Source organism: Gossypium hirsutum, chromosome D11 (genome assembly GCF_007990345.1).
Source record: "Gossypium hirsutum isolate 1008001.06 chromosome D11, Gossypium_hirsutum_v2.1, whole genome shotgun sequence".
Classification (NCBI taxonomy): Eukaryota; Viridiplantae; Streptophyta; class Magnoliopsida; order Malvales; family Malvaceae; genus Gossypium; species Gossypium hirsutum.
The window spans coordinates 60,045,564-60,166,821 of NC_053447.1; the positions used below are offsets into that span (position 1 = coordinate 60,045,564).

At 33.1% G+C, this 121,258-nt stretch overlaps 2 protein-coding genes, 1 long non-coding RNA gene and 2 other non-coding genes across 11 annotated transcripts; 2 read left to right on the top strand and 3 right to left on the bottom strand.

The window, feature by feature from the left end:
* The first annotated feature begins 18,809 nt into the window (after nt 1-18,809).
* Nucleotides 18,810-18,915, top strand: LOC121223907 (small nucleolar RNA R71). Its single transcript, XR_005921374.1, has one exon. It is a non-coding gene; the product is annotated as a small nucleolar RNA R71 (small nucleolar RNA).
* A 22,867-nt stretch (nt 18,916-41,782) lies between these two features.
* On the bottom strand, nt 41,783-114,752 carry LOC107933845 (uncharacterized). Of its 3 annotated transcripts, XM_016866138.2 has the most exons (9): nt 114,424-114,552; nt 111,947-114,349; nt 111,167-111,649; nt 110,046-110,774; nt 108,867-109,676; nt 108,298-108,759; nt 107,505-107,879; nt 106,895-107,404; nt 105,903-106,779 (listed from the first exon to the last, which is right to left on the bottom strand). In XM_016866138.2, exons 1-9 carry the CDS (start codon nt 114,472-114,474, stop codon nt 106,651-106,653), a joined length of 5,952 nt encoding a protein of 1,983 aa, XP_016721627.1. In that variant the 5' UTR covers nt 114,475-114,552; the 3' UTR covers nt 105,903-106,650. The 3 variants fall into 3 exon arrangements, with proteins under 3 accessions (XP_040960554.1, XP_016721627.1, XP_016721626.1); XM_041104620.1 differs by lacking the exons at nt 105,903-106,779; nt 106,895-107,404; nt 107,505-107,879; nt 108,298-108,759 and adding exons at nt 41,783-42,236; nt 42,344-42,844; nt 42,945-43,325; nt 43,990-44,457 and having other exon boundaries at nt 111,947-114,735; XM_016866137.2 differs by having other exon boundaries at nt 111,947-114,752.
* On the bottom strand, nt 52,688-54,242 carry LOC121223347 (uncharacterized). The gene is made up of 2 exons (XR_005920694.1): nt 53,348-54,242; nt 52,688-53,059 (listed from the first exon to the last, which is right to left on the bottom strand). It is a non-coding gene; the product is annotated as an uncharacterized lncRNA (long non-coding RNA).
* Nucleotides 60,076-65,686, bottom strand: LOC107933857 (probable disease resistance protein At4g27220). Of its 5 annotated transcripts, none has more exons than XM_016866151.2 (5): nt 65,357-65,686; nt 62,888-65,282; nt 60,887-61,299; nt 60,577-60,663; nt 60,076-60,444 (listed from the first exon to the last, which is right to left on the bottom strand). In XM_016866151.2, the coding sequence occupies exons 1-2, from the start codon at nt 65,378-65,380 to the stop codon at nt 63,387-63,389; spliced, it is 1,920 nt and encodes a 639-aa protein (XP_016721640.2). In that variant the 5' UTR covers nt 65,381-65,686; the 3' UTR covers nt 60,076-60,444; nt 60,577-60,663; nt 60,887-61,299; nt 62,888-63,386. The 5 variants fall into 5 exon arrangements, with proteins under 5 accessions (XP_016721640.2, XP_040960557.1, XP_040960556.1 ...); XM_041104623.1 differs by having other exon boundaries at nt 60,887-60,943; nt 61,078-61,299; nt 62,888-65,686; XM_041104622.1 differs by having other exon boundaries at nt 60,887-60,949; nt 61,078-61,299; nt 62,888-65,686.
* LOC121223888 (small nucleolar RNA R71) lies at nt 93,207-93,313 on the top strand. Its single transcript, XR_005921354.1, has one exon. It is a non-coding gene; the product is annotated as a small nucleolar RNA R71 (small nucleolar RNA).
* Nucleotides 114,753-121,258: the final 6,506 nt, after the last annotated feature.

Genomic DNA, 121,258 nt, shown 5'->3' on the forward strand with positions numbered 1-121,258 from the left:
AACTGCTATGGACAAGGAGATTAAAGCAATTGACCGCAACAACAAATAGGAGTTAACGAAATTGTCGAAAGGAAGTCAGCCCATTGGTGTGAAGTGGGTGTTCAAAAGAAAGATGAATGCTTAAGGCGAGTTACAACGGTACAAGGCGCGACTTGTTGCAAAGGGATATAAACAAAAGGAGGGGATTGATTATGACGAGGTATTTGCTCCCGTTGTAAGAATAGAGACAATCTGATTGCTCTTTGCACAAACGGCTCAATTTAAATGGCCGATATTTCAAATGGATGTCAAGTCGGCATTCTTGAATAGTGTGCTCAGAAAAGAAGTCTACATCGAATTACCACCCGAGCACATGAAAAATAGAGAAGAGAAGAAGATGCTAAACTTAAAGAAGCCGCTTTACGGGTTGAAACAAGCACCGCGGGCATGGAATACTCATATCGATACATACTTCAAGGAGAACGGGTTCAAACAATGTCCTTATGAACATGCCCTCTACGTGAAGAAGAATGAAGGTAATATGTTATTTGTTGCTCTTTATGTCAATGACCTCTTTTTATGGGGAACAATGGTGAGATGATACTAGATTTTAAGAGCAAAATGACACAGGAATTCGAGATGACAGATTTAGGTTTAATAAAGTATTTCCTTGGTTTAGAGGTTAGACAAGAAGAGACAAGTATTTTTGTGTCACAGGAGGCATATGCAAAGGAAATTTTGAAGAAGTATAAGATGGCACATTGCAACCCGGTATCAACACCAATGGAACCAGGTGTAAAACTCTCGAAATTCGATGGAGGAGAATGAGTAGACGCGAGCAAATATCAGAGTTTGGTGGGAAGCCTTCGCTATCTTACTTGCACAAGGCCTGACATTTCGCTAAGTGTTGGCATTGTAAGTCGATTCATAGAGGAGCCGGTTTATTCACATTGGAAGGCGTTGAAGCGAATCCTATGGTACATTCAAAGAACGGTGTCACTCAGGTTATTCTATTCAAATATAGAATATTACAAGTTAATTGGGTATTTCGACAGTGATTGGTGTGGAAACTTAGACGATCGGAAAAGTACATAGGGATATATGTTCTTTATGGGTAACACAGCGTTTGCTTGGCTTTCAAAGAAGCAACCAATCGTGACACTCTCAACATGTGAAGCTGAATATGTTACAGCATCTTGGTGTGTGTGTCATGCTATATGGCTCATAAATTTGTTGGGCAAGTTGGAGCAACAACAACTCGGTGCAACTGAGATACGGGTTGACAATAATTTAGTGATTAAGTTGGCAAAGAACCCAGTGAATCATGAAAGAAGCAAACACATTGACATTCGTTTTCATTTCATCCGAGATCATGTAAAGGAAGGAAGTGTGAAATTAGTGCATATGGAAAGTTGGGACCAAGTTGCGGATATCTTCACAAAACCGCTACCAATGGTACTCTTCGACAACTACAAGAAATTAATCGGCATGAAGGATGGCAGAAGCATTTAAGTTTACAGGGGAGTTTTGTTGAATAAACTTAAATGAAAAGAAAAGAATTTTGTTAAATGAAAGGTCAAGAGTTATGTTTTTTTTTAATGGGTTTAAATTAGTAGTTTTTTTATATTTAGGAGAATGAAAGGTCAAGAGTCAATGGTTTATGGCTATTATTAAATTTTAATATTTTCAATTTTTTTTGTTTTAAAGGGTTAACAATAATCTATAAATAGTTTGTAAGCATTTGATATAGAATCTGAACAATTTTACACAGAATCTCTCAAGGAAAGAAATTTGAAAATCAGCTGATTCGACACCGTTGCCATTCACTTCAAAAGCTTTTATTTCATGAAAAAGGCTGCTTGAAAATTGATCATCACTTATCATTGCAATATAATCACTGTCTAATGTCAAATGTTATAGTTTAGGGATGATCTGAACACCAATCAAACAACAATTTAGGAGTCAATATATTCATAATCAAATTAAGAGTTACTAATGGTCATGAGAAGAAAAGTGCACACAGGAAGAATAACATCTGTTACATAAATGAAACATCATATAATGTCAAAAAAATTCTTAATTAATATCATATTCCCTTCATCAGTAGATTAATTTTTCTAAATAATATTTGAACTTTAATTATCATAATTTTTGTGTTAATTAATTAAATAAAAATAACCAATAATAATAGTAAATTAAGATTGATGTTCAGAGTTTAATATAAAATTTTAGATTTTAGAGTTCATGGTTGGATTTATAATTTATGCATTAGGGTCGAGAATTAGAATAAAAACAAAGTTAACTTTTTAGAATAATTTAATATATAGATTGGGAGCTAGAGGATTCATACCTTTTCAACCAAGAAAAGTGGTGGATGGATTGGGGAGTCAAGTTTTAGATTATTAGTGTTCAGTTGTATACCAAAGATCCTCATTTCCCCACACTCAGCTACTTCCAACTTGTTTAATATTGGCCACTTTGCGGTATGCTTGGGGTAAAAACATTTCAATTCCAGTAGATTCAAAAGCATAAGGGTGCAAAGTTGATCATGCTTGAAATTGGCAACCGCTTCTGAATCTGATCATTCCTCTAATTTGGAAATAGTCTTCTTCATTCCACAATCAGATATTGCAAGATAATCAAGTTATGGTATGTCTTTGGCTATTGAGGCTGGAAATACATTATTCAAACTTTGACAATCCAAAACAAATAAAGTACAGATTTTTTAAATAAAAAAATTCCTTTGGGATCATTTTTCCAAATATATTTCAACTTTGGTAATCTTACCATTTGCAATTCTCTTAGTTGTAAAGCGGTTTCTTTTTCTTCATGCATGATTACAAATACTTGCTGTAAGGAACCACAAGTCTTTACGGTTAGATGGAAAAATGGTTAACAACTTATCACATTCTACAACACTCAATTGTTGTAGTCTGGGAAATGAATTTGATGGATGTAGGTTATGCCGTAACATATTCATCTTACTCAAGTAGGTGTTGAAGTTGGCCAGCATACTACCAAGGTGCATCAAAAATAGCCCGAGCCATGTTGTTGCAGTTGAGGATCGAGCTACTATTTTGTTTAGTTACTTTTATTTTTTATTTTGTAACTTAGTTGAAGTTAAACCAAGTTCTAGTTGATGATTAGGTGCTGATAAGTTGATAAATCAACTTACCTATGTGTGCTAGTCATGTTTTGTAAGTAACAATGCTATTAGTGGAGTTAGGTAGTGTTTAGGTGACATTTTCTGATTGTATTAACCAGCTCATGTCTGGCATTTGTATTGGCTTTATGCCATTGTTCATTTTAATGAAAATTCATCCAAGAATTCATCATTCTACATACTCTCTCAATTTTTAGTTTCATTTTAGTTCTTCAAAGCGTAATTATGTCATTATTTGTTCTGCAAGTCTCGAGCCTTATTACTCAAGAAACTAATATGCTTCCTTCTCTTTGTTCAATAATCCAACAATTGGTATCTAGAGCCTACTTCTCAGTGGACTTGTCATTTTTCAAGTCAATAAACCATGTCTTCATCTGGATTCTCACCAGTACCACCACCAGTGTTTAATGGTGAAGGCTACCACATTTGGGTAGTAAAAATAAAGACCTACCTGTAGGCATTTGACATATAGGAGGTTGTCAACCCAAATGTTGAACCAACACCTCTAAGAGCCAATCCCACAGTGGCTCAGATCAGACAACATGCAGATGAAAGAACCAATAGATACAAGGCTATGTCTTGCATCCAAAACAGTGTGTCTGATGTGATTTTCACAAGAATCATGGCTTGTGAGTCACTAAAGCGAACTTGGGATAGGCTAAAGGAGGAGTTTTAAGGCACATAAAGAATAAGAAAACAACAGCTACTAAATTTAAGAAGGGACTTTGAAAATTTGAAGATGAAAGAAGAAGAAACAATGAAGCAGTATTCAGACAGAATCATGGCTGTAGGGAACAGTATTAGACTACTTGGGGACTAGTTTAGTGAAGCTAGAATTGTAGAGAAGGTGATTTCTACTTTGCCTGAGAGGTATGAAGCAAAGATTTTATCCCTTGAAGACTCAAGAGACCTGACTAGTATCTCTTTGACTGAGCTAATCAATGCTCTTTATGCTCAAGAGCAAAAAAGAGCTAGCAGGCAAGAAGGGCATCAAGAAGGTGTTTTCCAAGCCAAAAGTAGGCCTGGCTCGAGTTCTTCAGGCTACAAAGGAAAAAAAACCTTGGCATGACAAGACAAGAAGAGATGGAGCAGCAATGAGACATCCACCTTGCCCCCACTCTAAAACACTTAGTCATCCAGTTAAAAATTGTTGGTTTAGGTCTAAAGTATAGTGCAAAGTTTGCAAAAAGATGGGTCATGCTTAAAATTGCAGAAACAAAGGCAAGTTCAGACAAAATCAACCTCAACAGCCAAGAGCTGAAGCTCAAGTGGCAGAAGAAGGTAGTAACCATGAGGAGCAAGTCTGTGCAGTGTCTTGCTCAGCTGCCAAAAGAAAAATCACAAAAGGATGCTGATAGACAGTGGTTGCACAAATCATATGACTCCCAATGTTGAAATTTTCAAGAGCATTGGCAGAAGCTTCAAGACAAGGGTAAAGGTTGGAAATGGACACTTCATCAAGGTAGAAGGCAAAAGAGATGTACTGATTAACACTCCAACAGTTAACAAACTTGTCTTAAATGTCTTGTTTGTACCTGAAATTGACAGAAACTTGCTAAGTATAGCTCAGTTGCTAGAGAAGGACTACTCAGTTGTGTTAAAAGGAAAAAAATGCCTGATTAGTGATCCAAATGGATCCAATCTCATGTCAATAACCATGGCTGATAGAAGCTTTATGGTAGACTGGAATAAAAGGTTAGAAAGTGCCTACACAACAGTGCTTGATGAATCTAAGCTGTGGCACAAGAGGTTAGGCAATGCCAACTACAATTCACTGGCTAAGCTAACCAAAGAGGGTTTGGTTGAAAACTTCACAAATTCTGTTGAAAAGAAGGATGTTTGTGAAGTATGTCAGCTAGGAAAATAGGCCAAATTGCCATTTCTATTGAACAAGGCTTGGAGAGCCTCACAACAACTGCAGTTGGTTCACACTAATATGTGTGGCCCTATGAAAACACCATATTTGAATGTTAGCAGGTATTTCATTCTATTTATTGACGATTACTTGAGGTATTGTTGGATTTACTTCTTGAAACATAAGTCAGAAGTGGCCTCAATATTCTAGAAGTTCAAAGCTGTAGCAGAAACATAAACAGGTTGCAAGCTGAAGACCTTGAGGTCAGACAATGGGATTGAGTATACCTCAGCATTGTTTCAGAGCTTTTGTGATGAAAAAGGCATCAAACATCAACTCACCAACACATATACACCACAGCAAAATGGTGTTAGTGAAAGAAAGAACAGAAGTCTGATGGATATAGCCAGATGTCTGTTGTTTGAGAGAAATCTGCCGAAAAACTTGTGGGCTGAAGGAGTTAACACTGCTATTTATCTTCAAAACAAACTGCCATGAAAGGCATTGGTTCATAAAACTCTATTCGAGGCCTAGTTTGGATTCAAACCATCACTGGCTCATCTGAAGATCTTTGGCTACCTATGCTATACATATATCCCAATAGTTAAGAGGGATAAACTAGCCAAGAAGGCACAGCCTAGTATCTTGGTAGGCTATAGCAGTGTGAAGAAAGGCTATAGAATCCTAGATCCTTCAACCAACAAAGTCTTTGTGAGCAGAGATGTTGTGTTTGATGAGAAGACAGGTTGGAACTGGATAAGAATGAACCAGAAGAAGATGCTGAGGATTTGCTAACTAATCAGACTGGAGCTGATCAAAATGGTCCTGAAAATGGACATTGACCATGAACCAATCAGGGGAACCAGACCTTTGAGTGAAATCTATGAAAGATCTGAAGTGACAACAATTGAACCAACTTTTTTAAAGAAGCTGAAGCTCAACAAGGATGGAAACAGGCTATGCTTGATGAGATGTGCGTGATTCACAAGACCCAGACCTAGGAGCTAGTTGATAGACCAGCCAACAAGAAGATCATTAGAGTAAAATGAGTGTTTCAAGCCAATCACAATGCTAATGGAACTCTAAATAAGCTAAAAATAAGATTGGTAGTGAAGGGATTCAGTCAAAAGTATGGCATTGATTACTGTGAAACATTTGCACCAGTAGCCAGGTTAGACACAATCAGAATGTTGGTTGCTTTAGTTGCTCAAAAGTAGTGGAAAATACACCAGCTTGATATAAAGTCAGCCTTTCTCAATGGTTTCCTTAAAGAAGAAATCTATATCGAGCAACCTGAAGGTTTCAAAGTAGTTGGTGAATAAAACAAGGTGTACAAACTAAAGAAAGCCTTGTATGGCTTAAAACAGGCACCAAGAGCCTGGTATGACAGAATCCATAGCTACTTAGCTAGCTTGGGGTTCGAGAGAAGCATCAGTGAGCCTACCTTGTATGTGAAGAAGAAAAGAAGTGAAACACAACTCTTAGTGTCACTCTATGTTGATGATCTACTCATGGCAAGAGAAAGCTGTGAAATGTTGACAGATTTCAAAAGTAAAATGGAATGAAAATTTGATATGTCTGATTTGGGACAAATATGCTACTTCCTTGGCATGGAAGTCTCTCAAACTCAGTCAGGAATCTTCCTATGTCTGAAAGCATTTACCTTGAAGATTCTAAATAAATTCTCATGCTAAACTGCAAGGCAACAAGTACTCCAGTTGCTATTGGGGAGAAGTTATCGAGCCAAGGTGATTTTGAGAAGGTTTGTGAATCAACCTACAAAAGACTTATTGGATGCGTACTCTATTTAACTGCAATTAGGCCAGACATTATGTATGCTGTAAGTCTGCTATCTAGATTCATGCATTGTTGCAATGAGAAACACTTTCAAGCTGCTAAAAGAATCGTTAGGTTTATCAAAGGTATACTGAGCCATGGAATGATGTTCTCTAGGGCTGAAAGCTTGAAGCTGCTTGGATATGCTGATAGTGACTGGGCAGGATTGATAAATGATATGAAAAGCACCTCAGGGTATCTGTTTACCCTTGGTACAACCATTTTTTGTTGAAGTTCAAAGAAGCAAATAGTGTTGGTTGACAGAGGGTCAGGAGTTCGAATCCTTGCGTGAGTGTAAGGACACATATATTTTTTATTTGCTCGTCGGTTGGAGAGTTTGAGTTGTATTAGAAATCTGAGTAGTGGGAGTTTGGTAGAGAGAATTTAGGGGAATAGATTTTGGGGTTATCAGATTTTCTGAACATTATCATTTCCTTTTTGTAAAATTTTGATTTTCCCAAAACTCCCCACCTTTCTAATGCCATCTCTTCTCCCTTTTTTCTTCACCTTTTGTTTTTCTGTTGTCAAACTCGATTTTTTTCTTTCCACTATTCTTTCTATTTGTCTCTTTCGTTGGCTAACACACCTTCGTTCCGTTGGGTCAATTTTCGTCGCCCGTTCTGGTCAGTAAAGTTTTTGCTCTCTTTAACTTACGATTTTTTCCAACATTGATTCGGGGCTTTGTGGCGTTTGGCAGTAGCATCTAGCGCGGATTAGGGGTCTCATCGTGCTATTGCGTAACCAACTGTTTTGAGGTGCTGGGGTAAGTTTTTCACCGCTTAAGGGATGCATTTCTCATTTTGGATTTAGTTTTAGTTCAATCGATTAAGTGATAAATTGAGTGAAATTGGTCAATTATAGGTTCTGGAGTGCTCGGGGATCGTTGTAGCATCAATCGATACCAGGTGTGTACCTGAAACACAAAATTAAGGGATTCGGTAAAAAGCTGGTATTGCTTGCTGTTTGGACAATAGTAGTAGGCTAAAAATTACCATAAATCGTGGGAATCAAGTTAGAAGGTGAAAAAAATGGGATTAAAGATATTTGAGTCTAGTTTCTCATAGAATAAATGAAGTAAGCAAAAGAATTTCATATTATCAAATATTTGAATTTTAGTGAGATGGGGTTAGAATGATTTTGAAATCCCCTATCCTAATTTTGGAAAATTATTAAAAATTGTATAAAAATAATTATGGGTTATATTTTATATGTTTAAAATTTTGAATAAGTCTATTTTTTTTATTTACAAATAGGAACATCATCCAAAATTTGTATGAGAAGATAATTAATTTTTAGTGCATAAAGGTTGAAAATGCCAAATAGCAGATTAAGGAAAGTTTAAAGAATAAACTATACTTACTGGCTAAACCAAAAACTCTAAAACTTTTATGGTAAGAGGATATATGAGTAGCTTAAGATAAAAATAATTTAGCAACAGTGACTCAAGTAGACAGCTTGGAAGGAGTATAAGTAAATAGTGGAAACACATATGAATAATTACCTAGCATGGGTTACACTAAATGGATCACGAGGCCAAGGCCAATTTGGGCTATATAGGCCAGACGGGTGTGTAGGCCACACGGGTGAACTTCTTGGGCTCGTAGGTCTATTTTCACTGTTTGATTGATAAGGTTGTATGGGTCACCCAAGTTGACTGTGAACCTACTGTAGGGACGGTAAGTTTACCTTGACCCCTAATTGACTGAAATGACTGTATGACTGATATAATTAAGCCTGATGAGGTCCCAATGATTTGATACTGTATGCTCTATTTACATTCATGATATTATGTTACAGCATCTAATATTTGTATATTGCATTACATTGGGTTGGCGAATTATAATGTTCTGAGGAAGTGTACTGAAAGGCCTCGAGCCTAAGTTACTGGCAACTCTATTGCGAACTACTGTTTAGTGCCACATTCGGTACTTTTTGGACTGTAGGGATGGGTGGGTTGATTATATCTCCACATGAAGTGTAAGGTTGGACGGAGTTGGAGTGTAGAGGCTAGCTGGGTAGGATTTGAAACTGTATATTTGTTACTGCACTGAATATTGATAATGTAATGGGCCAAGAACCAAATGCATGGTTGCTTCTATATTGTAATGGGCTAAGGCCCTATTTGAAACTGAAACTATACTAAAATGGGCTTGGGCCTATATTGCGATTGCCTTCTGGCTGTTCGCTTTATATGGGATTACACACTGAGTTTTCATAAACTCACCCTTTTGATTTGACTGTACAGGTAATCCCCAGACATAGGTGGATCGGTACGACGGAGGACTCAGCAGTGGCCACACGACCTATTTAGTTCGACTTAGTAATTAATTATAGTTTTGATTTTATTTTGGGGCATTTTACTGTAATAATGGCCACTTTGGGTTCTTATTTTTAATTTGGGGTCTTTATTGTTTTGATTTACAACTGCTAGTAGTAGGGATAATCGAGTTTTGAAAACGGATCAAACATTTTAACAAAATTTGCACAAACATGCAAACTGTTTTGAAAAGCTTCCTCAATAAGTGACGTTTTGAAAATTAACAACGTTTTCAAATAGAATAACTTTTGAATACAAATCACATTGAAATTGATCGACAGGTCTTGGATTTAACCATAAGAGAGTGTAAAGAGGTGGTAAAGATAAGAGGTTTTCAACGACAACTCTTTTTTTTGAAAAACACTACCATGTGACACTGCCAAATTTGGCCATAATGTCCAGGTCGGGTTGGGGATGTTACATTTAGTGGTATCTAAGCCATGTTGCAAACCTCAGTTGTGGATTTTGGTTTTTGAGATTTGATTTTCTAAGAATTAATTTTTAAATGACGCGAAATGTTTTTACTAAATGTATAGCACATTGAGTCTTTGGTGCCGATCCTGTAAGTCCTCTAAGCTAGTATCTGCTTAAAAACTAAAAGTTTTATAGATAGTATATACTAAGATTACTATAGATGGGCTGTACTAAAAACACTCAGGTTAGTATATACTGATACTGTAGTAAAACCGATAAACAATAGTAGACACTGTGTCGTACGAAAACAAATTCTGAACTACTGAAACTATTTCTATAAAAATCTGCTAATAACTATTGAACTGTAAACTGATTCAAAAAACTTTTAATACAGATAAACGCGACTAGACAATGAGCGCACGAGGTACTCGCAAACAGGGTACTAAAAGCTGAGGTAGAGGCCGTAGAGGGGCACGAGCTGAGTCCTCTTCACTGGAAAGTATGCCAAATCTAGATACTACCGAGAATCGGTGTTGCCTGTCACTGAAACTGGGTCACAAGATCGAGCAGCTGGGGATGACGCACTGTCTCAAGCCATGTTAAGGATTTTAGAAAGGGTCACTGGGCCTAATACTGGATCTAGAGGCCGAGGGTCAGTTACAGAACGACTCTGGTCTAATGGAGCTAAGCTTTTCAGGGGTATTGCTGGAGTTTCCCCTAATGTGGTAGTATATTGGATATAGGCCACAGAGAGAATTATGGACAACCTGGACTGCACCCCTGAGCAAAAAGTAAAGGGTGTTGTATCGCTGCTACGTGATGAGGCGTATCAGTGGTGGCTCACTGTTAAGGAGGGCACTCAACCCGATCGACTAACCTGGGAGTTCTTTAAGACCACTTTCCAGGGGAAATATGTGGGGGCTAGTTATGTGGATAGCTGTAAGAGGGAGTTATTAAATCTGATTCAGAGAGATAGATCATTGGTCTAGTATGAGGTCGAGTTTTTACGACTAAGCCGCTATGCGCGTGGTATGGTGGTGACTGAGTATGAACGATGTGTTTGCTTCGAGGATGGCCTCAGGGATAATCTGAGGGTTCTGATAGCTCCATAGAGGGAACGAGATTTTGCTGCTTTGGTTGATAAGGTGAAGATCGCCGAAAAAGTAAAGTGCACTGAATGCTAGAACTGTGACACAGAGAGAGATAGGAAAAAGAGGGATTTAGGGCCCTCGAGTTCCGTTCTGAGGCCTAAGAAAAAGACCAGAGTTGATGGGCCAATAAAAGTTGGGGCTCCTATTGCTGTTATTGGACAGCCGTTGTGTACTGGCTGTGGTAGGCCCTATCAGGGCGAGTGTTGGAAAAGAACTGGGGCATCTTTTGAGGTGCAGTTCTCTAGAGCATCGTATTAGAGAGTGCACACATAGGTCCAATCAGATGCAAGCTCTGGGTAGTAACATTGCGCAGCCACTAAGGTAGTTCATCAGCTACCGAGAGGTTGGGGTCAGGCCAGAGGTGGTAATGGTTTGGGCCGTGGTCAGAGGGCATTAGGCAGAGGTACCGGTCATATTGAGGCGAGACAGCCGGCTTTAGTTTATGCTACTTGTCACCGAGAGGATGGAGATGCTCCAGATGTCATTATGGGTATATTCTTTATTTATAATGTAGCATATTCTGCACTGATAGATATAGTATCCACTCACTCCTATATAGTTGGTACCTTGTCTGAAAACTTGGGTATATTGGTTGAGAGCACAACGAGTGAGGTCACTGTACTGAGTCCGTTGGGGCAGTCAATAAGGGTTAACAAACTGTTTAGATATGTTCCTCTAGAGGTTCAAGGAGTTATCTTTTTGGCTGATCTGATGGGACTGCCTTTTTGGGGAATTTGATCTGATATTGGGAATAGACTAGTTGGTTAAACACCGAGTAAGCTAAGATTGTACCTCGAAAAGGATTGTATTAAGAACTACGGAAGGCAACGAGGTAGTCGTAATTGGAGAGCAACAGAACTACTTACCGAATGTGATTTCTGAATTGAGGGCCAAAAATTTAGTTTGTAAAGGATGTGAGGCATATTTGGCTTAAATTAGTGTTTCAGATTCTGGGGACACTTCGGTTAAGGATATCAGGACAGTTAAGGAGTTTCCAGACGTTTTTCCTGAAGAGCTACTTGGGTTACCTCCGAATCATGAAGTAGAGTTTGGGATTGAGCTCCTTCCTAGTACAGATCCAGTGTCCATCGCCCCTTATAAAATGGCACCAAAAGAGCTTGTGGAGCTTAAGGCCCAGATTCAAGAGCTATTAGATCATGGGTTCATCTGCCCTAGTGTGTCTCCATGGGGAGCACCGGTTATGTTTGTGAAAAAGAAGGATGGGTCCATGCGTATGTGTATTGATTATCGGCAACTGAACAAGTTGACCATAAAGAATAAATACCCCTTTCCGACGATAGATGATCTATTTGACTAGCTCCTAGGGGCTTTAGTTTTCTCTAAGATTGATTTACGGTTAGGGTATTACCAGTTGAGAGTTAAGGAGACTGATGTGCATAAGACGACATTTAGGATTCGCTATGATCACTACAAGTTCCTAGTAATGCCATTTGGACTAACGAATGCACCAGTAGCTATTATGGATCTGATGAACCGAGTGTTCTTGCCCTATCTAATTTTGGGCTGACTTGGTCCCTAATTCGAATGGTTTTGTAGTTAGAAGAAAATTCTTAGACCTGTCCAAAAATAGTAGATAGTTTAGAGGACCAAATAATATAATTTAACCACTTTAATTAATCAATTTACTTAATTAATTAAAACCTAATTTATTAATGAAATATTTAAAATGAATTATTAAATACAAATTTTCTTTGTTTTAATTAATTAAAACCTTTGGTTTTCTCATAAGACAATCTTTAGTGTCTGTAACTGAATCAGCTTCAGTTTCTGTTTTATTTGTTGACTCTTCAGTTTCTAGCTCAGTTTGTTCCTCTTGCTCACCTTTGTTCAACTCATACTCTCTTTCTACCAATCTTTCAAGATCATGACTTGTAATACACCCTTGGACATACTGCCCCTTCAGATTTGCTTGTGTTTTAACACGGGCCCTTAAGCAAAGTGAAGTGATTAATGATGGGAAATAAGCACTTCCTGCCTTCTTTTTAGCACAATCATGAATCTCCTTGAGGATAATTTTCCCAACATTAATGGACATTTATCAAAATTGCATATAACAAGAGCATCTGTTTCATCGAGATGGTGGAACTATGTGAGATAAGCATAAAACTGTAGCGAACAAAATAAAACCATACATTTGCTACTGGTTTTAAGTATTCTCCTCGACAATAATGGCTCCCATACTTTCTTATAATCCATTGGGATCCCGGATTTGTCACAACATCAAGCACTTGTTGAAGAAAATCCCAATTAATATTGTTCATCATAGGGTAGTACTCATCTTCTTCAACATCAGGTAAATTAAACAAATCGTTGATGGACTTAGAAGTAAGAGGTACTTTTTTCTTTCAAATGATGACTTCAATATGATATTGTAGTCAAACTAGCATAGAATTCTCGAACTAGTTCATCATCAGGGAGTGAACGAGCATCACAGAATCGTTCCCACTTGAGAGCATTGATTATCTTTCTAATTGGCATAGGAACAACCATCACATCATTGCTCTTCAGGTTAAAACATTTTTTCGGCATCATAGGTTGATGCTTGAAAATTGAATCAAATCACTCTTTCACTTCTTCATCAACCACAATCAGGTTCTCAGAAATAGTCTTTGACGATCTAGTTCTTTTGCGAGACATGGTATTTTCTAAAAAATTTGATAGAGTTTCTATATAAGAGAGAAAAGAGAAATTGGAAAAGTTGCTATAACTTGCTACGGAAAAAATCTTGCAACAGCAAGGATGGTGCGGCGGCGATCTCTTTGCGGTAGCAAAAGGGTATTTCGATAAAAATAAGAAAAGAACTAGGATTTCTTTCGGGATTTGAGGTTGATGGCACAAAAAAGAGTTTTAGGGATTTTTAGGGTTTAAGTAAATTGCTTTAAGGGATATAAAAATTAGTAGAATGAAAAGGGGTTTATATAGGGAAAAATTAGCGCAACATGTAGTAAAAATTTAGCTACATTAAAGTTACTTGGGCGATAAGTAATGGGTGTGACGGCAAGGCCTAATTTTTCCCTCTTTTTTGCTGTCTTGGGCCTCAAACTTAGACTGTATCTTAAAAAAAATATTGATTAGTACTTTAGCCAAATTTGACCCCCTTTATTAACATAAAAATTTAAAATTTAAACTGAACAAAATGAAACATAAAAATTTTAATTAGAAAATTTCTTCTTAACAAATTACATTAAATTAATTCCTAGGAAAGGTTGGAGGGGCCACAGCGGTCCCGCTTAAGTTCCAATCTCCTTAAACAGAATTAATTAAATGTAATAAATTAAGAAAATAAGTTCTAATTATTTATTTATTTACACAATGAGTTCATGAAAAAAATTAAGGGTCTGTTAAGATGAGCGAGGACTCAATTCGCTCATCTTCACCATCCCAGTAGTGTTTGAGACATTGACCATTAACTTTAAACGTACCTCTGTAATTGGCGTACAATTCAATAGCTCTATAAGGATAAACTCAGTAGATGATATAGGATCCTTTCCATTGAGATTTCAGCTTCCCAAGAAATAACTTCAGCCTTGAATTAAATAACAACACCTTCTGACCTTCTTTAAACTCGCAAAGTTGTATATGAGTATCATGCTATCTCTTTGATCTTTCTTTGCACATTTTGGCATTCTCATAGGAAAACAACCTCAGCTCTTCCAAGTCATCCAATTGTAACATCATTCTCTCACCGGCTTGCTTAAGATCAAAGTTCAACTGCTTTAAAGCCCAGTAAGCTTTATTCTCCTATTCTAATAGCAAATATGACATGCCTTCCCAAAAACTAACTGATAAGGAGTCATTCCTACGGAGTCTTAAATGTTGTTTGATAAGCCCATAACGCATCATCGAGCCTTCGAGACCAATCTTTTATGCTAAGGCATACCACCTTTTCAAAGATACCTTTGATTTCACGGTTCACTCTTTCAACTTGCCCATTAGACTACGGTGATAGGCAGTAGCAATCTTGTGCTTCATATCATATTTGTCAAGCAACCAGTTGACCCATTTGTTCACAAAGTGAGAACCTTCATCACTAATAATAGCTCTTGGTGTCCCAAATCGTGTAAACACATGTTTATATAGGAATCGCATGACTACCTTAGCATCATTTGTAAGGTATGCTTCAACTTCAACCCATTTGGATACGTAGTCCACAGCAATTAAGATGTATTTTTTCCTATACGAAGAAGGAAATGGGCCTAAGAAGTCAATGCCCCATATGTCGAATAATTCAATCTCCAAAATATTTGTTAAGGCATCTCATTCCTCCTTAATATATTAGCAGTCCTTTGGCATTTATCACAGTTCTTCACATAAGCATATGTATCTTTAAATAGTGTAGGCCAAAAGAAACATGCTTGCAAAATCTTTGCTGCAGTACGTGAACCACCAGAGTGTCCCCCACTTGGAGATGAATGGTAATGATATAAGATCTCAGCAATCTTACTTTCAGCTACACACTTTCGAATTATATTATCTGCACACTGTTTAAATAAAAACGGATCCTCCCAAAAATAACACCGGCTATCATGAAGGAATTTTTTTCTTTGTTGGTATGTCATTTCTCGAGGAATTATTCCACATGCCAGATAATTGGCAAAATCAGCAAACCAAGGTGTTTCATGAATTTGAATGACCTCAAATAAGTGCTCATCTAGGAAATTCTCGTTAATAGGCACACGTGATCGAGTTACCTCATCTTGCTCCAACCTCAACAGATGATCATCTACTTGATTTTCAACACCTTTTTTGTCTTGGATCTCAAGCTCAAATTCTTAGAGTAGAAGTATCCAACAATTTCACCTCAGTTTCGCATCTTTCTTCGTGAGCAAGTATTTAATAGCCGCGTGGTCAGTAAATACTGTAACTTTTGTACCTATAAGATATGAGCGAAATTTGTCAAAAGAAAAAACTATAGCAAAAAGTTCCTTTTCAGTTACCATATAATCACTTGCATCCCACATCAACTCAAAAGGTGTGCTCCAATCGGGTGTAATGATTATTGGGGATGAGATTGACCATTTTTTAGCTCTTCAAAAGCTTCTAAACATGCTTTCTTGAAATAAAACACTGTATCTTTCTCTAACAACAAACACAGTGGCTTCGTTACATTAATTGGGCTTAAGTAAAAACCAGCATGGCCTAAGAAACTTCTGACTCCTTTCACATTAATTGGGCCCGGTAATCTTTGAATTACATCCACCTTTGCTTTATCAAATTCAATTCCTTTCTTTGAAATTCTATGGCCTAAGACAATCCCTTCCTTAATAATAAAATGGCATTTCTCCTAGTTAAAGACAAGATTCATCTCATCGCATCTCTTTAGTACCTTAGCCAAATTACTCAAACAGATATCATAAGTGTTACCAAAAATAGAAAAATCATCCATGAAAACCTCAACGATATTTTCAACAATATCGGTAAATATTACTATCATGCATCGTTAAAAAGTTGCAAGTGCATTGCATAAACCAAAAGGCATTCGCCTAAAAGCAAACACACCATATAGACAAGTAAAGGTTGTTTTATGTTGATCCTCTGGGGCTATAACCATTTGGTTATATCCCAAATAGCCATTTAAAAAATAATATAATTCATTACATGCCAGTTGATCTAACATCTGATCCATAAAAGGTAACGAAAAATGGTCCTTCCGAGTGGCTTTCTTCAGCAACGAAAAACGGTCATTCTGAGTGGCTTTCTTCAGCTTTCTGTAATCAATACAGATTCTCCAACCAGTAACAGTTCTTGTTGGAATCAATTTGTTGAGCTTATTTTTAACAATTGTGATTCCACCTTTCTTCGGCACACACTGCACCGGACTTACCCACGAACTATCTGAAATATGATAGATGATTCCTGCATCTAACCATTTGATCACTTCCTTCCTCACAACTTCTTTCATAATAGGATTGAGCATTATTTGCCTATCAATTCGAGCTCTTTCACCTTCCTCTAAAATAATTTTGTCAATGTAAAATGAAGGGCTTATACCTCAAATATCAGCTATGGTCCAACCAATTGCTTTCCTAAATTTCTTTAAAACAGCAATCACTTGTTCCTCTTGATCTTTCGCTAGTTCTGCTGAAATAATCATAGGCAAAGTAGAATAGTCACCTAAATAAACATATTTCAAATGGGAAGAAAGTACTTTTAGTTCGAATGTAGGTGGTTATTCGATTGATAACTTGGGTTGCACAAATTCTATGATTTTTAACTCCAACGGTTCAAATCGTGTGGATTGAATAAAATTTCTCAAATTGGCTTCCATCAAAGCCATGTTTTCTTCACCTTCTTCATCTTTCAAAAGGTTAAACTCTAAGGCTTTCTCCAATGGATCTTCCTCAAAATTGCTTTCCATAGAAACCAAGGTTTCTATTTCTTCCCTAACTAAACACTCTTCTACCAGGTTGGGAAATTTCATCACTTTAAGAATGTTAAAAGTTACCTGGTCGTCTTGAACTCGCATAGTGAGTTCACCTTTCTGCACATCAATTAACATTTTTCCCGTGGCTAGGAAAGGTCTCCCAAGGATAATTGGCACTTCCTTATCTGTTTCAAAATCTAAAATAATAAAATCAGCAGGAAAAATAAATTTATCAACTCTTACCAAAACATCCTCAATCTTTCCTTTGGGATATGCTAAAGATCGATCTGCTAGCTGAAGCGTCACAGTTGTAGGTCTTACTTCACCTATCCCTAACATCTTGAAAATAGACTTAGGCATCAAGTTCATAGTTGCTCCTAAGTCACACAAAGCTTTACCACAGTAAGATTCACCAATGTTACAAGGTATATAGTAAAGCTTCTTGGGTCTCTCAATTTCAGTGGCAGTTTGTTCTGTAGGAATGCACTGCACTCCTTTGTCAAAGCAATAGTCTCATATTCACTCAGTCATTTCTTCTTGGATAGTATACCCTTCATAAATTTCACATAATTCGGCATTTGTTCTAAAGCCTCCCCCAACGGAATATTGATGTGTAACTGCTTCAGAACATCCAAAAACTTCTTACATTGCACCTCTTGTTTCTGCTTGTGTTGCTGTAATCTTTATGGATATAGAGGTGATGAAACTTTAGGTTGAATCAGACAACTTTTCTAAGTAGGCAAATTTGTATTCAAAGAAGATGTTAAAGTATCTGAATTTACTAGGTTAGGATTTACCTTATCAGCCTCTACAGATTCTGACTCTTTTGGTGTAGAAACTTCAACATGTGGTTGACTTCCCTCCTTTTCAACATGTCATCATCGACATCAATCAATCGGGGTTCCAGAGTCTTACCACTTTGCAATGCCACTACCTTGATATTTTTTTTACCCAAATTCGTTGGATTTTCAGTATTGCTTGGTAAGGTTCCTTACGGTATATTACGAAGCTCTGTAGCTAACTGACCCATTTGGTTTTCCAAAATTTTTAGTGTTACTGCTTGGCTTTGGATCAAAGCGTCATTCTTTGCAATGTACGCTTTCAACAAGTTCTCCAAACTATTTGATGCCTTAGCTTGAGGTGGTTTTAGAGCTTGCTGATTAAAACCTTGAGATTGATTGGGTCTTTGCTGTAATAAGTTGTTGTTCGATCCATTTCCTTGGTTGCTCTAATAAAAGTTAGGATGATTACGCCATGAATGATTGTAGAAGTTGGACTGGAGTCCTTGTCCACTCTTATTTTGATATTGGTTCCCTACATAGTACACTGACTCAGGATTTGATGGATAATTTTCAAAAGAGTGACCATCCCCACAGTACACATAGGAAACCACTTCAAATAGACTTGGCGGCTAAGCTGCAAAATTATTAGTACTATTAGTGGTTAACTATTTTATCATAGAGAAAATAGACGATACCTGAGCTAATAACGAAGCGAGGGCGTCAACTTCATGAACTCCGGCTACACGTCTTCCTGAAGTTGTTTGATTTGTTGGCCATTGGTAGTTTTTACTCACGATCCTCTCGATGATCTCATAAGCCTCATTAAAAGACTTAGACAAAATTGCATCATTCGCGGAAGCATCTACCATCAACCCTGTATGTGCATTGAGACCATTATAGAATGTCTCCAACTGGATACAATGAGGAATCCCATGATGAGGACACTTACGAAGTAACTCCTTGAATCACTCCCAAGCCTCTTTCAAATACTCGTCATCCAATTGTTGGAAAGTTGTGATCTCGTTCCTCAACTAAGCATTTTTGCTAGGTGGGAAATACTTAACCAAAAATCTCTCTGCTAATTCTTGTCATGTAGTTATGGAACTTGGCTACAATGAATTAAGTCATGCTCGTGCTCGATCTCGCAAAACAACTTCAACCTCAGTACATCTTTAGTCACACTGGTTATCTTGAATGAATCACTCACTTTCATAAACAATCGAATGTGGAGATGTGGATCTTCCGTGGGCATACCACTAAATTGGCCCACCATTTGTAGCATTTGGAACATCATTGATTTTAATTCAAACTGGGTTACCTGAATATCTGACCTTCTAATTCATGGGTTTAACTCACTGAAAAGTAGCACAGCATATTGTCTGATGCATCGATCCCTATCATCGGCAATGAGGATGGGATTTCGCACATGATCGGCTTCATTACCTTGGTCTTGATTCTAATTTCCAAGGTCCATCTCGATTTGTCATTGAGTTGTTTATTCACGTCTTTTTTGTTTGAAAGTTCATTCAATTTCAGGGTCTACAGGGAGTAAATCGATAATTCGATATGTGCTCATAAACACCTGAGAAGAAAATCTCAAAAATTGAAAAGAATAAGTTAGTACTGTTAGAAATAAATCAAATTGAAAATAAATAATTTCACGAAAAAATGACTATGGAAACAGTTGACAATCCCCAGCAATGGCGCCAAAAACTTGTAACGCTAGGGTTTGTGCAAGTGTACACAGTCATTATCAAGTAATAAGTAAGTATCGAGTTATCGTCTCCACAAGGATTGTATTTGTGCTAAGTCACTTAATTTGTCAAATTATACTAACAATTTCGTAAAATTAAAAACACAATATAGTTGAGAAGTGGTGATTAAAATATATTAAACTAAATGCAATAATCCCAAATGCAAATTGTCCTATGTACGCAAACTATATGAATGAAATAGATTTTAGTAAAATTAAACAAAATTTGCAACAATTTTAACGTAAATAAACTAAGACAATTACTTTAATTAAACTCAACTTATTATCAACATGCTTAATAACATTTGGAAAAACATTCCATGGCAACTCGATCTTTCAAGAGTTTGGAAACCAAATTAGGTCCTTTAGAAATCCTTTACTTAGTAAATACGCATTTTACTGATCCTTATTTATTAAGGGTTTCTTAGCATTCGTGTGAGGTAATAGGGACGTGTTAGTTTGTAACATTTTAATCACACAAATCTAAAAACTATGTAGATAACAGAGCTTGGTTAGAGTTATTATGCAACCTTCGGGAAAATCTTCGATTTCTTTAACTCTTCAAGGACATTGTGTAATTAAACCAAAAAATGGTTTATGACATCCATGTGCAACCAAATTTTGGGTTGACTTGGTCCCCAATTTGGACGGGTTTGCAGTTAGAAGAAAATTCTCAGACCTCTCTAAAAATAATAGATAGTTTAGAGGACCAAATAATATAATTTAACCACTTTAATTAATCAATTTATTTAATTAATTAAAACCCAATTTATTAATGAAATATTTAAAATGAATTATTAAATATAAATTTATATTTTATTATTTAATTTAATTATGCATGGCCCACTTTATAGCTTTAAAATATAATATGCTCAAATTAATATAAAATAAGTCATTTTATGCATGAAAATTATATAATAAAGTATAAAATCACATTTTAATAATTTCTCTGTCTTAATTTCATATTTTTGTATATTTCATTAATTTATTAAACAATTACTTGGTTTGAACAACAAATTTAAGCAAAAAGGTGATGAATTATATAGGAAAAATCCTATATATTTTTCAATTTACAAAAGGGTATATGTATGAGAGTATGTCCAAACTCAACATTATTAATAAGAATAAAATTATTATTTCTGCTTATATGGTTGAATCTTTTTGTTTATGGCATTATAGATTAGGTCATTTGAATTATAGAAATTCGAATGACATGTATAAGTTAGATTTAATTCATGTTTTTAATAATATTATTGAAAAATGAGACACATATATGTTGACTAAAATTACAAGAAACCTTTTCCCGAAGGTTAAAAGGAAAACAAAATTGCTTGATTTGATATATAGTGATTTATATGACATGCATAATACTTCTATATTAGGTGGAAAGAAATATTTTGTTACTTTTATTAATAATTGTTCTAGATATTGTTATGTATATTTATTGCATTCAAAAGATGAAGCATTTGATAAATTTAAAGTTTATAAATCTAAAGTTGAACTTCAGTGTGAATCATTTATCAAGTGCTTAAGATCAGATAGAGGTGGAGAATACTATAATCCAAGTTATTTTGAATCCACTGGAATTGTCAATCAAATTTTAACCCTTTACACACCACAACAAAATGGTGTAGCTAAAAGGAAAAATAGAGTCTTGACTAAAATGGTAAATTCAATATTATCATATTGAGGTCTTGGACAAGGTTTTTGGGGAGAAGCTATTCTAACACCTTGTCATATATTGAATAGAGTTCCTAATAAGAAAACTAAAATAGCCCCCTATGAATAATGGAAGAAAAAGAAACCAAACCTTAATTATTTGAAGGTTTGGGGTTGTAGAGCTAGTGTCAAAGTTCCAACACCTAAACGTAAAAAGTTAGGTGAAAGAGGAATTTAATGCATATTTATAGGATATGCACATAATAGCAAGGCATATAGGTTCATGGTAATTGAACCAAATGGTTCATTTTCAATTAATACTATTATTGAATCAATAGATGTTATTTTTGATGAAAATAGATTTAATTCTATTTCAAGACAATTTCAACCAAAACAATTGATTCATTCTTCAAATGAGAATGAGATTCCATTGGAACAAATTGATAATAATGATGAATCTTGTCAAGAATTAACAAGAAGTAAGAGGATTAAAAAGGTTAAAGATTTTGGACCAGATTTCATTATGTTTCTTGTAGAAGGACCAAATTTTGGACCAGATATTGCATTTACTGTTGGGAAATTAAGTAGGTACACAAGTAATACAAATATTTTACATTGGCAAGCTTTAAATAGAGTACTTAGGTACATAAAGAAAACTATTAAATATGGATTGTGTTATAATGGATATCCTCCAGTTTTAGAAGAGTATTCGGATGCTAGTTGGATTACAAGTTTGGAAGATCATGCATCTACTAGTGGCTGGATCTTCATTCTTCTTGGAGGAGTCATTTCTTAAGGTTCCAAGAAACAAACATGTATTACTGATTCCACCATGGCAGCAGAATTTGTTGCACTAGTCGCTGCATCTAAAGAAGCAAAATGGTTAAGAAATTTGCTTTATGATGTACCTTTATGACCAAAGCCAATTTCACCTATTTCTTTCTGTTGTGATAGTGAAGCTACTCTAGCAAAGGCATATAGCCACTTATATAATGGAAAGTCTAGACACATTAGATTAAGACATAGTTATGTCCGACAATTAAGCTCTGATGGAGTGATCACTATTAATTATGTGAGGCCATGTGAAAATTTGGAGGATCCTTTGACAAAAAGTCTTCTTAAAGATGCAGTAAAAAGGACCTCAAAAGGGATGGGACTCAAGCCCATTAATTAAAGTCACCCATGATGGAAACTCGACTCAACGCTTGGTATAACATCAAGTATTGAGTTCAATGAGACAAATTATATTATTAGTATGTGACTGTTAGTGTAACAGCCCGATTTTGGGTCTAGTCGAAATAGTGGTTTCGGGACCACAAATTCGATGAGGAAAATTTTATTTTCATTATATTTTATTATATTTTTATGGTCTACAATTTTACAAAATTATTCTGTGAAAATTTCGTACGAAAAATTTGACGTTTGGGCACTCAATTTAATAAAAAGGACTAAATCGTAATAAATGCAAAACTTGAGTTCTAGAAGCTAGAAGTATTAAATAGCTATATAATTTTTAGTGGAAGTCCTTATGTGATAATTATCCCATTAATAAGTTAGTGGAAGATATTTGTTTGGTATTTTCGAAATTAGTTTGAAAAGAAAAGGGCAAATTAGTAATTAAGTTAACAAAGGTACAATAAGACAAAATTTAAAAGCTATCATCTTTTTTCTTTCTTCTTCAATCATTTATGAAGAAAATGGGCAGCCATGGATGAGCAAATATTCGGCCAAGCTTCTATCACCCATCTAGGTACGATTTTTGTCCCGTTTTTTAATGATTTTTACGTTTTTGGAGTCGTGCTAACTCGATTTAGCTATTCCGTACCTTTGTTTTCAAAACTGTTGAAGTTTGAAAATTTTTCCATTGATGAATATATGTGTATTTTTCTAATTGATGATAGGAAATGCATCCTTGTTGTTAGATAAACAACATTTGTAAAGTGATTTTTTAATAAAAATGTCAATTTAGGACTAAATTGAGAAATGTGATAAATTGTGTGATAAAAGAGTGAATAAGTGAAATATGTGGGCTGCTATAAGCATGAAAAAGGCTCAATTAGGCATGGATAGTAAATAAATTGAATGGATTTCATTTTACGAGCCTAGGGCAAATGTGTAAATATGATAAAGTTTAGATCAAGAAAGACGATATTCGAATTTAGAACGGGGGAAAAGTAAAGAATATAATGAATAAGTCCTTTTCACCGATTATGCTACCGAGGTAAGTTCGTATGTAAATAATGCAACATCACATTATTATGTATTTAATGTTTTCATATAGCATGAATTGTATAATTGTTTTGTGAATTCGGTTGATGATGTCCCGATATCGATTTGAGATCCCGTATAAGACCATAACTGGGTTATGACACTCTGAACGTAAGACCATGGTTGGACCATGGCAGTGTTTATATATAAGACCATAGCTGGGTTATGCCATTCTGATGAGAAGACCATAACCAGGTTATGGTACTATGAACGTAAGACCATGGTTGGACCATGACAGAGTTTATGTGTAAGACCATAGTGGGACTATTGGCATCGATTTGAGATTTCGTGTAAGACCATAGCTGGGCTATTGACATCGATATGAGATTTTGTGTAAGACCATAGATGGGCTAGTGGCATCGATACGAGATTTCCATGTAAGACCATGAATGGGACATGGAATTGGTACGATACATTATGTATGAGTTTTCCCGAGTATCCTTAGTATTCCAAGTGGTTCAACTGGTAATCCAAAGATTATGTCAAAGAAAAGACAATGTATGATCATGTTGAAAGGATACAGGTATGTACGAAAAATTCATGCATAATGAACTCAATGTATATTGGACATTTGGCAAGAATGTAATTTAGTAAGTCATACTTATGAGAATGATCTTGTGATGACCTTGTGATTATAGGTCTATACTTATGAGGTATAAATATGTGGCAAATTTGATTGATGATTGTGTGAGGCTTGTAGGCCAAATTAAATTGAGATATGATATGTTTAAGTCTCTATTGTTGACATATAGGTGAAATTGGCCAATGAATGGCATGTAAATATAAGATAATTATTAGCTATTGTGGCTAGTTATGGATATGCTTTGGTGTGATGTGTGTCTAAAAAAATGTGAATACAAAGAAATCATGAAAGAGTAAAATTTGCAATAAAATAGTTTTGGATAGTAGCAGTTGTATAACTTTGAAAAAAATCACCAAAAATTATGGGAATCGTATTAAAGGTTCAATAAGACAATAAATTAAAGCTTATTGAGTCTAGTTTCACATAGAAGAAACGGTGTAAGCAAAAAATCTCATATTATGAAATATTTGAATTTTTGTGAGATAAGGTCAGAATGATTTTGGAATCCTCTATTCTGATTTTGGAAAATCATTAAAAATTGTATAAAAATAATTATGAGTTAGAATTTATATGATTAAAATTTTTAATGAGTTTATTTTCAAGAGAAATAAACGAGAATATCATTCGAATCCTGTACTAAGAGATAATTAATTTTTAAAGAAGAATGGTCGGAACTGTCAGACAGCAGAATAGGGACGAATTTGAAGAATTAATTGTACTTATTGGCTAAACCAAAAATTCTAAAAATTTTATGGTAAGAAGATATGTGAGTCTAGTTTCGAGAAAATTAAGTGGATCTTAATTTGGAGTTTCGTAGCGCAAGATATAAATAATTTAGTGACTATGACTTGAGTAGATAGCTTGATGTGGACATGAGTAAATAGTGGAACTTTGTGCAATTATGATTGTATTATCTTGAGAACATATTGTGAGGATTGGTAAAAGCATGTTAACAGATTGTTTATTATTTACATACCAACTTACTAAGCTATATAGCTTACCCCCTTTCTTTCTTTTTCCAATAGTGTCACAGATACTAGCTCGGGTTGGAGATCGTCTGATATTCTATCACACTATCAAGCTATTGATCGGTATCAACGTATTCAAGCATTTTAAGTTTATGGCATGTATAGGGACTCAGTCATTTTGTGTATGAGTTTTTATGTTTTGGCCAAACATTTTGATTTATATGTAGCCATGTAACTTGGCTTATATTGGCTAATTGGTTGTAAGCCTAAATATATATATATTAATTATATGCCAATGTCTTGTGATGTGAGTTGTGTTTGCATGATACATGATGATGGGTATGGCCTAAATTCCTAATGGTTGTATGTGCTAGAAGTCTTGATGCCCAATGGCTAAGTGTTGCTTAATGGTATAGTATGTTAATTAGATATAATTATGCTCGTATAAGAGTTATTGATGATGCATATTGAATGTGACTAAGTGTGACCCTCTAAAACATGAAAATTTTCTTTGTGTTCCAAAGTTTTCGGTTTAGTTTCGAACCACTTCCAATGTATGTTTAAGGCCTTGTAGGCCTTTATAAGGGATGATATGCATGTGTGTAAATAGTTTAAAAGTGAATGAAATTTTATGGCTTTGTATGGTTGCTTGTGTTTAAGACTAGTAATGCCTCGTATCCTATCCCGGCATCAGACACAGGTAAGGTGTGTTACAGTTAGCACTATAAATAAATCCATCCTAAGATTAAAATGCTAGGTAACCATAATGATAAGGGAAGGATGAGTAATGTACTCTTAATGGACCTATAACATAAATATGTTAGAGTGTTATAATTACGGGAACATTCTTGATGGGATCTACCTATGTGAGTGGAAGTGTGGCCGCTTCTAGGTGCTCAAGGGCTTGGCTCTGATAGCACTCATGAAAAGAGGGCACAAACACATGGCCATAATAGTGTCCCTAGTAGTATGCATTGACTGATGTTTAAATCATTATGTGAGATGAGTTCAGTTAATCAAATGGAATAGTTGATTCAAAGCTTAGTCTACCATGCAATTTCGATTAACTTTAGCATGTTTTCACTAAGTGAAGGTTCAATTGTAAGATACCTTCATTTATGCAAATTGATTTTCAAGAATATCAAAATCTAAAATATTTTGAAAATGGGGGAAGATTGTTGGAACATTTTCAAATATTTATAGTGTTCCAATAACTATAAATGAATGGATGTAATTAATCAAAAATTATATTATTTGATTTTTTGAAAATGAATTATAACTATTTAAATAATATTATTTGAATAGTTATAATATTAAATGAATAATTATATTCTTATTTTAAAGACATTATTATTCAGAAAGATACCTATTAAAAGATGTCTCTATGAAGAGACATGAAAATTCCTATAAATAGGAACGGGATTTCATTTGGAAATCACACCAACAAATTTTAATATTCTTTCCTTCTTTCATTTTCTAATGTTATTAAATTATTCTATAAAGTATTAATGCATAAATCCTTTGTAGAAATTGAGTTTCTTGTTATACAATACTCAGTGCGTAGTGGACTATTCTCGTCAATGCAAAATGAAAATAGTCATTGGCTTCATCGTATCATCGAGATTAATGTGCTTGGAACTCATTTGCACACCGAAGATAGGTGGGGGCGAATATAACCTCAAAGATAATGGCTTGATACACGCCTTGGATCCTTGTCCTATTTCTTCTTTTTCTGTTTGAGTTCCGTTCGTGTGCTCGAGATTTTCCTCATAGGAGATTTGCACTAACATTTAACTGATGAAGTAATGAGGAAATAATATTTTATTTTTAAAATTTGCTATATATTAATGAGATTATTTATGATTTAGGTTTTGCAACACCTAAAAATCTTGGTGGCATAAATGATATTATTATGAGAAAATAAATAGTAAAATTTTCAAAAAGAAGGTAAGAATTATTAATTGAATAATGTAAGAATTTTTTAGAAAGGATTCAATTGAATTTTTCACTATTATTTACACAATTATTTAATTGTAAATTCATATCTAACTCTAAAAACTGAATATTTACTTTGTTTTTTTTTTAATAAACCAAATGTGTTATAACATGCTTTGTGGTTTATTCAAGGTGTGGAGTCCTTTTTTTTTATAATCTTCTGCCATCACATTTAATATTAAATATCGAAAGTTTATAACCCAAAAAACATGGAAACACATAAAGCTTTCGTACTTACTCCATTCCAATAATTTTATCTAAATTCTTTTAAATAAGAACATATTAATTTCTACTCTTTTACCCTTTTTCATCTTTACTCTTTAACTCAAGGCAACCTTTTATTGTCAATTTCTCTAAACATGGGAACCTAAAATCATGGTTGCGTGAACAAAAACTCATGATGCTTAGAATGATTCAAATGAATGAATATGTCAAGAATAAATGCTCTTAGTTCTGTTGAATAGAATGACTAATGCAAATCCTCTTACATCAACTATTCATCTACTACGATTAAATGCACAAGGTGAAAGTTGGAAGGAATTTGATTAGGATTAAATATTTATTCAAATGGTCATTTTTAAGGATTTTAAGCTTTATTTTTTAGAATTTAAATTATCATGTAAAAATTAAACAATTTGATTTTATTGTACCATGTTTTTAGCTATTGTGAATGTTACTAAATTTCTAAATCCATGGCATTTTGATATTGTCAAATGCTTGAATGACACATGGCACTAAATTTTTAAATTTGTCTGATTCCAACACTTGTAGAAAACTTCTAAAAGTGATAGTTTGTTTTTTTAGAGATGTGTCAGCTCAGGAAGATAATACAAACTTAATTCCTTCAAGCAAGCAAGTGTTCCTGCATTTTCATTTTCATCTCCAACTCCTTCACATGGAAATAATTCATTGAAGGTAACACTTTTTCAAATGACTAAATGAAACATTCTAAGATAGTGTTGGGGCTTTGGTAGTAGCAAAAGAATAGAAGAATTGAACAAAGCATGAAGAAATAAAGAACAATTTACTTGCTCAGAAATGTATAGCAAGGAAGCAATCTTCTTGCTCAAAACTGGTCTACTTACTCATTCAATATGAAAGCAATACATTTATAGTCAAAACACATCACCAAATATTCAACTAACCCCACTAATCAGCATTAGGACTATTAAAACATTGCTTGTACACATGGGATAAGCTGACTTATCAGCTTAATCATCACCTAAACATCCTACCAATCAGCAAGCTAGTCTTGGTGTTTCAAAATAGGCTAATTACAAAATAAACTAAACTAGTTACAAATTGAACAAAATAGAACTGCTACATTGGTTGAGCTTCAATGACTTATCTACAAGTACATTGCAGGCCAAAGTTCAACACTCTTCCTTGGACTGTATGCAACAAACACCAATACTTCTTCTTAAGTTGTCAAACCTTATAGCACTAAGAGACTTAGTTAAAATATCAGCAAGTTGATTTTTTCAATTGCAATGGATCAAATTAACTTCCTTTGATTGTTCAGCCTCCCTAACAAAGTGATATTTAATATTAAAGTTCTTTGTTTTGCCATGAAACACAGGATTTTTTTTTTCTATGGCAATAGTTGACCAATTGTCAACTTTAATTTCAGCAGCTTCATCTTGGCTTTCATTTAAATTACATAAGAGCTTTCTTAGCCAAATGGCTTGATTGACTACAGCAGCAACTGCAATATACTCTGCTTCTACTATTGATTGAGCCATGGTTTGTTGTTTCTTTGAACCCCAACAGAAAACCCTTGAGCCTAGAGTGAAAAAGTAGCTAGATGTTCTCTTCATATCATCAATAGACCCTGCCCAGTCATTATCAGAGTAGCTTATCAGCTTGAGTTCTTTAGTCATAAAAAAATTTACTCAATAGTCCAAAGTTCCTTTTACATATCTAAGGACTCTTTTGGCTGCCTTAAAGTGAACAACATTACAACAATGCATGAACCTATATAGAAGGCTAACAACAAACATGATATCAGGCCTTGTAACTATCAAATAGACCAGACAACCTATAAGGCTCCTATACCCCTTCTTATCAACTTTTTCATAGTTACCTTTGCTAGCTAGCTTTTCACCTTGAGGCACTGGTGTGCTAACAATTTTGCATTTTTTCATGCAAAATTTGTTTGAAATCTTCAAAGCCAAAGCCTACTGACTTATGAAGATAGCATGATCAGACTATTTTACTTCCATGCCAATGAAGTAAGTCATCTCTCCTAAATCATTCATTTCGAAAACATCATGTATTTGTCTTTTGAACTCTTTAATCATCTTCCTTTTGCTACCAGTTACCAACAGATCATCTACATATGGTGACACAATCAGCAAGATTTTATTATTTGATTTCTTCATGTAGAGAGTAGGCTCACTAATACTCTTCTCAAACCCAAGCCTTGACAAATATGCATTGATTCTGTCATTCCAGACCCTTGGTGTCTGCTTCAGACCATACAAGGCCTTTTTAAGCCTATAAACTTTATGCTCTTCACCAGAAACCTTGAACCCATTTGGTTGTTCAATGATTATATCTTCCTTGAGGAAATCATTTAGAAAAGTAGAATTGACATCTAATTGGTGCACTTTTCATTGCTTTTGAGTAGCCAAGGCAAACCAAAGTCTTATAGTATCTAACCTTGTAACTGGACCAAAGGTCTCTGAGAAGTCAATGCCATATTGTTGGTTGTCTCCCTTCACTACAAGCCTAGCCTTGTGCTTGTTCAAAGACCCATCAGCATTGTACTTGACCCTAAACACCCACTTTACACTGATGATTCTTTTTTGGACTAGCCTATCAACTAGTTTTCATGTGTTGTTCTTATGTACCATCTTCATTTCAACTTCCATTTCCCTTTTCCAACAATCTTCTTTAGAAGCCTCATCAAAGTTTGTAGGCTCTAGTATTGCCACATCACATCTTTGATAGATGTCAGTGATGGTTCTTGTGCCTCTCACCGGTACATCATCAAACCTATCATCAATTTGTTCTTCTTCTTCAACTGGTTACATATCACTATCTTGCTGACCTTGTTCACACAATTTTTATCTGTATCATTCTAGTTCCATACATTTCCATCATCAAATTTCACATCCCAACTCACCATGATCCTTTTGGTAGAGGGATCAAAGACCCTATAACCCTTATTTGTGCTGCTATAACCAACAAAGATCCCCAGCATAGACCTTGTTTCTAGTTTGGTTCTCTTCTCAGCTAGAACAAGTGTATAACAAACACAATCAAACACTTTTAGGTGAGAAACAATTGCCTTATGCCATGCTTCAAAAGGAGTATTGTCTTTGATTGCATTTGTTGGTAATCTGTTGAGCAAGTACACTGAAGTGTTCATAGCCTCAACCCAAAAATTACTTGGCAATTCGCTTTTAAGCAGTAGGCATCTAGCCATGTCAAGCACTGTTCAATTCTTCCTTTCACAGATACCATTTTGCTAAAGTGTATAGATAATTTTCAATTGATGCTAAATTCCAGCCTACTCACACAACTTCTGAAACCTTTCTGACAAATACTCAGTGCCATTGTATGATCTCAAGGCCTTTAGCTTGCAACTTGATTGATTTTTAGCTAAGGCTTTGAACTTGCTAAATACTTCAAGTATTTCTATTTTTTTTTTAGAAAATTCACCTAGAATAACATTATGTAATCATCTATAAACAACATAAAGTATATGTTGTTACTTAGAGAGGAGGTCTTTATTAGTCCACAAATGTCAGTATAGACCAATTGAAGCATGTCTCGAGCTCTTCATGCCTTGTTAACTGGAAATGGAAGTCTCACTTACTTTTCAAGCTGACAAACCTTACAAACTCTATCCTTGACCTCAGCCCTGGACATATCTTCAACCAAATCAAATTTACGCAGCAAACCAAGTGACCTATAGTTAACATGGCCTAACCTTTTGTGCCATAAACAAGCCTCATCTGCCAAAATAGCATAAGCCTTCATTTCTAACTGATTCACATCTAACATAAAACATATTTCAGTCATAGCTATTATCACTAGTTCTTAACCAAGTGAGTCCTCAATAACATAGAATTTATTCTTAAAAGTAAGAGAGTAACCCTTCTCTATTAATTGACTAACACTAAGCAGATTTTGGACTATATTGGTACAAAAAAGACATCTGAAATTGTTTTATTATCTGAATGTGTGTTGATTACAACATTGCCTCAACCTCTAGCCTCAATGAAGTTTTCATTCCCTATTCTAACTTTGGAGACAAAGCTACTGTCAAGGTCTCTAAATGACCCTTCATCAGATGCCATATGATAAGTGCAACCACTATCTAGCAACTAGCCCCTTTTGACCTTACTTGGGGTTGCAAAATAGGATACAGAGAAAACATGCTCCTTTTGAGCTTGAATATCCTCAACAACTTGAGCTTGGTTCTACTGTTGAGTTTCTGCTATTCTTTTTTTTCTAGACCTCTTTAATGTGACCAAACTACTTGCAGCTCCTACACTGAATGTCAAGTCTATACCAGCAGTACCTCTCCAAGTGTGTAGACTTCTTGTAGTGAATGCATAGTGGGAACCTTTTTCTTTCCAGCATCTTTTCCCTTTTATCAAGCCAAGGTTTATTTCCCTCGTAACTCGAGCCTGAGCTATATTTACTTTTTGCCTGGACGGCTCCTTCAGGATGCTCCTCCAACCTGTTGGCCCTTCTTTGCTCTTGTGTATACAAAGCAGATATTACTCTGACAGTGAAATGGTTGATAAATCTCTCGAGTCCTCCAATGAAGAGATCTTTGACTCATATTTTTCAAGAAGGGTTGTAATGACCTTCTCAACTATTCTTCTATCAATGAAATCATCTCCAAGGAGCCTGATGTTGTTGACTATGGCCATTATTCTGTCAGAGTACTACTTAATGGTTTCAGATTCTCTCAAATTTAGATTCTCAAAGTCTCTTCTCAAATTGATCAACTGTTGCTACCTGGTTTTATCAGACCCTAAAAACTCTTCCTTCAACCTCTCTCAGGCCTGCTTTGGAGTGTTACAGGCCATTATCCGAGTGAAAATCAAATCAAAAACTCTATTTTGCAAGCATGACATTACTTTATGCTTCTTAGCATAGTCCTCACTGTGTTATCTGATTTGTGCTATGTTTGGGTTGGCCCTCAAAAGAGGTGGTTCTATGTCAGTCTCCACTATATTCCACAGGTCGTGTGCTTGCAAGTAAGTCTTCATTTTCACTACCCATATGTGGTAGATTTCACTAGCGAAGACAGGTGGCGGTGGTGGTGAAAAACTCATTTGCAGCAACAAAAAAAAGTACCTTCAATTTCTTTCTCTTCAAAGATTCAATAAACAGCAACCAACAATAGAGGCCCTCAAAGATGACAGGCTCTCAATACCATTTGTTCAGATTTTGGCAGCAGCTATAACACCCCTAACCCGTATCCGTCGTTGGACTGGGGTTAAGAGGCATTACAAAACAATTTACATCATTATACAAACATTTCTATACATTGACCATTAATCATCATATCACATTCATTCATAATCATATTGTCCCTTAAATAGGTCTACGAGATCTAAAACATGCTTTTAAGAGGGTTCGGGATTAAACTAGTTACACATAAAAATTTCTAAAAATTTAAGAATTTTCAAAGTAACAAACGTTACACGCCCATGTAAACAACCGTGTGGACGGATATAGGCCATTTGCCAACCACAAGGGTCAACCTTACACAAGCACAAAATATACCATTTTTATACACAATATGCAGCTTAAACATTGTGAATTCATGCATCAAATATTAACCACAATTGCATCAAACATGCCATACCAATTCAACCGTTTCATCTATTCATACACAAACTTTTGCCTAACCACAAACATATCAAATCGATATGGTTTATTATTTAACCAAACAAATCATCATTTAAACCAATTTAACAAGGCATGTAAATCAATGTCTTTTAGACCTAAAATACCTCATTCCTTTTTCATCATCTCAATTGCAACCTAACCTCTCAATACCAATATAAACGAACACATAAATACCATTATTCATCTATCCTGAATATCAATTTGGGCACTTCCACTAATGCATCAATAACTTTACTAAAGCTTACCACATTACCACAATCACATACCAATTATAAGGTCATCTACATATCAAACCTTATATTATAAACAAGCCAAATCTCATGGCTCAATACATTTCAATCATATAGGCACCAATATCCAAAATCACTTATACACTTAACAAACCAACTAGCCTATACATGCCACTTAACCAAAATTTCAAATCTTTTAATTATCGAAACCATAACTGGATAGTGTGATGGGATCTCCGACGACTTCCAACCCGAGCGACCCTTCGAAACAGTATAAACATAGAAAAATAACACAAATAAGCTATAAAGCTTAGTAAGTTCGTACAGCGAATAAACTCATTTTAGCAACTAAACACATTTAAGTAATTACATAAAGTATAACACAATTCATATGATCCCACAATTCAATCGTATAATCACTTACATAGCTAACCTTAGCTTTCACAAGTTCAATCAATTTAATTCTCATATAACATTCAATTCATACTTCTATATAACCAAATGAGCACATTTTGGTATACAATATATTTAAGCACATATCTTTTTCATTTCATATACATGATACTGTATGAACTCACCAATTCACCTCTATTCGATTCTCACATAGGTTTTATACATACCTATCTTGCTTAACTCGATCATACTTTCATTCTCAACTTTCATTTACTTGTTGATTTCTGCCACGAATACTTTGCTTTCGTTGTACCATCACTTATAACCATGTTTCATCCACTTTTCCCATTTAACTATTTGGAATACTAAAGGATACTCGGGGATCTCATACATATAGTACCATAACAATGCCATATCCCAGATATGGTCTTACATGTAATCTTGCATCGATGCCAATAGCCCAGCCATGGTGTTACACGAAATCACATATCGATGCCAATGTCCCAGACATGGTCTTACACGAAGTCTCATATCGATGCAATATCCCAGATATGGCCTTACACGTAATCTCGGTAACCTTAATGTCATGACATTTGTATCTTATCTATTCCTAAGGTTCAACCGGGACTTTTACTTTGTTAAATATCCATCGAACATTTCCAAAGCATTGTAATCGCAATTAAATTAAATATTTAAGAATTCACCATAATTATCTCAATTAAGCATTTAAACATGTATAATTTAATGCTTATTAAACATACGAACTTACCTCATTTGCTAAAACGGCAAATGTAGGTCGACTAATCCGATACTTTGATTTTCCCTCGATCTAGATCCCGATTCAGCTTTTCTCATTCTAGATAATATCAAATTAACTTATTTAATTATCTGTCCATTCAATTTAATCCAAAATTTACTTTAAAGTACTTTTATACTTTTGCCCCAATAATTTCATATTTTTGCAATTTAGTCCTTATGACATAAAATCACAATTTCATGAAATTAAACACAAACCCAAGCTAGCCAAATTTTCCATATATTACTATCAGCCCATATTTTTAATTTATTTCACATTTTAACCACTAAATTTCCACATTTAATAATTTAGTCCAAAATTGACATTTTCCTCAAAAATCACTTTATAAAAGATGAAAATCTAACATCAAATATTCATAATCTATCGTAAATCATCAATTTACTCAAGCATTCAACAATGGAAACATGTTAAATCTTTAACAATTTCAAATTTAGAGGCACGGGCTGGCTAGATTACGAAGCAACGATCTTAAAAACGTAAAAATTATAAGAAATTGATAGTTTAAGGGCTTACTTGCGATGAATTTGACTAGCTGGAATTTTCCAGCATCCATGGCTTCTTTGTTGCTTGAACTTTCGGTTGAGGAAGAAAAAAAAAGATGAAAGCTTTATGTTTTCTTTAGTTATTCATTTAATACCTAATTTATTATATTAACCTATAATCTTTAAAAATTACAACATTGCCAAACCACTATCATCCACTAACACATTAATGGTCTAATTACCATATAGATACCTCCACTTTAAAGTTCTATAGTTATTTAATACCTTTAGCTTATAGAACACAACTTTTGCATTTTATGCGATTTAGTCCTTTTTACCGAATTAAGCCTTTAAACTGTAAATTTTTTTTACGAAAATTTCACACAATAATTCTATCATGCTGTAAATGATAATAAAATAATAAAATAAATATTTTGACTTCAAAATTTTGGTCCTAAATCCACCGTTCCGGTTAACCCTAAAAACGGGCTATTACAACTCTCCCCCCTTCGGGATTTTCGTCCCTGAAAATCTTTCAGCAAATAGATTAAAGATTTTCTTTCACGTAATACTTTCAAATTCTCACATAGCTTCTGATTTCATAACTCCTTAATCTTTTGAACTAATATTCTAATTTGCACTTTACTCTATAACATAACGGATCGTTTCTCAATCTCGGTCGAAGAAAATTTATGCGAAAAGTCTGATCTTTACCGTCGCAGCATTGATACATATAGTACAATATGAACCTTCCCAAGTTAGTTAAAGAAGTCACTAGTCTTACCTTTTTAATAATTTCATACAGCCCAAATAATCACGAAACCAACTTCTCTTTATAGTTAAGTCGAGAAGTTCTATTCTCATAATAATAATTTCACAAACACTCAGTCCATTAACTGAAGTTCAATAATTTTATGTATCAAGTCTGCTAAGTTTTCTGTCAATCTGAAACAGCTTTCTAACTGTTACAAATTACTTTCACTTTCTCTTCAATTTCACTGACGAAATTAATCCCGTTAATCTTTTTTTTCAAAAATTTAGATCCAATACAACGGAGTTCGGTAACTACAATCATACAATACCACTATATAGACTTCAGATCTCTATCCAAAACAATGAAGGCTGGCACCCTGTGCAAACTAACAATCTCAAAAATATATAATTTAGCTAGTCTATCAAGGAAGAAAGTCTACGTACGAAGATAAAATATACATACTTCCTCAAACAGTCAACAATAGTTCAGATAACATCTATCTTTTTCAATGATAAGAATAATCCTGATACAAAATTTCATCAAAACTCTATTTCATTACTACTCTGATATCAACACATGCTATAACAGTCTCGAAGACACTTAATAATCAATTTTAATTGATCATAACTCAAGCATTTGGTTACAAAGTCAGAAATATCACATTTCATGCTCATTCAACCGCATAACTATCTCAAATCATTATACATCTTATTACTCCCGTATGAATAGACTAACTACCATTGTGAGCTACCTGTAACAATTGTTATACAATCTTTGAACTATTCGGTATATGCACACTATCTCGAAACAACAAGTAATCATCGATTCCACATTTGAAATTTTGAATCAGAAGTCGTTGACACGTTTTTAAACTTCACAAATTCACAGAATAAACACCAATTTAGTTTCTAATTCAACTAATAACTATTCATCATTCGATAAGATCAATCGCGTAATGATCGCTCGTAAGACATACAAATGTTTCCTAATCAGCATATACGTGACTGTAATCGTTTTCTCCGGATGGAAATCAATTGCTAACTCAAAACTCTTCCGACAATTCAAGCCATATTTGATAACTCTAATTTCAGATTTTTCTGTAAAATCAAATAAATTACATTACTCACCACTCAATTTATGTTGCTAACTATTTAGCACAAATACAATGTCAACCATCTCTAATTCACATGTTGAAAAACTCTTTTCATACAGCTTTAACTGATTCAGATAGAACTGATGCTTCAGTTAACAATACTCTAAACTGTTCAATTTACAAACAGAACAACTTTCATTTACAATCACATTTCTGATTTAAAACTAATCTGATGGATATAATTTTGTATCATGTCTTCTAGAATATGAATTCTACATTCAGACTATTCATCTATTTACCCATGAATGATCAAAATTTTATTTCTGAACCCAATGATAAACTCAAACACATATAACTCAATTAACCCTTCAAGTAAATAATCTCATCAAGCTAAACAACTGAATCGATCCTGGCTGTCAAACAATAACTTTTCAAAGAGAACCTTTCTTCTTGTAATCAAGATAACTCAGACATACAATTTGTCACAATTTCTTCAGAGTTCTAATCAAAGATCTTTAAAAACTGCATAATTCAAACATAACATTCCGTCTTTGCTTATTGACATATATCAAGATTTACCTGGAAGTGATAACTATTATACAGATTTTAACTTGATCTTCTATCATTTAAGCTTTTGCCGATGTCAATTCTCTTTCAAGAAAACTAGAAAGGATTATATAATGAAGATATCTCAACCATTAATCATATAAGCATTGAACTATACTAAAGCCACCTTCATCAGATAAAAAAATCATAATGCCATAATAAGACCGACTTCACGTACATATAAATAGTTAATATCCCAATTATCGATAATGAATTATAAAGCAAAAAGGAAAATCGAATATAGTTCCAAATACAATCAGTGCAGAAACACAATTTCTGTAAATCTTAGATCTGTACCACTGTATTCCCATAATCAAACCAAAATTTATAATCATAGAAAAATTGAGATACCGAAATCTAAGATGTAAAACCTTACTGAATTTTCAAAAACTCTATATCAGATGAATTTTTTTCAATGATATCCCAGAGAAAAAATCCAGAAAAAAATAAAATTCATACACACTGAAGTTAATTATGACAGAAGAAATATAACCTTCATGTATACTAAGTAGTACAATAATCAGTAGGAACATAATATTATCATCACACAGATTCTAACATCAACTTTTCTTTAACAAAAAGAAATGGAAACCAATGAAAGATAGAGCAATGCCGAACATAACCCAAACAAACCAACAATGCTTTCGTCTGTTAGTATATTTAGCTAATGTTGTCATACGATAAGAATTTCATTTGAAGATATTTAGCCACATATACCTCTGAAAGTAGACAAACACATAGAGTACTCAGAAGAAATCGTCATAAACTATTCGACTATAACCTCTGTACTCAACTATCTTTACAATTCAAACGTTATTCCACTGTGTATCTCTGACATTAATGATTTCTCATTATCCCATCATTAACGGAAATCAATTCAAAAGAATTTTCAGTTAATATATTCTTTAGATATCATACCTGAATATTTTGTTTCATTAAATTCAACTTCTTCTTTAACAATGACTTTGCATAATCCGAATGGCCTTCAAAACAATCCACTATCTCTTTTGTACTGTCTTTACTTGCTGACTCATTCTCTTATTTGATCACAGTATTAACCCTTCAATTTTGGAACTCTGTAATTCCACACTTGTGAGCTTATTCAATCTAAATCTTACGAATTTAATTGTAACACTTTACTGATGAGGGGGTGAGGGTTGTAAAGCCTCAAATTTAGCTCTCACATATACATGCACTTAACATAACATTTATCAATAACAAATATAATGCACTCTCATTCATACCTTTATGAATTTCAACTCATCATAAATACATTTTCACTCAAATATTTGAGTATCACACTCTGCACTATCGAGATTAGCTCGGTTGGAAAGCACATTTGTCTAAATAAACAAATTTCATCAAAGTCGGGAGATATCACACTATCACAGGTTAAATATGGCATGTATAGCTAGACTCACATATGCTATGTTAGTCCTAAAATCGACTAAATCGTAGCTCTGGTACCAATAAATGTAACACCCCTAACCCATATCTGTCGCTAGACTAGGGTTAAAAGGCATTACCAAATAATTTACATCATTATACAAACATTTCATATAAATTGATCATGTATCATCATATCACATTCATTCATAATCACATTGTCCCTTAAATAGGTCTACGAGATCTAAAATATGCTTTTAAGAAGGTTCGGATTAAACTGGTTACACATAAAAATTTCTAAAATTTTTAGAATTTTCTAAGTAACAAACGTTACACGCCCATGTAAACAACCGTGTGGACGAATATAGGCCATTTGCCAACCACAAGGGTCAACCTTACACAAGCACAAAATATACCATTTTTATACACAATATGCAGCTTAAACATTGTGAATTCATGCATCAAATATTAACCACAATTGCATCAAACATGCCATACCAATTCAACCGTTTCATCTATTCATACACAAACTTTTGCCTAACCACAAACATATCAAATCGATATGGTTTATTATTTAACCAAACAAATCATCATTTAAACCAATTTAACAAGGCATGTAAATCAATGTCTTTTAGACCTAAAATACCTCATTCCTTTTTCATCATCTCAATTGCAACCTAACCTCTCAATACCAATATAAACGAACACATAAATACCATTATTCATCTATCCTGAATATCAATTTGGGCACTTCCACTAATGCATCAATAACTTTACTAAAGCTTACCACATTACCACAATCACATACCAATTATAAGGTCATCTACATATCAAACCTTATATTATAAACAAGCCAAATCTCATGGCTCAATACATTTCAATCATATAGGCACCAATATCCAAAATCACTTATACACTTAACAAACCAACTAGCCTATACATGCCACTTAACCAAAATTTCAAATCTTTTAATTATCGAAACCATAACTGGATAGTGTGATGGGATCTCAGACGACTTCCAACTCGAGCGAGCCTTTGAAACACTATAAACATAGAAAAAATAACACAAAGTAATCTATAAAGCTTAGTAAGTTCGTACGGCTAATAAACTCATTTTATCAACTAAACACATTTAAGTAATTACATAAAGTATAACACAATTCAATCGCATAATCACTTACGTAGCTAACCTTAGCTTTCACAAGTTTAATCAATTTAATTCTCATATAACATTCAATTCATACTTCCATATAGACAAATGAGCACATTTTGGTATAAAACATATTTAAACACATATCTTTCTCATTTTATATACATAATACGGTATGACTCACCAATTAACTTTCATTCGATTCTCACATAGGTTCTGTACGTACCTATCTTGCTTAACTCGATCGTACTTTCATTCTCAACTTTCACTTACTTGTTGATTTCTGTCACGAATACTTTGCTTTCGTTGTACCATCACTTATAACCATATTTTATCCACTCTTCCTGTTGAACCATTTGGAATAATAAAGGATACTCAGGGATCTCGTACACATAGCACCATAACAATGCCATATCCCAGGTATGGTCTTACATGTAATCTCGTATCGATGCCAATAGCCTAGCCATGGTCCTACACGAAATCACATATCGATGCCAATGTCCCAGACATGGCCTTACATGAAGTCTCATATCAATGCCATATCCCAGATATGGTCTTACACGTAATCTCGGTAACCCTAATGTCATGACATTTGTATCCTATCTATTCCTAAGGCTCATCTGGGACTTTTACTTTGTTGAATCTCCGTCGAACATTTCCAAAGCATTGTAATCGCAATTAAATTCAATATTTTATCATTCACCATAATTATCTCAATTAAGCATTTAAACATGTATAATTTAATGCTTATTAAACATATGAACTTACCTCATTCGCTGAAATGACGAATTTAGGTCTACTAATCCGATACTTTAATTTTCCCCCGATCTAGATCCCAATTCTGCTTTTCTCATTCTAGATAATATCAAAATTAACTTATTTAATTATCTCTCTATTCAATTTAATCCAAAATTTACTTTAAACTAATTTTACACTTTTGCCCCATAATTTCACATTTTTGCAATTTAGTCCTTATGACATAAAATCACAATTTCATGAAATTAAACACAAACCCAAGCTATCCAAATTTTCCATATATTACTATCAGCCCATATTTTCAATTTATTTCACATTTTAACCACTAAATTTTCATATTTCATAATTTAGTCCCAAATTGTTATTTTTCTCAAAAATCACTTGATAAAAGATGAAAATCTAGCATCAAATATTCATAATCTATCATAAATCATCAATTTACTCAAGCATTCAACAATTGAAACATGTTAAATCTTTAATAATTTCGAATTCAGAGGCACGGGCTAGCTAGATTACGAAGCAACAATCTCAGAAACGTAAAAATTATAAGAAACTGATAGTTTAAGGGCTTACTTGCAAGGAATTTGACTTGCTGAAATTTTCCAGCATCCATGGCTTCTTTGTTGCTTGAACTTTCAATTGAGGAAGAAAAATAAAGATGAAAGCTTTATGTTTTCTTTATTTATTCATTTAATACCTAATTTACTATATTAACCTTTATAATATTTAAAATTTACAACATTGCCAAACCACTATCATCCACTAACACATTAATGGTCTAATTACCATATAGATACCTCCACTTTAAAGTTCTATAGCTATTTAATACTTTTAGCTTATAGAACACAACTTTTTCACTTCACTCAATTTAGTCCTTTTTATCGAATTAAGCCTTTGAACGGTAAAATTTCTTTCTGAGAATTTCACACAATAGTCTACCATGCTGTAAACCATGATAAAATAATAAAATAAATATTTTGACTTCAAATTTATAGTCTCGAAACCACTGTTCCGATTAACCCTAAAAATGAGCTGTAACAGCAGCGTAAGAAGAGAAGAAGACATTGAACAAAACATGAAGAAACAAAGAACAATTTACTTGCTCGCAAACGTACAGCAAGGAAGCAATCTACTTGCTCAAAAATGATATGCTTAATCATTCAATATGAAAACAATACATTTATAGTCAAAATACATTACCAAATATTCAACTAACCCCAATAATCAGCATTGAGACTATTAAAACATTGCTTGTACACATGGGATAAGCTGACTTATCAGTTCAATCATCACCTAAACATCACACCAATCAGCAAACCAGTCCTGGTGTTTCAAAATATAGACTAATTGCAAAATGAACTAAACTAGTTACAAATTGAACAAAACAGAACTGCTACATAAGTTGAGCTTCAAAGACTTCTCTGCTGTTGCATTGCAGGCCAAAGTTCAACAGATAGTAACCCATGTTTCGAGACAATATCACTCTCTAAGTTTGGGAAAATATTGTTCCGGATCCGCTACATGTCCGTGCCATATATTGACATTCCCATCCAAAACTAATTCTTCTAAATTGGGGAATGTTTCCTGAGAAATTAAAAAACATATATATGTTAAATAAAGGCAAATCTTCTAAACTGATTGATAAAATATGCAAATCTGTTTAGATTGACCTTTTATTTATGAGATCTTACCTTAGTGACCCAAAATAGGGGTTGTTGAACAGAGATAACAGAGTGGTTCTCTCCTTGTGTTTCTCTAAAGTTGATATACTCCCCAGCGAATGTCTCCACCTTGCTGCATTCACACACCTCCAATTGTTTTAACAATGGCCAATCTGTAGTATGGACCTTGGAGTACAAACCCTTCAATTTGGGTAGCTTATGAAGTATCAGCTGTCCTATTTTAGGAAACAGAAACTTGATAGTTGATTTGAGCTCAATCGATTCATTTGAACGATTGTCAGCTAGTCCAATTATTTCTTCTACCGACTCACATTCCACTATTTGCAGCGTTTCTAGTTTTTCAAGTCTTTCCACCATATCAAATGGTAAAACATTCGAAAGTTTGTTGCATTGTTCCACCAAAAGCTCGGTTAATTCATGAAATGAATCCATAGTGAGTTTATCATGCCATATCTTTCTACACTTTTCCATGCCTACAATTATCAAATCGACCAAGCTAGGAAACGCAACCTGCGGGAATTATTTAAGTAGTTAATGAGGAAAACAAGTTAGAATTCTACTTAGATATGAAAAGAAATATTGCTACAAAAAAACAAAAGAAGAATATCACCTTTTGGTTGAACAGTGTATGGGTTTCTGAGTTTTCTTGATGGCAGAATGTCCGTAGTTTTGGAAGCCTATTGAGCTCCAGTCTTCGTAGCTTAGTGAACAAGTAAGTCTGAGGTACCCCTTCGTCTGTTGCGGCTGCTAATCCATCTGTAAAGATTATTTCTTCCATGTTCTCGCAATCGCGAAGGAAAAGTGTATCGAGCTGCTCAAGATTTTTGACTAAAAAGGATGGGAATAGATATTCCAAATTGTGGCAACCCTTCACAAGTAAGACTTGTAAGTTGAGAACACCAGGGGATATAGCCTTGTCTGGTTTATCAGGCCATAGTTTTTTGATGTTAGTTGATGATAGTTCCAACTGCCGCAACCTGGCACACAAAACCTGCAGACACAACCCTCATTGCATGAATTATGCATGTTTGTGATGATAAATACATAAACTCATTAATGAATGCTAAAGAATTTGTTATTAATGTGATTGATAAACTTCAAGTTCAAGTAATAGAAACAAAACAATTTGAATTATCATTAAAAACAATTATATAATTAATGGTCAGAATTTTTTTTTTCTCAAGATTAAGGAATTATCTTTACTTAAGGAATGAAATTTTTATTTCACGGCTCAAAGAATTCTAGAAATTGACATGGAGAATTACACAAATTTCAAAAGGCTAATTCTAAATGTCCCCATATTAGGTGATTTCTATTAGAACCTTGGCTGTAAAACTTACAATGCTACAAAAAATTGTAAGGTGATAATTTCATCAAGGCCGAAGATGTAGGTTGTTTAACTGAACTGCATAAAAAAACCTCTAGTCTCCGTTACCATTTATGCTTTACTATTATTTATTACATTTTTGCATTGTCATATTATACTCTTACAATATTAGTTATAACATGCAATTAGAACAGTCTTTAACATAGGACATTTCTAGTTTCTCTATGTAAAAATTATGTACTCTAGTTTCTTTTTCTATTATCTAATTTAAATTTTCACCCAAATAAATTAAAAAGTTAAAGCACTAAGCAAAAGAGAAGAGACTAACCTTATGGTTGAAAAAGGGTGTAATCTTTTCTCTGCCAACTACCTCTATATCCTCTTGCTCCCTTGTAGATGCCATTGCATACATCTTTGGGCAATCATCCACTACAATTTTAAGCAAAGATGAACATTTCAGGGTAATACTTCCCATACAAAAACTTGTCAACCTTGAACATGACTCAAGTCTTATCCAATTAAGCATGGGTAACAAGAGTGTATCCATTTCAGTTTCCTCTGCTCCTTTTTTGATAATCTGCCTCATCATAGGGCATTGTTTCACTTTTATGTCTTCTAGCTGCGAAAGATCTAAAGCCATGGAAACGCTAAATATGTATGTCATGGTATTACACCCATAAACTTCTAAAACCTTAAGTTTCTTGAAATCTATACTTCCATGAATGTTCTCCTTCCATATTTCAATTGACCTGGAAAATTCAGAGAGGACTAAATACTCGATAGCTTGGAACCCAGCCTACAAAATCCAACAAAGAAACAAGGATTAAAGTTCATAAAGGTTATAATGAAGCCAACCCAAATCGCATGAAAGAAAGAATAACCAAAGCTAAATTAAAGGAATATACAGTAATACCTTTATTGAATACATTTCTTGGATAGTGTTATTAAGGTCACTACACCAATTTCCATTACCTTTTCCATAGTCTACTTTTTGCAATAATGGTGGATTAGTTAAAACTCCCTTACAAAATATCTCCAATTCAAGGCAACCATTCACTATTAATTCCTCTAAACACGGGAATCCAAATGTGTGGTTGCCTGAACAAAAGCTCTTAAGTCGCGGTAGATTCACAAGTTCCAAACTTTTCAACCTGCTGAAAATAATGTCACAAGTTGCTTCATCTCCCTCAGTTGCAACTATTTCCTTCATTGAAATGCAGTCTCTTACCATCAACTTCTTGAGTTGGGCCATACCTTGGAATACTAAACATGTATCTAAGTATTTCATTGTTTTGCAATTCGACACATCCAATGTGGTGAGATTTTGAAATGATGCTGAGGATGATCCTAAGCTGATCAAATTGTCACAATGGTGAACTTCAAGAGTCTCAAGTTTGGGTAGAATGTGGCCCACTTGTACGTCTTGCTTCCACAAATAATCTTTTAGATCATAAAGACCTTCCAATTTTAAGTTTCTAATTGTTGACAAAGTCCCAGCATACATCTCCTCATTACCGGTATCTCCTTCGGTACAGAATAGCTCTTTTATATTACAAGAGATAGTAAGGTTTTCTAGAGTGTAGAATCTCTCAAGGAAAGAAATTCGGAAATCAATTGGTTCAGCACCGCCGCCACTCACTTCAAAAGTTTTTATTTCATGAAAAAGGCTGCTTGAAAATTGACCATCACTTATCATTGCAATGTAATCACTATCTAATGTCAAATGTTGTAGTTTAGGGAAGATCTGAAAACCAATCAAAAAACAATTTAGGAGTCAATATATTCATCTTTGAATTAAGAAAGAAAAGTGCAGACAGGAAGAATAGCTTCTGTTACATAAATGAAACACCATATACTTTCAAAGAAATTCTTAATTAATATCATATTCTCTACATCAATAAATTAGTTTTCTAAATAATATTTTAATTTTAATTATCATAAATTTTTATGTTAATTAATTAAATAAAAAAACCAACAATAATAGTAAATTAAGATTGATGGTTTAGAGTTTAATCTAAAATTTTAGATTTTAGAGTTCATGGTTGGATTTATAATTTATGGATAAGGGTCGAGATTTAGAATTTAAGAAAGTTTCTTTGATTTGTTAATTAGAGTAAAAAGAAAGTTACTTTTAAGAATAATTTAATATTTTGAGTAGGAGTGAGAGGATTCGTACCTTTTCAACCAAGAAAAGTGGTGGAGGGATTGAGGAGTCAAGTTGTCCATTGTTAGTGTTCACTTGTGTACCAAATATCTTCATTTTCCCACAATCAACTAATTCCAACTTGTTTAACATTGGCCACTTTGCAATATGTTTACCCGGGTAGAAACATTTCAATTTCGGTAGATTCGAAAGTGCAAGGGTGCATAGTCGATCAAACTTGAAATTGACAGTCGCTTCCCAATCAGATCCTTCCCCTAATTTGGAAACAATCTCCTCCACTCCACAAAGAAATATATGAAGATAACCAAGTTGCGGTAGGTCTTGGGCTATTGAGGCTGGAAATACATTCTTCAAACTTGGACAGTCAAAAACAGATATTGAACAGATTTTTTTAAATGAAAAAATTACTCTGGGATCATTTTTCCAAATATATTTCAACTTTGGTAATCCTACAATATGCAATTCTTTGAGTTGAGTGATTGGAGGTAAAGCGGGTTTTTTTTCTTCATGCATGATTTCAAATACTTGTTGTAAGGAACCACAAGTCTTTATGGTTAGACGGTGCAGCCTTTGAAATGTTGTCACCATATTAGATGGAAAAATGGTCAACAACTTATCACATCTTTCAACTCTCAATTCTTGAAGTTTGGGAAATGAATTTGCTGGAAGTGGGTTCCGCCATAACATCTTCATCTTACTCAAGTAGGAAACACTCATTTCCTCCAAACTGGGAAATGCAACCTGCATTTATGCCAATATAATGGAATTAAAAGTTAGTTGTTGGTTTAATTTATTGTCAAACAATGAGAAAATGAGTAAACCTAAAAATTAAGAATTAACCCACCTTATTGTCAAACAAATCACCGTGACTAGAGATTCGTCGGTTCCCTTCGCTTGTATATCTACATATGAAACCCTCCAATATTGGACAGTTGTATATCGTCATTGACTTCAAGAATGGAAATTCAATAACTTTATTTTGGGAATTGGAGCAAAATCCACTCAAATGCGGAAGGTCCTTTAGCTCTAAGGACTTTAACTGAGGAAATAATGATAAAACCGTAGCAGCCTGACTTTCTTCTTCTATAATATTCTCCGAAAAAATTATCTCTCTTAAGATGTTGCATGCCGTTATCTCAAAGTATTTGAGATGATCTAGATATTTAGCCATAGAAAATGATAATAGGTATTTTATGTTTCCACAACCATCAATTTTCAATGTGGTTAACTTCTCGTGAGTACAAAAAGATACATTTGGCAATTGGTTGTGCCATATCCTTGTAACATTAAGTGATGACAACCGCAATTTCTCCAAGGAAGGAAACGATATCTACAACCATACACAAAGTTAATTCTACTTTCAAATAAATATTGTAAATATATATATATCTAATGAAATATTTACTTTATAATTCTATTTTTGCAATTACTAAATACAATAAAAAATTATCCGTTTGAAATTTCTAATTGTGATATGCTTCCAATTGCAAAACATGACATATATTTTCTAAAAATTTAAAATTTATTTATGAGAACTTTTTTTTTTCCTTAAAAACAAACATACTTATTGAACATACAATACAAACATGCGAATAACTCAAAAAAACCACAAATAAAGTCTGCCAACCAATAAAAAGTGTCATAGTGTAGAAAAATTCTAGTAAATATAAAATATGATCAGAAAAACGAAAAAAAAAAACACCACCACAAGAGCAATATTGCATGATTCAGAAAAGGAAAGAAAGCCCCGAAAGAAAAACTAGAAATATATTGAACTATACATACCTTTTCTCCGAAAAGTGGCAATTCACGTTGAGGCAATGAGGTACCATCGATTTTGTCTTGAGAGCAAAAGCTTACGAGTTGAGGAAGACCCTCCAATGTCAAGGACTGCAATTGTGGAAATTGATTTCTATCATTAATTATAGATTCAATATCCAAACCATTTTGGATGTGCAGATTCTGCAAATGTAATAGCCTTTCCTCATCTGTTAACTCCTCCAGTGCAATCTTCACACCTTTCAGTTCATCCAATTGTAAATCTTGAGTTCTCTTTGCCAACTTCTTAATTCCATGATCCAAATCATCAATGCTTGTGTTTAGCCTGAGTTTTAAGGTTCTTGAATATTGATAGTTGCCAAACCGCTCCCATTCCTTTCCTATGCAAATCTTGTATCTTTCCAACTTTTGCAACTTTTGAAAGAAGTCCTCTGGGGCAGCCTTGGCGTTCGGAATTTGAACTTCTAAAGTGGACAAATGAGACAATGTGTTCAGTTCAGCAAGACTAGCATTGGGTTGTCCCCATTGAATAGAAGTGCCACCCATATATAATTCTTCTAATTTTGACAAACTTGGCAACACGTCAGCTGAAATTGTTTTGAGTTTAGTACAACCACTTACATCTAACAACTTTAGCTTCAACAAGTGCCCAATTTCCTTGGGTACAATTTTGATATCAGACCCAGCAAGGCTAAGCACATTTAAGCTCTTGAGTGCTCCAATAATGGTTAGGTTATCACCCAAATTGCAGTGATCTAGGCACAATGTACTGAGGCTAGTTAAGAGACCAATTGATGAAGGTAAAGGAGAAAAATGCATGCAAGTCAAACCTAAGACTTTAAGATTTTTTGCTTCCTTGAAGAAGTTATCCGGCAACGTCAAGGAGAGATCCTTGCTTAACAAAAGGAAAAGAAAAAGCTGCGGACTATTCAACTGGTCAGGAAGCTCGTTGATACTAGGATCCCGCAAAATAACCTTGTTGCACTCTTTCATTGACTCTCCAGTTCGCCAATCTGTTACAACATCCTCATCCTCGTCCTTATCCTCCTCTGTTAAAGCAAGCACTTGATTGTCCTTTGAAGCGATTGATTTGGCCACAATATAAGTAAGATCATGCACATCAAAGTACTCCTTATTGGAACTTTTGCTATCAAGCAACAAACAAGATTCTTTGAGGGTACTCAGCATTTTTAACAGCCTATCTCGTGCTGCTTTCATGCTGTTGGCTCCGTTAATTAGACCCAAAGCAAGAGCATATCTCAACAAGTCTTCAATCCTAGTGTCACGACGCAGTAAACTGCAAAGTAGGAAAATCTGCTTGAGGTCTTCACTAGATAAATGATCGATACTGTACTTGATAGCCTTATATACCTCAGCAGATATATCATCCGAGCTTTTTTCTAAGCAAGGCCTCTGTAATTGTTGTAAAGCATCCCTCCAAAAAAATAAAGGCTTATTTCGCAACGCCCTTGCAACAGTTGCAAGGGCGAGTGGTAATCTTGCACATTTCTTGGCTACCTCAATTGCTGTAGATCGCAGCTCCTCATCACTTTCAACAATGTCCCCGGCCATCTTCTTAAAGAACTCCCAAGCTTCTTCGCCATCTAAATCACCAATTGCAAAGGTCTTTGTAGCATCCTCCCCGTTGTTTAGAACATTTTGATATCTTGAGGTCAACAGTATTTTGCATCCTTTGTATTGACTTCCAAATGGAATTCCGACTTCCTCTAGATCCAGTTTCTTCCAAAGATCATCCAAAATAATAAGAACATTTTTCTCATTCTTTAACCTTTCATACAATTTACGGGCTCTTACATACGGACTGTTTTCTTCAAGCTCCAAGCGCAATGAGTATGCTATTTGATTTTGGATTTCCTTAATGTCAGCATTTTGACGTACAGTTACCGTAACTACTGAATCGAATAACTTAACCTCACGGAGTTGTCTCTCAACTTCGTTGACCAGCCATGATTTGCCCACACCAGCCATCCCGTACACTCCAATCATGCTTGTTGTTGCATCTTTCAGTAACTCCATGATATCATGGAAAACCTCCTCTCTTGATTGAAAGGTCTCAAAGTCTGTATGGATTATGGGTTCAGCAACATAAGGGCATCCCACGCGCTCAAAACGGCCATCGTCGATAAGCTTTTTAAAATTGGCAGCATCTTCTTCTGCTTTCTTGCTAAGCTGGTAGCGAGACTTGATGTTGGGACACAAGCCAAAGAAGCACTTGGTCTTTGCTTTGACTTCAAGATCGTTCACTTTCTTCGCCTCTTCAGTGAAGATCTCATCCACTTTGTGGCGCCATTCCTGGACATTGGTTTTAATATTCTCCAAGTTCGCTAGTGCAAAAGCAACATCCTCCTGCACACTTGTTCTTTCTATATTCAACTTCTTTTTTTCCTTCTCGAACTCGGCAACAAATTTCTGGTAGAAGATTACATATCTAATATGACGTATAGCTTGGCGGAAGATACCTTTCGCAGCAGCGGTTGTGACCTCGTGAGCAGCACCAGTAAATATTGTATCCATTTTTTTTTTTTTTGGCTTTGGGGTTAGAGATGACAGTCAGAAAGAGTAAGAAACAAAATAGAAAAACGAAAGAAGGAAGCAAGAAGAAAAAAAATGATGTGAAGAAGCCAATAGCCGATAAATGGAAATGCTGAAAGAAAACAGAGAATGGATGTAGGTATTGTCTAGGGTAAGTGTTGGATCGTATAAATATGTTTTGAAGTTTGAACCTTATTTTGTTTTTGGCTTCTCCTATATCTAATACCTTGTTAAACAACTGAGGAGGTTGGCCACTTGTTCAATAACAAATCATTTGTATCATGATAATTGATATGGTATTGTTTCGGTTCTACTCTAAACTGGTACGGAATAGTTTATATTTAAGGGAATTTGAGTAGAAGTAGTATTAGATTTGTATTAAGGATGATATAAATAATTGAGGAGGTTGACCATGCGGGTCTCAGGGAATACCATGTGACGGAAAACCATTTGTATTATCATAATCGATATCGTATTCTTCGGGTCAAAACTTTAGTGTGTTTGAGCTTATTTTAGTTAATATTGGTGTACTTGTATTAAATTATAAAGTCAAAAGTTAAAGTTGAAATATATTTTATACACTTGTTTGACATTTAGTTTTTCTATTCTTACAATTAGGAATTTAAAAATGTAGATCTAGTTGTTAGTTCCATTAAAATTCTTCTATTAAATTATATAGTAACATTTATAAATTAAAAAAATTTACTTATTAGCTATTTTACAATAAAAAATATTATAAATATTGATTAAGGTTTTCCTAAAAAACACATATTCAACTTCATGATAAAAAAAATTTGTTTGAATAATGTTTTTAGTAAAAATTGACATCAATGTTTCGATTGACATAGTTAACAATATTAATTATTTAGACTAATAACATGATAACGTGAAATGACCAAACTATGTTAAAAACTAAAATGAATATGTGACACCCCATATCCGACTCAACCATCTAGTCCGATTCATCTAACCACTTGTACTGATACAAATTTACTAAGATCCGAAAATTAACCCAAAACACATCTAATTTAGCTCAAAAGAATACCCTTTCAATTCTAAGTATTATGAAACACAAAATACTTGTTTCAAACCTCATATTTTCCTATTTAAACACATCAAACACATGGTTATTATCATGGTCACAATAGTTCCGATTTCAAATATCAATTTCACCTATAAAGAATGAATGCAACCAACGAAACAGTGCAAAATCATTAACTTAAGATCATGCATCTCAACATAATCACATATTAATCATATCATCACATTGTTTCTATGCTTATAGAATATTCTTATATTACAGATTTCAAGCATAGAAAATGATAAGTACTAAAAGTAATATGTTTTAATCATATTATTAATGCGATTTTAGGTGATTATTCGATGTTAAAGGTGAATTTTATGTTCCTAATTCTCTAAAATCATATTTTGATACTTAATAAAACATTTGGGAAAAAAACAACGAAAATAAAAAAAAAATCAGAACAAGTTACAAGTACCACATGGGCAAAAGAAATTTTCTTTAGAATCTCTAAATTGATGAACATATTCTCTACAATCTCCTCTTCATCTTTTCTTTTTGATGTCTAAAGAAATTTTTAAAAAAATGATGAAAATATGAATTTTTGGCAAAATACTAAATTGTCTAAAATTTAAAGTTTTACCTCTACCCCATGAACGTGACAAGAATCACTTATATAGAAGACAAAGAAGTTTCTTCATTTTCTTATAAAAATATCTTATTATTTTTTTATTGAATAAAACATTAAAATATCTTATAATAAAATATTAATTAAATAATAAACCAATCAATTTTTAACACTTTTCACGTTTAATCATTACACCATATAATTATTTAATTTTTGTAATGATCATTTTACCTCTCATGTTTTTTCAAATTTCATCCTTAATCACAACTTACTTTTAGAAAAATTGTGACTTACCCCCTCACATTTATTCTCTTATTTAATTTGGTTCCTACTTACCAATTTCCCATCACAAGAAATTGGTTCACTTTTGGTCCTTCAATTTTTCTTGTTTTTACACTTCAACCACTTGAATTCTAAATAAGTATACTAGTTTCTCAAAACTTTTCACATCTTTACAATCTAATTCTTGCCATAAATTAACATATTACATCATACCTCTTAATTCAAAATTGTCCTTGGCATCACTCAACCTTTTTCTTTTCTTTTCTTTATAATATATCGATTTTAAGGGTGTTATGTTCTAAAAAAAGGGATTATATTAAAAACTATAAGTAATAATTGTAAAAGTAAATGTATGCACAATGTTATTTATTAAAAAATTATTCATTATTTGAAAAATTAAATTACAGTAATTTATTACTTGCGCATATATGTATTAAATGGAAAAAGGAACTTAGCCTAAACTAAAATTGTCAATGTATTCATGTGTATTTTAATTTGTTGACATATAAAAACTTTTTCTTTTAAAAAATATTTAAAATTTATTTAATTTATATATATTGTTTAACTTTTTTAATATTATTTTTAAAATATTTCAGGAATGGTTGGGAAAATGATAAAAATGTTTGAACAAGAGAATGTTATTGTTTCAAAATCCAAATCAGACTTTGAAACATCAATGGTTATATACATATTGTAAGAGGCCTAATTTTGTTCGGGCCCTAAACCGAAACCAAAAATAAAAATAAAAATTAACAGTCCCAAAGCTCAATTACATGTCAAGCTTAAAACAAAAACCTTAACTCAAAGTTACAAGCCCAATGGCTCAAAACACTTAAAAAATTTTAGAAAACAAAAAAACCCTAGGTCCTTTTGCGCCGCTTATCCCTTAGCACGTGCACCGCCCATTCTGCCACCGTTTCACCAAAATAGCCAAAGGTCTGCCTCCCTGTCGCCGTTAACCGTATTAGTACCTGCAAGAAAAGAGAAAGAAAAAGGACCATGGAAGCAAAAAAAAAAAGCAAAGAACAGTGGCTAAATAGTTGCAAAAATAGTAAAATATAACATGTAAATTGGCTATAAAAGCCGCAACAATCCATGTAATTTAGGGTAGAAAAACGAGCAATCGAAACAAAGGAGAAAGAAAAATTCTAAAAAGGTGGTCTTTTTTAGAAAAATTCTAAAAAGGTGGTTTTTTTTCTTACACTATTTTATATTTTTTTGTAAATAAACATAAAATAAAAAATGAGTTGAAAACTTACTGTGCTCTTCACATTTTGCCATAGTGAGTGTCCGAGGACCGTCATCTCTAATGAAATATGACATCTTTCGGTCTCGGGGAATCAAACGGCACAAAAAGCAGCAATTTTTGCACTTTTTGGCCACTGTGGATGGCGGAGCTGTCGCCGGCGACCGGTTGCCGCCACGGCGGCCCAATGGCCAGCCTGAGAAGGCTAATGAGAGAAAATAGAAAGGGGTTTTCTCGTTTTTTTTTTTTTGAAAAGGTGTTTGAAATGATATTTTTTGAAAACTTTTTGGTATTTATAGGGACTTACACAACATCATTTTGGGCTTGACCCTTAGATTCCCAAAACAACGTCGTTTTGAATTACAACCTGAATTCGGCTCGACCTTTTAATAGGATCCACGTGCTTTTAAAAAATTACATAATTGCACCTTTGGTCCTTCCGCTTTTGCGGCTTGTTTGAATCTAGTCATGTCTTCTTTTTTTTTGCCACTTGATTCTACTTTACTTTCATTTTGGTCCTCGGACCATTTCAAGGGATGGGTACATGAAACGGCGTCGTTTCAGTCTACCCAATATCCGACCCGAACCACCCTAGGATCCGCGTGTTTTTTCTTGGGGGATATTTGCGTTTTCAGTTCTTCTGCCTTTTAAGTTATTTTAATTAGGTCCTAATTCCATTTATTATTATTTTTAAAAATTATACCATTTACTTTCAAACCTTTTCAAATTTGGTCCTCAGATCGTTGACCCCTCAGGGAAGGACGCACGTCTAGGAGTTTTGGGATATTTTCCCATTTAGCCCCGTTATCTTTAGTGTGTTATGTTTTAGTCCTTTTTAGTTTTGTTGTTTATTTGTAATTTATATTCCTTAATTTCATTCTGATTTCAAATTGATCCTTGATTCATTTAACTTCAATTTTTAAAAAAATTTGTTTTATTTACTATTTATTTATTATTTCTTTAATCTTTTTTAATAATTAAATTTCATTTATTTATATTCCTTTTATGTAATTTTATATTTAATTATCATTGTTATTATTCTTATTATTATTATCATTATTATTTATTTTTCCTTTATTATTTAATTAGTATTAGAATAGTAAATAAGGTGCTTATCGCCATGCTATTATTAGTGCAATTTTATTGTCATTATCTCTTTTAGTTTTTTGTGTGTTCTTGTTATTTTTTTTATTTTTTTATTGCTTTTATATTCTGACACTTTCATGTCTACTATTTGTTAATCATTCATTTTTATTTTTTACCTTATTTATTTTGTTATTCTCATGATTTGATTATTAATGTTATTATTGTTAATTACATTAGTAGTACTATAGTATTCCTCATTTACTTATTATATATTATTTTAATGTTCTACTTATATAGCCACTTAACATTATTTCATTATCACTATCTCATACATTATGTTTAAATAATTACTCTTTTTTGTACTGTGCCCAACAAGTTAAATGTACATTACCTTAAACGTTATGTTCATCATCGTACGATGCATAAAATTTTTTAAATCAAGGTAGTATCCATTATTTTAGAATTAGAAAAGTCGTGTTCCTAACTTATGGAATATAGCTTCTTTCTAAAATCGAGATAGTCAAATATTTACTTTAAAATAAATAAAAAATGATATTTAAGTAACGATCAATTGGTGTTTATTCTCGTTTTCGAGGAATTAAAACATTGTGTCCTAACTTACAGGACACGATCCTTTTTCTCAATTAACCTGAAATAAGCCCTTTTCGTAAAAATTACTTTAAGTAAGTTAGTGCCTTAATACAGAAAAAAAAAGATCGTGTTTTAAACTCTTTTCAAATTTTCAATTCACGACACTAAGACATTAATTAATCAACTAGGTATCAATTTTGGTCGTTATGAGGGTGCTAATCCTTTCTCGTGCATAATCGACTCCTAAACCAGTTTCTTAAATTTTGTAGACCAAAAATTATTGTTTTAGTAAATCAAACCGTTTATTAAAATGATCAAATTACGAGGTGATCCGATCACGCCTCATAAAAAAGGATTAGTGGTGACTCACATTTTCGTTTTTAAATAAAAAGTCGATTTCAAAAAGGTTTCGACAGCTTGGCGACTCCACTGGGGACAAAATAAGAGAGTCAAGCCGCGAGTTGATTACTTTTGGTCTTTTTGTCAAAAATTGATAATTTGGTTTAAATTTACGATCCCTTCGTTGCATGTCATCCTTCATTTTTGTGGTCTTCATCATTTTGTTGCATAATGATATGTTTGCTTTATTGGTTTGAGTGTCTTGGTATATTTTTGTATATTGCATTGCATAATCATTTGATTTTGCCCTTCTTAAGTAGGAGTGAGAAGTTATTCCTTCGTGTGGTCTTCACCTCCATATAGGATAGTGGATCGCTTTCGGGATACATCTGTACCTACGTCTTCGTGAGATTTTCATCTCCGTATAGCTATAGGGAAATGTATTCCCTTGAACTGAACTCGGTCCGTATGACCCTATAATGGGTGAGGATCGAGGAATCTTTTTGTTCAAGTACCCTTACTTTAGAACTGAACTGCATAATGAGTCCTAAGAGCCTACCCTAGGTAGAACCATACCAAACCTCTAGTGGTCACCCGATTAGGTGTTTTATTTATTTTTTGCTTTGAATTCTAGATTTGTATGAAATCTACTAACTTGTTTTGTTTTGGCTGTGATTGCATTGCATTTTCATCATAGAAAAGGGTGTTGGTTCACATTCAGTTACTAAATAGAGAGCTTTCATGGAAAATAGATTTCTTGATAAAGTGAAAGACAATGTGGCCATCCTGACATGGTCTGAAAAGACACAACAAGAGAAGGGTGATAGTATAATGGAGGGATATATGTTAGAATTGTGGGATCTCACTCGCATCAGTGTGACTCAGAATAATCTCCAAGAGTTGAAAAAAATATGGGACCAATGGGAAGACGAAACCAAGTAGTTATTATACTGTAACTATAGTGATTTGTCTTATCTACTTGATGTCAAAGTGGACAAGGACTTATTCTGAGCTCTCACCCAGTATTGGAATCCCACCTATAGCTGTTTACTTTTGAGAAGGTAGATTCGGTGCCCACTGTAGAAGAGTACACAACTCTGCTCTATTTCCCGATGATCCAAGCCGACAAAGCTTATTCTTGAGCCGCCAACATCTCGACTTTCTTGAAGAGGCTAATGAGCATAACGGGAATGAGTGAGTAATGGGTTACGGCCAGGATTAAACAAAAGAGAGATAGTAAATGTATCCCTTGAAAAAGTTTGTGGGATTTGATCTTGACACATCCGGATATGAAGAAAGGATTCGATGTCTTCGCCTTGAGTATTTACAAGTTGGTCATCTTTCCCAAAGCATTAAGGCATATAGATGAGGCAGTTTCAGCTTTATTTGACCGACTTGACAAAAGGGTCACACTCGTCTCGACAATTTTGGCTGAAACTTTTAGATCTTTGAATGCATGCCGAATATGATTGGTGATGGGGTAAAAAAGTCAAAGGCAACGTCCCTGCATCAAGTCAAGGAAACACTCGGCCAATAGAAGAACACCTACAAGTGATCCCGTCTGAGCTAGATATTATAAAGTAAGATTTTGAAAAGTAGAATTCGAAGCTAGAGAAAAAGATAGAATAGTTGGAAAAGGAAAAGATGCAGCTAGGATTAGACGTTGACGTCTAGAAGTTAGAAACCAAGAAAATGAGAAAAAAAAAAAGAACAAGGCCGAGGAAAATTTGGACAGTCTAAAAACAAATTATAAGAAGCTGCATTTGTCAATAAGGACTGCTGTGTTGGGAAAAACATCGAAGTAATGGCAGCAATAGATCAAAGAAGAAAAGATTAAGGTTGATCAGTGGGAAAAGAAATTCCAAGATGCTTGAGTTCGAGGAGATGCTCTAGAAAAGGATTTGTTAGAAAATGAAATAAAAAGGTTGGATTGAGAGCCAGCGTAGCAGAATTAGAAAGGTCGCTGCATCAATATCTTAGTCGTAATTCCTTAATTGAGTTGAAAGTAAGCCTAAATAAGATTGAAAAGTTGAAGGGAAAGATAGAAGACCTCAAAACCGTACTACAAAATTGTGAACTCCGAGTTGAGCTTCTTGAAATGAACAATGAACACTGGAAAGTGCAACTCCAACGCTCTCAAGATAGATGATATTTTAAGCATACGTTGATGATTCCTAATTATTCACTGAGTTCGTAATGAATTCACCCACTCCTCTCTTACTTCATAGGTAAGTAGGTTGCGGATGACAATGGCAAGGTAGATGACTTGGCAAGACTCATCCCTGAATAGATATTGACGAATTTAGGAAAAAGGTGATGGAGTTTTATTTATGTGGATTTAGATTTATTATAATTTGACTCAGTTATTGAAATAATATCTTTTAAGTTTAAAGTTCAATTTTTGTTTTGCGAACCGTTAAGTTAAACCTTGTTACTAATTTCTTCTCAGCATGATTAAGTTTCATGTTTCATTATATTTCCATGCATGCGTACCATGTTGTATTCTTTCAATTTTGCCAAAGTATGTATTAAAATAATATGTGAGCCAGTTTTATTGCAAAGAACTATTTTTCTATGACCCTTGCATGTTAGTGACCCCAATATGTATGTGAAGCCCTTTGTAGGAATATCTTACAATATAGCGAACCCTATTAAAGCATGGGAACTCTTTTGTGAATGACTTCTTTGTTTGTGAAGCCAGTATTGCATGTGAACTTAGTCTTGTATGTTCAAGTGCGAACTTAGGAAGTTTGAGAACTGCAATTACTTTGCAAACTCATGTTTTTGTGAGAACTTATGCTTTATGTTGTACTGCAAACTCATATGTTACTCTGTTAGGCAAACCTATATTGTATGATGTATAAAGCCTAAGTTGAGGTGCGAACCTTAATAATAATTTGTATGTACTTCTACTTATGTATGATTGTGTGTACCCTAAATTGCTTGTTCGTATCTTACATGGGAACCCTTAAACCTTTCTATTGTTTGACATGCGAACCATTCCTTTGTTTGTTTTGCAAGCTCACATGTTTTACATTTTGTGTATGGTATAATTCCGTTGCACTGTTTTAACTTAACATATTATTTGTTGTAAGTAAGTGATGTGTTGGAGGTTAGGTTGAGAGTTAATAGAGAGTCACTTATAACTCGCTAAAATTGGGTCGAACTTACTTGGCCGAATTTAAGGTGTTATAGGACAATTACCTAAAAAAGATTATAGCATTGTTAGATGTGTGAGGAAATACATATCAAGGTAATTATTGTCTTTTCCTCTTTACTCTTTGACACTAACTAAGCAAACTTTATTAAATGATTAAATTTTCTAAATTGTATCATATTTCGGGTTCATATCAACTAAATGCATTCTAATCATGATTCTAAGGATATGACAACATTCTCTATGCCTGAAAAAATTGGAAGAATTGGATGTTTCTTTGAAACAGATCAGCGATCCATCATTTACAGCTACAAACCGTAAAATGAATATTCTACATTTTAATGATCAGTTTCATCTCGATTATGTGGTCTCATACAAATAGGTGTATTATTCATAAATGAAAAGGATGCAAAGTCATTGATTAACTTTTAAGTCCCTGCACTCCTTGTAAATTAGTAACTCAGTCTTTACAATTTTGTTTTTAAGAATTTAATTTCTCTACTTTTCATATTTTAAATTTTAGATAAATTATTAACAATTTAGTTACATTACTACTCTAAGTGAATATTTTTAAATTTTAAAATTTCATACCAACAAATTAAAAATATATATTAATTTCTACTCTTTTACCCTTTTCATCTTCTACTCCTTTCAATAATGGCTCATTTAAAACTCCCTTACAAAATACCTCCAACTCAAGGCAACCTTTTACTATTAATTTCTCTAAACATGGGAATCCAAAAGTACAAAAGCTCTTGATGCTCAGAATGATTGAACTATCTCAAGAATAAATGCTCCTAGTTATGTGGAATAAAACAAATAGTTCATCGACTATGATTAAATGCATAAGATAAAAGTTTAACAGAATTTTAAACTTTTTTTATTTAGAATTTAAATTAACGTGTAAAAATTGATTTAATCTTGTTGCTTTTGTTGTGCCATCACACTGGTGCAGATGTATTAGTTATAATTATATATTTGAATTTTTTAATTTTATAAAAAATATTTTAATTAATTAATTAATTTTTTGTTTTTTAAATTTATATTATTTATCAAATCACTCCAAAAATAGATAAAGAAGTTAGATATTTAAATTATTAGAAGCTGAAAGTTCTGATTCTTTTATGACCGGTTTTTTAAGTCTTGCCTTCAGAATCTTGGGTGTCTTATCTTTTAGCATCCCTTAACTCATGACACGACTTTTCACTTCTCAAAACATGTTGCAATTAGTGTTTTGTTTGATAAATTTGAGTTATAATTGTAGGTTAAATTATTTATACATTTCTTAACAAATTTATGAGTGTTTCTTCTTTCATATTTTTTAAAAAGAAAAGAAAATGAATTAAGAATTCTTAAAAAAAAAAAGTTAAAAAGAATCAAAACTGACTTGGAAGACAAAGAATAAAGTATAAAGAAGTTTAAATGTTTGAAGTTATTTAAAGTTTTTTTTTTTCCAAATTTCCATAAGAATTTTTGTATCTTTTTCAAGTTCAGATTGGAAAATCATAAGGGAAAGAATTTTTAGGTTCTAAATATTCTTAGAGTTGAAATTACCACAATAAAAGCTGTTAGGAAAGTCATGAAACTTTGGTTTTTTCCAATCTTTTAAAGAATACATGTAGCTCAGTTCAGCACTGACAATTGAAGTTACAAATCAAAATGCAATTGCTCATGTACAACACTCTGGTAGACTAGATTATCGGATGCATTTCTGAACTTAGGCATGAGAATATGACTCTCAAAGACGATGAAAAAATGGAACATATCCTTGTTAGACATATGCTCTTACCTGAATTTCAAACTCAAAGTTGGAGTAACATAACTAGGAAGTGAAATAACAACTTTAGATCAGTGAATATGGCTACTACTGAGCAGCAGCAACATACTCTAGTAGACAGCAATGAAAGGGACATCTCCCGTAACTCTTTATAAAGTAACTGCGCCAAAATGATAAGCGAAATAATCAATTTCTGCCATTAAACTACATTTTATGCTTAACCCCATTACTAAAAGTAGGATATTGTTAACACTGGAACACAATCATTTCTGTGATTCTTTGAAACACTTACCTTTCTAAAGCAATATCTCCAATTTTCCTTCAATTTGGCCTTTCTGTAGTATGTATCCTTGAGCTAAAACTCTTCAATATGATTAGCCTGTAAAATAGAAGGATGTAATAAGTTTAGGAAAATACAGATTTAAGGCTCTTTCCATAACAATGGATTGAGTGATTGTAACTGCATGTAAATTGTTGGCATGTTTCTTATTTGCATCCGCTGTAATTTCATCATTCATCCCCTAATATTAAAATGGAAAAAGGTATTCCAAAGTTATGTTTTTCCCCCTTCAATCAAACACATATGTAAGATACAGACTCACGCAGTTAGTTGACCGGTTGTGCCATATCTTTCTCCAGTTTCCCACACCCATGATTCTCTGTTCCTACAAGTAAGGTTAGTTTGCTAGAGAAAACCAAGTAGTACAACAAGAATAGGGAATCAGAAACAAAACAAAAACAAAAAAAAAATGAAAGAAAACAATGATGCAAGAAAACAAAAATGGGATATCACCTTTCAATGGAAAGAGTTGGAAAAAGAATCTCTGAGTTGTTTCTTTCTATCCCAAGAGAATAATGTCAGTGCCACTAGTGATCATAAGATTGGCCTTTTTCCTCTAAATCATTTTCTCAACCCTTCACAATTGACATCTAAAACCTTAAGTTTCTTGAAATTTAAACTTCCATGAATGTTCTTCCATATTTCAATTGACTTGGAAAATTCAGCCTACAAAATCTGACAAAGAAACAAGGATTAAAATTCATAAAGGTTATAACGAAGCCAACCCAAACCATATGAAAGAAAGAATGATACTATGGAAACAATCTCCTCCACTCCACAATCAGATATTGCAAGAAAACCAAGTTGTGGTAGGTCTTTGGCTACTGAGGCTGGAAATACATTCTTCAAACTTGGACAGCCCAAAACAGATATTGCACAGATTTTTTTAAATGAAAAAATTCCTCTGGGATCATTTTTCCAAATATACTTCAACTTTGGTAATCCAAAAATATGCAATTTTCTTAGTTGAGCGGTTGCAAGTAAAGCTGTCTCTTTTTCTTCATGCATATTAGATGGAAAAATGGTTAACAACTTATCACATCCTCCAACGGTCAATTGTTGTAGTTTGGGAAATGCAACCTGCACTCATGCCAATTTAATGAAATTAGAAGCTAGCTGTTTGCTTCATTTATTGTGTGGGTTTGTGGAAAAGTGAAAAAATATATATTTATTTTGAGTGTGATTGTTGAAAAAAAGAGATGAAAAAAATAGGAGAAATGTTTATTTTTTATCCTAATGTATAAAACCAAATCATTCTAAATTGAAATAATAAGAGAGAAAATGAGAGAGATGCTTGTTAGTCTAAATATATACATTTTTCAAAAATTTCATTTTCTTTCCTCTCATTTTCAACTGTACCAAAAAATCAATAAAAAGAAATATATATATTTTCTTTCACTCCATCTGTTTTTTTTTTCACTAAACCTTAAAGCCAAAGCCAACAAGGAAAAAAAAATGAATAAACCTAAAACTTAAGAATTAACCCACCTTATTGTCAAATAGATCACCTTGACTAGAGATTCGTTGGTTCCCTTCCCTTGTATATCTACATATGAAGCCCTCCAAGTTTGAACAGTTGTATATCGTCATTGACTTCATAAATGGAAATTCAATAACTTTATTTTGAGAATTGAAGCAAAATCCACGCAAATGCTGAAGATCCTTTAGCTCTAAGGACTCTAACTGAGGAAATAATGATAAAGTCATGGCAACCTGAGTTGCTTCTTCTATATCCTCCCAAAAGATTATCTCCTCTAAGCAGTTGCACTTAGTTACCTCAAAATATTTGAGATGAACTAGATATTTAGCCATAGAAAATGATAACAGGTAAATTATGTTTCCACAACCCTCGATTTTCAATGTGGTTAACTTCTCATGAGTGTAAAAAGATACATTTGACAACTGGTTCTGCCATACCCTTGTAATATTAAGCGATGATAACTGCAATTTCTCCAAGGAAGGGAACAATATCTACAACCATACACATAGTTAATTCTACTTTCAAATCAATATTGTAAATATATATATATATTTCTATTTTTGCAATTAACAAAAAATAAAGTCTGCCGATCAAAACAACGTGTCATAAAATAGAAAATTTCTAGTAAATATAAAATATGTTGAGAGTATTGGGGACAGAAGAACCCATCATATGATCAGAAAAAGGGAAAAAATCTCACATAACTAAGCGACAGCGCAAGAGCAATACGGCATGATTCAGAAAAAGGAAAGAAAGCCTTGAAAGATATTGAATTATAGATACCTTTTCTTCGAAAAGTGGCAATTCACGTTGAGGCAATGAGGTAGCATCGATTTTGTCTTGAGAGCAAAAGCTAACGAGTTGAGGAAGACCCTGCAATGTCAAGGACTGCAATTCAAGAAATTCATTTCTATCATTAGTGATAGATTCAATATCCAAACCATTTTGGATATGCAGATTCCGCAAATGTGATAGCCTTTCCTCATCTGTTAACTCCTTCAGTGCAATCTTCACACCTTTCAGTTCATCCAATTGTAAATCTTGAGTTCTCTTTACCAACTTCTTAATTCCATGATCCAAATCATCAATGCTTGTGTTTAGCCTGAGTTTTAAGGTTCTTGAATATTGAGAGTTGCCAAACCGCTCCCATTCCTTTCCTATGAAAATCTTGTATCTTTCCAACTTCTGCAACTTTTGAAAGAAGTCCTCTGGGGCAGCCTCGGCGTCCGGAATTTGAACTTCTAAAGTGGACAAATGAGACAGTGTGTTCAGTTCAGCAAGACTAGCATTGGGTTGTCCCCATTGAATAGAAGTGCCACCCATATATAATTCTTCTAATTTTGACAAACTTGGCAACACGTCTGCTGAAATTGTTTTTAGTACAACCACTTACATCTAACAACTTTAGCTTCAACAACTGCCAAGTATCCTTGGGTACAATTTTGATATCAGATCCAGCAAGGCTAAGCACATTTAAGTTCTTGAGAGCTCCAATAATGGTTAGGTTATCTCCCAAATTGCAGCAATCTAGGCACAATGTACTGAGGCTAGTTAGGAGACCAATTGATGAAGGTAAAGAAGAAAAATGCATGCGAGTCAAATCTAAGACTTGAAGACTTTTTGCTTCCTTGAAGAAGTTATCCGGCAAAGTCAAGGAGAGATCATTGCTTAATAAAAAGAAAAGAAAAAGCTGTGGACAATTCAACTGGTCAGGAAGCTTGTTGATACTAGGATGCTGCAAAATAATCTTGTTGCACTCTTTCATTGACTCTCCATTTGGCCAATCTGTTACAGCATCCTCATCCTCATCATTATCCTCCTCTGTTAAAGCAAGCACTTGATTGTCCTTTGAAGCCATTGATTTGGCTACAATATAAGTAAGATCATGCACATCAAAGTACTCCTCATTGGTACTTTTACTATCAAGCAACAGACAAGATTCTTTGAGAGTACTCAGCATTTTTAACAGCCTATCTCGTGCTGCTTTCACGGTGTTGACTCCTTTAATTAGACCCAAACCATGAGCATATCTCAACAAGTCTTCAAACCTAGTGTCACGACGCAGTAAACTGCAAAGCAGGAAAATCTGCTTGAGGTCTTCACTCGGTAAATGATTGATACTCAGCTCAATAGCCGAATGTACCTCAGCAGATATCTCATTGGAGCTTTTTTCCAAGTAAGGCCTCTGTAGTTGTCGTAAAGCATCCCTCCAAACAAATAAAGGTTTATTTCGCAACGCCCTTGCAACTGTTGCAAGGGCGAGTGATAATCTTGCACATTTCTCGGCTACCTTAATTGCTGTAGATCGCAGCTCCTCGTTACTTTCAAAACTGTCCCCGGCAATCTTCCTAAAGAACTCCCAAGCTTCTTCGTTTTCTAAATCACCAATTGCAAAGGTCTTTGTAGCATCCATCCCGTTGCTTAGAACATTTTGATCTCTTGTGGTCAACAGTATTTTGCATCCTTTGTGTCGACTTCCAAATGGAATTCCGACTTCCTCTAGATCCAGTTTCTTCCAAAGATCATCCAAAATAATAAGAACATTTTTCTCCTTCCTCAATCTTTCACACAATCTACGGGCTCTTACAACCGGACTGTTTTCTTCAAGCTTCAAACCCAATGAGTATGCTATTTGCTCTTGGATTTCCTTAATGTCAGGAATTCGAGATACAATTGCCCTGACTACTGAATCGAATAACTTAACCTCATGGAGTTGTCTCTCAACTTCTTTGACCAGAGATGTTTTGCCCACACCAGCCATCCCGTACACTCCAATCATGCCTGTTGTTGCATCTTTCAGTGACTCCATGATATCATCGAAAACCTCCTCTCTTGATTTAAATGCCTCAAAGTCTGGATGGACTATGGGTCCAGGAACATCATGGTATCCCACGCGCTCAAATTGGCAATCTTTGATAAGCTCATCAAAAGTGGCAGCAGCTTCTTCAGCTTTCCTGCTAAGCTGGTAGCGAGACTTGATGTTAGGACACAAGCCAAAGAAGCGCTTGGTCTTCGCTTTGACTTCAAGATCCTTCACTTTCTTCTCCTTTTCAGTGACAACCTTCTCCACTCGCTGGCGCCAATCCAGGACATCGGCTTTAATCTTCTCCCCGTTCCTTTCTGCAACATCAACATCTTGTTGCACACTTGTTCTTTTTGCAATCAACGTCCTGTGTTTCTGCTCGAACTTGTCAACAATTTTCTGGTAGAAGACTACATATCTAATATGACGTTTAACTTGGTGGAAAATACCTTTGGCAGCCTCGGAAGAGACATTGGCAGCAGCACCAGTACCAATTGCTTCCATTTTTATTTTATTTTTTTGCTTTGGGGATACAGATGACTGTCAGAGAGAGTAAAAAAAGAGGCAAGAAAGAAAATACTAAAAGGAAAGAAGCAAGCAAGAAGAAATCAGAAATGATGTGAAGAAGCCATTAGCAGATAAGGATTAGAAATTCAGAAAGGCGTGGAATTGGATATGGACTGTTGTCTTCGACTCTGTTAGACTTTAGATTAGAAATCAAAGAACCAGCAAAAGAAAGCAGAGAATGGATGTGGATGGTTGCGGGTATTTTCAGTGGAAATTAAGTTGAATGATTTAACTTTTAAAAATTACATAATTATTTATGAGATAATATATTTTTATTAGGGGTGTTCATTCGGTTAACTGACTGATTAACCGACCCGAAATAATATTAACCGAATTAACCGACCTTTTAAAATTTTTAACAGTTAACCGAATCGAAATTTTAAAAAAAAAAATTTAACCGAACCGAAAATTTTCGGTTAATAAATTACTCCTATTGTTGATATATGCAACCGCACAACATTGCAATTAAAAAATTTACAAGAAAAAAAGTTCAATTTTTTATCCTCTTACTAGATTTTTTTGGTCAAGCTAACAAAAGAGATCAAACTTTGTAAAACAACAATCATCCCTTCATCTCCTTCCCCATTCATCTTCAAGTTTTTCATTGTTCTTATACTCTCGCCCAAATCTCTCAATCTCAAATACCATACTAAATTGATACCCAACTTTACTAGACCCAAACTACATCACCACTTCATCATCGAGCACTCACCGCTAAACCCACATCGAAAGACATCTTTTTTTTTTTACAAACATACCTAAACTCTGTTTCGTATTTTCTTTTAATGAGGAAAAATCAGTTAATGAAGCATCACTTAGTCTTAAGCATCTAAAATCTCAAAGCCCTGCATTTTGCAGCTGAAATAGAGCCAAAGATGTTTCTATAATTAAAGGCTTTTTTATTTGAATCCCTCAACCAACTATTTGATCATGGTTCTAGTAGAATTTAGTAGTGATTGATTCAAAAAAGTAATTCAAAAGACTCGTTTAGTTGGGTGAGGTTTAAAAAAATATATTTATTCAAAAAATTTAAGAAAATTTGAGGGTTAAATTTTATTGAATCCCTAAAAAAAAGGGTAAATTAAAGAAATATTTATTTGAATCCCTCAACCAAATTCATATTTAATCCTTTATGTAATTTTATATATATTTTTAGTAAATTATATTTTTATGTCATTTTATAATAAATTTTTATTTATTTTCAAGTTTTTAAAACTATAATTTTTTTTTTGAATTTGGACTAAATTGCCAAAATAAGCAAATATTGAGGGTTAAATTTGTTGAATTTTTAGAATTAAGAACAAATAGACAAAATGTGTAAAGTGTTAAGGGTTAATTTTGTTTTTATAACAATCAAAAGACGATCATGTCAACATTTTATTTAGTGACCAAGGCATTTTAATGGAGTGACTAAAAATGACAATTAATCTAACGGGTGACTAAATTAACAAAAATAAATCGGTGACCAAAATAGGAACGCGCTAAAACTTTGATGACAATCTAAGTAGTCTACTCTTTAAATTTTTTAAAATTATTTTTAAGAAAAAATTTAAAATGATCAAATTGATATTTTAATCATAGTTCATGGGCTAAATTGATTATTAACCTTTAAATTAATGTACCACATCACCCACTTGACAGAAGTTAACGGATGAGTGACAAAAAATAATATTTCAATACCTTTAATGGTAATTATATAACTTTTGAAAGATGAATGACTGAAATGCAATTTGAATCAAAGTTTAGGAACAATTGGTATAGTTTATTCTATTTTATACACTTTTGAACCCTCACTAAATTCTTCTTAATATTATTTTAGTTCTAATTAGTTATGATTAGTTAAAGAAAACTAATGTAAAAAATTAAATAAAACTAAAAAAAGATTATTATGATAATATTTTTTTATACTTTTAAATTTTTTAAATAAAAAATTTATAAATTAAATAATTAAATACATGTTGAATAATATTATAATACAAGTTTATTATCAGTTGACCTATATCTATAATTAAATATTTTAAAAAAAAATTAACATATAATGTGTTTTTATTGGTGGGCAAGGATAGTATAAATATCTTTTGAAGTTTCAACCTTATTTTGTTTTCAGCTTGTTCAATAATTGAGAAGGTTGGCCACTTGTTCAATAATTGAGGAGGCTCATGAAATGGCACGTGACATCATAATTGATTTCCTATTGTTTCGGTTCTACAAAATAGTTTATATTTTGTTTTGCTCAAAATGGTAATGTGTTTCAACTCATTTTTGGTTAATATGGTGTATTTAAATTAATTTATAGCGTAAAAAACTAAAAACTAAAATATATTTTCAGTCATATTCGGAATTTAACATTTTTACTTTTATTTTTAAAAATTCAAAATAAAAAATGTAGATCTAATTGCTATTATCCTTAAAATTCTTTTACAAAATTATACAATGACATTTAAAAATTAAAAAAATTCACTTGATAACCATATAATAATAAAAATAATGTTATAAATACTGATTGGGATTTTTCTTAAAACTGCACATTTGAATTCGTTATGGTAAAAAAAAATTTCCCATTTAAATAGTATTTTTTTTAACAAAAATTGACATCAAAATTTCAATAAACATAGTTAACAATTTAACTTAGATAATAACGTAAGAATGTTAAAAATTAAACTATATATATAACAACCCACATTTGATCCAATCATCAGATCTAAATATACAACGTGGAAGCAATTTGATGTAGCTTCTCTTTAAAAGAAACAACACAAATTTCACCTTATACAAGCATAAACAATTTATCACATTCGGTTTTATGCAAGGTTAAGCGAATTTAAAAACATAAACAATTTAAAACTTGTTAAAGAGTTGTATTTTTTCAAAGAAAAATGTTATATTAAAAACTGTAAGTAATCATTGTAAAAATTCAGTTACAGTAATTTTTTTAGTGTAAGATATAAACTTTAATTTTTTTTAAATGTTAGTTACTTTATTAACCTGTTATTAAATTTAAGAAAATAAAAAGAAATAATGAATAACCAAAATGTCATAAATTTCTATTCATTTGAAATCTTTACATTAAAATAAGTAAACCAAAGGTATTAGAACGAATTAAGACAAAATAAAGTATATTTTTAATGATTTTTGTTAAAATAAAATGATAAAAATATCTTCAAATAATATAATTATTTTACTTTCGAAAAAATACTTGCGTAATTTTTTTAATCGATCTGGTATCCGGTTGACTCGTAACACCAACTTAGACAAAAATTTAAATAATAGCTTAGATTTATCAATAATTTATTATATTATTCATCATATATTACTAGTTTATAATTATTTATAAAATTTACTATATATTATAAATATATCATAAACATAAAATTATTTATCATTCAGAGATTTTGTAACACCCAAAAATTTTGGTGACATAAATGATATTATTAAGAGAATATAAATACTAAATTTTCTCATTTTCATATTTTTTAAACAGAAAAAACAATGATTTTAAGAATTCTTCAAAGAAAAAAAAAAGGTTAAAAAGAAGCAAAAGGGTTTTGGAAGGCAAACAATAAAGTGTAAAGAAGCTTTAAATGTTTAAGGTTATTTAAATATTTCATTAATGGAAGCATCACTCACAACAATATTTAAGGTTATATCTCCGTGCATGCATACCATGTTGTATTCTTCCATCTTTGCCAAAGTATGTATTAAAATAATATGTGAGCCAGTTGTTTTTACTCTCGAAAAAAATATTAACATAATTTAGGGATTTCTACAGATCAAGACACAAATGAATAAATCATTTAATTCAAATTTATAATAATAGGTGAAGTCTAGGTGGATTCTTTCTTGGGTATTGTCTATCTTATTGGTTATTATTCGATTACTTCCTTGATTCATTCTTTGTTACGTTCTTAGTTAAATTATTTTAGTAAATTTAGATTAAACACACCACTCCAAATTGTCAGTTAAATAATAGAAAAACGGTAATTACTAGTACTTTTAGTCATCGTGGATACGATATTCTCTACTCACCATAGCTATACTATTGTTCAATACGTGTGCTTGCCTTCGTCGTATTTATAGTTAGTTCAGTGGCTATCACTATTATTTGTTGGTTGCTATGGACGAATCGTAATTCTTATGTTTTTTTTTCTAGTAGTAACACTTGTGTTCAGGACATTATGGTTACAGGTATTACTTGGGCAATGAGTTATTTATCTCAAAGTTCACGGGGAATTCAGTCGCTCACTATGACATTGGCGACATGTTGGTCTCCTCTGGATCATGGATGGATTAAGATGAATTCGGATGGTGCAGTGTCAATGAACGATGATAACGCCTCAATTGGAGGTCTTTTTAAGGATGTAAATGATCATTATGTGGGTACTCCTTGAAAGGCGCAAGGAAACGTTCTTTCGTATAGAAGCTCGAGCTATTCTTATAGTTTTACGTATTGCATGGGAGAAAGGTTACAGACAGTTGGAATGCGGCAATGCACTACTTGTAGAGTCCGTTTTTACTGGTAGTGCTGCTAGTAGTAACCTAGCTGAATTATGTTTAATCAATGTTTACCTTAAGAGGAATTGGAAGACAAGAATCTGTCACATTCCTAGATCTCAGAATATGGCTGCTAATTGAATGGCAAAATGTATTTATGATCATTAGTTTAAGTTGAAGCTTTTTCAGGGTCCCCTAATTTTGGTTCAAGAGATTTTACAATCAGATGGTGATTTCCTAAGTAGAGTTCTGTGATTTCATTGTTTTCGCTTAATGTTGTTTGTTTCTACTAAAAAAAAAGTAGAACAAAATTATTGTAAAGAAATGTTCAAATCTAACTATATTTATATTTTTAATGGTTTTTATTAAAATTATAAAATGACTAAAACACCTTCAAATAATATAATTTATTTTAATTTTGAAGAAAATTTTCATAATTTTTTAATTGATTTGGTACCCAATTGACTCATAACACCAACTCAATTAGGGACTTAAATAATAGTATAAATTTATTAATAATTTATTATATTATTCATCATATATTACTATTTTATAATTATTTATATTTTATTTACTATATATTATGAATATATTATAAAGATGAGATTATTTATCAGAAGTTTTGTAACAACCAAAAATCTTGGTGGCATAAATGATATTATTATGAGAATATAAATAGTAAAATTTTCAAAAAGAGGGTAAGAATTATTAATTGAATAATGTAAGTAGAATTGGACACCAAAATGAAAAAGTATAAATAGAAATTTTTGAGAAAGGATTTAATTGAAATTTTGCAAAAGTGTGAGGAATAAAATGTGAATAGCTTATAAAAGAAAAATGGTAGAAAAGTAATGAAGTATTTTATGTAAAAATGAATTGAAAATATATTGATATTTAGAATTTAAAAAATTAGGGTATTAATTAAATTGTAATTAAAAAATTAGGAGGGACTTAAGTGAAAAGATGAGTTAACTGTAATTAAACCATGAAGAAATAATACCTCCAAAAGTAATTATTACATTAGGATACAAATAAGAGATGGAAAAGGGTGAAATGACTAGAAATATATTTTAAAAGGTATTAAAATAATTAATGATTTAATAACTAAATAAAATAAATGATGAAATGCCGAGAAATGACAAATATATCATGATCTTTCATCAGGAGGTGGACTTAGGGTTAGCCCTCTAAAATGGAAATTCTGTTATTTTGAATTTTAAATTTTTAAAAATTTTAAATTAATAAAGATAAAATTAAACTTGAACCCTCTTAAAATATTAAAATTTGATTTAATCTTTAAAAATTATAAAGATATAAATAATTTAATTTTGACCCTAAACTTTTTTTTCCTGACTTGCCCCTGCTTCCATCATTGGTTTCGGATAAAGATACTCCATGTGTTTTTCAACATTTTTTTTATACTAACAATGGACTCGAAAATTGAATGAGAACACGGTATAGTGGGAATTTTAGTGAAAAAGTAGTTATGACCTGAGAATTTTAGACGATAATCTTTATGCCCAAGTCTTGAGGAATATATATATATATATATTTATCTTTTTTGAGGATTTCGAATGTCATATTAAAGGAAATAAATGTTAATCTTGATCAATGGGTTTATAATTGTCCATTTGCAGATCAAGTTACTGCTATATAGGTTGAAGGAAATAACTCGAATGTTTTATTTGAAAGAGACATAACCATTCATGATGGTTCTAGAAGGTAAGATAGGGTTAAATAGCATTTTTGTTGTTACAATGTTGTGCAATATCCTATACTCTTCCCAAATGGATAAGTTGGGTGGCATCAAACTGTTAAGAAAGTTAGACTTGATGGTAATGAAGAAATTTTTGAATGTGAAGATGATTTTATAATTTTTTAAATTATTTTAATTTTGTTAGTTTTATTTAATAATTGTTTTTACAATTTCTCTATTCTACATTTGTAAGTAATTGAATTTGTGAGTAGAAACTAAATGGTGGAATACAAATAGAAAAAAAAAGCCCTAATGAAATACAACATTTTTGAATTCACCATAACTTAACTCACAAATACATTTTCATATTTACGAGTATTCTTATTTTCATATTTTTTTTAAACAGAAAAAACAATGATTTTAAGAATTCTTCAAAGAAAAAAACAGGTTAAAAAGAAGCAAAAGGGTTTTGGAAGGCAAACAATAAAGTGTAAAGAAGCTTTAAATGTTTAAGGTTATTTAAATATTCACATGGAAATATTTCATTAATGCATGGAAGCATCACTCACAACAATATTTTTAAGATTTAAGAGCTCCAAAACTTCAAGCTTAAAATACACCCTTCTGGAAGTTGTCCATGCCATATCTCTTTCATGTTGTCATTGCTTTCCAATCTCAGTTCTTCTAAACACGGGAATGTGCCCTGGTCAGTTGACAAATGTGTTAAACAAAAGCAAGGATCGATTAATTTCGATAAAGGAAATGGAATTGTCGCAATGAGTTTATTGCATATCCAGACACTCTTGAACTCTCAATGTCGCATAATACTAATACAAATCTCATGCTCGGTCTTCCGTTTTAGATGGTAAACATGCATACTATTTGAAATCAGATTAGGATAGCAAGGATGAAATTAGATAAAGGGTATAGAATTGTGCCAACACTTTATTGCTTAATACTAATACTATTTTCATCCTTGGCCCTTCGTTTTAGTTAGTAAACATGCATGCTATTAGAATTCAGATCAGGATAGCTATCGAGAGAATGCTTATGGATTAGATGTGGATGGATTTATGCAGAAAGTAAAACATGCACATCTAGTTTTACTAATTACTATGTTAGAATAAGAAATAGAAAATTAATGCATCTTGTGGACATGTTTCATATACCATATTGATCCAAAATAAGGGTTGCTGTCCTCCTGTTTCACGGGAGCTTAATATTCTGTAGCAAATATCTCCACTTTGTCACATCCATAAAGATCCAAAATTTTCAATAATGGCCATTCGGTGGTATGCAGCCCAGAGTAGAAACTCTTCAGTTTTGGTAGCATAGAAAGGTTCAGGTATGTCATTTGAGGAAATAAAAACTGGTTCTTATTTCTGCCTCGGTGAATTTGTGTTCAAATAATTCTTCTAATGAAGCACACTCCATTATTTGCAGATTTTTTAGTCTCTGAAGTCTTTCCAGCATATTAAGTGGGAAAATGTTTGATAGTTTCACACAACTATGCACTTCAAGGTGTTTTAATTTGGAGGAGGAGTTCATCTCAAGTTGGTCATCCCATATCCTTTCCATATTCCCCATGTCTACAATTGTCAAATCCTTTAACAAAGGTAATGACACCTACAAAAATCATTTGATTGTGTTAATAACAGAACATGGTTAAGTATGTGAGAAAAGAGACAGAACAATGGAGAGAGGGCCTTTCGACTTTATTTGATGAATTCTGTCTTAAAATATTTTAAGCCCCAGAAAATATCACTGAACAATGGGTGCAAAGAGATACATGGATGCAATTGCCAAGCATTTTTCATTTTGAAAATTGCACTTACAGAAAAATCGTTTTAAAGAAAGTGAAAAATTCACAATGCAGATCAGCCTGACCTTATTAATGAAAAAGGGTTTAGCAGAGACATTGGACGCATCCTTTACAAGAATATTCGAGTATTCTCCACCGATGATCTCATTGTGCAGCTTGTTTGAAACAGTGGATGCAAATGCAACCATCTTTGGCCAGCCAACTAACGGAATTTCCTTCAAGTTTGGACATTCCAATAAAATATATACGTCACACACACACACACAGTAAGGGTTGTTATAGTTTAGCCTAAATTAAAAATGATCTAATTTGGTTAATTAAGGGTTATTGGGTTTTAATTATTAAATAAAGTATGAGTCAAATATGTATAAATATTCTAGTAATTGAGTTCTAATTAATTTCTAATTAATAATGGGTAATTAGGAATTATGACTAATATGCCAAAGCTATATATATTAGGGTTATGACCCCTAAATTGCAGACAATTTATTTTTTCTAATATCTCATTCTTAGGAAAGAGAGAGCAAATATTCTCTGAATTTTTTGTGTGCTAATTTGGAAGATTAAATCTTCAAAATTCATAGATTTGAAGGAATTCATGGATTCAGGTATGCTTCCCCATCTAATTTTATTATTAATTTGTTCTTAATGATTTGACGTGATAGATCCTGGCTTATAATTTATTAATTTTTTTTTAGATTTATTTTAAAAATCGAACAAGTGGTATCAAAGTCTCGTCATGTTGAATCATTGAGAATGAATTGATTTTTTATTATTTTTGGATTGATTCGTTTTTTTTAATTTTATGGATTTGATATTTTAATTATATACTATGTTGAAACTTTGAGTTTCTTGATAAAAATTTTAGGTTTTAATTCTTTAAGTAAAGTTTTAGGGTTTTATAAATATAATCTAGTTTAATATTTGCATATGCTATTCGAAATATGAATGTTTATTTATTTATATATATATATAATCAATTGATAAAAATTGATTTGTGAGATTTCTTTATCTTCTTTTTGCACAATTATTTTATAAATTTTGGTTAAAGTCATTATTAGATTAAAGTTACATACTTATAGCTTTTTGCAATTGAAGAATTCCAATTGGGATGTATAATTAGTTTTGAAAGTTAATTTATTTGATAATCGAATAAATGAATGTTGTTAAGATTTTTTTTGCACTATTTATTTTAAATTTGTGGTTGAATGTATATGGAATTATCATCTTTTGTCTTTATTCATGATGAATTATATTCACTATTGAATTCAATTCATATATACGAACTATTACTTTTGGTTTCTACTATAATTATTTTATATAAGTTTTAGTCCTTATAGAACTAGACTAAAATTAAAATATTTGAGATTTTTTTTTTAATATGGTGGCTATGAATTTTTAAGTAGTTGCGCATATGAAGGCTTTTATACAATTTGAGATTCTTTTTATATTTGGTAGTTATGGATTTTTTTTAAGTATTTGTGCATATAAAAAAGTTTTATGATAATGTCTTTAGTCATGAATATAAATTTGAGTTTACATGAAATATGTAAAACAAGCCAGTATTATTTTTCTATTATTATAATTGTGTGTATATATATTATATGCATATCAATGATTTTGAGGATTAATGCATGATTATAGTTTATGTGAATAGGTGTTTATAACCATTATTCAATAAGATATTTTTTATAGTTTAATTGGTGAAATTAAGTTTTGATGGATATCGTTAAAGTTGTTAATTTTTTTTATTATGGTTATATATTCAATTTTATGGGTGCTTTGGTGCAAATTCATGTCAACTATAAACATGCTTAAATAATTTGGTTTTAAGTTTAGTTCTATAATATTATTAGGTTTTGGGTTCCAAATATTTGGTTAAATTATAATGTTATGGTTTATTGCATGAATTATGGGATATGCCAACTATTATGATTTTGTTTTTAAGATTTATTGGCTTGAAAATATTTTCAAGTATTCATGCGAATCTATATTTAATCATAAATACAACTTTAGAATTACATGGTATATTTCTATTTGATTATGAATACATATATATATGCGTGAATTGTTTTGGTGTTTTTGTCTATGCCAAAATTATGAATACATGTGCTTGTTAATTATTTGGCTTTAAACCACTACATTATTTCTGTTTGGTTTTGATATATATGGTTTTGGAACAAAAAAAAACACAATCAAATATTAAGGTTTTTAGGTTTTTTATTACATTATTAAGACGACCTTATTTTGGGTTATTTCAGAGTCTATAAAGCAATAAATAAAATATTTTTGACCTTTAACTATTGGGCAAATTTTAAATTTGAATATTAGTATGTTTATATATTTTTTAAAATAACTTAATTAAAGCAATAAGTCACCAAAGTAATTTTTTTTTATAATTTATTTTTTAAAACTATAAAAGGTTGTGTGCATGTAACTTATGTTAATATTGATCGGCCTAAATGAAGGTTAATAATATTACATGTGCCACTATGGTAATAAAGATGTGACAATTATTCGGTTTTACATGTGAGCAATAAATTGGCCCAAAGGAAGATTTATGGTTCGGCATGTTCTTATTGTCAATGTTTGATTATTACACCAATATATCACTTACAAATTAATATTTTGTCCAAAGATGAAATATTAATAGAGTGTACGATATCTTGATATGAGGTTTAAATTTAAAGTATTATGTAAGCTTATTTTAATTTATTCAACTATAATTATATTTGCCAGTATGTTGTTTTGGGATAAATATATATCCATATATATACTATTATCTTTTAATTTGATTGAAAGATGAAATTAAGAGAAATATTTTGAAACAAATAAATTCAGATTTTGACTTTAGGTTTTAATTAAGGATGTTTAATATTTTAAGTAGATTAGTTGAAACAAAATGCTGCCAAAGTGACCTCTTTTGTGTAGATTAGTTTATTTAAAATATCAAGATGATTATATGTTTTTGTGATTCATGCGTTTATTAATTGAACCAAAGGTAAGTTAACATTTGGCGAAATTTCAACAACATCTGTGGTGATAAATGTGTGACAATTATAAGGTAATTTATGTGAACAATAAGTTAGTCCAAAGATTAATTCATTGTTTGACAAAATTTATTGTCAATGTTTAATTGTTGCAACAAGAGTACCGTTTACTGTTAATATTATTGTCCAAAGACTTTATATTAATGTTGTGTTTGGTATCTTGAGATGGGGTTAGTCATTATTTTGAATTTATTGTTTACTTATGAATATTGATGTGAGCTTATTTTTATTTATTTATTATTCTATATTCAACTAATTAATCTTCTACTGCCACAATATCTGCTAATATAAATTCTATACTCATACTTAATGTGACTAATTTCAATGAATGGAAAAGACACTTACCTATAGTGCTTGACTATATGAACATAGAACATTGCACTAAGGGAAGAACAACCCCCACCTCTCACTACGGGAAACACCCCTTATGTTAAAAGGAATTTTGAGAGGTGGATCGTTCAAATTGCATGAGTCTAATGATCATGAAGCACAACATTTCAGAAGCCTTTAGGGGCATAGAATCTGAAAAGATTACTCAGGCAAAAGTTTCCTTGACAAAATTGAAAAACGTTTTGCTAAAAACGATAAGGTTGAAATGACATCACTTCTGACTTTTTTGATGTCTACAAAGTATAAGGGTCAAGGAAATTCTGAGCGATTTAAAGGCTATGAGTTTTATGATCCCACAATTAGGAATATTTTTTAGATGAGAATTGTAACATTATTTTAGGATGTTGAGTTTGGAGGGAGAAATAAGGTTAGAGATATTGCTTTTAAGGAGGAATTGAATTCTAACTCAATTTCTACTATCACTTTTGACGATGTTTAGGTTCTCATACCTATCATTGATTAAGAAGTGAATCCAGAACCTCAGTAAGACAATGTTGAACAAATCTCTATTCAAGATGAGTTAATTGTTCTAGAATAACAAACTCAACAACCTCAATAATGAATGTCATTAAAAAGGTTCACTAGAGAAAGTGTTATACTGGCTTTAGTGGAACATTTTGACCTTAAGCTACATTAGATGAATATTAAGTTAATGGTTTCTCAATGGTAACATTGATCATACATTTATATGGTGCAATTAGAAAACTTTGTGTTTGATGATGCAAAGGTAATGATTTGCAAATTAAATAACTTCATATATGGGATTAAGTAGACTTCTCGTTTATAATATTACAAATTTTACTAAATGATTATCTCATTCAGTTTAGAGATGAATTTTGTTGATAATCGTATATACCATAAGTTTAGTAGGAGTAAGCTTCAATATTTGGTTTTATATGTTAATGACATACTGCTTGTCAATAATAAGTATAGCCTTAATCAATGCCCTAAGAATGATTTTGACATTACAAAAATGCATAAGATTTTTTACATTTTAGTAGTGGAAAGTCTAATGTACGTTCAGGTTTGTATACATTGGAATATTGTTTACACTGTTGGGATGTTAGACAGATTTTTAAGCAAACCTAGTTTGGACAATTAGATAGCATCAAAGAGGGTTATGAGGTATTTTCAGAGAACAAAAGATTACATGTTCACATATCAAATGTCTAATCAGTTAGAGATCATCAGGTATACAGACACCAATTTTGATGGAATATGGATATAATATCTTGTCACTAAGGTGCAAATTGTGAAAACAAATTGCAATCTTTTATTCCAATAGCAACAGGAGTACATCAAAGTCAAAACAAATAGACTTTAAGTTCCTGGTTATTAAAGTAAAGTTCAGAGTGGTTAGGTGCCTATAAAGCATATTAGAACAATCTCCATGATTGTGGATCCGCTTACTAATGGGCTATACCTAAGGTTTTATAAGAGCACACTGCTTATATGGGCGTAATTTCATTTAAGGATATTTGGTTTTAGTGGGAGTTTGTACTTTTAAATACTTTTATTTTATAGACACATTTTCAGTTATTTCAATTTATGGATATTAAGTTTATTTTCTGTAGAAATAAAGTTTATTTGCTTTATTCACACTCTGATTTTGGTAAGGTTTGATCTCACTAAGGTTTAAGAATGACCAATTGAAAATAGACATGTTTAGATCATATTGCATATAATTTTTCATGCTACACATCCATACTTGATCAATGTCATTTGGTTGTGTTAATATACATGATCAAGATGGATTTAGTTACAATATATGTAACGAAAGTCGCATTGGTTTTATGTTAACATAATTAATGGACGAGATTGTTTAGAATACATTTTGGATATGATAGTAAAATTTTTTAGCTCATAAGGTCATATAATAACATGTAATTATAGAATAATTAGTATATATATGTGGTCCAAGTGGGAGATTGTTGGAAACTATGGACATCACATATATATAATAAGGGTAATTATATGTTATTATTTACTATCATAATAGGTTAACCCAAATTAAAGGTGATCTAATTTGGTTAAGGGTTATCGGGATTTAATTATTAAATAAAGTATGACTCAAACATGTGTAGATACTCTAGTAATTGAGTTCTAATTAATTTTGAATTAATGATAGACTAATTAGGAATAAGGACTAATATGCCAAAGTTATATATATTAGGGTTGTGGTCTCCAAATTACAAACAAGATATCTTTTTTAATATCCCATCCTTAAGAAAGAGAGAGAAAATATTCTCTTATTCTTGTGTGCTAATTTGGAAGATCAAATCCCTAAAATCCATAGATTTCAAGAAAATTCATGGATTCAGGTACGCTTCCGTATCTAGTTTTATTGTTGATTTATTCGTAATGATTTGACATGATACATCCTAGCTTGCAATTTATTAAGTTTTATTTTAGATTTATTTTACAAATTTAACATTCAATGCAAAACTTCCTGAGGAAAACCATGCCAAGTCCAAACAAGACTTGATAGTTATTGTTTTAAGCTGAGGGAATATAATCTTCATTTTAGTCGATTTGTCATCTCTGATGATTTCTTCAATTACTTTGCAATTTTTTACTTTTATCTGTTGCAGCTGCACAAGATCTGCAGCCATGGAAGCTGTTAACATGTATCTCAAGTTGTTATAGTCATACACTTTGTTTGTGTAAAGAACAAATGAAAGACAAAAAACAGCTTGTGGCTTCTGCAACAAGGCTCGATACTTGCGGAAGAAACAACCGAATTTGAGAGACAAAAGAAAGAACAAAAACAAGATAAAATAGAGAGTATGTGGAAGAAAACAAACTGATTTCATTCAACTTTGAAAAATGGCATAATGCCAAGACATAAACCAAGCACTAAGCTTGTCAAAAAAAAAACAGTAAGTGATCACCTAATCAACACCTACTACCACTAATACATTGAAACTTGCAAAACAAAGCTTGTACACATAGACAAATCTGAGTTAACAGCTCATTCACTATCAAATTACATCAATCCTTAACCTAACATAGTTCAAAATGAACTAGATTACATTACATCATCCTAAGCTTACAAAATGAACAGCTGCATTAGCTTCAGCAGCTCCTGCATGGCCCGATCTTTATGGTCTGCTTCTTGATTGCTTTGTTACATGCTGACCAAACTTCAACACCCCTCCTTGGTTAGCATGTTACAAACTCCTAGTCTTTTACTCAAATGCTCGAATCTTGTTACACAAAGAGGCTTGGTGAAAATGTCAGCAAGTTGATCCTCTGAATTGCAATAGACTAGTTTCACTTCCTGAGCTTGCTCCATTTCTTTAACAACATGGAGTTTAATACTGAAATGTTTTTTTCTTCCATGGAACACTGGATTTTTTACAAATGCAACAGCAGATTGATAGTCACAAGAGATCTTTATTGCTTCCCTGTGATGCACATTCAAGTCAACCATAATTTTTCTTAGCCAAATGGCTTGGTTGACAGCGCTTACACTTACAACATATTCGGCTTCAGCAGTGGATTGAGCAACTAGTGTTTGCCTCTTCGAGCTCCAACTAAACATCGCTGAACCAAGATTGAAAGCATACCCAGAGGTGTTTTTCATGTCATCCATCGAACCATCCCAGTCACTGTCAGTTTAGCCAACCAACTTCAGGCTTTTAGCTTTGCTGTACATCAATCCATGGCTTAATGTACCCTTGACATACCTGAGCACTCTTTTTCCAGCTTGAAGGTGCTTCTCATTGCTACAATGAAATAACCTTGAGAGCAAACTTATAGCAAACATAATATCAATTCTAGTGGCTGTTAAATACAGCAAACAACCAACTAAACTTCTGTAGGTTGTTTCACAAACCCTTTCAAAATTACCATGGCTCGATAACTTTTCTCCAACAACAACTGGAGTATTTTTTGCTTTGCTATTTTGCATTGAGAACTTGATCAAAATCTTGGAAGCAAAAGCTCTCTGAATTAGGAATATCCCATGGTGTGTTTGTGTCACTTCCATGCCAAAGAAATAGCTCATCCTTATCAGACATCTCAAACATCTGCTGCATTTTGGTTTTGAAATCAGTCAGCATTGTTTGGTCTCCTCCTGTCACTAGCAGGTCATGAACATACAAGGATACAATGAGCTAAGTTTGTGCCCCTTCCTTTTTGACATACAAGGTTGGCTCGCTCTTGCTTCTTTCAAATCCCAAACTGACCAGGTAGCCATCGATCCTGCTATACCAGGCTTTTGGAGCTTGTTTCAGGCCATACAAGGTTTTATTTAGTTTGTAGACCATATGTTATTTACCAGCTACTTCAAAACCCCGTGGTTGTTTAACATAAATTTCTTCCTCAAGAAATCCAATGAGGAAGGCTGACTTCACATCAATTTGGTGGATTTTCCACTGCATTTGTGCTATTAAGGCAATCAACAGTCTGATGGTGTCTAGCCTGACCACTAGTGCAAAGGTCTCATCAGTATTGTGCTTGGCTCGATAGACCCATTTCACCCCAATGATCTTCTTTTTGACTGGGCTTTCAACCAGTTTCCAAGTCTGATTCTTCTCAATCATGTTGATTTCATCAGCTTGCTTCCACACTTGTTGAGCTTCAGCCTCTTTTAAACAGCTTGGTTCAGCTATGGCTACTTGAGCTCTTTCATAAATCTCAGCCAATGGTCTAGTACCCCTAACTGGTTCATCACCAATGTCCATTTTAGGACTATTTTGATCTAGCTCAGTTTGGTCTGTTACAAGATCTTCAGAAACTTCCTGTGGCTCATTCTTTTCCCAATTCCAGCATGACTTCTCATCAAACACCACATCTCTGCTTACAGACACTTTGCTTGTTGAAGGATCCAAGATCACATAACCCTTTTTGACTGTGTTGTAGCCTACCAAAATACCAGGTCGAGCTCTTTTAACCAGTTTATCCCTTTTAATAGCAGGCACATGTGCACAGCAGATACAACAAAAGACCTTTAGGTGAGCCAATGATGGTTTAAATCCAAATCAGGCCTCAAAAGGAGTTTTGTGATCCAAGGCCTTGGTAGGAAGCCTATTTTGGATATACACAGCAGTGTTAACTGCCTCAGCCCACAAGGTTTTAGGCAAATTCTTCTCAAACAGTAGGCATCTAGCCATATCCATCAAGCTCCTGTTCTTCCTTTCACTTACACCATTTTGTTGAGGAGTATAGGTGTTGGTAAGCTGGTGTTTGATGCCTGCCTTATCAAAAAATGCCTGGAACTGAGCTGAGGTGTACTCAGTCCCATTGTCAGACCTTATGGTCTTGAGCTTGCAATCTGTTTCAGTTTCAGCAGCAATCTTGAACTTTGAAAACACTAAGCCTAACTCTAATTTCTGTTTCAAGAAATAAATCTAGTAAAATCTTGAAAAATCATCAATAAACAGAATGAAGTACCTGCTTCCATTTAGTGACTTGGTCTTCATAGGGCCACACGCATCAGTTGCACGAGCTGCAGCCTTTCAGAGGCTCTCCATACCTGATTTGAAGGAAATGGGAGCCTAGCTTGCTTTCCTAGCTGGCATACTTCACAAACCTTCTATTTTTCAAATGAACCAATGAAGTTTTCAGCCAAGTCTTCTCTGGATAGCTGATCTATTGATCTGTAGTTGGCATAACCAAGTCTTTGATGCCAAAGCTTGGATTTATCAATTGTGGCTGTATAGGCAGTGTCTGAGCCATTTGTCCAATCAACAACAAAGCTCTTATCAACCATAGTGACTGCCATGAACTTGGATCCACTTGGATTACTGATTTGGCACTCCTTGCCCTTGAACACTACAAAATACCCTTTCTCTAGCAGCTGAGCTATGCTAAGCAGGTTTCTATCAATTTCAGGTACCAACAACGTATTCGAAATGAGCTTGTTACCTATAGGAGTGCATATCAACACATCTCCTTTACCTTCTGCCTTTATAAAATGACCATTACCAATCTTAACTTTGGTTTTGTAGCTTCTGTCTAATAACTTAAAATTGGAAGCATCTGGTGTCGTGTGGTTTGTGCAACCACTGTCCAAAAGCCAGCCATTTGCAAGCTTCTCCTGAGCAGCTGAGCATGGCACAACAAAAACTTGCTCCTCACAGTCGCTATCTTCTTTTACTACTCAATCCTCAGCCTTTGGCTACTGAGGTTGGTTCTGCCTTGACTTGCCCTTGCTTTTGCAGACCTTTTCAACATGCCCCATCTTTTTGCAATATTGGCATTGCACATCTAGTGTAAACCAGCAATTTGCTTCTGAATGACCAGGTCTTTTGCAATGCCTGCAGGGTTGGTCCCTTCTTCTTGCAGCATCAAACTTTGGTTTGTCTTTCCAAGTCTTTTTGCTTTATAGGCAGTATTATTCAAGTTAGGTTTGGTTTTTACTTGAAAGGCACCTTCTTGGTGCTCCTCCAATCTGCTAGCTCTTCTCTGCTCTTGTGCATAGAGAGCATTGATCAACTATATCAGTGAGATGCTGGTCAGGTCCCTTGAATCTTCAAGGGACGAAATTTTTGCCTCGTACCTCTCAGGTAAAGTTGAAACCACCTTCTCCACTATCCTTGCTTATTGAATTGCTCACCAAGGAGCCTTATGTTGTTTACCACAGTCATAATCCTGTCTGAGTACTGTTTGATAGTTTCTTTTCCTTTATTTTAAAATTCTCGAAGTCCCTTATCAGATTCAACAACTGTTGCTGCCTTTTCCTCTTTGTCCCTTGAAACTCTTGTTTTAATTTGTCCCAGGCCTATTTTGGTGTCTCACAAGCCATGATCCTTGTAAAGATGACACCTGACATTGAGTTCTGGATGAAAAACATGGCCTTGTGCCTTTTAGTCCTTTCATCAACATGCTGCTTGATCTGAGCCATTATTGGATTGGCTCTAAATAGCTCTAGTTCAACGTCTGAGTTAACCACCTCCCACAGATCGAATGCCCGAAGATAGGTTTTTATTTTGAGTTTTTAAAACTATGCCTCTAGAACTGAATGAAGATAAGATATATATGCAATGTAATATTAGTACCTTTCCATCAAAAAAGTAGTCAAGATCGTGTATTCACCGGTTCCAGTTGATAAATGGAACGGCTCTTCTCTTTGGAGCAGAAACTACGAAGCTCTGGTAAAAGCTGTAGTGTTAAGGATCGCAATTGGCCAAACTCAATTTTATTGGATTCTATATCAGCATTCTGCTCTCTCTCTCCAGTAACAATCTCTTTAATGCTTTTGCACTTTGAAACTTTAATTTCTTGAAGCTGGACAAGGATTTTTGTTATGGAGAAGGAAAACGATTCTTGAGTCAATTACAGCATTCGACACTTGTGATTTTCAATCTCTTGGAACATTCTTCTTCAAGTTTTCCTTGACAAATCTTCTCCAAATGAACCAATGATTCGAGGATAGAAAAGGCTCTACATGATGCCACCTCCATAGAGTCAAAAATAAACTGTAATTCTGAACCATTTTGTATGTAGAGATTCTTGAGCTGTGGAAAACCAGTGCCATCCAACTCATACAGCAAGTTCTTGATGCCTTGCATTTCATCTAGATATAGATCTTCAATTTTCTGCAACAACAGTTTAACTCCATGATCCAAGTGAATTCCCTTAGTAAGCTAGAGTTTCAGTGTCTCTCATTTTCATACTTTTTGGACCAGTCCCAGACCTCCCCGATAAGAATCTTGTATCGATTCAATTTTTCAGAGAATAGTTCTGCTGGCATAAGTTGAATAGAATGAATATGGACATCCAAAGAAATTAGACCAGACAAAGACTTCAATTCATGATGTGTCTTCATGTTACTAACTAAATATACGACTAATGCAAGTGCACTTATCTATAATAGTATAGTTAACGTGAGTTGAGATATCGTATCCACGAGGACTAAAAATATTAATCCTGGAGCTATTAAGCACATTAAACATGAATTAGTTCATAATATTGAATTAAGCACATTAAACATGAATTAATAACTGGAAATATTAAAATAAGAAATAAATATACATAAATCAAGTATTTATCGAGTAAAATAGATATTACATAATATAATGTATCATAGGTTTCATCTTCCCTAGGTATCTAAAGAATTAGTAATGAAAACATCTTAAAGTCATAAAAACCACAATAAATAAAGAAACTCATAAAAATTTCAAAAGAAATTAAAAGGAGGTCTTCGATCTTGATGGAAATTTGATTCCGAGTTGGCTTCAATGGTGTTCTTCAAGTTGTTTCTTCTATCTTCTCTGATGGCTCCTATATCTCTTATTCTATTTGGTAATTATAGACTTTAGAATGCTCAAAAAGCCTAAAAATTGTGTTTTTCTGCGTGTTTGGGAAGCAGGTTGCGAAATCGACAAGGGCTGGCACATGGGCGTGTGTCCAGCCTGTGTGGCTCCTGAAATTTTCTCTTTTTCTCTGACTTTCACTCATTTTGCTCCCAAATGCTCACCTAAGTATAAGAACATGAATTAAAAGGATTATAAGCATCAAATTCACCAATTTTTATAAACAATCATCCAAAAACGCATTAAGAATGAGATTAAAATATGTTAGTTTTATCATTTATCAATATCCCCACACTTAAGCGTTTGCTTGTCCTCAACCAAAATCCTTAACTCACATTAAAATTAATCTTTCTCAACTTATAATTCCCATCAATAATGTTATGATTCGCAAATAATCATGTATTGACAATTCAACTAAAAGGGCACTTAAAGATTCAAACAATCCAAGTCGAAATTTTTAAAGCATGAAAACATAGGTATTTCCCCTTATCTATGTAATTACCTTTAATTCAAAATCGACAAGAATTGACATCCCCACTAAAGATCCACTCAAATCATTCAAAATGTTTAAGGTTCAAGAATAAGCACTCAATAGTCAAATAAGAAATGTCATTACCATAAGCTTGCTTGAAAATCAAATCTCCACCACTATAAATTGATAGGACACACTAATCAAAAGTTTTTTAAGAGGTTCTAATGGGGCTTAGGTTACGGGTGCGGAGAAAGGCCAGAAAAGTTTGTTATAATCGAGATCAAGTTGATAAATTATCAAACTAGAAAAAAATAAATGTTGAATTAAAAACAAATGCATCAATCAAGAATATTCAAAAACAAAAACGAGATTCTTCTCAAAAAAATGAATTTAACTGTTCAAACTCAATCAACAAATAACTAGTTAATAATTAATATTTTTTTCAACTTTTTTTTTCTTTTTCTTTCAAGAACAATAAGAAATAAGTCAACAAATCAAACAGAAGAGCATAGCTAGGCAACTAACCAAATCAAATCTAAACAAAAAAAGAAGTTAATAAAACAGGAAAAAGTCACAGCAAACGAAAAAATGGGTTATAGGTTAATATTAACGGGTCATTCAAGAAAAGGTGTGTTAGGCTCAACGGGGTTCACTAATGAGTTAATTAAAAAGGTAGACTTTTTTATGGGATAAGTGGGTTAAAACCTAAGTGCTTTTATTATCTCAGTATATCAAATCAAAGATGTGGTCTTGACATGCATAATTGAAGCAAGTTCTAGAATAACAAATCAAGTTGACACGCTCATAACCAATAATATATTGTACATGTAAAATGTATGCTCTGAAGGCTCAAAATCTCACAAAAAATCATGGTTTTGATGTCAAACTTGCAAATTTAAAACTTCAAGATAATACCTCAATTCAGGGAAACAACCTAAAATTTTTAATTCTAAAAAATAACTTATTATGATTGATTCTTTCATGTCTTAAATTTAAATCAACTAATGCACAAATATCTACAAATTAATCCAAAAAAAATCAACAAAAATCACAAATCGACAAAATTTCATTCTAATTCAAGTATGAGAAATTTACTTAAATACAATAAATAATTTAGGGATTTTTAATAATTATCTAAATAACCTCCCCACATTTAAGATGTACATTGTCCTCAATGTACAAACAAATATAAGCATAGTATAAACAGAATATCATAAGAGAGGAAGAAAACTGAAACTGCCCTAAATATTGGATGAAATCGTCAAAATGGTGAAAATCAAAATTATAGGCAAATCTAAATGTAGTGCATGATTCTGAAAAACTAATAAGAAAATAAACACAAATAATGAAAAATATTAAGAGGTTACAAACTCGATTAGAAACAACCATAAAAATAAAAATAAAAAAATAGTTCAAAAGATAATAAACGAAATAAGTCTAAGAAAATAAAAATAAAACAACTAAAAGCTCAAAATTTGATGTGGTCGTTGAAAGCACCAAAAATATCCTATCCCTAATAAATAATGAAAAAGAATAATAAAAGGGAAGTAGGGTCAAATCCTCAGGGACTGGACTTGCAAAATATCTTGTTTCGTGAAATCCCAAGCAGAGTCTTGCCCAAGACAACTTGCGTTCCTGAAAAAAAAACAATAGCAGAATTAAATTATTGGATCTAGAAACGAAAAATAAATTAAAAACAGAATTAAGAATATTGAATTAAAAAATTCGAGAAATTAAAAATAGAGTTAAGAGAAAGAAAATTCTTATGGGAGATTCCAGCCTCTAGTTGTCTCGTTCCGCCTTGGGTTCAATCCTCGGCTTTTAGATGATCCTTCCCAAACCGAATAAGCCAGTTATAGTGGAAGAGGATGCCTACGACCACCAGCTCCAAGGATTTAGACTTACAATTTAGTGGAACCTGACTCTAGCCAACAATCGCTTCTGTGGGATCGTCTTATGCTAGATCAACGCTTCTCAATGGCGAATCCCATGCCATTTTGTCTCTTGGGCTCGCCAACCTCTGACGCAGTAAGCTAACGAACCGACTGTGCAACCTTCCCAAAACATACAAAGTGGCCGTCTTTGCATACGTTGAAAAACTTACTTCTTAAGGGGCTTGGACGGAAGCGTCAGCCCCGTAGTATGGAGAAACAATGAATACTCAGCGAGGAGGCTAAGTACGGATTCTAAGCCTTATGAACCCTTTTGGGGATTTTTGACAACTTTCGGCTAGATGGGTTTAGTGGCTCATGGTTGTGGTAGAAAATAAAATAAATAAAATAAAAATAAAGATTTTATTAAAAGGAAATATGAAAAGAACAAAAGCCTAAACTTTTGGGGAGAGAGTGTTTACAGAAAAAGAAAAGATGATATCCTTTTGAGTCACTTCACCCCCTATTTATAGTGCTAGGGAGATAGTCTAATCCTACTTAAATTCCTAAAAGATAAATACATTTAATTGAAGATAAATAAAGATAAAATAAAATCCTAAAAATAATCCTTAAAATTATCTCAATATTAATTATCCTAATATAATTAAAATAGAGTTTAATTGAGTAAAATCTCTTCTTTTTGCATTTCAACCCTTGTGTCCTCCATGCTTGCACTTTTGGCACCAACTTTTCCTCGTGTCGCACATTGGCCCATTTTATCTCTAAAGTCACGCTTTTGGCCCTTAATTTTGCTTTTGCCTTAAATTTAGTCCCTATGAGATAAAAGATCATAAATAGCTCAAATTAGCAGGATCATACTCAGAATAAATACATAATTAATACATAAAAATACGCTATTCTAGAGTGTTATCAAAAGCAAAAATAAAAAAATAAAAAAATTAATGGTCTTCGTTGTCAGAGCCATCGTGATCATGAGGCACCAAATCTAAAGAAGATATATGGAGGTGCTGACAGATTTACTACAAGGTCGCATCAATACTGTTGAACCATTCATAGAAGTGTCACTCAAAACGAGTGAAACGCTCGAGGAGATCCGCTAAGGTGGTAGCGAAAGTAGTAGGATGGTGACTCTAAGATGGAGGATAAGGTGGATCCTCATGGTGGAAGGGGACATCATCGGTGAATTTTTCATGCTCATCTTGAGGGTCAAAATGAGATAACTGGTATTGAGGAGGATCAACTCCACAAAGTCACTCGATCATCCTCATGTGACTCATACTCGATAATCCCTGCGAGGCCATTTTCCCAATAAGGGTAAAGGAGGAGGACTACTTCAAAGTGTCGTGTGAGTCGAGTCACATAAAGGCCTAAGTAGATAGAGCCCTTCCTACTGCGCTCTGTTTGATGGCACACAACTAGGGCGATAAAATAAGTAAGATCAAAGGTGCGCCTCGTGGCCATGTTTCATAGAAAATAAGCATTGGTTGTACCGACAACACCAGTGCTCTTCCTCCGACCGGTCAAAGTGTGAGCTAAAATGACATGAATATAGTGTAAGGCTGGAGGTAAGGAAGCCACCTTCGATCGACTCGTATCATAACACGTTGTACTCGTAGTGAGGTCTGCCCAACATAGAAAATGCGAGTAGTGGATATGCCAGTATAAACTGAGAAAGCTCTCGTGACTCATGAACTCGTCTGTGAAAAGTCCTAATGCAGCTCCGAACACTGGGACTCTCATATGATGCATTGTGCCACCGAGTCTGAAGGTGATAGTTCTCGGCTCATCGTGTGTCGACATCACTTGCTGAAATAGGAATGTTGAGCAAAAATCGAGAGTAAGCTTTGAGTAGATGGGCTCAATGATGGAGAAAAATTGGTCCCAAGGAGCTATGGCAATGGTGACGTGCACTCTATCAGCTAACTGGACCTACTCTAAAGTGGCCCAACCAATGCAACGACCTAATCCCAGTGGCCTCTGTCAAAGATGCTGATAAAGGTCCTCTTGAGAACCTTGTGCAAAGCGGAGGTATGGATGGTGGGAACCGGTGAAAGCGTCCGACGATGATGTCGCACCTAGATTTTTCTGCTTTTTCAAAGCAGGGATGGCGAATTTAGATTTGCCACTTGTGTTGGTCATTATGTCCTTAAAATAAAGGATAAAAGTAAAAAATCAGATAACCAAAAAAATCAGCATAAACAATATATCAAAGCAAAAACCTATTCTAGGCCAATAAATAGCACGATAGAGACCGAATTGAAGTGAAAACCTAGACCACAATACTGAACAACTAACCTAAAAAAATTCACCAACAATCAAGCATGATAAAAATAAAAATAATATAATAATAAAGATAAAGTGAAATAAAAACAATCAAGGCCTATTAATAAAATAACTAAAAATAGTGAAACATAAACAAAATAAACAAAACCAATAACAAAAAATGAAAAATAATATATATATATATAAGAAGAAGAAGAAGAAGAAGAAGAAGAAGATAAATAAAAATTAATGTATAAAATCGAAAAAATAAAAATAAGAATGCAAATAATAATCATAAAAAAAACTAAAGATAAAATAATAAGAATATAAATAAAGATCAATAATAAGCTAAACATAATAATAAAAATGATAATAAATAAAGAAGTAAATAAATAATAAGGTAAAAGAATGGACCAATCAGACTAAGGTTATACGACAGCGGCAGTAATGGGCGGCGATCCACGACGGTAGGCTGATGAGGGGATGGTAGGGAAGGAGGGGAAAGGCGGGGTGGTTTTTGGTTTAAATGAGGGGAAAGGGAAACAAAAAAAATGGAGGGGTTAGTTGAAGGAAAAGGACTGTCGGTGGTGGGGGTGGAACCGAAGAGAGGAGCAAATGGCGGGGTGGTTTTGTGGAGGGAAGAAAAGGGAAAGGGGAAGAAGAGAGAAATGATGAGGGCGGATGGGGGTGAGGGAGAGAAGGGGTTTAGTTAGGGGAAGGCTGTGATAGGAATGAGGGAAGGGAAGGAAAAAGGGAAGGATGAGGGAGACAACGACGTGAGAGGGAGCGAACGGGCGTGACGAACGGTGAGGAAATGGTCAGACTGGTGGGTAGAGAGTCGAACGACGGTTATGGAGGGTTGTGAGAAGAAGAAAAAGTACAAAGAAATTAGGGTTGTTTGGGGGGTAATAAAGGAGACATAGTCGTGTTTAGACTCGTGTTGGGCAACACGCCCGTGTGGTACTCTTTTAGACTATGTGTAATTCAAAAAACTTAAGCCTAGTCTTCACACGGCCTCAGACACGCCCGTGTGTGATTTCCTTTGCTTCTCCCACGCCTATGTGAGAGGCCGTATGGGTCACACGATCTCATACACGCCCGTATGTCCCTACCGTATCTCGCACAGGATCATGTCTCTTGCTCGTGTCACCCGTTGACTTGAAATTAAAATTAAAAAATTAGTTCCAATACTCACACGCCCATGTGCCTAAGCCGTTTGTGCCACACGGACGTGTTTTCAAGCCATGTGGACCACCTCAGGTCATGTTACAATTGACTTTTGGAAAAATTAAGTCTCGGGATTCACACGGCTAAGGACACCCCTGTTTGTCCAGGCTGTGTGACTCACATGGCCATGTTTTTACACTATGTAACTCTATCATTTGCTCCCTTATGCATACATTTTTAAACACACATTTTTAAATTTAACTTTAAATTAGCATGCAATAAAATTAAAAGAATTAACTGAGGTTAAACACTCGGGTTGCCTCTCGAGAAGCGTTTATTTAGAGTCTAAGCTTGACTTTACCTTATGCACGAATACGATGGTTCATAGAGCCGAAGCTCTTATTTTTCGTTATCAATTATTCTACCAAGATAAGGTTTGAGTCAAGTACTATTTACCTTAAATGTGTCTAATTCAAAATGAGTTACTTCGACTGTACCATATGGGAAGACGTTCAATACCGTAAATGGGTTTGATCCATTTGCATCAAGTTCTGAAGAGGCAATTCATGGATCCGTTTTGTCTAGCAGTACTTTATCCCCAACCTTAAATTAGTTTGTTCATTCATATGCTCCTCATGATGTCGCTTTGGCTCTTCATCGTGTTTTCTCGATTTCTCCTTGACATGTGTTCGCCATTCATATAGTTCATTGAGTTGCACCATTCATTGTTAATGAGTTGTTCTATTTTTGTCACCTTTACTGAAACATGGCTCCATTACATTTTCACGAGAGATTTCCTACAATGAAGGTTGAGCCACATGGTTACTCACATTAACAGAACGTTTCATACTATCTCGTTCACTAGAGATTTTAGCAGAATCACGTGCTTGGAGAGTAATCGTTTTGTCACATACCCGAAGTACTAATTCACCCATACCAACATCAATAATAGTCCTGCCAATGGCTAAAAAGAGGCGACCTAAAATTAAAGGTAGCTCACTACCCTCATCCATGTCCAACATAACAAAGTCAACGAGGAATATGAATTTATCTATTTTAACAAGCACATCCTCAATAACACCCCAATTGTTCTATCTGCTAATTGAATACTCATCCTAATGTGTTTAGGTTTCCCAAGACCTAGTTGTTTAAAAATTTTGTAGGGCATGACATTAATAATGGCCCCTAAATCAGCTAAGGCATTATTATTTAAACTACCAGTGAGACAAGGAATAGTAAAACTCTCTGGATCTTTGAATTTGTTGGGTAGTTTATTTTGTAATATGGCCAAGCAAACTGCATTGAGCTCTAGCATCGACGAGTCATCTAACTTCCTTTTGTTTGCCAAAAGCTACTTTAAAAATATGACGTAATTTGGCATCTGCGAAAGAACTTCAACAAACAGTAAGTTAATATGTAATTTCTTTAAGAGCTTGAGGAATTTACCGTATTGTTCATTCGTGAGGTCTCTCTTTGACGCCTTAGGATATGGCACTCAAGGTTTATATTCCTTGACAATCAGCTTTTTCTCTTTCCTATCTTCCACAGCATTATCGTTATACACCACAATTTCTTGCCTTAGTTCTTGTTCAGATTCAACTAACCCTTCTTTTTCTCGAATAGTAATTGCATGAATCTACTCCTTTGGGTTAGTTTCAGTATTGCTAGGCAAGCTACCTTGTGGTTGTTCTAAGATTAGTTTAGCAAGCTGACTTATTTGGTTGTTGGAAGCCTGGAGGGGGTTATGCTCTTTGAATTCCTTGACCACCCTAAGTGAAATTGGGATATTTCCTCCAACCTGCATTATATTTGTTACTATAAGGGTTATTTTGAGGTCTAAAATTATTACTCATATAATTGATTTGCTCGTTCTCTATGCTAGGACCGAAGGGTAAACATTCTGGATTATTTGTTCCACCTCCATTTGTATTGCATTGCATCACTAGATGTACATGTGTAGAAAGATATAAACAATTAATTTTCTTATTTAATACTTTTATCTGGTTCGATAACATGGTGACTGCATCTAAATTAAAAACACCGGCTGCATTCAGCGGCTTTGTCCTCATGACTTGCCACTGATAATTATTCAGTGGCATCTCCTCTATAAACTCATAAGCCGCTTCGGGTGTTTTATTGTTCAAAGTTCCACCGAGTACTACATCAATCAACTACCCCATTAAGGGGTTCAAACCATTGTAGAAGGTTTGAACTTTTAACCATAAAGGTAAGCCATGGTGAGAGCACCGTCTCAATAGATCCTTGTATCTCTCCCATGCATCATATATTGTCTCTAAGTCGATCTGAACAAAGGAAGATATGTTATTCCTCAACTTAGTTGTCTTAGCCGATGGGAAGTATTTTAGTAGAAATTTCTCAGTCATTTGAGCCCATGTAGTAATGGAACCTCGTGGTAAAGAGTTCAACCACTATTTTGATTTGTTCCTTAACGAGAATAGGAACAACCGTAAATGAATGGCGTCATCAGTGGAACCATTAATCTTGAAAGTGTCGCAGATTTCCAAAAAATTAGCCAAATGAGTATTTTGATCTTTTTCTTTCAAACCATTGAACTGAATATACTGTTGTACCATCTAAATTGTATTCAGCTTCAGTTCAAAATTATTTGCAGCAATGGTGGGTCACACAATACTTGATTCAACACCAGTCAGAGTGGGCTTGCCATAATCGTACATAGTACGAGAAATAGGCGTGGAACGACGAAAATGTGCAAGTGTACACAACACAACAAGTAATAAAGTGACAAGTAAATGTTAAGCTATCGTACCCACAGGGACTGTAAAAAAATTATTTATGAAAGTAAGTTTAAACAATTTGGTGAAAGAAAAATATTTGGATTTGGGAAATGATTAAAAACTAGAAACAAAGTAAATAAAATAAAATAAAATAAAGTTCTAATGCACGATTTCAAAAGCTGATTTTAATCAAGATGATATAATTGTGTTAGATTAATTACATTTCATTACCTTAGAATCATTAAACTTATGCTTATACTTATTACTAATAAATCATGGCAACTCGGTAATTCACTAACTTATGAACATATTTACAAATAAAAAATCCATTCATCTCTTGTACATATTCCTATGTCAATTCGACCGATAAAATAGATTTATAAAGATAAACATGTTATTGCACATACATACTTATTAAATTAAACAATCTCTCGCATATTCCTATGTTGATTCAAATGATTAATTCAACCAAATAAGCATATAAAAGACTATGTGAGGTAACAAAGTATCCTTACCTTGAAACAGTTTAATCACAATAATCTTGCAAGTTATGCAAGGCATAAGTATCGCGAAATACAATGCTAATCTAATCTTCAGCTACCTTAGAAGAATTAAACATGCACTGATTAAGTACTGTGTCCATTAATTACAATTTCAATGTATTTAAATAATAAAATCTTTAGTTATCTTACAATTGTAATGCAAAAATAACTTAATCATGGTTTTACTTAGTCAAACATTTTACCGAGGCCTATAACAGTATAAACATAAATTTAACAAATCAAGAGGACAGAACGCAATCAACCCAACACGAATTAAATTCAAGCTAAGCTGATTAAACTAATCATTCTAATAGCATAAATATTCATAGATTTGTTCATCATAAAACCAACAAAAATTAAAGAGATAATGAACAGGAATCAAATCTGGTGGTTTTCCGTGGCTTGACTAGGTTGCTCCGTTCTTCCTTCTTTGTTGTCCTCGCCAGTCAAGGCTGCTATGAACACTCAATTGCTACTCCAAAATGGATGAAGAAGACCCCTTTCCCAAGAGGAGAAATCGGCACAAGAGCAAGGAACTTTGAATGGGAAAATGAGAGATAAAAGTGAGAGAGGAGAGAAGAGTTGTGAGAGAAGAGATGTGAATAAGGGATGATTTGAATGGGAAGCAAAAATAGAAAATTTTAGTAGCGAAAGAGCCCCCTCATGGCCGGCCATTCTACATGGCAAAGTTGAGACTTTCAACTTTGCTAAAATTAGCCTGGGGCAAATTCTTAAAGCCTTAATTTAATGTGAGGTTTAAATGCAATTTGGAAGTCTTCCAAGGGCCTTTTTGTAGCTCATTTAATCAACTAAAAATGCTAATTTGGGTCAGCATTTGAATGATTCTGGGCTGCCCAATTGGTGGCTGGTTCGGTTTGCTCAATTTGGTTCAACTAGTACGGTTCAACTAGGCCCTATTTTCCATAATTAATTAAAATTAATTTATTTAGCCCAAATTAAATTGGGAATAAATTAAAATTAATTATATTATGAATTAATACACATATTTGGACTGTCTTAGGTTTGATATTATTTTTCCTTGTTACTTCGAATTGCTTCTCGATTTTGTTCTTCTAACGGTGTCTACCGGGTCAATTTTCACCTTTTGTACGAATCAGTCAAAAATAATCAAAATTCACTAAAAATAATTGTAAAATTGACTAAAAATTAACATGTTAAAGTTTTTAATACAATTTAATTATTTTATAAAAATTAATTATTTTATGACAAAAATTTTATCGAAAATGCATGATTTTAAGTAAAATTAGGTATGAAAAAGTATATAAATCTTTGTGTTTCCAAGGAGCAGGAGCTGCAGCAACTACATGAGGTAGGTGAATATTCTGATTATCACCTATCTCCTCAGTAATAATAATATCCTCTTATTCGCCTACTAAATTCTGTCAACTCTGCCTTATTTTTCTACGATTTTTGTGAGCTATACTTTCAATTTCGTTGTCGAAAAGCAAAGGTCCCAACAGGTTTCTTCTAGTCATAAACCAAGAGAACCTGCCAAAAGTAAATGAAATAAAAAAAGTAGAATGTAAAAATTAAACTAAAACATGAATATCAAATAAAATAAAATAATGGCTAATTAATAAAATTAAATTGTTCCTAATATTTTAGTCCCCGGCAATGGTGCCAAAAACTTGATGTGTCTTCATGTTACTAACTAAATATACGACTAGGGCAAGTGCACCTATCGATAATAGTATAGATACGATGAGGTGAGATATCGTATCCACGAGGACTAAAAGTATTAGTAATTAACATTTTCTTATTACTTAGCCGACAAATTGGAGTGATGTGTTTAAAACTAAATTTACAAAACTAATTTAACTAATAACTCAACAAAGAATGAATAAGGAAAATAATCGAATGATAACTAATGAGAGAGACAATACCCATGAAAGAATTCACCTAGACTTCACCTATTATTATGAATCTGAATTAAACGATTTATTCACTTAGTGTCTTGATCTGTAGAAATCCCTAAATTATGCTAATATCTCTTCGAAAGTAAGAGCAATTGACTCTAGGTTGATTAATTGAAATCTCTTTCTAATTAAAACCCCTATAATCGAATTAACTCAATTTATGAATTCCATTATTAGATTTGACTCTAATCCAGTAGATTTATGTCATCTTATTTTAGGATTGCATGCAACTCCACTCAATTATGCTAGATCTACTCTTAAACAAAGACTTTTCCTCCACTGAATTATTCATATTAAACATGAATTAATATCCAAAAAATATTAAAACAAGAAATAAACACACATTATTGAGAACAAGAATCAAGTATTTATCACGTAAAACAGATATTAAATAATAGAATTCATCATAAGTTTTATCTTCCCTAGGTATCTAGGGAATTAGTTCATAATCCTGAATAAAAATATATCAAAGTCAGAAAAACTAGAAGAAAGAAAGAAACTCATAAAAACATCAAAAGAAATTAAAATGGCGTCTTCGATCTTAACAAAAATCTACTCTGAGTTGGCTCCAATTGTGTTCTTCGAGTTGTTTCTTCGATCTTCTCTGATGGCTCCCATATCTCTTATTCAATTTGGTATTTACAGAATTTAGAATGCTCAAAAGCCTAAAAAATGTGTTTTTCAGCGTGTTTGGGAAGCATGTTGCAAAATCAACATGGGCTGGCACTTGGGCGTGTGTCCAGCCCTTGTGGCTCCTGAAATTTTCTCTTTCTCTCGACTTTCGCTCATTTTGCTCCCAAATGCTCACCTAAGTATAAGGACATGAATTAAAATGATTAGAAGCATCAAATTCACTAGTTTTCGTAAATAATCATCCAAAAACGCATTAAGATTAAGATTAAAACATGTTAGTTTTATCATTTATCAATTTACTAAAGCTGGCATTGCCTTCAACACCCCATTGATTAAAGTTGTTATGCATAACTAATTCTTCTAAATAAGGCAGGCCTGATGTGATTTTCCTGGAATGACTTTAAGCTTAGAACAATTACTCAAGTCTAAGGACTTAAACCTTGTTAGTCTCCCTATTTCCTAAGGGATCTTTGAATATCAGAACTGAAAATTTTAAGTGTATACAATTGCTTCAGGTTCCTAACAATTATGATGTCATTCAACTTACATTCATTGAAACGTAACCTTTGAAGGTTTCTTAAAGAAGTAAATGATGAAGGTAGGGAAGCAAAATCCATACCAGTGAAATCTAATATCAAGAGTTCATTCATCTGCTCAAAGAAATTGTCTGGGACTTCTAACGATGGATTTTTGTTTAACAAAACCAGCAACTTTAGCCTAAGGCATTCAAGATTGTCTGATAGCTTGTTAATGCTAGTGTATGGCAACAAAATGGCAGTGCAATTATTGAGTTTTCTTTTCTTTATCAGCTCTTCAATATGGATTTCATCCTCTATAACAAACATCTACTTTTCTTCAGATGCAATCCAAATGGCAACATCACGAACAATGTCATGCATTTTCACCATTTCATTGTTGTCACTGCTGAGTAATAAACCTGCATCTTTGAGCTTATTCAAACATTATTTGGCTTCTTCCATTGTGCTAACATTACTTGCTATTCTTAAACCCAAGTTGTATCTTAGCAAATCAAATACATGAATGTCAAAACCCTGGGGCAGCAAGGCACAGAGTTGGAAAAATGACTACAATTGAGGTTTCTTTAACATGCTGTAACTTTTCTCTAAAGTGAAGTAAACACTTTTGAACGCTTCTTCATTTTTTGTAATTGGCTTTGGTTCTTTTTTCCAAAGCCTCCACCAAGTTAAAGTTTTGTGTTCTCAATGCAATTGCAATTGCTAAAATAGCAACTGGAAAACCTGCACAGTTTTTCACAACTTTAGTCAGTAGTTGTCAGTAACCAAGCTTGTTTGCTGCATTGCCCATAACTTTCTGAATCCACTCTATTGCTTCTTCATTAGTTAACATTTGGACATTGAACATTTCTTCAGTTTTCATGTCAATGAGTAACTGTGGATTTGTGGAAGTTAGTAATATTTTGAATCTAACAGCAGAGGATTTTTGAAAACCATTTTCACTAATATTTTGTAGTAATGGTCGTCCTAGATCTTCTTCATTTGCAATATTCTGGTCACCTTCAATAGCAATCCCAACTTGTTCCAGTTCTAGTCTTTGACCATCCTAAATGTCATCTAAAATTAAAAGAACTCTCTTATCTTGTTTCTTTAACCATTTCTCTAGTCCTATTTCTCTTGCAAACACAATATCCTTATCAAGTTTCAGACCTAGTGCATCTGTAATTTCTCCCTAAATTCTTTTTACGTTTGGATTCCATAAAACAGTTACCATCAAAACCTCATCAAGCATGGTTTCTTCATTGGCTCTCCTAGCAGCTTCTTTCACTGGCATGGTCTTGCCTACACCGGGCATCCCATTTACTCCAATGATCTTCAAATCAGGATCCTTTAAAGCTTCCACAATATCTTCCCTGATAGTCGAGTAGTTGATAAGGTGATTACCACACTTCTTGAGAGATATGAATCAAGGATATCCTCATTGGAAGATTCAAAGGATCTATCAACCATCTCACTCTTTGAACTAATCAATGCTATGTATGCTTAAGAAAAAAGAAGGGCAAATAAAGAATAAAGGTACGTTGATGAAGTCTTTCAAGCCAAAAATAGAAAAGGTTCGAGCTCCTTAAAAAATGAAGAAAAGAAGGACTGGACAAAGAAGAAAGAGGATAATTGGAGAAATGGTGGCAAGGAGAAAAATCCATTATGTTCTCAATACAAAAAGACCAATCACCTAAAGAGGTATTGTTGGTTCAGGCCAGTTAATCAATGTAGAAGCTGCAAACAATTTGGTCATATGGAGAGAGTGTGCAAGAATAATAAGCACGCACAACAACAAAATGCTCAGGCACAGACAAAAGAATCAAATCAATAAGAACTGGTGTTCACTGCCTCCTGCGAAGCCAAACTCGCTACCCCTTGAGAAGTCCTATTTGCGACACCGTGTGAACCCTCCAACAAAGTAAGAAAAAACTGGTTGGTTGACTGTGGTTGTATAAACCACATGACTTCGGATGAAAGCATTTTCAAACAGATTGATAGAAGTTGCATTTCAAAAGTTAGAGTTGGAAATGGTCAGTACATCGAAGCTGTAGGAAAAGAAGATATGCTAATCAGCACTTCTATAGGTACTAAAGTAATTAAAAATGTGCTTTTAATTCTTGAGATAGATCATAATCTCCTTAGCATTGGTCAATTGATTGAGAAGAAATATATTGTAACACCCCTAACCCGTACCCGTCGTCAGATTAGGGTTATGAGGCATTACCTAACACAACACAGTCTAACACAGTCATTTATCACAATTCATATCTACTAATCATATCTCATATACAAACCATACTTCTTTTCTGTGCAAACCAATTTCACAAACCAATTCACACACTGAAATTTAACTGAGTCATAATCATTCTACTACTCACATTTCGAACCAATTAACATACATCGATTCATATTACATTATAGCAAAACACATCTACCAACTAAATCATACATATATACTTTGAAACATACTTCCCAAAAGAGCTTATAACATGACCAAATATACATAATAATTAGTATATCTAACAAGCCATTTCGCATGGCAACTTATATACAATTCAAAATTAGCCATAGTCTATACATGCCATATGTCACAATATCAAGCTTTCAAAATACCGAAATGGCGATTGATAGTGTGAAGATAATCCTTGATGATCCCCGAGCTCGAGCTAGCTTTATGTATCTATAAAGCAATGGAAGGATGCACAAAGTAAGCTTTGGAAGCTTAGTAAGCCATAAGCAAATAAATCATCTCAATGATATTTAGAATTCAATTCAACTAGGTCTAATTCAAATGAATCTCAAACACATATACATTTAACTAACCCATATAAATTCATATTATCACATTAAGTACTAAACTTACCTTAATATTTCATGAACATATAACTTCACACATACCTGAACCATTTAGCACATATTTACATTCGGAATTGTTAAGAACACACGAAATTCATATAAAGCTCATACAATGCCATATCCCGGATATGGTTTTACATGTTAACGCATATCGATGCCACTATCCCAGATAGGGTCTTATATGAATCATATACGATGCTAATGTCCCAAACATGGTCTTACACGTTTTCTCACTTTGATGCCAATGTCCCAGACATGGTCTTACACGAAATCACACCTCAGAAGTCCTAATATCATGACATCAATATCCAATACATTTCCTAAGGTTCATTCAGAGCTTTCGAATTCGTAATTAAATCAATTTATGCACGAAATCAATCATCCAATGCTCAAATAAATTCATCAATATATATGTATACATATACAAATCAATTCGGTAATGTATATCCAAATACGAATCAATTCGGCAATGTATATCCATATACAAATCAATTCAGCAATGTATATCTATATACAAATCAATTAGGTAATGTATATCTAATTACAAATCAATTCAGCAATGTATATCTATATACAAATAAATTCGGCAATGTATATCCAAATACGAATCAATTCAACAATGTATATCCAAATACGAATCAATTCGGTAATGTATATTCAAATACAAATCAATTCGGCAATGTATATCTATATACAAATCAATTTGACAATGTATATCCAAATATGAATCAATTCGGCAATGTATAAAACATATACATTTGAATTAAAAAAATATTTATTTACTTATGAACTTACCTCGTACGGAAATAAACGGATTGGATCAACTACTTGTCAACTTTCGATTTCCCCCGATCTAAATCTGATTTCTTTCTTTTTTGATCTAATTGATTTCAAATTTAACTCATTTAATCACATATTCATTCAATTTCATCCAAAATACCTATTTGGACATTTTTGCACTTTAGCCCCTAAAGTTTCACATTTATTCAATTTAGTCCCAATTTAACAAATACACAAAATTTGCACAATTCAATATAACCCAAGCTTAGTAGAATTACTATAGTGCCCCTAGCAGCCCAAAAATTTTATTTATTTCACATTTCAACCACCCAATTTACATATTTCACAATTTAATCCTTATTTAACATTTTTGTCAAAAATCACTTTACAAAACATATTAATCTATCAAAAATTATTCATTTTCCATCATCAAGATTCAAAAACATCAAGTTATAATTAATGGAAACTCACAAATTCGTCAACCAATTCAAAAATTAGGGCATGGACTAGCTAGAACATGAAGCAACGATCTCCAAACGTAAAAACTATCAAAAATGGGACAAAACCGCATACCTAATTGAGATTACAAGCTTGTTCGAATGTTTTGCACAAAAATGGATTCTTTCCCTTCTAAAAATCGGTGGAAGATGGTAATGGAAGATGATGATAATTTTGTTTTGTTTATTTTTAACATTAATTACTATTTTACTTAATTAACCTTTATAAACTTTAATAATTACACAAAATGCCACTCTGCTATCATCCACTAACTCAAAAATGGCCTATTTAACACTTAAGGACCTTTTCTTTAATATTCTATAGCTATTAGACACCTTTAGCTTATAGAATATAACTTTTACGCTTTACGCGATTTAGTCCTTTTTACCGAATTAAGCATTCAAATAGTAAAATTTCTTTATGAAACTTTCACACATATATAATCACATGTTGTAAATACCAAAAATAATATTAAAATAATTTTCTAACCTCAGATTTGTGGTTCTGAAATCACTGTTCCAATTTAACTAAAATTGGGCGATTACATATATTATTGTTTTCAAAGATAAATATTGCATTATATTTGATTCATTAGGACAGGAAGTTTTGATTGTCTCAATGAACAATAGAAGATTTCTACTAGATTGGAATTTTATGGCCTTGAGAGCCTATACCAGTTCAATAGATAAATCATATAGTTGGCACAAAAGACAGGGACATGTGAACAAGAAGTTCTTTAGTCAAGTGTGCAAACCAAAGACAATTGTGAAGATAACTAATGTTGAAGATAAAGATTTAGATAAAGGCTTTGATAACTTTCCTGTTAAAGATACCAGGTTTGTTGTTGAAACTTATCACAGATGTGACTTAGCAGTATGGGAGTCTACAATTTTGAAGAAGTTGCACAAGAAAAAAAAATTGGTGCTTGTTGCAAAATGGTCAAGAAAGAGTGTTCAAAGTTGGTCAATCATGCAGTAGAAAGCAGCAGGATAAACTGTGAGCCTACGAGCTCACCAAAATGCAAGTTGCGAAGTCAGCAAAAATGTGTGTTGATAGATGTCGAACTATGAAAGTGCAAGCTACAAGCTAAATGAAATATGTGCTACAAAAGTGCGAGGTCATAAAAATGCGAGCTCATCGAAGCACAAGCTTGAGAGCAGGCTAAGATGCAAACTTGCTGATACTCTAACAAAATCCCTTGGGAAGATGAAGTTTGAAAAACTAGGTTATGATATTGGGGTTCGCAACATGGAGGCCAAGGAGGAGTGTTGCGAGGTTGCCATCCATGCATTGGCAAACCTAGCTCCTACATGATTGCGAGCTCACCATATCTGCGAGCTCACCAAAAGATGCAAGCCCACCAAGACTGCGAGCTTACCTACGAACTATGAATTGCGAGCTCACCAAGAACTACAAGCTCACAAAAATGTGCGAGCTTGCCAAGATCACGAGTTCACCAAGCATGCGAGCTCACCTGCGAGCTCTTCACTCTGCAAGTTGTCAACTTGCACTAAAACTGTGATAAATTTTGATTAAACATTTTGACAGGCCATTAGACAGAAACCAGCAAATGAAAAAGAAAGTTATATGAATCTAGTCACTGAATTAAGCCAAGTTGTAATATTTTATTATTAATTTTAGCTTATTTAAGCATAGTTTTTCATGTAAACTAAGCATCAATTTTTTAATGAAACAGATCACCAAAAACTAACTTCTCCATCTTTCATCTTTTGCTTCTGTTTCAGCCTCTCATTCTTCAAAAATCCAACACAACTCTTCTTTGCTTGCGCTTCAAGGTTATTCATTGTCTCTGACTCTTCCTTGATTTTCTCTTTTGCGTGATTCACCCAAATCTGGCCATCTTGGTCAAACTCTTGTGCCTTTTCCTTGGCAACATCAATGTAATGCTGCACTCTGTCTCTTTGATATCTCAGTTCCTTAATTTGTTCCTTCAGATTCTGAACTTTACCATCAGGATTCAACATGTAACGTTTAAACCCAGAAACAAACTCCATTTTAGGGGGGGTTCAATTTATAGTAATTGGTAAAGCAGACAAAGTAAACCGAAAACAAAATAGCAGTGAATGAATGATCAAACTATGGTGGAGCAAATGGATGAATGATCAACTATGGAGCAAATGGAGTTTCAATCTTTGCAATGAAGGGAAAAAAGAAGCAATGAATGGCAAAGACAACAAGGCAAAGGAAGCATCAAAAGGTAAAATAAAGAACATGAAGATAAAACTAAGAATGTAGAATCAATGCTTTGATCATTTGCAGAAGTTAAGGTTTTGATCATTAGAAGGTCAAACTCTTAATTCTTATGACTGGTTGTTTAGAGTCTTGCCGGTCTCTAACCGAGTTAGCCTAATTGAGTAAAAAAATTTGGAAATAATAGAGTTAGTCGAATTGAGTAATAAATTTTTGAATTTTGTTGGTTTTGATAATTTTCTTTATATAATTTTTTAGATTTTTTGAAAATATTTATAATTTTTTAAAAAATATTAATTTTGAAATTTTAAAATTTATTTTAATTTTTGCTGAGAGAGTGACTAATTTATACATTTTCAATACTGACAGGGACCAAAAGAGTATTTATTCTAATTTGTTATTCGAATTATTTGAATTGTAAAATTTTAATTTGACTTGAACTCAAAACTCGAACTATTTATTTGAGTTAACTTGAAATTTTTGAATAACTTGATTCGATGAAAATCTAAATTTTTTTTTTATTTTTTTGAATCGAATCAGATTTTGCTCGATCTTAAAATCTTGACAAAGTATAATGATATCTTTGCTCTGACAACTTTTCATTTTTCAATACATGTTGCAATTAGTGTCTTATTTGATAAATTTATTTGAAAGTGGAGCTTCCATATTTAAGTTCTAATTGTTGATTAAATTATTTATACATTTCTTAACAAATTTATGTATGTTTCTTCTTTTCATATTTTTGAAAAAGAAAAAGAAAGAATTCTTCAAAGAAAAGAAAAAAAAGTTAAAATGAAGCAAAACGGTTTTGGAAGGCAAAGAATAAAGTGCAGAGAAGCTTTAAATGTTTAATGTTATTTAAACTTTTTTTTCCAATTTTCCATAAGAATTTTCTGTTTTTTTAAGTTAAAATTTTAAAGATTGGAAAATCATAAAGGAAGGAATTTCTGGGTTCTAAATATTCTTAAAGAGTTGAAATTACCGCAATAAAAGTAGTTAGGAAAATCATGAAACTTTGATTTTCATCGATTGTTAAAAGATACTTGTAATTCAGTTCAACACTAACAACTAAAGTTACAAATTAAAATGCAATCGCTCATGTACAGCACACTGATAGGCTAGATTATGGGATGCATTTCCGGACTTAGGTATGAAAATATGACTTGCAAAGACGAAAAAGAATATAAAAGAAATGGAACATATCATTGTTAGAAATATGCTCTTATCTGACATTCAAACTCAAAGTTGGAGTAACATAGCTAGGAAGTGAAATACCAACTTTAGATCAATGAATATGGCTGCAACTGAGCAGCAGCAACATACTCTAGTAGACAGCATTTGAACTCGCAATGAAAGGGGCATCTTCCATAACTCTTTATAAAGCGACTGTGCCAAAATGGTAGGTGAAATAATCAATTTCTGCCATTAAACTACATTTTATGCTTAAGCTCAATACTTAAAGTATGATATTTTTAACACTCATGGAACACAAAATCATTTCTGTGATTCTTTGAAACTCATACTTTTCTAAAGCAAATATCTCCACTCTTCCTTCAATATTGGCCTTTCTGTAGTATGTATCCTTGAGCTGAAACTCTTCCATATGAATAGCCTATAAAGTAGAAGGATGTAATAAGTTCAGGAAATTACAGATTTAAGGATCTTTCCATAGCAATGGATTGAGTGATTGTCGCTGCATGTAAATTGCTGGCATGTTTATTATTTGCATCCACTGTAATTTCATCATTTATCCCCTTACATGAAAATGTAAAAAGAATTCCAAAGTTCTGTTTTTTCTCCTTCAATCAAACACATATGTAAGATATAGACTCACAAAGTTAGTTGACTGGTTGTGCCATATCTTTCTCCAGTTTCCCACACCCGTGATGCTCTGTTCCTCTAAGCAAGGTTAGTTTGCTAGAGAAAAACAAGTAGTACAACAAGAATAGGGAATCAAATATTTAACAAAAATGAACAATAAAAAAGACATGAAAGAAAGCAATGATACAAGAAAACAAAAATGGGACATTACCTTTCAATGGAAAGAGTTGGAAAGCGAATCTCTGAGTTGTTTCTTTCTATCCTAAGAAAATAATGCCAGTGCCACTAGTGATCATAAGATTGGCCTTTGTCCTCTTAAATCATTTTCTCCACCCTTCACAATGTTCATTCTCAATTAAGTACGACTCACTAATTCAATTGTGACAAAAGTGGTATTTGAGGGAAAAACTTATCAGTTTACACGTAAGAATATCATACATATTTACTAGTTACAAGTGTTTAACTAGGGAAAGAAGTAAACTCTAACACTATATATCTAATTATATTCACAACATCAATAAAAGCAATTAAGCTTTTTTTTACTCAAAAGACTTTTGGAATCTCATCTCAAAACTGTTAACATGCGGCTTCCGATGTCAAAGTGGAGAATGCTGAGGTATAATTCTCTGAGCAGAGCCTTGAAAGACTACCAAGTTCCAAAGACTTGAGTTGGGAGAAAACGATGCCATCCATGACTTCATCAATGTAGAAAAGCTATGATTTCTTCTAACTTTTGGCAATCAGTACTAACACTCATTCTTGTGAGTTACACCATGCTTTTAGCTATTGTGAAAGCTACTAAATTTCTGAATCCATGGCATTTTGATGCCTCTACAGTTGTCAAATGTTTGAATGACAAAAAAGATGGCACTAAATTCTTTAATTTTCCGCATCCCAACACTTGTAGAAAACTTCTGCAAGTGATAGTTTGCTCTTCTAGATATGTGTCAACTCAGGAAGATAATACAACCTTAACTCCTTCAAGCAAGCAAGTGTTCCTGCACGTTCGTTTTCATCTCTTACTCCTTCACATGGAAATAATCCATTGAAGGTAGCCCTTTGCCAAAAGAAAGGTATTCAAGATTTGGTAATGACTAAATGAAACAATCTGAGATAGTAATTCATGTTTCGGGGCAATCAAACTTTCTTAGTTTGGGCCAATACTGTTTCGGGTCTGCTCCATGTCCATGCCATACCTTCATATTGCCATTCCGAACCAAAACCAATTCTTCTAAATTGGGGAATGTTTCCTGAAATTAAGAACCATATATATATTAAATAAAAGCAAATCTTCTAAAGTGATTGATAAAATATGCAAATCTGTTTAGATTGACCTTTTATTTAGTTTCTTTTATGAGATCTTACCTTAGTGACCCAAAATAGGGGTTGTTGAACAGAGATAATGGAGTGGTTCTCTCCTTGTGTTTCTCTAAAGTTGATATACTCCCCAGCGAATGTCTCCACCTTGCTGCATTCACACACCTCCAATTGTTTTAACAATGGCCAATCTGTAGTATGCACCTTGGAGTACAAGCCCTTCAATTTGGGTAGCTTATGAAGTATCAGCCGTCTTATTTTAGGAAACAGAAACTTGGTAGTTGATTTGAGCTCAATTGATTCATTTGAGTTGAGTCCACGATCGTCAGCGAGTCCAATTATTTCTTCTACCGACTCACATTCCGATATTTCCAGACCTTCTAGTTTTTCAAGTCTTTCCACCATATCAAATGGTAAAACATTCGAAAGTTTGTCACAGTGTTCCACCACAAGGAAGGTTAATTCATGAAATGAACCCATAGTGAGTTTATCATGCCATATCTTTCTACACTTTCCCATGCCTACAATTCTCAAATCATTCAAGCTAGGAAACGCAACCTGTGGGAATTATTTAAGTTGTTAATGAGGAAAACAAGTTAGAATTCTACATAGATATGAAAAGTAATATTACTACAAAAAAACAAAAAAAGAATACCACCTTTTGGTTGAAGAGAGTATTGGTCTCTGAGTTTTCTTGATGGCAGAATGTCCTTAGTTTTGGAAGCCTAATGAACTCCAGTATTTGTAGCTTAGTGAACAAGTAAATCTGAGGTATCCCTTCTCCTGCTGCTAATCCATCTGTAAATATTATTTCTTCCATGTTTTTGCAATCAAGAAGGCTAAGTTGATGGAGCCGCTCAAAATTTTTGACTAAAAAGGATGGGAATAGATATTCCAAATTGTGGCAACGCTTCACAGATAAGTATTTTAAGTTAAGAACATTAGAGGATATAGCCCTGTCTGGTTTATCAGGCCATAATTTTTTTATGTTAGTTGATGATAGGTTCAAGAACATCAAGCGGGCACACAAAACCTGCAGACAAAATCCTCATTGCATGAATTATGCATGCTTGTGATGATAAATACATACACTCATTGATTAATGCTAAAGCATTTGTTATCAAAACAAAACAATTTGAATTATCATTAAAAACAAGTATTTAATTAATGGTCAGACTTTTTTTTTTCTATTTTTTCTCAAGATTAAGGAATTAATTTCATTACATTTGAATTATCATTAAAAACTATTATTTATTACATTTTGGCATTGTTATAACATACTCTTACACTATTAGTTATAACATTGAATTTGAACAATCTTTAACATACGACATTTTTAGTTTCTATCCGTAGAAAATATGTACCCTACTTTCTTATTCTATTATTTAATTTAAGTTTTCACCCAAATAAATTAAAAAGTTAAAACACTAAACAAAAGAGAAGAGACTAACCTTATGATTGAAAAAGGGTGTCTTTTCTCTGCCAACTATCTCTATATCCTCTTGCTCCCTTGTAGATGCCATTGCATACATCTTTGGGCAATCTTTGACTGCGATTTCATTTAAAGATGGACATTCCAGGGTAATACTTCCCATACAAAAACTTGTCAACCTTGAACATGACTTAAGTCTTATCTCCCGAAGCTTGGGTAACAAGAGTATATCCATTTCAGTTTCCTCTGCTCCTTTGATAATCTGCTCCATCATAGGGCATTGTTTCACTTTTATGTCTTCTAGTTGCACAAGATCTAAAGCCATGGATACGCTAAATATGTATGTCATGGTATTACACTCATAAACTTCTAAAACCTTAAGGTTCTTGAAATCTAAACTTCCATGAACGTTCTCCTTCCATATTTCAATTGACCTGGAAAATTCAGAGAGGACTAAATACTCGATAGCTTCGAACCCAGCCTACAAAATCCAACAAAGAAACAAGGATTAAAGTTCATAAAGGTTAGAACGAAGCCAACCCAAACCATATGAAAGAAAGAATGACATTATGGAATATACAATAGTACCTTTATTGAATACATTTCTTGGATGGTGTTGTTAAGGTCACTACACCAATGTCCATTATCTTTTCCACATAGCAATAATGGTGGATTACTTAAAACTCCCTTACAAAATATCTCCAATTCAGGGCAACCACTCACAATTAATCCCTTTAAACATGGGAATCTAAATGTGTGGCTGCCAGAACAAAAGCTCTTAAGTCGCGGTAGATTCACAAGTTCCAAACTTCTCAACCTGCTGAAATAAATGTCACAAGTTGCTTCACCTCCCTCAGTTGCAACTATTTCCTTCATTGAAATGCAGTCTCTTACCCTCAACTTCTTAAGTTGGGCCATACCTTGGACTGCTAAACATGTATCCAAGTATTTCATTGCTTCGCAATTCCACACATCCAATGTGGTGAGATTTTGAAATGATGCTGAGGATGATCCTAAGCAGATCAAATTCTCACAATCGTGAACTTCAAGAGTCTCAAGTTTGGGTAGAATGTGGTCCACTTGTACATCTTGCTTCCATAAATAATTGTTTAGATCATCAAGAGCTACCAATTTTAAGTTTCTAATTGTTGACAAACGCCCAGCATACATCTCGTCATTACCGGTATCTCTTTCAGAACAGAATAGCTCTTTTATTTCACAAGAAGTGATAATAAGGCTTTCAAGAGTGTAGAATCTCTCAAGGAAAGAAATTCGGAAAGCATGGCCATGCACTTCAAAAACTTTTATTTCATGGAAAGGCCTGCTTGAAAATTGACCATCACTTATCATTGCAATGTAATCACTATCTAATGCCAAATGTTGTAGTTTAGGGATGACCTGAAAACCAATCAGAAAGCAATTTTGGAGTCAATATGTTCATCTTCAAACTAAGAATAGCATCTGTTACATAAATGAAACATCATATATTTTCAAAAACTTCTTAATACTCTCTTCATCAGTAATTAATTTTTCTAAATAATATTTCAACCTTAATTATCATAAATTTTTGTGTTAATCAATAAATAAATAAAAACCCAATAATAATAGTAAATTAATTTGATGGTTTAGAGTTTAATCTAAGATTTTAGATTTTAGAGTTCATTGTTGGATTTATGGTTTATGGTTTAGGTTCATGATTTAGAATTTAAGAGAATTTCCTTTGTTTGTTAATTAGAGTAAAAAAAAGTAAGTTTTTAGAGTTCATACCTTTTCAACCAAGAAAAGTGGTGGATGGATTGGGGAGTCAAGTTGCCCATTGTTAGTGTTCAGATGTGTACCCAATATCTTCATTTTCCCACACTCAACTACTTCCAACTTGCTTAACATTGGCCACTTTGCAGTATGCTTACCCGGGTAGAAACATTTCAATTCTGGTAGATTCCCAAGTATAAGGTCGTATAGTTGATCAAACTCGAAATTGACTGCTGTTTCTGAATCTGATCCTTCCTCTAATTTGGAAACAATCTCCTCCACTCCAGAATGAGATATTGCAAGATAACCAAGTTTTGGTAGGTCTTTGGCTATTGAGGCTGGAAATACACTCTTCAAACTTGGACAGTCCCAAACATTTATTGAACAGATTTTTTTAAATGAAAAAATTCCTTTGGGATCACTTTTCCAAATATATTTCAACTTTGGTAATCCTCCAATATGCAATTTTCTTAGTTGAGCGGTTGCAGGTAAAGCGGTTTCGTTTTCTTCATGCATGATTTCAAATACTTGTTGTAAGGAACCACAATTCACTACGAATAGATCGTGCAACCTTTGAAATGTTATCAGCATATTAGATGGAAAAATGGTTAACAACTCATCACATCCGTCAACAGCCAATACTTGTAGTTTGGGAAATGAATTTGGTGGAAGTGGGTTCCGCCATATCATCTTCTTCTTTCTCAAGAAGGAAATAATCACTTTCTCCAAATTGGGAAATGCAACCTGCACTCATGTCAATATAATGAAATTAGAAAATAAATAAATTTCTAAAAATTTAAGAGGAAAAAAATAAAAGAAATGCTCGTTTTTTATTCTAATGCATACAGACAAATTATTCGAAATTGAAATAATAAATAAGAGAAATGTTTGGTAGTCTTAAAATATGTATTTTCAAAAAGTCATTTTCAACTGTACCAAAAGATGACAAGTGAAATTTACCTTTATCTTTCAATTTTTTCATCTATCTTATCGACCACATTCTATGAACCAAGAATAAATGTTTTCTATCTTTTTACTTTAATTTTTCATCTCTTCAATATTCTTTCCATTATAACATTAAAGCCAAAGCCAACAAGGAGAAAATGAGTAAACCTACAATTTAAGAATTAACCCACCTTATTGTCAAACAGATCACCTTGACTAGAGATTCGTTGGTTCCCTTCCCTTGTATATCTACATATGAAGCTCTCCAAGTTTGGACAGTTGTATATCGTCATTGACTTCATAAATGGAAATTCAATAACTTTATTTTGAGAATTGAAGCAAAATCCACGCAAATGCTGAAGATCCTTTAGCTCTAAGGACTTTAACTGAGGAAATAATGATAAAGTCATGGCAACCTGAGTTTCTTCTTCTATATCCTCCCAAAGGATTATCTCCTCTAAGCAGTTGCACTTAGTTACCTCAAAATATTTGAGATGAACTAGATATTTAGCCATAGAAAATGATAACAGGTATTTTATGTTTCCACAACCCTCGATTTTCAATGTGGTTAACTTCTCATGAGTGTAAAAAGATACATTTGACAACTGGTTCTGCCATACCCTTGTAACATTAAGCGATGATAACTGCAATTTCTCCAAGGAAGGGAACGATATCTACAACCATACACATAGTTAATTCTACTTTCAAATCAATATTGTAAATATATATATATAATTCTATTCTTGCAATTACCAAATAATAAAGTCCGCCGATCAAAAAAAAGTGCCATATAATAGAAAATTTCTAGTAAATATAAAATATGTTGAGAGTATTGGGGACAGAAGAACCCATCATATGATCAGAAAAAGGGGAAAAAAAAAATACCACGTAACTAAGCAAGAACACAAGAGCAATACGGCATGATTCGGAAAAAGGAAAGAAAGCCTTGAAAGATATTGAATTATAGATACCTTTTCTCCGAAAAGTGGCAATTCACGTTGAGGCAATGAGGTAGCATCGATTTTGTCTTGAGAGCAAAAGCTAACGAGTTGAGGAAGACCCTGCAATGTCAAGGACTGCAATCCCGGAAATTCATTTCTATCATTAGTGATAGATTCAATATCCAAACCATTTTGGATATGCAGATTCTGCAAATGTGATAACCTTTCCTCATCTGTTAACTCCTTCAGTGCAATCTTTACACCTTTCAATTCATCCAATTCTAAATATTGAGTTCTCTTTACCAACTTCTTAATTCCATGATCCAAATCATCAATGCTTTTGTTTAGCCTGAGTTTTAAGGTTCTTGAATATTGAGAGTTGCCAAACCGCTCCCATTCCTTTCCTATGAAAATCTTGTATCTTTCCAACTTTTGCAACTTTTGAAAGAAGTCCTCTGGGGCAGCCTTGGCTTCCGGAATTTGAACTTCTAAAGTGGACAAATGAGAGAGTGTGTTCAGTTCAGCAAGACTAGCATTGGGTTGTCCCCATTGAATAGAAGTGCCACCCATATATAATTCTTCTAACTTTGACAAACTTGGCAAGACGTCAGCAGAAATTGTTTTGAGTTTAGTACAACCACTTACATCTAACAACTTTAGCTTCAACAATTGCCCAATTTCCTTGGGTACAATTTTGATATCAGATTGCGAAAGGCTAAGCACATTTAAGTTCTTGAGCGCTCCAATAATGGTTAGGTTATCTCCCAAATTGCATTGATCTAGGCACAATGTACTGAGGCTAGTTAGGAGACCAATTGATGAAGGTAAAGAAGAAAAATGCATGTAAGTCAAATCTAAGACTTGAAGACTTTTTGCTTCCTTGAAGAAGTTATCCGGCAAAGTCAAGGAGAGATCCCTGCTGAATAAAACGAAAAGAAAAAGCTGTGGACAATTCAACTGGTCAGGAAGCTTGTTGATACTAGGATGCTGCAAAATAATCTTGTTGCACTCTTTCATTGACTCTCTATTTAGCCAATCTGCTACAACATCCTCATCCTCATCCTCATCATTATCCTCCTCTGTTAAAGCAAGTACTTGATTGTCCTTTGAAGCGATTGATTTGGCCACAATATAAGTAAGATCGTGCACATCAAAGTGCTCCTCATTGGTACTTTTACTATCAAGCAACAAACAAGATTCTTTGAGGGTACTCATCATTTTTAACAGCCTATCTCGTGCTGCTTTCATGGTGTTGACTCCTTTAATTAGACCCAAACCAAGAGCATATCTCAACAAGTCTTCAATCCTAACGTGACGCAGTAAACTGCAAAGCAGGAAAATCTGCTTGAGGTCTTCACTCGGTAAATGATTGATACTCAACTCAATAGCCGAATGTACCTTAGCAGATATATCATCCGAGCTTTTTTCTAAGTAAGGCCTCTGTAATTGTTGTAAAGCATCACTCCAAAACAATAAAGGTTTATTTCGCAACGCCCTTGCAACAGTTGCAAGGGCGAGTGGTAATCTTGCACATTTCTCGGCTACATTAATTGCTGTAGATCGCAGCTCCTCATCACTTTCAAAACTGTCCCCGGCCATCTTCCTAAAGAACTCCCAAGCTTCTTCGTTTTCTAAATCACCAATTGCAAAGGTCTTTGTAGCATCCATCCCATTGCTTAGAACATTTTGATCTCTTGAGGTCAACAGTATTTTGCATCCTTTGTGTCGACTTCCAAATGGAATTCCGACTTCCTCTAGATCCAGTTCCTTCCAAAGATCATCCAAAATAATAAGAACATTTTTATCCTTCCTTAACCTTTCAAACAATCTACGGGCTCTTACAACCGGACTGTTTTCTTCAAGCTTCAAACCCAATGAGTATGCTATTTGGTCTTGGATTTCCTTAATGTCAGGAATTCGAGATACAATTGCCCTGACTACTGAATCGAATAACTTAACCTCATGGAGTTGTCTCTCAACTTCTTTGACCAGCGATGTTTTGCCCACACCAGCCATCCCGTACACTCCAATCATGCCTGTTGTTGCATCTTTCAGTGACTCCATGATATCATCGAAAACCTCCTCTCTTGATTTAAATGCCTCAAAGTCTGGATGGACTATGGGTCCAGGAACATCATGGTATCCCACGCGCTCAAATTGGCAATCTTTGATAAGCTCATCAAAAGTGGCAGCAGCTTCTTCAGCTTTCCTGCTAAGCTGGTAGCGAGACTTGATGTTGGGACACAAGCCAAAGAAGCACTTGGTCTTCGCTTTGACTTCAAGATCCTTCACTTTCTTCTCCTTTTCAGTGACAACCTTCTCCACTCGGTGGCACCAATCCAGGACATCGGCTTTAATCTTCTCCCCGTTCCTTTCTGCAACATCAACATCTTGCTGCACACTTGTTCTTTTTGCAATCAACGTCCTGTGTTTCTGCTCGAACTTGTCAACAATTTTCTGGTAGAAGATTACATATCTAATATGACGTTTAACTTGGTGGAAAATACCTTTGGCAGCCTCGGAAGAGACATTGGCAGCAGCACCAGTACCAATTGCATCCATTTTTTTTCTTTTTTTGCTTTGGGGTTACAAATGACGGACAGAGAAAGTAAAAAAGAGGCAAGAAAGAAATTAGTAAAAGGAAAGAAGCAAGCAAGAAGAAATCAAAAATGATGTGAAGAAGCCATTAGCGGATATGAAATAGAAATTCTGAATGGCATGGAATTGGATATGGACTGTTGCCTTCGACTCTGTGAGACTTCAGATTAGAAGTCAAAGAACCAGCAAAAGAAAACAGAGAATGACTGTGAACTTCAATTTTAAAAAATACATAATTATTTATCAACTTATCTATTAACTTCTATAAAGAGGGTGAGTGATCTTGACACAATAATAATCAATTTAACCTCTGAATTATAATTAAAATATTAGTTTGATAATTCTAAAAAAACATTTAATAATATTTCTAAATTTTTTAAAGGGTAATCTATTTAGATAATCACCCAAGTTTTGTTGACCTCCTATTTTGGTCACCGGTTTTTGTTGTTGTTGTTAATTTAGCTACTTCCATAAGATTAATTGTCATTTTAATCACTCTACTATTAAAATATTTTGGTCATTGAATGAAATGCTAACCTGTTAGTCTTTTGATTAATATAATAATAAATTCAACCATTAACATTTTACACATTCTATCAAGTTGGTCCTAATTTTAAAAAAATTAACAAATTTAACCCTCAAGATTTTCATTTTTTTCAATTTAGTCCAAATTCAAAAAATTTAAGAACTTGAAATATATATAATTTATTATAAAAGGACATAAAATATAAAATATTTAAAATATATATATAAAATTACATAAAGGATTAATTGCTATTTGATTCTAATTCTAAAATTCAAGAAATTTAACCCTTAATATTTACATATTTTTCAATTTAGTCTAAGTTCTACAAATTTATAAATAGCATATTCAAACATATAAAACATTCAAAAAAAAAAACAATCAAGACCCAAAATCAAAATAAGTAATTTTTTTCTTAGTTATAATTCAAAATCATTCAAAAAATCCACAAAATGCTCCTACTTTTGATTTATGCAATCGCATAACATTGCGATTAAAAAAATTATAAGAAAAAAAGTTCAATTTTTTATCATCTTACTACATTTTTTGGTCAAGTAAACAAAAGAGTTCAAACTTTGTAAAACAACAATCATCCCCTCATCTCCTTCCCCATTCATCTTCAAGTTTTTCATTGTTCTTATACTCTCACCCAAACCTCACAATCTCAAATACCATAACAAATCGATACCCAACTTTACTAGACCCAAACTACATCACCACTTCATCATCGAGCACTCATCGCTAAACTCACATTGACAGTCTTTTTTTTTTTACAGACATACCTAAACTTTGTTTCGCATTTTCTTTTAATGAGGAAAAATCGGTTAATGAAGCATCACTTAGTCTTAAGCATCTGAATCCCTCAAAGCCCTGATGTTTCTATAATTAAAGGGTTTTTTATTTGAATCCGTCAACCAACTACTTGATCACGGTTCTAGTAGAAGTTGGTAGTGATTGATTCAAAAAAGTAATTCAAAAGACTTGTTTAGTTGGGTGAGGTTTAAAGAAAAATATATATACATATTTATTCAAAAAATTCAAGAAAAATTGAGGGTTAAATTTTGTTAAATCTCTAAAAAATTGGGTAAAATTAAATAAATATTTATCTGAATCCCTCAACCAAATTCATATTTAATCCTTTATGTGATTTTATCTATATTTTTAGTAATTTATTTTTTATGACATTTTATAATAAATTTTATATATTTTCAAGTTTTTAAAATTATATTTTTTTAATTTGGACTAAATTGCCAAAATAAACAAATATTGAGGGTTAAATTTGTTGAATTTTTAGAATTAGAAACAAATAGACAAAATGTGTAAAGTGTTAAAGGTTAATTTTATTTTTATAACAATCAAAAGACGATCATGTCAACATTTTGTTTAGTGACCAAGGCATTTTAATGGAGTGACTAAAAATGACAATTAATCTAACAGGTGACTAAATTAACAAAAAAGAAATTGGTGACCAAAATTGGAACACGCTAAAACTTGGATGACTATATAAGTAGTTTACTCTTTAAATTTTTTAAAATTATTCTTAAGAACAAATTTAAAATGATCAAATTGATATTTTAATTATAGCTCATGGGCTAAATTGATTATTAACCTTTAAATTAATGTACCAATCACCCACTTGACAGAAGTTAACGAATGAATGACAATAACTTTCGAAAGTTGAATAACTGAAATGTAATTTTAATCAAAGTTTAGGAATAATCGGTAGAGTTTAGGAATAATCAAATTCTTCTTAATATTATTTTAGTTCTAATTAGTTATGATTAATTAAATAAAACTAATGTAAAAAAATTAAATAAAACTAAAAAAGATTATTATGATAATATATTTTTATACTTTTAAATCTTTTTAAATAAAAAATTTATAAATTAAATAATTAAATACATGTTGAATAATATTATAATACAAGTTTATTATCAGATGACTTATATCTATTATTAAATAATTTAAAAAAAATTAACATATAATGTTTTTTATTGGTGGGCAATTTAGGGAAATTTGAGTAGAAGTAGTAATATTTTTATTAAGGATTGTATAAATGTCTTTTGGAGTTTCAACCTTATTTTGTTTTCAGCTTGTTCAATAATTGAGAAGGTTGGCCACTTGTTCAATAATTGAGGCGGCTGGTCGTGTGGGTCTCATGAAATGGCACGTGACATCATAATTGATTTCCTATTGTTTCGGTTCTACAGAATAGTTTATATTTTGTTTTGCTCAAACTGTAATATGTGTTTCAACTCAATTTTGGTTAATATCAATTTGTATTGGTGTATTTAAATTAAATTACAGAGTAAAAAAATAAAATATAAAATATATTTTCAGACATTTAGTATATTCCAAGTTTACATTTCTACTTTTATTTTTAAAAATTTAATTTATCTACTTTCGAAATTAAAATTCTTCTATAAAATTATACAAAGACATTTAAAAATTAAAAAAATTCCCTTGATAACCAAGTAATAATAAAAATAATATTATAATTACCAATTGGGATTTTTTTTTAAAACTGTACATTTGAATTCGTTATGATAAATAGTATTTTTAACAAAAATTGACATCAAAATTTGGATAACAATTTAACTTAGAGTAAAAAAAATTAAATTATGTTAAAAACTAAACTATATATATAACAACCCACATTTAATCCCATCATTAAATCTAAATATCTTCAAATAATTATATTATTTTATTTTTGAAAAAATATTTGCGTAATTTTTTAATCGACCTAGTAACCGGTTGACTCGTAACATCAACTTAGACAAAATTTTAAATAATAGCTTAGATTTATCAATAATTTATTATATTATTCATTGTACAGACCCATTTTGCCCGGGCCCAAAAAAATACAAACTCAAACTATTAACAGGCCCAAATAAAAAAATCTAGCCCAAACCCAAAAACAAGAAGAAACAAAGAAACCCTAGCTTCAGCCGCCGCAGCCACCGACCCCAACTGCCACCACCTACTCCGCCGCTCCTCTTCCACTTGTGCCTGCAACGAAATGACAGGCAAAAGATAAGATAAAAAAATCATGTAAAAACGGCTATAAAGTCGAGAATCGAACGCTTGTAAGGGGATCCCCCATTTTTTTTTCACAAACATTGAAGAAATAAAAGAAAACAGTTTAAAAAGGTGACTTTTTTTTACATTTTTCGATTTTGTTTTTTTTCCGGTTTGTTTCTTTTTTTATTTTTTTATTTTCTTTCACATACGAAATAAATAAAAATAACAAAAAGAAAAGAAAAAACCTACCTGTTTCGTTCTTCGTCGTCGGGATTCGGAGGGTCCCTCCTCCTTTCGGTCATTTTTGGCCACTTTTTCTAAAAAAACAACCCCAGATTCGAAATCAGGGGGTTGAGAGGGTTAAAGGGGCCTTTTTTAATTTTTCCCCTTTTTAATTTTTCCAGCCACCGCGGACGGCGGCGCCGTCGCCGGTGACTGGCGGCCGATGGCCGGAGCTCTTGCCGGAGGCTAACCGGTTTCTGGGGAAGAAAGGGGGGATTTGAGAGTGTTTGGAAGGTTTTTTTTTTTGGAAGGATGGAATAAATGATTTTTTTGTTAATTTTTTTGGAATTTATAGGGGCATGAAACGGCGCCGTTTTGGCCTAGCCCCAAAACTCCCAAAACGACGTCGTTTTGAAGACATCCGACCCGAAACTGACCCGACCCGATGAAGGTCAGCGTGTTGTCATACCTGAGGGTCTATTTTCCTTTTAGCCCTTACGTATTTCTATTTTTTATAATTTGGTCCCTTTTGTTAAATTTCTTTTATTTTTAATTTTGCCCTAGAATTTTATTCTGTTTTCATTTGAGTCCCGGTTAAAGCGCTGCGTTTTGGAGAGAGGAGATATTTTCCCATTTAGTCCCTCTTTGTTATTTGCGCACTCTATTCGGTCGTTTTCTTTTAATTTCTTCTCGAATTTGCCCCAAATTTCTATGTTAAGTTCAAGTTAGTCCTTTTGTTGTTATTTTTATTAAATTAATTAATTTCTAATCATTATTATCACTTCTCTTACTATTATTTTTATCATTACTCATATTATTATTTTATTTTTACTGCTGCTACTACTATTATTATTATTATTATTATTATTATTATTATTATTATTATTATCATCATCATCATCTTAACCTTTTATAATATATTTATTATTATTGTCACATTGTTTAATTAATTATTCTTTTACATAATTTCCATTACATTTTTTTATTTTCATATTAAATACGTTTGTCTTATTTATATATTAGTTCTTTAAATGCATTTTTATATATTTGTTTTGTATCTTTTTACATAATTTCTATCATCTTTTTTTTATTGCATAGCCTTAAATTGTTTATTGTTATTATTATTATTTATTGTCATATTTAATATTTTCGTTTCTAAATTGCTTTATGTTTTTATTCATTTATTTAATATCAGCTCTTTAGTTAAATTTGCCCTATTTAATACTTGTCCTTTTATCTTTGACTTGTTTATTTTATCTCATTTTTGTTCTTTATATTATTTTTCATATTAATGCATTCGTATTTATTTTATTATGCATATCAACAATGTAATTTGCTTTCACATTTTTTTTATTACAGCATCATGTTTCACTTTACTCGATATATCAAAATTTGTTTAAATAAATGGCATTTCGTATGTTTAGATTCGAGAAGGTCGTATCCTAACTTACTGGGTTTCGATTTCCTCGACGAATCTAAATAGACAAGTCTTTTTCAAACTTAAACTTTAAACGATCTCGAAAATTAAGAAAAGATCAAGTCCTAATTTACTGGGCCTGATCCCCTTTTTTTAAAAAAAAAATCCGAGATAATTAAATATCTTTTTAAATAAGTAAATTTTTGGCATTTATTCTCGTATCGGGAATTCGATACGTTGTGTCCTAACGCATTGGATATGACACGTCGTTTTCTCGATATGAGGATTTTTCTAAAAAATAATAAAGGCAATATTCAATGTTTATAATTTTGAGAAATTGTGCCCTAACGTATTGGGTTGCGATTTCATCATCTGACTTAAGCAATTGAATATCCTTTTAAACTTTATTGCACGAGTTTTTTGGACGAGCTCATTTATGAGAAGGTGAAATATCATGCCCTAACCAAGTTTTTAATACAAGGATCGTATTTTTTAACTCTTCAAAATTTTCAATCTTTGACATTAAGACATTAAAAAATCGACTAGGTACCAATTTTGGGCTTTACGAGGGTGCTAATTCTTCCTCGTACGTAACCAACTCCCGAACCTATTTTTCTGAATTTTGTGGACCAAAATCATTGTTTTAATAAAATTGAATCGTTTATTAAAAACAACCACTTTTACGAGGTGACCCGATCACACCTCATCAAAAAAAAAAGATTGGTGGCGACCCCCGTTTTTTCATTTTCATTTTCAAATCCAAGTCGACCCCATTTCATGAAAAAAATTATGTCAACATTCATCATATATTACTATTTTATAATTATTTATAAAATTTACTATATATTATGAATATATCATAAAGATAAAATTATTTATCATTCAGAGATTTTGTAACACCTAAAAATTTTGGTGACATAAATGATATTATTAAGAGAATATAAATAGTAAAATTTTCTTATTTTCATATTTTTTTAGCAGAAAAAACAATGATTTTAAGAATTCTTCAAAGAAAAAAAAAAGGTTAAAAAGAAGCAAAAGGGTTTTGGAAGGCAAACGATAAAGTGTAAAGAAGCTTTAAATGTTTAAGGTTATGGAAATATTTCATTAATGGAAGCATCACTCACAACAATATTTTGAAGATTTAAAAGTGATCGAAAGAAATAAGGTGGAAGAACAGTCAGCGGAGGAGAATTTAAGAGCTCCAAAACTTTCGGCTTAAAATACCCTTCTGGAAGTTGTCCATGTATATCTCTTTCATGTTGCCATTGCTTTCCAATCTCAATTCTTCTAAATAAGGGAATGTATCCAGGTCAGTTAACAAATGTGTTAAACAAAAGCGAGGATGAATTTCGATTAAGGAAATGGAATTGTGGTATGCCCATATTTCAGTTAAATTTGAGAGATAATTTCTCAATTAAACTTTGTTTATTTGTTTTAGTTAAACTCTGATTAGTTTAGAGTTTTATTATTGTTTGATCTATTAATTTAGTCTATAAATAGACTCTTTTACAATATTAGTAAATACACCCATTAAAGATTGGTTATTATACTCAATGAC

Bases quoted from the DNA above. Each gene is read 5' to 3' on its own strand.
- LOC107933845 (XM_016866137.2), bottom strand. From the start codon at position 114,478: ATGGATGCAATTGGTACTGGTGCTGCTGCCAATGTCTCTTCCGAGGCT. The intron at 108,760-108,866 runs GTACTATTGTAT...TGGATTTTGTAG, and splicing joins AAGAAATGTATTCAATAAAG to GCTGGGTTCGAAGCTATCGA. The intron at 106,780-106,894 runs GTAAGATCTCAT...TCTTAATTTCAG, and splicing joins CCCTATTTTGGGTCACTAAG to GAAACATTCCCCAATTTAGA.
- LOC107933857 (XM_041104623.1), bottom strand. From the start codon at position 65,411: ATGGAAGCAATTGGTACTGGTGCTGCTGCCAATGTCTCTTCCGAGGCT.